Source organism: Ammospiza nelsoni, chromosome 28, assembly GCF_027579445.1.
Source record: "Ammospiza nelsoni isolate bAmmNel1 chromosome 28, bAmmNel1.pri, whole genome shotgun sequence".
NCBI classification, from domain to species: domain Eukaryota; kingdom Metazoa; phylum Chordata; class Aves; order Passeriformes; family Passerellidae; genus Ammospiza; species Ammospiza nelsoni.
In genome coordinates, this window is record NC_080660.1 from 3,483,119 (window position 1) to 3,616,452 (window position 133,334).

The 133,334-nt window shown below is 54.9% G+C and overlaps 11 protein-coding genes across 20 annotated transcripts; 6 read left to right on the forward strand and 5 right to left on the reverse strand.

Moving 5' to 3' along the window:
• Positions 1–5,118: 5,118 nt before the first annotated feature.
• Positions 5,119–24,232, reverse strand: TPM3 (tropomyosin 3). The gene is given in 13 exon segments (XM_059490517.1): positions 5,119–6,261; positions 6,750–6,870; positions 10,724–10,787; positions 12,548–12,626; positions 14,341–14,410; positions 14,530–14,592; positions 15,068–15,143; positions 16,487–16,557; positions 16,779–16,896; positions 17,690–17,823; positions 23,467–23,592; positions 23,949–24,073; positions 24,076–24,232. Coding segments are annotated over 12 exon segments (1,161 nt in total). The 3' UTR covers positions 5,119–6,261; positions 6,750–6,792.
• A 4,538-nt stretch (positions 24,233–28,770) lies between these two features.
• Positions 28,771–32,770, reverse strand: C28H1orf43 (chromosome 28 C1orf43 homolog). 2 transcript variants are annotated; one of them, XM_059490085.1, is made up of 7 exons: positions 32,618–32,770; positions 32,145–32,246; positions 31,868–31,976; positions 31,656–31,709; positions 30,777–30,943; positions 30,597–30,655; positions 28,771–29,836 (listed from the first exon to the last, which is right to left on the reverse strand). In XM_059490085.1, the coding sequence occupies exons 1-7, from the start codon at positions 32,684–32,686 to the stop codon at positions 29,638–29,640; spliced, it is 759 nt and encodes a 252-aa protein (XP_059346068.1). In that variant the 5' UTR covers positions 32,687–32,770; the 3' UTR covers positions 28,771–29,637. The 2 variants fall into 2 exon arrangements, with proteins under 2 accessions (XP_059346068.1, XP_059346070.1); XM_059490087.1 differs by having other exon boundaries at positions 29,748–29,836; positions 30,571–30,655.
• A 58-nt stretch (positions 32,771–32,828) lies between these two features.
• UBAP2L (ubiquitin associated protein 2 like) lies at positions 32,829–63,040 on the forward strand. 4 transcript variants are annotated; one of them, XM_059490088.1, is made up of 28 exons: positions 32,829–32,896; positions 36,551–36,680; positions 37,202–37,279; positions 38,355–38,465; positions 40,816–40,984; positions 41,274–41,369; positions 42,064–42,109; positions 42,698–42,807; positions 44,331–44,405; positions 47,605–47,657; positions 49,065–49,150; positions 49,595–49,766; positions 50,589–50,790; positions 51,938–52,215; positions 52,707–52,879; positions 53,565–53,754; positions 54,299–54,353; positions 54,863–55,037; positions 55,223–55,295; positions 55,920–56,115; positions 56,207–56,295; positions 56,882–56,935; positions 57,518–57,599; positions 58,670–58,887; positions 58,975–59,080; positions 60,951–61,018; positions 61,309–61,506; positions 62,432–63,040. In XM_059490088.1, the coding sequence occupies exons 2-28, from the start codon at positions 36,591–36,593 to the stop codon at positions 62,525–62,527; spliced, it is 3,339 nt and encodes a 1,112-aa protein (XP_059346071.1). In that variant the 5' UTR covers positions 32,829–32,896; positions 36,551–36,590; the 3' UTR covers positions 62,528–63,040. The 4 variants fall into 4 exon arrangements, with proteins under 4 accessions (XP_059346071.1, XP_059346073.1, XP_059346074.1 ...); XM_059490090.1 differs by having other exon boundaries at positions 32,830–32,896; positions 44,331–44,390; XM_059490089.1 differs by lacking the exon at positions 32,829–32,896 and adding an exon at positions 33,100–33,135.
• A 1,239-nt stretch (positions 63,041–64,279) lies between these two features.
• On the forward strand, positions 64,280–66,030 carry HAX1 (HCLS1 associated protein X-1). 2 transcript variants are annotated; one of them, XM_059490432.1, is made up of 8 exons: positions 64,280–64,402; positions 64,545–64,756; positions 64,836–64,978; positions 65,103–65,148; positions 65,228–65,343; positions 65,429–65,579; positions 65,653–65,808; positions 65,897–66,030. In XM_059490432.1, the coding sequence occupies exons 1-7, from the start codon at positions 64,350–64,352 to the stop codon at positions 65,766–65,768; spliced, it is 837 nt and encodes a 278-aa protein (XP_059346415.1). In that variant the 5' UTR covers positions 64,280–64,349; the 3' UTR covers positions 65,769–65,808; positions 65,897–66,030. The 2 variants fall into 2 exon arrangements, with proteins under 2 accessions (XP_059346415.1, XP_059346416.1); XM_059490433.1 differs by having other exon boundaries at positions 65,228–65,325.
• Positions 66,031–66,658: 628 nt separating this feature from the next.
• AQP10 (aquaporin 10) lies at positions 66,659–69,422 on the forward strand. The gene is made up of 7 exons (XM_059490074.1): positions 66,659–66,763; positions 67,646–67,772; positions 67,868–68,005; positions 68,092–68,210; positions 68,293–68,510; positions 68,581–68,802; positions 69,293–69,422. Exons 1-7 carry the CDS (start codon positions 66,659–66,661, stop codon positions 69,420–69,422), a joined length of 1,059 nt encoding a protein of 352 aa, XP_059346057.1.
• On the forward strand, positions 69,389–79,334 carry ATP8B2 (ATPase phospholipid transporting 8B2). Its single transcript, XM_059490160.1, has 27 exons — positions 69,389–69,528; positions 70,223–70,281; positions 70,920–71,033; positions 71,183–71,281; positions 71,427–71,488; positions 71,599–71,671; positions 72,032–72,102; positions 72,243–72,322; positions 72,532–72,690; positions 72,769–72,857; positions 72,934–73,130; positions 73,840–74,048; positions 74,194–74,237; positions 74,312–74,477; positions 74,551–74,739; positions 74,931–75,046; positions 75,196–75,360; positions 75,438–75,549; positions 75,674–75,779; positions 75,896–76,037; positions 76,116–76,299; positions 76,490–76,713; positions 77,003–77,086; positions 77,253–77,498; positions 77,585–77,723; positions 77,807–77,937; positions 78,028–79,334. Exons 1-27 carry the CDS (start codon positions 69,498–69,500, stop codon positions 78,313–78,315), a joined length of 3,579 nt encoding a protein of 1,192 aa, XP_059346143.1. The 5' UTR covers positions 69,389–69,497; the 3' UTR covers positions 78,316–79,334.
• A 115-nt stretch (positions 79,335–79,449) lies between these two features.
• On the forward strand, positions 79,450–83,024 carry IL6R (interleukin 6 receptor). Of its 3 annotated transcripts, none has more exons than XM_059490195.1 (10): positions 79,450–79,696; positions 80,395–80,628; positions 80,715–80,838; positions 81,154–81,338; positions 81,421–81,581; positions 81,654–81,798; positions 81,879–81,922; positions 82,050–82,119; positions 82,205–82,313; positions 82,390–83,024. In XM_059490195.1, the coding sequence occupies exons 1-10, from the start codon at positions 79,597–79,599 to the stop codon at positions 82,577–82,579; spliced, it is 1,362 nt and encodes a 453-aa protein (XP_059346178.1). In that variant the 5' UTR covers positions 79,450–79,596; the 3' UTR covers positions 82,580–83,024. The 3 variants fall into 3 exon arrangements, with proteins under 3 accessions (XP_059346178.1, XP_059346176.1, XP_059346177.1); XM_059490194.1 differs by having other exon boundaries at positions 79,459–79,696; positions 82,050–82,128; XM_059490193.1 differs by having other exon boundaries at positions 79,451–79,696; positions 81,421–81,798; positions 82,050–82,128.
• A 554-nt stretch (positions 83,025–83,578) lies between these two features.
• Positions 83,579–87,996, reverse strand: SHE (Src homology 2 domain containing E). The gene is made up of 6 exons (XM_059490206.1): positions 87,069–87,996; positions 86,323–86,449; positions 85,202–85,510; positions 84,631–84,781; positions 84,426–84,545; positions 83,579–84,039 (listed from the first exon to the last, which is right to left on the reverse strand). Exons 1-6 carry the CDS (start codon positions 87,450–87,452, stop codon positions 83,853–83,855), a joined length of 1,278 nt encoding a protein of 425 aa, XP_059346189.1. The 5' UTR covers positions 87,453–87,996; the 3' UTR covers positions 83,579–83,852.
• Positions 87,997–90,797: 2,801 nt separating this feature from the next.
• UBE2Q1 (ubiquitin conjugating enzyme E2 Q1) lies at positions 90,798–98,790 on the reverse strand. The gene is made up of 13 exons (XM_059490215.1): positions 98,455–98,790; positions 97,321–97,425; positions 96,939–97,043; positions 96,584–96,634; positions 94,148–94,288; positions 93,536–93,620; positions 93,029–93,089; positions 92,470–92,560; positions 92,329–92,387; positions 92,027–92,075; positions 91,773–91,868; positions 91,592–91,658; positions 90,798–91,223 (listed from the first exon to the last, which is right to left on the reverse strand). Exons 1-13 carry the CDS (start codon positions 98,737–98,739, stop codon positions 91,192–91,194), a joined length of 1,227 nt encoding a protein of 408 aa, XP_059346198.1. The 5' UTR covers positions 98,740–98,790; the 3' UTR covers positions 90,798–91,191.
• Positions 98,791–99,310: 520 nt separating this feature from the next.
• On the forward strand, positions 99,311–102,838 carry CHRNB2 (cholinergic receptor nicotinic beta 2 subunit). The gene is made up of 6 exons (XM_059490141.1): positions 99,311–99,468; positions 100,092–100,237; positions 100,338–100,382; positions 100,606–100,715; positions 100,831–101,797; positions 102,584–102,838. The coding sequence occupies exons 1-6, from the start codon at positions 99,426–99,428 to the stop codon at positions 102,752–102,754; spliced, it is 1,482 nt and encodes a 493-aa protein (XP_059346124.1). The 5' UTR covers positions 99,311–99,425; the 3' UTR covers positions 102,755–102,838.
• Positions 102,839–104,428: 1,590 nt separating this feature from the next.
• On the reverse strand, positions 104,429–118,680 carry ADAR (adenosine deaminase RNA specific). Of its 3 annotated transcripts, none has more exons than XM_059490211.1 (15): positions 118,595–118,680; positions 115,056–116,582; positions 113,597–113,783; positions 113,357–113,514; positions 112,822–112,963; positions 112,447–112,652; positions 112,100–112,256; positions 110,229–110,400; positions 109,125–109,218; positions 107,698–107,826; positions 107,462–107,595; positions 106,796–106,978; positions 106,268–106,380; positions 105,721–105,848; positions 104,429–105,049 (listed from the first exon to the last, which is right to left on the reverse strand). In XM_059490211.1, exons 1-15 carry the CDS (start codon positions 118,678–118,680, stop codon positions 104,809–104,811), a joined length of 3,657 nt encoding a protein of 1,218 aa, XP_059346194.1. In that variant the 3' UTR covers positions 104,429–104,808. The 3 variants fall into 3 exon arrangements, with proteins under 3 accessions (XP_059346194.1, XP_059346196.1, XP_059346197.1); XM_059490213.1 differs by lacking the exon at positions 118,595–118,680 and adding an exon at positions 117,723–118,426; XM_059490214.1 differs by lacking the exon at positions 118,595–118,680 and adding an exon at positions 117,723–117,738 and having other exon boundaries at positions 115,056–116,323.
• Positions 118,681–133,334: the final 14,654 nt, after the last annotated feature.

A 133,334-nucleotide genomic window follows, 5' to 3' on the forward strand; every position in this document is an offset into this window, starting at 1 on the left:
GTCTCGGACTCTCTGTCCAAGACAGAAACTTTTGTTATCATTCTTTACTTTCTATTCTTAGCCAGCCTTCTAATGAAACCTTTTCTTCTATTCTTTTAGTATAGTTTTAATGTAATATATATAATAAAATAATAAATCAAGCCTTCTGAAACATGGACTCAGATCCTCATCTCTTCCCTCACCCAAGAACCCCTGTGAACACGGTCACACTGCTGCATCCTTGGAAGTGCTCAGGGACTTGAAGCAGCCTGGTCTATTGGAAAGTGTCCCTGCCCATGGCAAAGGGGTGGGATGGGTTGATTTTTAAGGTCCCTGCCAGCCCAAAGCACTCTGTGAGTGTTTGAACTCTATGGAATATGGCATAACCTGAAGCACAGAGCAGTTTCTTTCACACAGATGTGAACAAGAGTGTTATTATGAGGCCTGAGGGATTAGAGAAAAAAAACAGAAGAAAATTACTACCACCTTTGCCTCTTACCTGCAGGACAGAAAACAATTCTGTTTTACAGTGGTGAGTTACTGTCAGGCTCTGTGAAATGGCAGAATCAGTGGACAGTGTGTTCCCTTCCAAGGAAAACCCAGTGCACTTTCCAAAAATACTCCCAGAATTCTGCATTTCTGTGGTGGTTTGTCACACAGAGGATTTTTGGTGAATATATGGGAATAGAATTGCGTGTGAGGGAGAGACTGAGATAACATCACAGTGAGGGTTAAGTTCCTTCTTACTCTCTTATTGCCTTATTAGTGCTAAAATCTGTAGCACAATTACCCATAGCACTCCATTTGGCAGCTGCTCGTTGTTAAGTAAACACATATTCCCATCAGATAAATACACTTTAGTGTCATAAACTCACATAGCCACCAGATACAGCTTCACTTCCAGCGTCCTCCTGTCTCCTGTGCAGATGGTGAAACCTGAAAGAAAACACGAGGTTTGCTCCCAAGAGCCATCAGCAACAACTTGGTAACATGGTTTTCATTAAGAAATGCTGCTCTATTTTTAAAAATTATTACTCTGGGGATTAATAGTGAAAGCAGTCCTAAATTGGTTTGGAAAGCTGAAAGTTGCATTAGGCTTTGTCCCAGAGCAGTGAGAGTGGCAGCAATGCTGATTTCTGTAACAGACACACGTTGCTGTTGCCAGAGCCCAGATTTCAGTGAGGAACAGGCACAATGGTCACTGTGAAACTTTTCTGGAAGCAGGGTGTCACAGACATTTTTTCACAGAAATCCTTTCTTTCAGATTTCTGCGTCTTCTGGAAGGCAGAGGCCTCAGAAGAGAATGTAAATAATTGTTATCAGCTGCTGTGGAATGCAATAGGATGCACCTGATTGGTCTCATGTTATAAACAAGCACATGTTTATGATTAAAGGCCAATCACAGAAACAAGCTGGGGACCGAGTCCCTGGACACAACTTTGGTATAGATTCTTTCTTTCTATTCTTAGCTTAGCAGCAGCTCTGCAACTTCTCTCTTTATTCTATTTAGTATAGTTATAATGTATTATATATCATATATCAATAAATCCAGCCTTCTGATCAAGAAACAAGATTCACCGTCTCTCTCTCACCCTCAGCGACCCACTCAGGACGCTGTAATAGCAGGGACTGAAGCAGAAGTGTTCTCATTCTTCATCCTCTAAGTGTCCAAATCATTTGACAGCTAATTCCTGAATCCAAACACTCCACAGTGAAAAAAACCAGCGAGCAGCAGAGAAGTCTCACAAAGGCAATCCTGACAGAGGCTTTCCCAGCTCTGGGGCCCACTGCAGTCGAGTTAACTGCTGGGATTTAGAGAGAAGCCCATCAAGAGGAGAAATGCCAGCTTCAGATTTCAAATCACTGCATTTGCAAGCTGCTTCTGCCCCAAGACTGAGCTGTCCACTGCCAATGGGATGGATGCTGTTACAAAGAAAAATATATTCCTGGAGAAAAAGGAAACATAAGGGATTAATAATTGAGTTTATAATTTACTTACTTAGCCTAAAAATCCAGGTTCTACAACACAGTGCAATTAGGAAGAGCAAATGGGCTAACATGTGAACATCCTTCTTGTAGTGCAAGAATTCTCTCTTTATTTTCATTTTATCAAAATAGAATAGGTGTGGAAATTTGCAGGCAATCCCAGCATGGGAAAAGACGAGGATCTGACTCCATGTTTCAGAAGGCTGATTTATTATTTTATGATATATATTATATTAAAACTATACTAAAAGAAGGGAAGAAAGGATTTCATCAGCAGGCTTGAAAGGAATAGAAGAATGACAATAAAATCTTGTGACTGACCACAGTCTGAGACAGCTAACTGTGATTGGCCATTAATTAGAAACAACCACATGAGACCAATGACAGATCCACCTGTTGCATTCCACAGCAGCAGATAATAATTGTTTACCTTTCATTTCTGAGGTCTTTCAGCTTCTCAGGAGAAAAATCCTGGCAAAGGGATTTTTCAGAAAATATCATGGCTACAAATAGGGATATCCTCAGAGCACCCAAGTAACTACTCAGGGAAGTTGAAGCATTTGGAGAAACTTGGAATCAGGCTCCAAAACGTCCTGTTTGCCTTTACAATCTCATTTACTACAAATGAGATTGTTCACAGCTAGGAAGGAGGATGGGGACACACTGGGAGATCAGATCCAGCTGGAGCTCTGTGTCAGGGGGACTGTGATGAGCAAAGAGAGGAGGGTGCAGTGCCAGCCCCACTGCCCAACCTCTGGAGGAGCACGAGACCCTTGAGGTGCCATTATAGAGGACAGCAGTGTTCAAAGTCATCATGTTTAAGGGCAAGTTTTAATTCTGTAAAAAACCTTTTCTTCATTCTGACTGTCCCTCAGCTGATGGTGCCTCAGCTCCAGGTTTTGGTGTTGACACCAGGCAGCACAGCAGCCCCTCAGCCCCACTCCTGTTAGATTTGCAGCAGCCTCTTGGACTGCCAGGCCACTGAACCAGGTGAGAGCTTCCTGCCTCACAGCCATGCCCATTCCCCCATGGGAAAACCCTGAGCTCAAGATTCTCAAGATTTGGGTTTTTTTCAAGATGGTCCCTTCTGCTCTCCAAACCTTCCCCAGCTCAGCAAAATGCAGCTTTCCTGTGCCTGAAGGGGCTCCAGCAAAGCTGGAGAGGAGCTTTGGACAAGGGCCTGGAGTGCCAGGATGAGGGGGAATGGCTTCCCACTGCCAGAGGGCAGGGTTAGATGGGATTGCCATAGTTTGACACTGCCCAGTACCAGGCACCCAGAAGAGTCACTGGTTCACCCTCCCTTGCCACAGCTGGGTAGAGGAGAGAAAAAAAAATAATATATAGGGTTGAATGAATTGAGATAAGGACTGGGAGAAAACTCTTCAAGGGCAAAACAGGCTCAGATAAAGGTTGCAAAGTGAATTTATTACTGACAGAATTAGAGGAGGATAATGAGAGGTGAAATAAGCCCTTAAAACACTTTCTTCCCCCCAGCCCCTCCCTCCTTCCCACTGGCAGTGCAGGGAAACAGGGCATGGGGGGTTTTGGGTCAGTTCATCCCCTAAGTTCTTCTGCTGCTGCTCAGGGAGAGGAATCCTCCCCCTGTGAGGAACTTCTCCAGCATGAGCCTGCTCTTGTGAGCAGCAGCCCTGCTGGTGAATTCTCCCCACGGGCACACAGCCCTCCCAAGCTGCTGCAAGGTGAATTCCAAACTGCTGCAAAGCATTTAATACTTAAAGATGTCATCACAGAGGCCTTACCAGCCTCTCTCATCGGCCCAGCCTTGGCCAGCAGCCTGTCCATCTTCAGAGCCAGCAGGGATTGACTCTGCTGGACAAGGTGGAGGCTTCCAGCAGCTTCCCACAGGAGCCACCTCTGTGGCCCCCCTACTACCAAAAACCAGGCTATGCAAATCCAATACAGGGATATTGGGAAGAAATTTTTCCTTGTGAGAGTGATGAGACCCTGGCACAGATTGCCCAGAGCAGCTGTGACTACCCCATCCCTGGAAGTGTTCAAAGCCAAGTTGGATGGGGCAGGGCTGGACCCCTTCCAGTGAAGAAACTTTCTCAATATCCAATCTAAACCTCCCCTGGCACAACCTGAGGCCCTTTCCTCCTGTCCTGTTCCTGTTCCCTGGGAGCAGAGCCTGAGCCCTCCTGCTGTCCCCTCCTGGCAGGAGCTGTGCAGAGCCACAAGGACCCCCTGAGCCTCCTTTGCTCCAGGCTCAGCCCCCCCAGGTGCTCCTGCTGCTCCAGCCCCTTCCCCAGCTCTGTTCTTTTCTCTGGATGCACTCCAGCCCCTCAGGGTCTTTCTTGTCATGAGGGACCCAAAAGTGACCCCAGGGTTTGTGGTTCCTCAGCAGTGCCCAGCACAGGGAACGGGCACTGCTGGTCCCGGTGCCACACCATGGCTGGTACCAGCCAGGTGCCCTTGGCTGGGCACACACCAGTTTATGTGCAGCTGCTGCCAACCAGCACTCCCAGGTTGTTTTCCAGCTCTGCAGCCACTTTTCCCTAAGCCTGGAGCGCTGCAGCAGGCTGTGGTGACCCAAAGACAGTACCTGGCACTTTGTTGAGTGTCACACTACTGGATCCAGGCTCTGCAGAGCCCTCTGCAGAGCCCTCCAGCAGATTAACACTTCCACCCAACTCAGTGGGCTCCAAACTGACTGAGAACTCATCAGTTCTGCTCCCTGAGGAACTCATCAGTTCTGCTCCCTGAGGAACTCACAGCTCTGCTTTTGCACTCCTGCCCTGGGAAGTGCTCCTTTCCTGTGCCTGGTCCCACCCCAAGGGATGGGCATGGACACCAATCTTCTGGGAGGGACACAGAATGTAAGAAAATGAAGATAGTGCAGAAGGTATTCTCACCCCTGAGGAGTTGCAGCTGTACTGATTACCAAAATTAGGAACAGGCCTGCCCTTAACAGGCCACAGCTGTGTCCAGTGAGGATGAGTGCTATAAAAGAGTGGGTTAGCAGGTTGAGAATGGAGCTGGAGTTTGTTGGTGGTGCTATGAAGAAGGAACCAGTGCTGTGAGGAGATGCCCATGAGAAATCACCAAGAGGGTATGGAACTTTGACAACAAGATGACAACAGTCTTCATCCTCCACAAACCCACAGAGTAAAGCTCCAGCAGCCAGCAGCCATGTGGAGGGATCAGTTTTTATTTCAAAAGACAGTAACACAATTTTTCAATTTAGTATCAAAACACTGGATATGTTTTTTTGTCTCCAGATTGGCCCCAAAAACTGCTACAACCAGGCAGCATGCTCCAACCACAAGTTACTGCGAGCATGGCAGTGCCACACTCACACCTCACAACACAACACATCAGCAATGCACACAGAGATGGCTTGGAATCAATTAAGACAATAAGAGCAGTCCTGGGCAGGAGGGAAGGCTTGGCTCCCTCCCTCCAGGTAGGCAAAAACACTTCTCCAAGGACACAAGGCTGTTGTACTAAAGTTGTTAAGTGTAACCCAGTGATGAGCAGTGAAGCTTGGTGCATCAGCACTTAGTGAAGGCAAAGTCAGCTCCAGGGTAGCAATGGGTTACAGGGACAGTGGCTTCTCTAAGCCCTTCAGGTGTGGAGGGGAAGGGACACAATCCCTGTGAAGGTTCAATTGTTCAGATGACTGGCTTGGCTTAAGAAAAAAAGAAAACAACCCCCAAAAAAGGACACCTTTCACCCAAGTTGTTCCTTTCCAACATAGAGCTACCTTAAAGCTGAAAACTGAACTGTGCTTTTGGCAAACAGCTCCTGGAAAAGGAAGTTCTCTCAACAGGCTGTCACCCCAGCCCGGCTACTCTGACTCACAGCCAGAACCATCATATCTGTTTCCTGCCCTGCCAAAGCAGGGTGGCCCAGAGCCAATTCACAGAAGATTAATACCAAATTCTAAAGCCAAGAGCTCTGAAGTGTAGCTCACCAGCCTCACACGTTATTTGGAATGTTTGTAATGGTCGCTACAAAAAAAGGTAGTTACAAAATGTGTACATCTCAAACATGCTCTCCAAACATTATTGCATTGTTTACTTCCCTTAATGATGCTGTTTGAAGCTCTGCCCAACCTGGTGGCCTTTAACCCTGGAACTAAGGAGATTTGTGTTTGGTCAGGTTGGCAACAGAAAGTAAACTCTGGTGCCAGGGTTAGAGGGCAGCAGCAGCTGGGCTGGCACCGCATGGCACAGGCAGTGGCAGGGATCCTTTACATCTCATTCAGGTCTAGCAGGGTCTGGTCCAGCATTCTTTGCGTGCAGAGATGCTCCTCTTTGGTGGATTTCAGTTTATCTGCCAAGAACAAGAGTCCAGAGTTACAAAGAGACAAGGAAGGGAGAGTCCTTTGCCAAAGAAAGCTTGTGCCAGCCCCTTCCCCACGCAGCTGCAGCGATCCTGGGGCTGGAGTGCCTGGCTGGGTGCAGCTGGAAGCTTTTGAGGTTACCTGGCTCAGTGTAGCCCTCGCCTCTCACACTGCTGGTGCTCCCACAATGGCCACGGTGCACCTTTAGCCAGAGCTCTGGGCAGTGTTTCACATGCAGGCGTCTCTGAGTGCAGCCAGCTCCTCCCAGGGCTTCCACACCTCCACAGCTGACACACACACAGTGGCCCAGCAAGGCACCCAAGAGCAAAAACACCCCTGGAACTCCAGCTGGTTGTGCCCCCCTTCCCCTCAGCACAGGGCAGCAGCAGGGAGCAGACCACCAGCCCCAAGGCAGAGTGAGCAGTGAGGGAGCTGCACCCTGCCCAACACTGCAGGCAGCTGTGCAGTCGATTCTCACATGTTCCTTAAGCCAGGAGGAGAGCAGATCAGCAGCTAGTGCTCTAAGTAGGCTTTATTCCAAAGGTGAGCCCACCCATATCACTGGAGACATCCACACGCTGGGACACTGGGCAGACAGGCTGTGGAAAAATGTCCTTTAGGTACAGGCAGATTGCCAAAGCCACTCCCAACCTCCCCAGGGCCAGAAACTGCACAGAGAGAGAACAGCCCTCCTCGAGCATGAGCAACAGCAGCAGCATTTCAATACTCCCTGCAGGCACCCAGGACACAGCTTCAGGCTGTGCATTTTGGCTGTCAAGACGTCTGTGAGCTTTCCCAGCCCATTCCAGCTGCACTGGGGTCAGGCCTGGGAAATTACTGCTGCCCCCAAAACTTCTCAGGATCCCCTAAATAGGAACATACTACAGGTGTGCAGTGTCTCACAGACCACAAGGTCAGTCCTTTATTGGTAGAAGCCATCATTCCATGCACCAGGAAATCCCACAGTCATTCAGCTAACAGTAAATTAGGTTGTAGCACTTGACAGGCAGCTTCAAGCAGACATAAGTCTAACTTCAGCCCAACCTCATTTGGGGGTGCAGCAATTCTGGTTCCATGGAGGAGCCAGGCAGGACCCCCTGGACAAGCAAACAAGACTGGCTAAAACACAGCCAAGTCTGGGGGTGACTTCACCAAGAATAGAAGTTACCTTTATATATTAAAAAAAGCTTAAATAAATTACAGGATAAATCCAAGTGCCTCATTAAAAAGCAGCAATTGCATAAAACTGGCAGGCCTGCCAGTGTTAATGATCAGATTTCAGTGTGGTCCACAGCAGTGGTGGTGGCAATGAGCTGTTAATGGGATTAGTGGGCCCCTTCTCAGTCACACAGATCATGCAGCATTAACTTCAGCTCGTTAGAGAGCAGGCGGTTTTTCTCAAGCTGGCTGTACAGGCGCTCTGCAGCAGCGACAGGATGAGGGAAACAAGAGGAAGAGAGAAAAAGAGAGAAAGGGAGGGTTAGTAGAGCACCAGGAGGAGCACATCAAACAAGCTGTCTCCACAGTGTGTGCTTCTGAGGACAGCCAGCTATTCCCAAAGGTTTGCCTTTCTCTAACTTGTGCTTCAGCTCAGGAAGATCAGAGGAAGCCAAATGTGGGCAGAAGTGAACATGCTGCCCAAGAGGTGCAAAGGCAAAGAAAGGAAGAAGAGACACCAGAAGAGGAGCCTGCAGGCAGGGCCCCAGCAAGGACAGAGATGTGGGATGTGCTTGAAGCCTGTGGAGCACACTGCAGAAATTACTCCTGCCACAGCTGTACCAGAACCATCTTCCAGAGGGAGCCACACCTCACTGCAGTGGGAATGACAGGGTGTGAACAGCAGGACAGGCACACCAGAAGAACTGAGAATGAAAACATCCCTGGCCTGGAGGACCCTCCTCTGAGAACATGCCTGGTGCCACACTAAGAACCCAGCTAGGACTGGAGGCAGCAACTGTGCAGGTACAGGACAGAGGGACTTTGGAGCACAGAGCCCCGTTTTACATCTGCCCCAGAGCAGCTCCATGAGCAGGGCACAATCTGCCATTGCCTTTGCAGTCCCTGTCCTCAGAGCCCCACAGAGGTTCCAGCAGCCACACTCATGCTCATCATCATGCTTGGTCCCTTTGCACATCTGTCACTTCCCAGGGCTGGGTGGCAATGCCCTGCCACAACCAGCGACTACAGAGAACACATTCAGCATCCCTCCTGCTCATTTGCACAGCAGAGTCCTCCCAGCCTGACAGCTCCAATTCCTGCACTTTGGGGAATTCCAGGCAGGAAAAAAAAACTTTAAACATCATCTTCCAGCCTGGCAGAAGTGATCAGCACCACCTGCAGTGACACCAGTGTGATGCCTCTGCTGGAGAGTGAGCCCAGAGCACAGCCTTGGCCTTGGCCTTCCGTCTAATCTTTGTACTGTGAGGTCCTAAGACTCTCAGGCACCTGTGGATGCCATGGGACAGACAGAGAGACACAAACAGTGTTTCTCACAGTGGCTTGTGAGAATTTTTAGGGAGTTTATAAGGATGTGATAACTTGTTAAGTATAAACAATCTGCAGGTGGTGTTTTTCTACTTCATCTTTCTGTTCTTCTCAAAGACAGTGTGTGAGGAAGATGTTTTTGTTAGTTAGCCAATCAAACAGAATCTGTCCTATCTCTCTATTTAAACCACGTGGTTCTCTTGAATAAAACCTTCTTTGCTCTTTCTACAATCCTGCCTCCTGCCTGTTCCTGTGTCATTCTCAGTGCAAGACTGACAGGCACCCCCTGAAGGGGACCTACACCATTCCTCATTGCTTTCAATCTCAGAATATTTTACTCTTGAACAAGACCTAGCTGGGTAAAATTCCAGAAAGTGGAATGGTTTACATGGAGCAGCCAAAGCACATCACCCTCCCCAGAGTCTCAGCTCAGTCCCACCTGCACACAGAGGGGAAAGCTCAACTTCAGCTTCACTCTCAGCTCTCAGAACCCTCTAACTGCACCTCACTCTGCAGGAGAGGGCAGTAATGCTGATTGATTGTCCCTTCTTTAAAGCCACCAAAGGAAGCACAGGCAGAGAAGCCAATGATTTCTGACCTACCACAATGGGGAAGCTGAGGGAAGTTGTGGGTACATCCTGGCCCATGCCTTGCACAACAGCTGCTGTTGCTGCTGTGGGGGACTCTGGCTCCATGGTGCTCTGAGCAGCCCCAATGTCTGTCCCCAGATCTGAGAGATCCAGGCTGGTCCTGAGTCTCTCCATTGGCAGAGGCTGAGAGTGAACTGTGCTCAGCAGAACTTGGTGCAACAGCTCCCAGCTTCCAAGCAAACATTCCTGCTTGTGTGCAGGGAGCTCATGATTCACCCACACAAGGCAGCAGACTGGAGTGTTTAGCATGACTGAACTTCCCACACTTCAGGAACAGCTTCTGCACAGGGAACACCTGCCCAGGTCTGCAGCAGCCACACCATGTTTGGGCTGCTCCTTTCCCTGCCCACCCCCAGGGCAGCCCCAGGACGTGGGGAGCCCCAGGAGCTGCCCCTCCTGGTCAGTTAACCTGAGTTTGCAGCACTCCCACAGCACAGCACAGCTGCCAGGAACCAGCCTGCACAGGCCCAGCAATCCAGCCAGACCAGTCAGATGCCTCCAAAACCTCCCAGGGTAACCATTGCATCACCCACCCACATCCCCATCCACCACCCAGAGTCTGGGATTCCTTCTGGGTGAGTGGGGAAAGTGCCACAGCCCAGGCTTAGATAACATTCCTGGGAACAGCAGCGAGCAGAGCAGAGGCAGCAGCTCCCCACAGCAACAATCAGGGTGCAACCAGACCTCCCTGTGAGGTGTGAGCTGCCACCTCCCAGCACTGACAACCACACAAGGGGTGAGGTTGGAAGGGACCTCTGTGGGCCTGGTCCAACCTCCCTGCTCAAGCAGGGTCACCCCAGAGCATTTGGCACAGGATTGTGTCCAATTATTCTGGAATATCTCAAATGAGGGAGACTTCACACGGTATCTGGGCAATCTGCTCAGGGCTCAGTTACCAACACAGGGAATAAATTGTTCCTCATGTTCAGGTGGGACTTCTGGGCATCAGTTTCCATGTGCTGCCTATCCTACTGCTGGGCACCACTGAGCAGAACCTGGTCCCTCCTCTGACACCCTCCCTTTGATACTGACAGACAATGATGGTGTCCACTGGACTGGAAACCTTCACATTTACAGAAGCCCTGCCCTCCCACAGGATCCAGATCCTCATCTCAGCTGCAGTGGGGTTACTGAAGAGCTCTGGGTTCCTGCTTTGTGCTCATGGGGCACAGTCCAACATCCCCCACTTTGAGATCCCTTGAATGCTCCCTCCCTTCCCCACCTGCCACCAATGCAGAGTGGGACAGGCTGGGGCAGGTGAGTGCCTGGATTATCCTGAGTGCCAGTGCTGGCACGTGGAGAGCAGAAGGGCACAAACCTGAGGAAGCCACGGGAAGTGTGCCATGTCACCAGAACTCTGCTCACGGAGGGCTCTTCGGGCACTGGGGCAGATGAACAGATCCAGAAAGGAAAAAGTATTTGACCAACCACCATGAGGCAGCACACACTGTTTTGTGAGCAGTGTTTATCATACCACATCAACCAGCAACAGCTCCAGCAGTGACACACAGCAGGCACTCACAGCCCAGTGCCAGTGCTCTGTGGGAAGCTCCATGCCACACTTCTAGAAGGATCCTACAGGCCCCAGCCCCTGTGTGGGGAGGGAAGGGCTCTGCAAAAGATTCCCTGGCTCAGATGCTCACAGCCCTGCTGCAGTGCCTTCTCATTCCTGAAGCAAGAGGCCACACATCCTTCCCCTTGGCACAGGCAGCACCTCACACGCAGTTGTGCCCCAGTGAGACCAGCCAGAGCTCACACAGTATTTATTGGCTTCCAAACCCTGGCTAACGACTATCAGGTGTGTGACCTCCCACTGCAAACCAGTGCTTGGCAACCAGTGCTGGTGAGCACTCCAAAGCAGGCAGGAATGAGGAGTGTCTTCAGTCAGGCACAGCTCCAGGGCCTCCTGCTGCAACCCCCAGCCCCCAGTTTGACCCCACAGGCCCTGTCTGCAAAGCTGCCATCACATCTGGGAGCCAGGGACACACCTCAAAGAAAAATCCAGCGTGCAAGTGAGGTCTGTGCTCCACTGAGAGTGACTCCAGTTTGAAGGCAATGCTGAGACAGTTACTCTAAAGCAGCAAGTGGTCACTAGAAACCCATTTCTCCAAAGCAACAGCCATTTATACAGGAACTGTTTTCCTTAAAAAAGGTGACATCATGCTCGAGCAAGAGGCAAGAGAAATACAAAAAGAGCTTTTTATGGCTCCACACAAGATATGCAGATGAGAACAACATCCTCCCCGCTGCCCCAGCACAGAAAGGGCAGCCCCTCAGAGCAGGCTGTGTCTGGCACATCAGGTCACACAGAGGGAGCTTTGTTTGGGAGCAAGTGCAGCAGAACTGGGGGGCTGCTGCCTCTGTGTCTGTACAGCACCCATTCCCAGGGATGCCCTGTGCACAGTAACTGGAATTCAGAGTGAGATGAAGAGAGCGTGAATGCCGGGTGCAGATGCAGAACAAGCCACCAAGCAGAGAGACAAATCCAAAGTGGAGTTTGGAACCACAAGAACTTATCTGTGTGAGACAGAAGGAGACACTAATTTTAAGGAAAGCCTCGGTGTTTGTGCACAGCAAACTCTGCTTAGGGAACGTTGGGACACTCGTGTTAAGGCTCTTCTCTGTGGGGTGAGGACCTGGCCTCTCCTGGGTTAGTGCAAGGACCACATGGAGCAGTTGTTAGCAGCACCCACTGCAGATCTGAACAAAGCTAAGGAGCAAAGTTGCAGAAACACACAAGTTCAGCTACTTCCACAGATCAGTTCATGATCTGGCCCATCTCAAGCCTATTGTGGCAATTCCTAAGGAATCCACCTGAGCACTATCCACAGCCTCTTTCAGAAGGAATCCTGAGACCGTGGCCCAGTGGCTCCAGCAGATGACAAAGCCACATCTCCTGAGAAAGCCCTTCCCAGTGGAAATGGGAATTGCGCTCAAATTTAAGTCAGAACCCTTTCAGGCCAGCACAGCACTTGGTTACACATGCAGACCACCAGGACCTAGAGTTAGAGGATGGCATGCTGGGGCTCCTTGGGCAGATCTGTAGAAGTAACCTGGATAATTCTCCAACTACAGAAACCACAGCAAACCAAGCAAGCACTGGCAGTCCAGGCTGCTGAAGCGAGAGCCAGCTCATATTTACATGGAAGTCATGTCATTCAGGGCGTGGTCCAGTTCCTCACTAATTGCTTTGTACTTCAGTTTCTGGGCATAGAGCTCATCTAGAAGAGGTTTAGGAGGAGAACAAAAGGAAAACAATGAGGGAAGGCAAAGAGTTCTTCCAACACTCCGGGGTGGGAAAGGCACACTGGTGTACATGAACTGAAGAAAATGAAGTTAGATGTGGAGCCATCACGGCTCTGTGCTCATCCCCAACAATGAACAGGAGGGTTCCAGCAGCCTGAGGACCCAAGTGACCCACAAGTGCCTTCCAGGATTACAATCCAGCTCCAAGGGCAGCAGAGCCAAGCACTCAACCACATCAGCTTGTAAAAACAAGCTGTCCAGCTAGGTCAGCAGGAACCAGTGTCAGGAGGAGCAGCAGGGAAAGGCAACTCCATCCACTTAGGGAGAAGCTTGTTACACCTAAGGAGAGCACTGATAATTGAGGTGCTTTGTTCTCACCTGTGTCTCAATGCAAAGACTGGCTTGGGAGCAGTCAGTCATGTCATGGAGCTGGGCATCAGAGGAAACTCCAATGCTGCAGGATGCAGTGAGGTGGGGGAGCAGACTGGCCACACCAGTGCTCTCCATCAGATAATGGAGCAGACAGGCAGCTCTCTGCCTGCAGGGAGGGGTGGGCCTGGGACTGTGCTGACACATCTCTAGCCCTGCAGAGCTGGCACAGACAGCTCCAGCTCTGGCAGCTGGGCTGCAGTACAGCTGGGCATGCTGTTAAGAGCCTCACAGAGCCTGGGGAACTTTGTCATTTGTCATGAACTAGGTCACCTCAGCAGCAAGGCTGTAGACCAGAGCCAACTCTCAATCAACAGGTTTCAAGGGGAGCATGCAGGGATTTGGAGGACTTTTTGCAGTTCCAAATAAAAGCTTGTCCTGCACCATGAGGTGGCTCAGATTGCTGCTTGGCTGCAGTTCTGGAACAGTTCAGCTGACACCATTGCTATTTCTAGATAATAAACCTCCAGAGTGACTCCAGACAGCAGGATAGTGCTTTGTATCTCCAAGAGCTGGCACTAAAAGACCACAAAGGCACACCTGTGGTCAAAGTAGGAGACCTGTAAGGGTTTTGGTTTACCAGCACCACCACTCCAGCCACAGCAATCCACAAAAGAATCTGGCCACACTCCCAGATTTAAGGGAGGCAGCTGAAACCTTCTCCTCCTGTGGCTTGGGGCAAGGTTCTGCAGTGGCTGGGCTCAGGAGTGTTCCTGAAGGATTGTGTGAAGGAATGGGAGGAGGAAAGGAACCCACCCTTGGCACAGGCTGATTACCCCGTGGGCTGAACTGCTGGGGATTTAACCTTGGTTCAGGACTCACACTGGGCAGTCTGAGGCTTCATGGGGGCTGTTTCAGACTCACTGACTCCTGCAAGACCCCATCTACAGCAGCCAGCACGTGCATGATGCTCTGCACACAAGTATGTTATTGTGACAATTCTTACAAGTGTTTCTTTCCTATGCCACTCCTACAAGAATTGGATTAAGCTGGGGCACAGGGATCTGGTTACAATCCTGAGGACATCGCTACCAACATACAGAAGCTATCTAGATAAGGCCAGGTGTCTGGATCAAGAGCTTGAGAGCTGCTGCAGCACAGGGGAACTGTTTTCAGAGCAGGGCTCTTGCCAAGCCCCACCTTGGAGGCCAAGTGGGATAATGCTCCAAGCAACGAGGAGCACAGCAGCTACCTGAGACACAGCCCTCCTCAGCTTCTCACTCAACACCCATTGCTTGGTTTCCTATCCCCAGAATGTACCTTCCAGATCATCAATGGTCTTCTCCAGCTTGGCTACAGAGCGTTCAGCAAACTCAGCACGGGTCTCTGCCTGCCAGACAGAAATAAACCAGTGAGTGCAACAGGAAAGGGACCAGTCCAAGGACATGGACTTTGCATCTCTTCCCAGTCAAGCTCACCCTGCTGGGCCATCCAGACATGGTCACTCACCTCTTTGAGTTTATCAGTCAGAATCTTGATCTCTTCTTCATATTTATCCTCTTTTTGAGAGTACTGTGGAAAAGGAGTCAGCAGTCAGCAGCCCCAGATACCTCCCTCTCCAGAGAGCCCACAACTACAGAGGGCAGCATCAACTCCTCACTGCAGCACACATGACCACAGAAACCTTCCACCTGGGAGTTGTTCACATCCTCACCCAAGCCCAACAGGACTGGGGCAGGTGGCAAGTCTCACACCATGCATGGAACACAAACTTGGATGCAGAAAAATTCTCATCTTAACATTTTAGCAGCTTAAACATCCTGGCTGATTGAGTCTGCCACAAGGCAGGGAAGGGCAGCCAGGCTTCCCCCACCCCAGTTTCCAAGCCCTCCAATGAAATAAATACCTCAGCCCTCCCAGCAGAGCAAGCACAGTGCTCCTGGCTTGCTAAAGACTGCAGTTGAATCATTTCCACCTCAGTGGGTGCTCTGTGTTTACCCTCCTAGCACAACAGCAATGTTTCTGGCCCTGGGACAGGCAGCCCTACCTTCTCAGCCTGAGCCTCAAGAGACTTGAGATTGTTGGTGACATTCTTCAGCTCCTCCTCCAGCTCGGAACATTTACTGTGGGGTTTTGTAAGGAAAGGGGAGAAAAAAAAGGAAAAGAAGAAGTGGGAGGGAAAGACAGGAGACAAGAAGTGAATCCACGTGCAGGGAAGATCAGGAAGTTCTTTAGGAGACTGTCTGAGATCAGACTGGACAGGACCCTGCTTTGAGGCACCTGTGCAGAAAGCAAGTTCCCTTTTTGCCTCTGAGCTCATGTTTGGAATATTCTGCCAGCACATGCACGGGGCACAGAGCTGAGCAGTGAGATGTGGACACAGGTTTCTGCCAGACTTGGAGTCTCCAAGGAGAAGCTTCACTTTTAGTGTGCTGTATGGAGGGAAGCTGTTCTGATGGACAGAAGGACAGCCACCACCACTGAAAAAGGGACATTTATGGGCAGAGAAGACAGAATGTTCCAGGAGAGAGCGAGAGAGAGACGCAGTTAAGCTGAGGGGAGGAGCATAGTGAGGAGACCACATGAGTTTTTGGTTTAATGGTTCAAGAAGGGAAAGGTTAGTACCTTTTCTTCGGCAACAGACAGACACTTCAAGTTCTGGTCCATCACTCTGATCTGCTCCTGCAGCTCCCGGCAATGACTGTTAGTGACGGTCACACAGGGGCACAAGCCAGGTGGGGGCAAGGTCAAAAGGAGCACCAGAACCACACCACCACAGAGCCAAAAAGGGTGGGGAAGGGAAACACAAAAAAGTCATGGTCACAACATGCACATCTGGGCGGGAAGCACGGTGCTGCTGCTGCTGCATCCACACCAACTGTGTTAGACAAGGCCCAGAGCACAGAAAGGCCCTGACCAGCTCCTCAAGGATCAGCTAAAGCACCTGAACACATGAAAGGAGCCCAAACACCAGGATTTGTGTCTCTGCTTTGAGCAGAGGAAGCCCAGATTTCTGCTCAGCAGTGCAGAAGCTGTAGTGGTGTGGTGGTATTACTGCAAATCCTTGGAGAGGCCCAGAGAGCAGCCTCAGCCACAGCTGCCCTTGGCTGCCAAATATGGCCCAGGAGGCCTCTGCCACTTCAGTACAAGCACTGTGAACCATCTTGTGACTGCACACACAAAGCAGTGCTGTGATTGCTGAGCACAGGAAGGCTCTGCAGCCTCCATAACTAGGGAGTGACTCCATGCAAAGGCCCAGAGTGTCTCCACCCAAGGCAAATCACATCACAAACTCCGTGTCCTAGGTGGAACTAATCCTGTTTCTTGGAGGGAAGTGCTTTCACTGCTTTCCTTTGCAGCCCTACACCCACCCTGTGCTTCAGGCCTTGTGTAACAAGGTTAGCAATGCAGTGTTAGTGCCCATGCAGAGGCAGACCTGGCAGGTACATGCAAGCAGACTACTCACGACTCTGCGAGCTCAGCTCTCTCCTCAGTGCGCTCCAGATCCCCCTCAATGATCACCAGCTTCCGAGCAACCTGGAAAGGACAACCAGAGTCAAGAGCAAGGAGGAGTTTTGTGCTTGCAGGCTCTGCAGAGTGAAGGGAGGAATGCCTGCAGGAGCCACTGCAGCTGTGGGAAGCTTTTGGCCAGGCAGAGCACTGATGAGGCTCTGCTGAGAGCCAGATTTGGTGTCAGCAGGAGGAGGATTCAAGTCTCCTGGCCCAGGTCAGTTGTACAGAGCACCCAAGGGTCTCACCTCCTCATACTTCCTGTCTGCCTCCTCTGCAATGTGCTTGGCTTCCTTGAGCTGGATCTCCTGCAGTTCCATCTTCTCCTCATCCTTCAGAGCTCTGTTTTCAATGACTTTCATGCCTCTGCCCAAAAGCAAGCACAAGGAGGGGAGATGTGTGAAACAATCTTGGACAAGGCAGCAGTGCAATGAGTTGCAGAGCATTAACAGCAGTCCCTGGAAGCACAGTGCTTCTCAATAAACCACGATTCCTCTGAATGCAGAGGCCTCTGGGCTAATGTGAATACAGCCACCTCAATGGCTTGGAATTAACTGTTCTGTGGAACATTCCCCCAGCAGATCACTGGGTTCCCAGGCCAAGGGGAGTGCAGTGCTGCTGAGAACAAGCCCAGCTTTCTTAGGGACTCCCAGCCAAGTCAAGCACTTCCCCATCTGGAATGAAGGAAGAGCCAAGTCTCTCTGTGGCAGGCCAGCAGCTGGGGCAGGCTGCTCACGGTGTGTGCAGGAGGAAGCACATCAGACAGCTGGAAGTGGGCCACTCCCCTCTGAATCACAGGTCAGGGGACATCTGCCAGTTAGGGAGGATGCTGGCAGAGAGGCTGCCCCACCCACAGCCACCTTTACAAGGCAGTGGTGTCCCTGAACCCATGTATTTCTCCTCTTTTGGAAGAGGGGATGCATGGTGGCACTTCCTCACTCCCCAGCCTCAAGTTCCAGGACAATCAAGGCCATCAGCAGCCTCAGGTTCATCAACACTGGTTTAGCTGCTCTGCCTAAGCAGGCACTGACTCCCTCAAGCCTTGGTGTGGGATCTCTTCCCCCAAAAAGTTCATGGCACCAAAAGTTGGGAAGCCCAAAAAGCTGATGGCACCAGACCCTCAGTGTCTGACACAGTGCAAGCAGGAGTCCTTGCTCACCTTTCACTCTCATCTGCTGCCTTCTCTGCCTCTTCCAGCTTCTGCAGAGCTGTGGCAAGGCGCTCCTGAGCTCGGTCCAACTCCTCCTCCACCAGCTGGATCCGGCGATTCAAAGATGCCACCTCAGCCTCAGCCTGCAGGGAGCAGAGGGGGGCACTGAGCCCGGGCAGGTTTGGCAGCTGAGATCTGCCACGGGGGCAGCAGCAGCACTCAGGAACCCAAAGCAAACCCAGGGTGCTTCAGCCACTCTCCCAGAGGTGAGCAGCACACTCAGCTCTGCAGGCTTCCCGCTGCCAGCCTGCACTGCTCTGAGTTCAGGCCACAAACACCAAGGAGATGATTTACACCAAGTGCTGCCTCTGCAGCTGCCAGGATCCTGCCAGGCCATTCATTCATCACAGCCCTGTTTATCCACCACACCAGAGTGTGCTGACAGCTGCCACTTAGCAGAGAGTCAGCTTACTGCTGTGATCTGGACATGGGCATTGCTTGGGGCAAACCCTCTGAGCAGCAAGGTGAGAAGGATTAACATGTCCAGGGATGTGCCAAGCTGTCCAGGGATGTGCCAAGCTGTGCTGGGTGCTGCTGCCAAGCTGGGCTGCTCACAGGGTGCTGCCCAGACCCAGGGCTTGTTGCTGCAGAGCCCACAGCCCCACAGAGAGCCTGCAGTGCTTGAGGATTCCTTCCTCCCAGCAAATCCAGGGAAGGAGCAAAAGCCTTGAGACAGGTTGAGGAGGCTGTTCCCCAGCAAGAGCTGCCCTGGATCACTCACACACATTGGGAGCTGGTGAAACTGCTGAGAGCATGCAGACATTTGCCAGAAATGTGGCTGGGGCTTTAAGGAACTGGCACAGATCAGGGGCCATCCCATTCCCCAAGCACTGCAATCCATGTCCTAGTCAGCCTCCACAGAGGCCACAAGGTACAAGGCAGCCCCCACAGCGCTGTGCTGTGGTGGGGAGCACAGACCATGGTCAGAGAGCTCAGTTCATCACTCGTGTGGTAACACAGCACTGCCATCACCCTGTAAGGCAATAGAGCACTGCCATCACCCTGTGGCTCGCTCCAGCGTTGAGTCAGAACACAGCCAGGGCAGATACAGAGGACAGGAACTGCCCTTCAGTGCTGCTGAAAACAAAGCACCTCAAGGCCAAGGATGAAAATCCCTTCCGTGGCACTCCTCCTCTGGATCAGACCCAGACTAAACAGTCAACTGGAGACTCACTGCAATCTTTTTGGGACCCTGGGGGCATGGCCTGATTGCCTGTGAGGCCCCTGCTTGCAGCCACATCCACTCCAGCCAAAGCCCAGGGGAGCCCAGATGCTTTAGGAACTCTGACATCCCCCTGGAAATCCAGAATCCTGCTCCCCAACAGGATTACAAAGGCAGGCAGGCAGGAGAGCAGCCATTCCAGGGCAGCTCTGTGATCTGCAGAAACCCCAGCACAGGCACATGGCAGACAAACAGAAATACCCCAGCTGCACATAACAAAGCACCCTCCCAGCCACACCGTGCCGAGGAGGAGGAGCAGAGTGATGAAAGGCACCAGTGTTACACTGGGGTCCCACACTGCTTGCACCCAGCTCCCAGAGGGGCTCCCCGAGCTCTTCCCCCACTGAGGCTCCCCTGGCAGGTTCCAAGGCCAGGCTGGGAGGGCACAGAGGAGCTCCCATGCAGGTACACCCAGCTCTGGATCAGCCCACACCCCTGTGGTGCCCAGAGCCAGCACCCACCCTGCTGAAAGGGGAAGTGAACTGCTCGAAGAGGAGCACAGCAATACCTTAAACAGAACCAGGAAGGAGATTGCCTGACTGAATCTTGGCCCTATTAAAGGGGCTACCAGCTGCTGAGGACCTCCTCCTTCCTTCTCCACTTCTTGACCCTTTGAACTGCACCACTCAGCCCTACTTCCTGCAGGCAGTGTTCAAAAACCACCCAAAAACCACCCTGCATTTTGAGGAAGTGCCTCTCCCCTGCTGCAGCAGGGCCCTTACAGCTCCTGCACTCGAGATACAGATGAAACTGTCAGGCTTCCCCAGAGCACAGGGTGACACTTCCAGGTGGCCCTTTCAGACCCCCCTGGTACAAGGGGCACATTTCTGTTATTCCATGCTTCTTTCACAAAGGCAGCCCTGAGCAAGGAGCACCTGGAGCTCAGCAAATCAAAGGAGAAGCTCATCCAGGCCTTCAGAATTCACCAGTGCTGTCCCAAGAGAGTCAAGAAGACTCCCCAGGACCCGTGGCCAGGCAAGTCCTGGGCACCATACTGGGAGCACTGGTTCTCTCCCCCGAAGGAGGCTCAGGGAGCTGGGAAAAATACGCCTGTGCCTGTGACAATGCTGCTAGTGCAAGGAGAATTCCTTATGTGGCTGCAAAGAAAGAGCCAGCTGAGGCCTGGGAGTGGCAGCAGCTTCTGCCATGGATCTGGGCAGCAGAGCCTGACCCATCCCTGGCAGTGCCACAGCTCTGTCACAGACAGAACTCCAGCACTCGTGGGGACACTCAGCTTCACATCAAACGCAGCAAAATCACTGCAAACCCAACGAGAGTCATGCTTAGATTCCAGCAAGGACCTGCCCTGTGTCACCTCATTCCTGTCCCCAAAACGCCACCAGCTTTGCCTGTGTCCCAGCCCAAGGAAGGCGGCCACTCAAGGTCCTGCCCGTGCCACTTCATCCCTGTCCCCAAAATGCCACCAGCTTTGCCTGTGTCCCAGCCCAAGGAAGGCAGCCACTCGAGGTCCTGCCCCTGTCACCTCGAGGTCCTGCCCGTGGTCACCTCGCCCCTGTCCCCAAAACGCCACCAGCTTTGCCTATGTTCCAGCCCCAGGGAAGGCGATCACCTCGAGGTCCCGCCCGTGTCACCTGGGGGTCCTGCCCGTGCCACCTCGCCCCTGTCCCGCCTTTCCGGCGGTGAGCACAGCGCTGCCAGCACAGATCCTGCTGTCGCCGCTCCCTCCTCCCTTGGAGGCGCTCCCACCCTGCTCTCCCCCGCCGGTACCGGTGTGAGGGAGCCCCGCTGACCGGGCCGGGCGGGATGCGGGGCTCGGCAGGGAGCCGAGGGAACCCGCTCCTTCCTTCCATCTTACCCGCGCAGCTCCGGGCTCGGGGCCGCACAAGATGGCCGGGGCCTCGCCCTCCTCCCCCCGGCCGGCTCCTCCGCCGCTGCCGTCCGTCCCGGGACACCGGGAACAGCGAAACAACGCCAGGCCCCCCTCCCCGGTCCCGGTGTCCGCTCAGCGCCACGGGCGGGTCCCAGGGGGAGCCACGGATACAGAGCGAGAGCGCCGCTCCCGGCGGACCCTTCGGGCCGGACCGGCATCCCCGCGGCTCGGAGCGACCCCCGGCCCCGGGCGCGCCGCCCGCCCGGCTCTGCCCCCGCGCGGCGGCGGCGCCGGCGGTACCTGCTCGCGGTTGCGGCGCTCGGCTTCCACCTCCCGCTGCAGCCGCTCCGCCCGCTCCTCCGCATCGTCCGCCTGCTGCTGCAGCACCTGGATCTTGCGCTTGACCGCCTCGATAGTGGTGGCCCCGGCCATGCTCGGTGCCTCCGCTCCAGCCCCGCCACCCCCAGACACCGGGACCGCGCCCGGAACGGCCGGACGGAAGTGACGTCACTTCCGCCCCGCCCCGCGGGCGCGTTACCGGGGAGATGAGGAGCGGCCGCCGCGCCCGGGGCGGGGCCGGGGCGCCGGGACCGGCACCGGACCGGGGGCACTCAGTGGCACCGGCGGGAATGGGGGCACCGGGCGGGGGACACACATCGGCACCGGCGGGAACGGGGCACCGTCACCGGGTGGAGGCACCGGGACCGGCACCGGGCGGGGACACTCATTGGCACCGGGCGGGAACGGGGCACCATCACCGGGCGGGGGACACTCATTGGCACCGGCGGGAACGGGGCCACCGGGTGGGGGATACACATCGGCACCGGCGGCACCGGGCCAGAAAGGAACACAGGATGTGCCCCACGGGCACCTGGGTCCAGCGGGACCCGCCCGATATGGACGTGAGGGCACCGGGAGTGCCTCGTGTGTCACGGGGAGCAGGCACGGCCTCACAGGGCCCGGAGGATCCACACGGGCCCTGCCCCACGGAACCCCCTCACACCCCGGTCGGACTGCCCTCAGCCCCGGGGCAGGGGACACACATCGGCACCGGCGGGAACGGGACACCGGTACCAGGCCGGGGGGAACACCGGGGTGTGCCCCACGGGCACCTGGGTCCAGCGGGACCCGCCCGATACGGGCGTGAGGGCACCGGGAGTGGCCTCGTGTGTCACGGGGAGCAGGCACGGCCTCACCGGGCCCGGAGCATCCACGCGAGCCCACACGGGCCCTGCCCCACGGAACCCCCTCACACCCGCCCCGGTCGGACTGCCCTCAGCCCCGGGGCTGGTTCGGGCACGGCCCCGCCACGGGCAGCTCCGGGAGCCCCCGGAGCCCGCGGGGCCCGGAGCCCACAGCCCTGCAGCACGTTTCGCTCCTTCCTCCCTGCCGGGGCTGGGCTGCGGCCGCCAGGCTCCCGCTCCGCTTCCATGTGTGAGATCCCGAGCTGAGCACCCTCCCGTGTCAGGAGGATAACGCTGCGAAGATCAGAGCTGGGAGCAGTGTTCCTCCGTGGCGTGAGGGTCATGGAGCTCCCAAAGAGCTCAATAAACGCATCACCGAGCCCTGTTATTGCTCTCATTCCCCCCTCTCGTTCCCCTGTTTGTCAATGCTTCGAGTGTGTGGATAGAAGGGAAAGGCTCCGGGCTGCTGCCGGAAACCCTCGGCAGCCAGGCAGGAGCGTTTGCCTGGCATGGCACAGTATGGCATGGCATGTTTCCAGGGGTGAGCTGGGAATCCAAAGGTTCTGTTGAGCTGGAAGCACCCGGGAGGCAGCTCTGCCCTTTCACTGCTCCAGGATGCAAAATCTCTCCGCTTCCCAGACGCCAGGAGGAAAGTGGGGGACCCCCATGGGCCATCCTGGGGGCAGCAGCCAGGAAAAGGGGCTCCGGATGAACAGAGAGGATCCAAGTGGGGATGTGGTGACAGCAGGGAAAATGCCAACAAGGACAAAGGGGGGGCAAGAAGGGTGTGAGGGTGGGAAGAGCTCTGCAATGCTGCTCTCGACACAAGCTAGTCCCAGGGCAGGGCTGCCCACAGGGACCCGCAGCAAAGCTCCAGGGCTCCGGAGCTCCCAGCGAGAGCAGCCCAGGCGCCGTGCTGGGATCAGGCATTTCCCCACGAGCACGGACGGCTCCTGCCTTCTCTGCACCAGAGCCGGGCTGCGAGGCTCTGACACCGGAGCCTGAGGCATCCCGGCCTCTCAAGGACTGCCAGGTCCTGACAGGTGACGAGCGGTGCCTCATGCCTGTCTCGATGCCACCGCCGGCTGAAACCCTGCACCGCTCGCACCATTGTTTTCCTGGAAACAGCGGACAACAATAGCCGGGCTGTGCAGTGCTCACGCTGCCCATGAGCCCCCGCCTGCAGGGGGATGAGGGCTCTCCCCTCCTCCTTCTCCTTCCCGGAGCTCGGCTCCACCACCCCCAGCCGTGACTCAGAGTTTCCCGGGGACACGTGGACCCCGCATCCCGCACCCACTGCCCAGCTCTGCCCTCCGCAGTTGTCCTTCACAGGGCCATGCTCTGCTCGAAGGCACCTACACGGTTTTACCGGGAGCACACTGAGCCGGACAGGGACCTTCCTGTGTCCCCGGGGCATAGGGAAGGGCTGCAGTCCCACCAGGAAGGGGGACAAGGCAGCACTCAGCTTCCACCTGCACCCCATACATACGTCCGCCGCCTTCTTCTCTGCCAGCTCCAGCTTCTCCTGGGCGTCCTTCAGGGCCTCCGAGTATTTGTCCAGTTCATCCTCTGTCCCCTTTAGCTTCTTCTGCATGGCAGCTAGCTCATCCTCCAGCTGGAAGGACAGCGGTGTCACCACGGGTGGGCACCACTCTGAACCCCTGCACCCCGAGAGAGCCCTGCCTACCCCATCCCAGGCTCAGCTCTGCCCCATGGCATCCCTCCTGCCCCTTCTTTTGGGCCAGCTCTGCCCCATTCCCACACCCCAGGGCTGTCCCACCCTCAGAGCGCCCTTGAGCTGGGGGATAGTGGCAGCTGTCACACTTTAGCTGTCAACTAAATAAACTATTTAGTGCAGTAAAACACGCTCTCATACCCCAGGCAGAGCCTCTGTTGGGTCTGGGCTCAGCATAACCCAGCACAGGCACCCCCCACCATCCCTGGGCTGGGGGCTGTGGCTCTCTGCCCTACCTGCTTGCTCCTCTCCTCCGCCTGCTTCTGCTCAGCCTCTGCCTGCTCTGCCCGGTCCAGGGCGTTCTCCTTGTCCAGCTTCAGCATCTGCATCTTCTTCTTGATGGCCTCCATCCTCGTTGGGCAGCAGTGGGCAGCGGGATGCAGACAGAGTGGGTGCCTAGGGCAGCTGTGGTGCCTGTGCCCCACTGCCCGTTTATCAGCTCTACCCAGCACGGTGGCTTTGCCTTTCTTGGGCTGAGCCGCCTCCCCACCTTCCCAAAAAGTCTGTGCTGGGGACCCATTGTGTGTCCTGGGGGCCCCGGGTGGTCACAGCCTTATTTGGGCTCCCCAGGACAGCTGGGGCGTTATAAAAAGCAGCAGCAGGTCTGTGACAGGGGGTCCTGCATTGTTCCAGGTGCCCCCTCCCCCTGTGCAACGGGACACCCTGGCTAGTGCCCCAAGTGCTTCCTCAGGATGTTGAACTGGGTCTGTGCAGCACTGGCACGAAGTCCTCACCCCCCATTTGCCTCCTCCTTAGGATGTTTTGGTGGCCCTGGGCTGACATTCACCCCTGCCTGGGGGCGGCATAGAAAAGGGCAAGATCATCCTGGCACTATTTTGGGAGCAGGGGCTTGGCTGAGGGTGTTTGGCTCTGCAGGGAGCAGCAGGAGAAACTGCCCCCAGAGCTCAGGGGGAGCCTGCTGAGCCCCAAGCCCAGTTCCAGCTGTGTGGTGCTTGGTGCTAAGGGGGAGGATGCTGCTGGCAGCTGGAGGAGCAGATTCTCCAGGTGCAGGGAGGAATTCTCAGGGCAAGTGGTGGCTCTTCATCCACAGCTGAGGGATTTACAGCCTCCCTGTGCCGGCCCAGAGGTTCCACTGGCCCCATAAATCAGGTTAGGATCTCCCATGGAAGAGACCTGCTGCTCCCACCCAGGGATAGATGTTGAGGGCTAAAGGGGTCAGAACCCAGGGACCCGGGGACAGAGAGCTGGTGGCAGCTCTGGGTGCCCTGGGCAGGGCACTGGAGGGGACAATGCCTACCCAGGGCCCTGAGCAGTGGCTGCACCCCCATAAATAACACCCCCATGCCAGGGCAGTGGAGGCAGAGCTGGGCACAGGGCCACGGGCCTTTGTCTTGTCATCATCCCTGGCGTGAGCGGGGGGACAGGTGGCAAGCGCTGACCCCGCTGCCATCCCAAACCTCCGCCAACCCCCAGGATGGCTCTGGGCTCCCCCTCTCAATCCCATGGAGATGGGCGGACAGGTTTTATTGTGGCAGTGGGGACTAGCAGAGGGTGCAGGACAGGGTGCAGAGGGTCCCCCTGCCTGAGACACGGCACAGGCAGCATCTGGCCAAGTCGGTGCTGGGCTTCCCTGGCGCTGTAAGAATATGTTTGATATTTAGTTGGTTTTCCAATAAAACAACCTAATATCAAACATATCAGACAGAGACAGGGGCAGACGGAGGTGGGAGGACCTGGAGCTAAGCGGCCTGTAAGAGAAAAAGAAGAATATGCTGAGAACTGGGGTGGGAGTGGTACCCAGGTACAACCCCTGAGGCACTGCAGAGGCAGCACCCAGCCTCACCTCAGTGCCAGGAGCCTGCTGGGCACCTGTGCTGGTACTGGGCCCCAGGACAACCCCAAAGGCACTGCAGAGGCAGCACCCAGCCTCACCTCAGTGCCTGGAGCCTGCTGGGCAGCTGTGCTGGTACTGGGCTGCTCGGGATGCAGTGCTGGAGCAGGAGGCGTCCTGTGGCCGGGATGAAGCTGGAGCAGGGCAGTGCAGGCTTGGTCTCCTGGCATGGCACATCAGGGCACACCATGACATGCACTGGCATGGAGCAGCATGCCATGGCAGGCAGGGCTGAGGCCAAAGGGACCCCACATCCATCACCCTCTTACCTGGGCCGGCTCGGGGGACTCTGCTGCGCTCTGGCTCGGGGGTCGCCTGGCCGCGTTTATAACCGCGCTCGGCTGCACCGAGCAGGGGGACGTGGCCAGCGACAGCGCTGGCCCCGCACACGTGGCCTCGTTCCCATTAATTACCACCCATTGACGTCCCCCTGCCCCCCGCACGGACCCCCGCGCCCTTGCTGCCGGTCGATGCGGTCGATGGCCCCGCGCCGCCTGCTCCTGCCCCTGGTGACACTCCCTGTCATTAGCAGGGCTGTCAATACCGGGGGCCAGCCCTGGCCTGTGGGCCCTGTGCCACCAAGGGGCTGCTGCACATGACCCTGCCCAAGGACGAGCCCCATAGACGTGGGGGAGTTGTGCCTCACATCCCCTTGCTTTGGGGAGCTGCTGGACTCACAGGGGTGTCTCTTCCAAGGGGCTGCCTGTCACCCTGCTGCATCATCCATGCTGAGGATGTGGCTCCATCCATGCTGGGTGACTGAGGCAGGACCCCAATCCACACTGAGGCAGCTGCTGGGACCAGGATGATGGTGCCCAGTGACAAAGGGCACATGGGATATCATGGAGTGCTACAAGCATGGCCTTCCCACACCACAGCAGTGCTTTGCTGCAGTGGGACACATCAGCCTCAGGAATGGCACTGGGAGCTTTGAGGGACCAATGGGACAGGACATGGGGCAGCCAGAATCCCGAGTGCCATGGGAAAGACAGGCACACAGCCCGGCCTTGGGGGTCAGGGGCTTCAGCCACGATGAGGTGGCAGTGGGGACAGCAGGGACACACGTGGCAGCAGCAGTGCCAGAGCCGGGGGCGTGTGTGGCGCTGGGTGATGTGATGCAGCCCGACAGCCGAGCTAATGAAGGGCTGTGGGGAGGGGTGCTGGCCCAGCAGCCGCCAGCCCTGTCAATAAACAGAGCCAGAGCAGGCACTGATGGGCCCTGGGGCTGGGAGACACCAAGGTCAGGCACAGAAGGGATGGGAGGTGGGGGACAGGGCCCTCCCAGCTGGGGAGCACACAGGGATCCTGGGGTGCCTGGATGGGACAGGGAGCACTGCACCCAGCCAAGCCAGGTTCCTTTCCCTGCTGCTGCAGGGCTGTGCCACACAGCTAGGAGCACTGCACGGTGCAGCAGGACTGTGCTGGGACAGGGACCTGTGTGGAGCACCCAGCCTGGTGAGGCATGCTGGCCGTGCTGCCATCTCCTGGCACAGCCATGGGCGAGATGGAGTGTGTAGGATCCAGGGCAGCCAGGGTTGCAGGCGACATGTCTGGATCCCAGCCACAGGAATTGTGCTGGGCTGTGTCTTCCCCCCACTGCTGCCCTGGGCTGTCCCATGCCTCACATGCAGCAGACACAGCCTGTCTTGCTCAACATGTTTTATTCTCAGTCAGGAGCTGGGAGATGCCAGGCTCAGAGCCGCTCCACATAGAAGGCTTTTCCCTGCTGGCACAGCTCCTGCTGGTGCTGTAGGTGCTCATCCAGGACGAGCTGGCACAGGGCATCTCGGCGGATCTGCCAGGCACAGGGGCAGTGCTGAACCCCCAGTGGCTCATCAGCGCTGGGAGACATTCCCCAGGACAAGGGGGGCACCACCCCTGGCAGCAGAGGGCTGGGGGACCCCAGCTGTACCCAACAATGCCCAGCCTCACCACTGCCTGCTCCCTGTCTGCAAGGTGCAGCTCCAGCTCCACACACTTCTTCAGCCGTGACTCCACGATCCACTGCAGCACCCCGAGGGACGATGCCCAGCACTGTGGGTTCTCCCTGGCCCCCTGCCCGCTATTGAGACACAGGGTGGGCAGGTCAGGGATGCAGACATGTTCCCCCCAGCCTGCCCTGTGCTAGGGCTCCTCATTGCCCACAGAATCCCAGCAGTACAGGGGATTCAGCCCCTGGGGCGCTCTGCCAGCTCTACCTCCTCAGGAACCCTGCTCCAGCATTCCCATTCGCCTGGACCTGCCAACAAAGAGCAACATTTGTGTGGCCTGGGGTTTAACCTGCACCAGGGCACACTGCAGCCCACTATCTCCCAGGACAGCCTCCATTTTCCCAGCCCCTGCCCTGTCTGACCTCTTCCTGCCGCAGTGAGGAGCTCTGGCTGCTCGGTGCTGCCATGGCCGGCGCCACAGGGCCCCTGCAACGGCCGGGAGTTGATGGAACACCTGGGCAGTAACGGCACCCTGGTTACTGTAACAGCCTCCCAGTTACTGTAATGGTGCCATGCTGGTTGCCATCACTGCGTGCCAGTTACTGCCAGGGCATCTCAGTCACCACAGCCCCAATGGCAGCATCCTGCCTACCATTAATGGTGTCTTGGTTATTTCATAGCAGCTTCACAGGATCACAGAATGATGAGGTTGGAAGAGACCTCTAAAATCATCACCTTAACACCTCACCTAGACTATAGCACCAAGTGCCATGTCCAGTCTTTTTATAAACACATCCAGAGATGGTGATTCTACCACCTCCCTGGCAAGAGCATTCCAATACTTTATTATTCTTTTGGTGAAAAATTTCTTCCTAATATCCAACCTATACCTTCCCTGACGTAGCTTGAGACTGTGTCCTCTGGTTCTGTCAGAGACCAACCCCCACCTGGCTACAACCTCCCTTCAGGAAGGTGTAGAGAGCAATAAGGTCACCTCCAAGCTTCCTCTTCTCCAGGCTAAACAACCCTAGTTCCTTCAAACATTCCTCACAGGGTTTGTGTGTTCCCAGCCCCTCACGCATCTCAACATCCTTCCTAAACAAAGGAGCCCAGAACTGGACACAGCACTCAAGGTGCAGCCTCACCAGCACCAAGTACAGGGGAAGAATGACCTCCCTGCTCCTGCCGGCCACACCATTCCTAACGCAGGCCAGGATGCCGGGATACGGGGAGGGGAGGGGCCCAGCAGTCAGAGGCCAGTGGCACGCATCCTACTTGAGCTAAACTGTCATTTTATTAAACAGTAATTAAAAAGTGCCGAGGTCTGCACCCTCCACTCTGTGCTGCCCACGCCACAGGGTCGGGTGAGCTGCTGCCAGCGCTGCCCTCAGCCTGGCAGGACGCAGACTCAACGTGGGGGCCACGAGCTGTGAGCCCCAGGAGCTCGGCAGACGCTGGCATGCGAGGCGCTGGTGAGAGTGGGAGCAAACACCCCCTTGGCAGAACAGATGGGACATTGAACACCGCTCTGTCCCCTCCAGACGTCCCCAAATGCCCTCTGGGTGCAGGAGAACGAGTAGAAACCTCAGCCCAAAGCGGTGGCGCAGCCGTGGTGCTAAGAACAGGCACCGCACTATTTCTACCCCATCCAGGAGCACAGGCAGGCTGGGCACAAAGGGCTGACAGCAGGAACGACGACGTCATGGGGAAAAGTGTTCACCCTTCAGAAAAAACAGACAAGTGGCTCCAGTGCCCAAGACCCTCACGGCCAGGACGGACAAACAGCTCCCGCCAGCTGCCGCAGGGAAGGGCGGGCGCAGGGGAGCGCTGGCTGGGATCCACGTCTTTATAAATAAGCTCAAGCTCATGAGTTTATTCACAGGGTCCAGGACAATGCAGGACTCAAAGGCTGGAGAGTCACAAGCCTGTGGCAGAGAAGGCTGTGGGGCTGATCCCCATGGGCTCAGCAGCTCCAGAACGGGCTCCTGGTGAGGGCCAAGCTCCAGCAGCTGGAATGGAGCCCTCCTCGAGTGATGACCTCCAGAGTGGGCTGAGGGGGAGATCTGAGAGTGCAGCCGGTTCCTCTCAGTGCTGCCTGCACTGCAGCCCAGACCCCCGCAGCAAACCCAGCCCCCTGCACGCTCACAGGGTGCTCTCCAGTGTGTTGTAGTTGTCCTTGAAACTCTTCAGCTCCAGGAAGTGTTTGGCACGTTTGCTCTTCTGGCTGGAAGGAAGGTAGGTGACCTGGATGGTGGTGGGGCTGGAGGCTTCAGGGGACAGCGTGAGGTCCTTCACTGCTGACTGGTGCTGCCTCTGGCTGCTGCCACCCCGGGCCTTGGTGCTGTGGGCAGAGAAGAGGCACCATCACTGCTCAGCTGCTCAGCCTGTGTGTCTGTCTGTCTGTCCAACACGAAGCAAATCTGCTTTTGTGATGACAGTGTCACAGACATCTTTTATGAAAAATCCTGTCCTTAGGATTTTTCCTCCTGAGAAGCTGGGAGGCCTCAGGAATGAAATGTAAACAATGGTTATCTGCTGCTGTGGAATGCAACAGGTGGATCTGGGATTGGTCCCATGTGGTTGTTTCTAATTAATGGCCAATCACAGTCAGCTGGCTCAGACTCTCTGTCCAAGCCACAAACCTTTGTTATCATTCCTCTCTATTCTATTCTTAGCCAACCTTCTGATGAGAACCTTTTCTTCTATTCTTTTAGTACAGTTTTAATGTAATATATATCATAAAATAATAAATCAGCCTTCTGAAACATGGAGTCAGATCCTCATCTCTTCTCTCATCCAAGAACCCCTGTGAACACGGTCACAGCACTCACTGAGGTCTTGGCATCAAAAGCTGCTGGTTCTGTGCAAGTCCCTGACTCAAGGGGGTCAGGACAAGCAGGAATGGTGACTGTGACCATGGAACAAACCCAAAGTGCAGTAATGGATGGGCTGCAAGGAAGGAGTGACCCCAGAGGGACAGATGGGCACAGACAGCTCCTGTCTCAGATGACACCTGTGCCCTAAACCCATCTCTGTCCACATCTTCCCACGGGCTGCAGGGGCCCAGGAACTCACCACTGCATCTGGCCAGCAGCACTTACATGTTTGCCAGTTCATTCAGAGCTTCCTCATACTTCAGATATTCTGTTTTCCCAAAGACCTGGACACAAACAGAAAACACCACGGAACATGGAGCTGCAGCGGGCGTGTGAGCTCAGTCCCAGCAGCAGGGCAGGGCACAGGAATGCCCTGTGGGCACAGCGGTGCCCCCCAGCACTCACCCCCGTGCCATAGCGGGCGCTCTCGTAGCCGTCCAGCAGGGTGTCGATCAAGGCCTTGTGGATGCCCTTGAAGGAGGAGCTGGAATTCCTCAGCTCCAGCAGGTAGGCACAGAAATTCTTCCCTATTAAAGACTTTGGGTAGCGAGCCTCTGCTTGGAAGGGGATTTCTGGAAAAAGGCACAGGTAAAAATGCTTGTGCTCATCCCTCAGGTCAGGAAGCACTGCCTGGATAAATTCATATCCATGCCCCAAGCCCCAGCACATCCAACCCTAAAGCCACCAGTGGGAGGCTGCTCTCTGTGGGCTGTGAGAATGGCCCTAGGTTTGAAGGAAAAGAGAAGAAAATGCCAGAAATAATTTCCCTCCCATTACTTTTGAATCCGAGCAGTTCAGCAGTGGCACAGTGGCATCTCTGTGTGCTTTCACACCAGTGAGTGTGAAGGAACTTGCCTTTCCCCATCAGGGCTGAGTAACCTGCATTGAAAGGCAGGTGTGTGTCAGCTGGGGTTCCTTTCTGTCAGAGCAATGTGGTTTTTGTGTCTCTGGCCCTAAAGATTCATTTCTCAGTGATTCACTGATTGGTTTCTGTGCTGCTGCCTATGCCATGGTTTTGAGGGCCTTTTTTCTGTTTGTTGTTGTGGAGTTGGGCTTGGCTGCTGTTTCTCATGCAGGTGCTTGTCTCAGGCAAGCTGAGAACAGCCTGAGCAGCCCCAAGAAGAAGAGTGCTTGCTTAGGAGGAACCTTCCTGCATGCAGGGTGTCATTCCTTTTGTGACAAAGGCAGCAGAGAAGTGGGAGAAGTGACTTCTCCTCCCCAGTGAGCACCTGGCACCCTCATTCAGGGTCCATCTGCACCCTCTCTTGCCCTGGGCTCCCTCACCTGATGTCCTGATTGCATCCAGTGCCTTCATCCTGTACAGGTAGTTATAGCAGCCTGGAAAAGAGAAAGCACAACCTGAGATCTCTGCAAACCTTGGAGGGAAGTGGGGAAAGGGAAAACAGGACAAGAGACACCATTTCATGTGGCAGGACAGCAACAGGAGCAGTCAGAGGCGTCAGGGAGCAGTGCAGGACAGAACTCTGGCACAGTACCTGGTGTCTCCAGCTGCAGGAGCCGCCCATCATCCTCTGCCAGCAGCCGTGGCTCGTACTTGATGTCCTGCACCCTGGACAGTCGAATGTCAATCTCTTCCTTTAAATCCTGTACAGCAGCAAAACAACGTTTACACACCACTCCCTTTGTTTGTGGGATCAAAGGGACAAGAACAGCCCTAGATAAACCCTCCCCACTGCCTCTCACCACTCTGAGGCAGCAGCTCCTGCACGTCCCTCCAGGCCCGGATGGGTGCAGGGAATGGAGAATACCCACCTTGGGTGCGTGCTGCCCCACAGGCACGTGGGGGCCGCGGCGGGACTTCATGGCGAAGCGCATGATCTGGCGTTTCACGAAGATGAAGAGCAGCACAAAGACCTGCGGAGCGCCAGCGGGGCGAGGGTCAGGGGTGCGCTGTGGGGGAGGTCTCACAGCCAGCCCGTGCCCACCCCTCCGCCCCCGGCGAGCACAGAGCTCCCAGTTCAGCCCTCTGGGACACCCAGGTCAGCCTCACGCCCTCCCCATCTCCACAGAGCTGCCCCTCACATCCCCTCCCCGCCCCACCGACCCCATGAGAGCCCCGAGCCCGACTCCGAGGGGCTCCCCACAGGCAGCCCGGGCCGCATCTCACGGGAGCCGTTTCGCCCCCTCAGGCCCGGGCCCACGGCAGCTCCACGGACGCGCCACGATCAGCCTCGCGGGAGCTCCACGGGCTCCAGCCCGCCCCGCCCCGTCCCGCCGGCGCTCACCAGGCTGCCGTAAGCCATGACCAGCACCACGTTGACCCCCGAGAGCCAATTGCTGCCGGCGCCCGCCATGCCCGGCCCGGCCCGGGGCCGCACAACATGGCGGCCACAAAGCCGCCCCGCGCGCCCACCACGTGACCGGAGGAACCGCGGCTCACGTGACCCGTACGGGGCCTCCGCAGCGGCCCCGCGTCCGTCACGTGCTCGGCGCGGGCGGCCCCGCCCCGCGCGGTCACGTGCCGGGGGCGGGGCCGGGGGAGTTGTCAGTGCGGGCGGACCCAGGTAAAGTTGCGGCGGCGGCGGCGGCGGCTCCGGTACCGCGCGGCCCCCGAACCCGCCCCCCGCCGGCTCCCGCCGCCGCCCCCCTGCCTGCCCGGCCTCGCCGCCTCCCGCCCGCCCGGCCCAGCTGCGGCCGGTGCCCCGGGGGCGGCTCTGAGCCCCGCCGCCGGCGCCGCTGGGCCCCGCGCGGCCTAGTGGGCCGGGCCGTAGCCGGGGGCTGGCGTAGCGCGCGGCCGCCGCAGGTGAGGCAGGCGGGCGGGCCGGCTGCGGGTGGGGGGGGTGAAATGGCGGCCGCGGCCATGAGGGCGGAAGCGGCCCGAACTCGCCCGCCTCTCCGTTGCGGGCCCGGCCTGGCGCCGCCGTGGGGGCTCCCGCCCGGCCCCGCCGGCTCCCTCCGCTTCGGTCCGGTTCGTTACCTCGTTATGAACCGCGGGTTGGGCCGCGGGGTCGGGCGGCTCCGACCTTGCCGCGCTCTCGGGGCCCGCCCGTCCCCGCCGCTGCCGGCGGTAACAATGGGAGCCGTGCTCCCGCCCTGCCGGGCTCCTTGCGGGCCGCCGGGCCCGCTCCTGCCGCCGCTCCTCGGGGCCGCCCCGTGGGCCGCGGCACGGCTGCTTCCGCTGCCCGCCTCAAATTCCCGGGCAGCGGCGGTTCGGGGGTCCTGCAGGAGCCCCGGGCCGCCGGTGCCGCCCTGCCCCACGTCCCTCCATGCCGGCCGGGGGCTCTCCCTGCGCCCTCCGGCCCGGAGAGCTCCCGAGCAAAGCGCTGCCTGTCGGTACCGAGTCGGGGTCTCTGATGGAATAGCCGGGAGCATCTCCCTCAAAAAGATCACGGTTTGCATACATGGAATGATTCGGTTTGCGGCCACCATGTCTTTGCTCTGGGGAAAACTTCTTGTGTTGATAACCCCTTTTTTTGAGTCCTTATTTTGCCCCGTGTTGCAGGAAAAGCTTTGCCTTCTCTGGCCCTTTCCTTTCGGGCTTTGGGGCTTTTTTGTACACGTTATTAAGCTTTGTCAGAATGGGATGAAAATACCATTTTTCTGTACTAACACATCAGGAAACTGAAACTGGGATGTGCCAGGGCGAGCAGCAGCCAGCAGCTCTGGCACTGCCATGGGACCTACAGATTCTGGTTCTGAAACTGTAACTTCTCTGACGTTTCTAATAAAATGAACAGTTTGTTACATTTTTGTATCCCCTCATTTTCTGGAGGCTCCACACTTTCCTTGTGTAGTCGAGACTCTCCTCTTGAGGCCTGCTGGGAAGGCAGGGCTGAGAAGGAAAGGGGGTAACAGCAAATGTCTCATCTGATGCAGTGGCTTTGAGCAGAGGGTGTTGTAACCTGTAACTGTGAAGTTCCTTTGTTTTCCCTGAGCCCTGGAGTGCAGAGATGTTGCCCTGAGGTGTGAGCCATGCTCCAGTGTGGACTGGCCACCACTCCCTTGGGCTGGAGCTGCTCTTTCAGCTCTTGGTGCAGGTTTGCCCTTTCAAGGGAAGAGGAGGGATGCTTTCGATGAGAGCAGCTTTGCTCTGGGAAGTTGCAGGCTTTGGGGTTCTGTGGGGCACTGAGCTGATCCCCAGTTTCCCCGGTGAGGAATGAGTTCCCAGTAGCCAAATCCTCTTTCCCCAAGGCTGCTGTGGGGTCTGCATGGGGACACCTCACCTAACAGCCCCACCAGAGTCGGCCTTTTTACCACAGATGGTTTTTTTATGGGTTTTCAGTATGTGAAAGGACAAATGCTCGTGTTCCTGGTGGCAGCTGCTGAGCAATGCCTGGGCTGCACAAGGTTTGGGCTCAGGCTGCTGGACCTGCAGCCCAGAGAAGCTGCAGCTTGGGTTTCTGGGTGAAATCACTTAAATCCCTTCCCTCTGGGCCCGTGGTTCTGTTGCTGGGTTGGTTTAGTACAACAAATTGGGTGTGAAACTTACAACTGGAAGAAAGCAAAAATAAATATATACCATGGGAACGGAGCCTGCCCAGAGGGGATGGCTGGGGAGAGAAGGCTTTTTCTGCTCTGCCTTGGCACAAGTGCAGGCTTGGTGCTCTTCCTTGTACCTCTGGGGTTCCTGGTAGCTTGGATTGTTTCCTCAGAAGGGACCTTGGCACTGGATAGCTGTAAAACTGTGATGTGACATTGCCGTGAGGCATGGGTGGCTGTGAGGGGGGAATTTGAAGGTTTTGTGGGGAGCTGCAGGAGCAATTGCACAGAAATTGCCTGCAGAGAAAGGCCAGGCACTGGTGGGAGCAGCTGTGGGCGTGTAGAGGCAATGTCAGGAGGGATTTCTCACCAATTCAAACTTCAACAGGAGATTCCCCAGCTTTTCCTGCACTGTTTGCTAATGCTGCTTCCTTGGCACTCTGTGTTTTCCCTGTGCTGTCCTGCTCATGGACAGCAGTGTTTCAGATCAGATCCTGCACTGGCTGTCTTGCTGAGCTCTCTGCTTTCTGTTTCTGCACTCTGTGGCTCCTTCCCATGTCCCTTGTGTCTGCAGGCCCTGCTGCTTTGGGTGAAGGCTTTGCAGTCTTAGAAATGAAATACAAAAATGTGAATTCTGTGCTTACTGAAATTTCAGGACCTCAGAAGCTGACAAGTGCTGTGGGATGTCTCTCACATCCTTTTTGCCAAAAAGGCACTAAAGAGGGTAAAACCTCAGTGCTAATCCCTTTCCAACACCCCTGCCCTGAGGGCCAGTGTGAGTTTAGAAAACTCTGCTTGCTTTGGACCCTCCAACTTTTCTTGGGATTTTTTGCCTCAAGCAGTGTTATCTAACAGTGTTACTGGCTGTTATTCCTTGCAGATATCTTATTCACATTTTAGTATGTTTGTGATCAAAAATACTAGGAAAAATTTTCGTTTTCCAGTTCAAGGGAATAATTTAAATAAGCAAAAATAAGCACTTCTTCAAGGGCAGGTTTTCCTTAAAACAAAAATTCCACAGACCTGCAGCACCTCTTATTGCTGGAGCATTTTTGCAAGAAAAGAAAGGAGAAGGGAAGTAGCTGATGTGTCTGAGGGTCTGAGATGCTCTGTCCTGCAATTGATGTTTTTTTGAAGCTTTTTTCAAGCCTTCCTGCTCCATTTGATGGCCACAGCCTCAGCTTGGGTGCATGGCAGATCTGTGCCCACTCACACGTGTTCCAACAAGAAGTTGTTAAACTCTTTGCCTCAAGTCCAGGGAATGGCTTCAAACTGAAGGAGGGTTAGTCTAGATTACCTGAAAAAGAGGTTTTTTACATTGAGGGTGGTGAGGCCCAGAGAAGCTGTGGCTGCCCCACCTCTGGAAGCATTCAAGGCCAGGTTGGATGGGGTTTGGAGCTACCTGGGCTGTTGGAAGGTGTCCCTACCCATAGCAGGGGGGTGGAACTGGGTGAGCTTCAAGATCCCTTCCAACCCACACCAGTCTGTGATTTTCCTTTGTCTCCTGGTGCCTGATTGCTCCCACCTGGATGCAGGTGACACTCCAGAGAGAAACCTCAAGCAGTACAAGTGGCCATTTTGTCTTGGGAGCACGTGGTGGTTTTGGGGAAGTGCTGGGGAGGGTGGGGACCTGCAGCAGCCATTGTGGCTGTGTTACCTTTGTGATTGTTCACTTTTGGTGCTGATTTTGTTTGTGGTATCTAACAGTGTGTTCTCTCTTCTCCCCTGGCCCACCACAGAGTTGAACCTTGTAAATACTGTTATTTGTATATACTGTAAATGATGACATCGGTGGGCACTACCCGAGCCCGGGGCAGCTGGGAGCAGACACAGACACAGAGCCAGACGCAGCACAAGCAGCGGCCACAGGTAAGGGCAGGCTCCAGAGAGCCCAGAGCAGACCTGGCTGCTCAGTGCTGACAGCTGGGCTGGCCTAAATGAGCTCCCCATGTGCCACAGGGTGCTGCTGGCACTGGGGTTTCCGTGTCTCTCTCCAAGTGGGAGCTGCTGCTCAAATTTAGTTTTATTTCCATTTGTCCGTTCCTCACACACTTTAATGAATGTAAGTGGCTGAGAAGACACCTGCAGTGGGTTGTGGTGGTGAGGTCTGCCCCAAAACAGATGTGGTTTGGGTGGCTGCTGTTCATGTGGTGCTATGAGGCCAGCAGATATATTCCTTCAACAGTATATCCCTTTCTTCCAGACTCTTCTTCTTTCTTCTTTTTCATCTCACTTTCTCCCTGGAGTTCTCCTTCTCTGGCCCTTGTTTTTGCCATATTGATTCCTTTCCAGGGTTTCCAGAGAACCTGGGGTAGCAGAATGGCTTTTTGAGGATGGTTTGGAAATGCACCACTCTGACAATGTGCTCTGTCTCTCCGTGCTTCCTTTAGGCTACTGCAGAACAGATTCGACTTGCACAGATGATTTCGGACCACAACGATGCTGACTTTGAGGAGAAGGTGAAACAAGTGAGTGTGAAAATGAAGGTGAACTCTGACAGGGAGCTGAGATCAGCACTGGGAGTAGTGTGAATGCTGGGGGGACACCTGGCTGCTCCCTGAATTTCCTTGGACTGCCTTTATAAAGCTGTATCATAGCATGGTTTGGGTCAGTAGGGACATTAAAGGGTATCCAGTTCCACCCCTGTGCTGTGGTGATCTCTTCCACTATCCCAAGCTGTTCCAGCAGTGCCAGAGCCTCACCACCCTCACAGGGAAGAATTTCTTCTCAATAGCCTGTATGGCTGCCCTCTGGCAATGGAAAACCATTCCCCTGTTCTGTCACCCCAGGCCCTTGTCCAAAGTACCTTTTCAGCCCTCTTGGAGCCCCTTTAGGCCCTGGAAGGGGCTCTGAGGTCTCCCTGGAGCCTTTACTTCTCTAAGCTGAGCACCCCCAGCTCTCCCAGCCTGTGCCCAGAGCAGAGGAGCTCCAGAGCCCTCAGATCATCTCTGTGGCCTCCCCTGGGCTCACGGCAGCAGCTCCTTGTCCTCCCTGTGCTGGGGAGCCCAGAGCTGGAGGCAGCTCTGCAGGGCAGGGTCTCAGCAGAGCAGAGGGGCAGAATTCCCCCCTCACACGCTGCCCACGCTGCTGGGGATGAGCCCAGGTCAGCGTTGACTTTCTGGGCTCCCATGTGGCCAGGTTTTACTGTTTTCTCAAACCCCAGATCTTTCTCCTCAGGGTTGCTCTCCATCCATTCTCCCCAGCCTCCCAGCCTGTGTTTTTGTTTGGCCTTGCCTTGATTTGGGTGCAGCAACTTCTGTGGTGCTGAACTTTCAGTTTGTTTGTGCAGGTAACAGTGTTATCCTGAGCAGAGGAGGTTGTAGTGGGAGGAGGGTCATGGTAAAACAAACACTCAAAAATTCACATCTTGTGTTGAGGAACACAGTTAAGCTGAGAAGGCTGGGGAGATTCCCTACCCCTTCAATTTTTTGTTGAAAGGTGTCTGGTTTGGGATTGAACTCCCTTGCCTCCTGAGATAGCCATAGAGTTTTTGGTGCCATCTTGGTTTGGAACATGCTGACCATGGTGTTGTTTTCTCTGCAGCTGATTGACATCACAGGCAAGAACCAGGATGAGTGTGTGATTGCTCTGCATGACTGCAATGGGGATGTCAACAGAGCCATCAATGTGCTGCTGGAGGGCAATCCTGACACGGTAGGGCTGGCTCCTGCAGATCTCCTGAGGTCTGGCTCAGTCTGACTGCCTGTTTGCAGCTGAGGCATCCAGGAATGTGCAGATAAGGAGAGCCACTGTGGCTGACTAGTTCCACAGTGTGGCTGTGACCTGGCTGCTGAATGCTGCTCTCTGTGGGCTGTGAGAATGGCCCTAGGTTTGAAGGAATAGAGAAGAAAATGCCAGAAGTAATTTCCCTCCCATTACTTTTGAATCCGAGCAGTTCAGCAGTGGCACAGTGGCATCTCTGTGTGCTTTCACACCAGTGAGTGTGAAGGAACTTGCCTTTCCCCATCAGGGCTGAGTAACCTGCATTGAAGGGCAGGTGTGTGTCAGCTGGGGTTCCTTTCTGTCAGAGCAATGTGGTTTTTGTGTCTCTGGCCCTAAAGATTCATTTCTCAGTGATTCACTGATTGGTTTCTGTGCTGCTGCCTATGCCATGGTTTTGAGGGCCTTTTTTCTGTTTGTTGTTGTGGAGTTGGGCTTGGCTGCTGTTTCTCATGCAGGTGCTTGTCTCAGGCAAGCTGAGAACAGCCTGAGCAGCCCCAAGAAGAAGAGTGCTTGCTTAGGAGGAACCTTCCTGCATGCAGGGTGTCATTCCTTTTGTGACAAAGGCAGCAGAGATGCAAGTACTGTTACAGAGCAAGAAAAAACCTGGGAATGTGAGATCCTTCCAAACCACTGCTGCTATCACATATCCTCCTGGCACCCTGGTTTGCTTGGAGCCAACTCAGCTCTGAGTTGAGAGTCTAAATATCATTTTAGAATATTCTGCTTTAGCTCATTTTTTTTCCCTGTGATGAGACCTGGGGGTATGTGGGTGAGCTGGACACCTCAGACTGTATTTTGTGTATTGCAGCTGCTCCCCAGTGTCTGGTTCTCTGCTTGCTTTGGCTTCACACAAGTTCTGTACAACACATGTATGCATTCCTCCTTGTCTTTAGGAAGCCCTTTCCATTGATAACTGAATGAAGTAGCTTTTGGAAATCCTTTTAGAAAAGGGAATGATAGGGATGTGCATTTCTGAGGTACAGCTGTGTTCTCCTGCACATCTGTTGTAACCAGTGACTTCTAGTCAGGAACCCCTGCTATCACAGCAGTTTAGTTAGGTGGAGAAACACATTGCTCATGAGAGCAGCATCCAGGACAGTGTGCAGCAGGAGCTCCTGCAGGGCAGGGCCATGGAGAGGCAGGCAGGGTGGAAGAAATGCTGGGCTGTCACTGATCCAGGCTGGTGGCCTTGTGGTCACAGCATCTCTGAGCACAGGCAGCCCCTGCAGTGCCATTGGTCAGCACCTTGGAGCTGCTTCTGGGTCTGGTTTGTGCAGCAATCCCAGAAAGGGAATTTTTTTACAAGAAACAGACCTGTTAGTTGCTTGGGTACTCTGGTGCTGAAGACAGCTTGCCTGCTGAGCTAGACACTGTTAATGTACTGTGTTTCAAACAGTAAAGGAGCAGGTATGATCTTAGCATTAAATTAAACTTGATTTTAAAAAAACATTTACTTGAAAAATCTTTATTTGGAATACTGTGATTTTAAAGTTTATTTCTAAGCCAGATTCCTATGGAGAAAGACTTGGAAGCCTTGGGTTTGATGGCAGTTTGTGCCACTGTGTTGTTGGGTTTTTTGTCACTGTCCCTGCATGCTGCCATTGAAACCCAGCTGTCTGCCAGTTGTTTTCAGGTGATTGTAAAGGACTTAAGACTATTTTTAATTGTTCTAACAGTGTGCAGCATCAGTTTAAGAGTGTGAAACCACTGCAACTGTTAGAAGATACATGGGTGCAGGCCCATGGCAGTGAGCTGGATGCAGACTCAACATTTTGCAGCTGAACTTGGTTAAATTCTGTGATGCTTCTCTCCATCTCAGATGATATTTAAGGGAGAGGTTTTGTGAATAACTTTGCATCTGCTGAAAGAACTTAGCCCAAATGTTGACTGCAGATCACTATGAAACATTTACCTGGGTTATTCTGAGAGCTTCTGGTGAGCTGTGTGAAATGACAGGGTTTTTTTCCCCCTAAGCAAGGTAAATATATCCATGTTTGAATTCTAGAAGTATCATGCCATCTCTGTTGAAGAATTTTAGTAGATCTTTGCAGAAATGGAATAACTCATCTCCTGTTACCTCAGATTGTGTGCTGTAAGAAAGCTTGGCTTGAAGGAGGATGATGTGATGTGTGTAGACTGATAGACTCTTAAAAAATTGATCTGGAAATCGTTTTTGAGGAGAACCCTGTTACATTCTCTGTAGCATGTTTGAATCTTCACGTATTTGCACCTTTCATGGATCTAACTGGCATTCATTTCTTTCCCCTCTGCAAACCTTCAGCATTCCTGGGAGATGGTTGGGAAGAAGAAAGGTGTCTCAGGACAGAAGGAGAGTGGACAGACAGAACCCAGTGAAGAAAGCAAAGAGAACCGGGATCGGGAGCGGGATTTCAGCAGACGACGTGGAGGGCTGCCGAGGCGAGGCCGAGGTGCCACCCGTGGAAGAGAGTGTATGGAGCTTCCCTTTAATAACCCCAAAACCCTCCCACTGAAGCACTGTGATGTGTAACAGCTGTCAGCAGAGCTTTTTGGGCAGACACATCTGTGTGTGTGGATCTGTTCAATGCTCCCCTGTCTGAGATGATTCTTTGCGTGATGGCCTCACTATCAGCTTAAATCAGCAGTTCAGGGAGCATGTGGTGATCTGCTCCCCCACACAGCCACGGCATTTTGGGGTTTGAGATGTGGTTTAAAGCAGGATGAGTCTTGAAGTTGTCTTTGCTTTGTTCTGTCTTTCAGTTAGGGGCCAGGAGAATGGATTAGATGGTGGTAAGAGTGGAGGATCGTCTGGAAGAGGCACGGAAAGAGGGAGGCGGGGACGTGGCCGAGGCCGAGGTACACATGGGATGTGGGGTCCTCAGGGGGTGGGAGGAGGAGAATTTTAGCAGTAAATCTATCTCCCATGAAGGTTCCAAAGCCTCTTCTATGGGAGGAATTGCCAAACTGAGCATATGCACTTGATTTTTCTATTCTTGTGCTTACTTTTAGTACCTACATGTTGCTTTCCCATCTTAAAGATGATAGAAACAGCACCTGGTTCTTGGAGTTAGAATAAAATAAGTGCTTTATTATAGAGGTGGGCAGTTAAAAACTCAGGGTTAACTTATTTTAGCAGGTGGCCAATAGCTTGTTAGCAGCAGAACCTGCCTCCTCATCATTCTTATATATGTGTCTGAGCACCACCACTGCTTGGACTTTAAATGCTTGGGGCAGAAATTAGTTTTACCCCAAAAACTGCTGCTTAGGAATTGTTGCTGAGGTCACATACTGCAGAAATCAGAATCTGGGGTCCAGTACTTCTGATTTGTGCCAGCTGAAAACCTCATGTTAGCCTGGATTGATGCACTGCTAATCATGCTGCCGGCCAGCTGAGGTCACTCCCACACATCAAAAGATGTTGCTGGCAATCCCATCAACCCAGGAAAATCCTCTCCACGTTCATATTCTGGACCTGTGTGTGTTGTTCAAGTGTTTCTTTGCCCAGGGATGTAGAGCCAAGGGGCAGCAGTGCATGTGTGTGTGTTTACAGGTGGCTCTGGACGGCGAGGGGGAAGATTTTCTGCCCAAGGCATGGGGTAAGTTTCACTGACATAAAGCACAGCAAAAATAAAAGTCTGTGCATGAATGGTACTCTTTGTGTCAGTCATTTCTGTTCCCTTCTTTTTTGTTGTTGTTTTTGTTTTGTTTGGTTATTTGTTTGTGTTTTTTGTTTTCTTTAGGTTTTTATTTATTTTGTTGGGTCTGTTTAGTTTTTGGTTTTGTTGGGTCTGTTTAGTTTTTGGTTTTGTTGGGTCTGTTTAGTTTTTGGTTTTGTTGGGTTCTGTTTAGTTTTTGGTTTTGTTGGGTCTGTTTAGTTTTTGGTTTTGTTGGGTCTGTTTATTTTTTGAGGATTTTTTTGTTTGGGTTTTTTTGTTTGGTTGGTTTTTTTTGTTTGTTTGGGGGGGTTCTTTTGGTTTTTTTGGGGAGGGTTGTTCGGGTTTTTTTTTTTTTTGTTAATAAGGCCCAAGCTGCATCACAGTAACTTAAACTCGGGATGTCTGGTGTAGCTGAAGCTCTCTCTACTGAGAGAACTGCTTTGTGATACATATTATATTCTGAATAAAATCAATTGCTTTCAAAACACTTTACCAGAGTTTCCATTTCCATCCTCTTGTTTCTTGCAGAACTTTCAACCCAGCTGACTACGCTGAGCCAGCCAGCACGGATGAGAACTACGGGAACAGCAACAACACGTGGAACAACACCGGGAGCTTTGAGCCAGATGATGGCACAAGTAAGAGCCTTCCCATGAGTGTGTGCTGCCTTGTAGTGACTGTGTGAGGGGGATTTGCCTCCATCCAGTTGCACTGAGGATGTTCTAGGCAGGTTTAGGCTCAGGGATGGAAGAACAGGTTGCTGGTTCAGAGATGGATTTCGGTGACCCTGGTACTTTGCACCCTTTGCACGTTGGAAACGGGAGCTGGGTGATTGCTCTGGGGTGAGCTTGTGGCTGCTGCTGCCTGACAGAGGCACAGAAACACTCACCTCTGTTTGTCTTCCTGTAGAAACCATGCTACTGCTTGGAAAGTAGCAGTATGTTTTCTCTTTTTTATAAACTGTAGTGTGATAGGCAGATCCAAGATCTCAAATGTTTGGTGCGTCCTCCAGAGAATTACTCAGGGTAGGATGTATTGCTCTTTATTTTGGTACTAAGAGCATTCTTGCTTTCATGGTCATCTTGCTCAAACCATGGTGGGGATAGGATTTTGTTACAGAAAGGAGCTGAAAGCAGTTCTGCTTCCTTCCTTCCTTGCTTCCAAGTTTGAAGCAAACTTGTTTGCTGGGTGATTCTGAGCACCCAGCTGCCCTCTGCACATTCTGCATTGGAAGACTGGTGCTCTGGGTTTTGTTTCATGTACGCACAATATTGAGAGCTCAGATTTTGCAGTGTGAGCATGGGACAGTCACAGTCCTTGACTGTAAAGAGCCTTTTTTGAGGGGGAAGGAGGGCAGGGCTCATTGGTGGTTTTGTTGTCTTTTTTATGGAGCAATCTGGCACCACTGCAAAGTCAAACTATTTTTCCACAATCACTGAGTATTTACTTAAATACCATGTCTTGGGTATAAGAAGCATCCATATCTGTGTTAATGGTGCTTTAGAACCTTTCCATGCTTTTTGGTTTTGCTGAAAAACTGATAGGTTTGGAAAGACAGTCCCATTATCTAGGGGATACCTTTTACCATAGTGTTGGTGTCAGGGAGAGGGGTGGTTCTTCTGTGTTTTCATGGGTTTTGTTTGGGTTTTGTTAATTTTTTTTTCTTCAGAAAACAGCTATTGTGGCAGGAGGGTTTTTTTATGAAACACCAGCAGACAGAGTGATCATCTTGGCAGCTGAGGAGGGGTTTTAAATACCAGAGGGAGTGGACACAGCTCTGTGTGCTGGAACTTTAACTGTCTAGTGGGAACAGGCTTCTGTTTGAATGGTTTTCATTTCCCTGTGTTGGTGTTTTGTGGAATTGTGGAATGAAGTGGGTTAGAGTGTGGTTAGTGGGAGGACTGAAGATTTTTCTGACAAACAACTCAGATTTGCTCTAGTACTACAACACAGCTGTAAAGTTTATTGTGCAACACCACTGGTCACCTGTGTTGTGTGTGGTTGTTTTGTTTGCAATTTAGTAGCCACAGGCATCTCTTTAAATTAATAATATCCACAGGTACAATGTGACTGGTGTACATGGGGGCAATGAAACTCACCTACACTTTTTTGAAGTCAAAATTTCACTGGTTGTCTTTCTTTTCTTTTTTTTTTGTTTCAGGACTTGATTTCATTGGGGGTGAGGGGTCAAATTATCCCCGAAAATTTGACACTGCTCCTGGTACGATACATCCAGGTGCACTAACTGCCCCGGATACCTTTACTTTATAGCTTTTTAAAAAAAATCTGAAATATCTGTGGATATGTCATTCTTCTCTCTCTTAATTTGTTCATTTGAATTAATATTTGACTTTGTTCTGACTGTGCTTTTACTAACGTTGACACCTTGAATGTAAATTGGGAGGAGCTAACAGCAATTCTTGTGGATTATGCAAATTTTAACTTCAGCCATTGCTTCTGGATGCCCAGAGCAGCTCTGGTGACAGAGGGCAGGAGGTGTGAGGCAGCTCAGTCATACTCCCTGTGTCTCACATACTCAAAACTGTGACTTGCTGGTGTCCCCGTGCCATTCCTCCTCATCCTCATTCCCTGCTGTTCCTGCTCAGGGTCACAGCCCTGCTGCTCTGCCTGGGCTCTCCCTGTGCTTTGCCTCTGCTTTTGGCTGCTGCTGGGTGAGCAGGGCCCAAAGGCTGCTCTGGCATGCTCAGCCTGCCTGGCTGCTCCTCTTCACCTCCCTGCAGCTGAAGATGATGGTGGGTTTGGAGATGACAGGGTTGCTTGATGGCAAAGCTGCTCTGTGCCTGCCACTTGATTTCCTGCTCAAATATCATCCTTAGGAGGCCAAAAGACACCCAGGAGGGGGATGCAGTTTGCTCACATCTACAGAATTCCATTGTGTCCATAATCAGGCCAACATCTTGTTGTCTCCTCCATCTAACCTGGGGTTTTGAAGTTGAGGCTAAGGGACTTTCCAGAAGAATTTGCCATTTTCCTCTTGAAAGTCAGGGCAGGAGGAGAAGTGTTGAGGCTGAGGAGTCTCTCCTGCAAGGGCCTGGAAGCAGGCAGACACATGGAGAGCTTCTGCTGTGTTGGAGCATTTTGGGTTAATCTTTAACTTCCCCAGGCAGCACAAGGCCATCTGCTCCAGCACTGCCATTGTGGTTTTGCTGCCCTTTGGCTTTGTTTGGATTAGCATTCCTTCGAGGTGCAGCGTGGGGGCCTTTGGGTGTGTTGCCTTCCTAGTGCAGGGTGACAAGCCTGCATCCATTCCTGCCTGCTGGGCTGTGGGAGGAGCAGGCTGGGTGCTTGTCTCCCAGTTTAAAATCAAGAGAGAGTGGATCTGGGGAGGGATTTCAAAAACTTAGAGACACAATGGGATTTTTTTTTTTCCTTCACCACATTCATATTTGCACATGTTGTTGGCTTAATTTTATTTTTTTTCCTATTTTTCTTGGTTTGAGGAGCTTAAAGACCAGCAGCTTTTTGAAGGGCTTGCTGAAAGCAGAGAGGAAGGCTTGCTGTTCACCACCCTTCTGAAATGGTGTTAGAGGGCTCAGGGTACTGCTTGTGTTGCAGCTCTCCCCTTCAGAAGAGCTTGATGGAGAGTGATAGAGTTGTTTTTTTTTTTTTTTTTTTTTAAAAAAACCTCCCATGCTGTGCTAGTTGGGAGGTTTCTGGAGTGTTCCTGGTGAACACATCACAGATCTTTGATTCTCCATGTGCCCCTCGAGCCATGCTGAGTCAGTGTCTGCTCTTTGAGGAGTAGATTTGCTGGGAAAGCCCTGTGAATGGCTGTTCTTCATCTGCAGGGTTTCCTTCTGCTTTTAGTGCTGCTTTTCTTCTATTTCCCCAAACAAACAATACTTAAGAGCCCCATGCTATGTTCCTGCATGCTCACACTCTTGGGGCAGCTCTCCTGTCTTCCTGCTCTCTGGGCCAGCTGCAGGTACATCAGCTCCCACTTCACCTCTTGGGTCAGCCTTGGGCTGGAATGACCTTTCTGAGCCATAAAAATTTGGAAAGGAGCCTTCCCACTACTGCTCTAAAGGCACCAAAAATCTCAGAATTGTGGGAATTCAGGTTTCTAAACTGCATATGGGTTTTGCATTGAATATGTTGATGGTTCTGGCTGTGGAGGAAGGGGCAGTGTGCCTAAAAACTTCTGGCACTCTGGCAAGTATTGTTGTATTAATATCTGTATTTCAAACTTGAATATATAAAACAGTAAATACTGGGAGACTTCTTGAATTGGCTCAATTCATCAAGCAAAAAAAAGCAATGAAAAATGAATAATTCACTGATACTTATTTCATGTACTAGATCCCCCAAGTCTAGACAAGTGGTTATTTAAATAAAAAGTGAAGTTCTGTATGGGGAGATCTGTGTCCTGCAGAAGAGCTCAGAATGTTCTCCTTCCCCACTTGCTTTGTTTTATGCTGTAAAAGGGCTGATACCAGCTTGTTCCATCCAGTGAGTGTCTTCAGGATCAACCCTGCTGGTGCTCTCAGATTTTCTTGATCTGGTTTGTGTGAACTGAAAGCAAGCTGCACAAAATGGGACTGGCTTTATGCTCTCAGGTTTTTGGGGATGTGAAAGCTCCTGTTCTCTTCCCAAACCAAATTTTAGTTGTTAAATGGAATCTGAAACTGACACATAATATTCAAAGTACAGCAATTAAACTGTGATGGATGCAAGGATTGGAACAAGTTGAAAATGCAGCCAGGCAAAACTCTTTTTATTTTCTGGTAAATTTTTGCTCACCTAAATTGTGCTGTGCTGGATTGCAGCTGAGGTTTCCTGCTTTTCTCCCTGGTACTTCAAGCTGCACACTTTGAGCATATCTCTGAAACTGGTCACAGAAAAGGCAGGAATTGCTTAGTGCCATAAATTTTCTTTTCTGAATCCCATTTGCCTGAGCACAGGAGGTTCTGGAGCACTGAGGTTTCAAAACTTTTTTTTTGTGGGGTGGAAGATGAACTATGGGAATAGCTCAGTTATCCTTAAGTTTTATAGAAACTTGAGGTTTACCTGGGTGGTGAAATCCTGTGCCAGAGCTGGCAGGAAGGGAGGAGCTGCTGGGGTAACACTGCTTGCACAAACCTACAGCTACTGCAGTACAAGGGGAGCCAGGAAAATGGCACAAGGAGGCTGGGGACAATGCTGGGGCTTCCTTGCAGAGCTCAGCTTCCCTTTTGGGTGTTGGGAAGGTGTGTGTTGCCCTGTCTGCCAGCCTGGCAGTCTCTTTTTCATCCCAGCAAGGCAGAGGGGATCCTATCTTGAGCATAAAGCCTGGGTTGAGGTTGACTGCTTTATCTTGTCTGATTGGCAATTAGAAATCCTCCTGGCTGCCTGCAAAGCTCCCCAGTGCTCCCCCAGCTGTTGGACACAGAGCTTTGATGCATGCATAACTTCTGTACCTGTTGTTGCTCTTACAGGTGCATGGAGGGCGGCGACAGAAGAATGGGGCACGGAGGACTGGAATGAAGATGTAGGTATTTCCTGAAGCCATCTCCTCTGTGCATCTGCCAGCAGGCTGCTGTCCTGTCTGTACACACAGAGCTGCCAGCTCATCCTCCCCAAACTTTGGACAGAACCCCAGGAGCTCTGATGAATAAATAATTGTTGCATCTTCTGCAGGATGTGTGTTCTAGAGCTTATGGCCCAAGCCTGGAGGAGATCTCCTGGGGCATTGAGGCTGGTCCTCTCATTTCCTGTAATTGCAAGATGGAATTATTCCAAAACTGTCCTGACTCCACACAGGGCTCTTGCTCCAGTGGTGTGGCAGTTGGAGAAGTTTTGCTTTTGATCACACCAGCAGCAGTTTCATGGTTTTGTGCACATCATGTGCCTCAGCTGGTCCTTGTGATTTGAATGGAAAAGAAGCTCTTGACTTGACCTTCTGACATGCTCTTTGGTGTGTCTCACCACCTTGTGTTCTGTACCTCATCTCCTTCAGGAGAGAGTGGACATTGTTAGCACCCTCTCTTAATGCCTGTCTATAAATTTCTCTGAAATGGGCTTCAGTCCTTCTCTGAACTAAGGAGGGACTTCTGTTCTTGCAGATGGGAGCAGGGTTGGGCATTTTAGTGTGATTGTTAGTTCTGTGTGCTCATTTTGGTTCAGCTGACAAAATGGGCAAGCACAACAAGAATGTGTTTGCCAGGCACCACCTGGGGAAGCACTGCTGCTGTGTTTGGAGATAGGAGCAGCTTTTCTTTGTTCAGTCAGGTCTCTGCTGGAAGGGAGCTTCTGAGAGCCTTTTTTACCCTCAGTGTGTGTGTGAGATGCTCTCAGAAGTTCTGGATTTACTTCTTAAACTCTGGCAGTTCAGTTTGTGGCAGCTCCTCAGTCTGGAATAGAAGCTGTTCATGTTCAGACATGTTTCAGGCCATGTTTCACAGGTCCTTACTAACCTCCACCAGATTTTGAGCAATGTTATTTTCCCTTCCATGGCTGATCTGTTGGTCAGATCATCCAGGTGAGCCCAGATTACTGGAATCTTAGCTGTGGGTCCAAAGTTTCTCTTTGTTACAGTGCTTGCTCCTACTGTGCTGGGGCTTTTGCAGGTCAGTGCTGCATTCCACTGACTCAGAGCAACAGCCCAGAGTCCTGGGGCAGTCCTAGGGGATTTATGGACTATGGGAAATTTGTAGAAGCATTTGAGAGGTTTTCTTTCCCCACTGGCAGATGATTTGTGCACTTGCCTGAGAGAAACAAAGGAAATAGAATCTGATTCTTATGGGAGCCAAATGATAAAGAAGTTTCAGTCTAAGCACTTGAATTTTGAGTTTTTCTGTGGCTGTTTGTCTCAAACATTCATGTACTTTGTGTCATAGGGACTTTTATGAGGTGCTGTTCTCACTTTTGGATTCTTTTCTCCTTTTTTCTCTTTCAGCTGTCAGAGACAAAGATCTTCACAGCCTCCAATGTGTCTTCAGTGCCTCTCCCTGCTGAGAATGTGACAATCACAGCTGGACAAAGGTGAGAGCCCATGGTGATGCTGTTTACCCGGGAAAAGTGGCACATGAGTCTGGGAGCAATTTGCCATCTTCAGCTAAACTTTTCTAGCTAGCTAAAATGCAGCAGCTCTGAATGAGGTGGGGTGGATTTCAATGGAAGAGTTGATTTAGGAGTTATTGGGTCCTAGTCCTGGATTAGGAATAGAATTAGACTCTGTTGCTAGTTCTTCAGGTTTGGGGGCATTTTGCTGTGTTAAAATAATGTAAATTTAAAATTATTTAAAATCAAAGGCCATGCAGAGTCTTGCTTGGTCAGTCTGACTTTGTGAGGCTGCTGCTGGCAGTTGTGAGTTAGTGTTCTGTAGATTCCTTTAATTTGTAAAGTAAAATCTGTGAGGCTTGAGGCGGAATCTGTTCTCATGGAAGCGGGAGCTTTGCTAACCTCAGTGGGTCTTTGTCTACCCAGAATTGACCTGGCAGTCCTGCTAGGAAAGACACCCTCTTCTATGGAGAATGAGTCAACAAACCTGGAGTCATCCCAGACTCCTTCCCTGGCACAGCCACTGGTGTTCAGCAATTCTAAACAGAGTGCTCTATCCCAGCCTGCCTCTGGAAACTCCTTCTCTCACCACAGCATGGTAAGGAAATGCTGCTCTCTGCCAGTGGGTGTTTGCCTGAGGTTGCTTTTATCCCCTGTTGTTGTGTCTGTTTGGGTAATATAGGAAATACAATCCTGATGCTCTCTGCTTGGGTCTGGTAGAGTGAAATAATTTGCTAGTCTGCTTTAAAAGCAGTGGCCTGAAGTTCATTGCTCAACTTGAAATAATTGTGGTAATTCCTCCCCTGCTGCCCTTGTCAGATTTGCAGCACATGCTTCATTCCTGCTTAAAGGAAAAAAGGAAAAGCTCTTTTGGTCCAGGGCTTGCAATTCCAACAGTTTGAGAAACAGAACTGGTGTGGGATGGAATGCTGGCACCCACTGACAGGAGAAGGAAGGAGACATTGAGTCAGGGATCTGCATAGACTTGGGCAGATGCTGCTTTGTGTAACTTCAGCAAAAAGAAATAAGAATTGTTTACTTAATGGTGAGAGAGTTGAGGAAAGATTTTCAAAACCACATTAACTATAAAGCCAAGATTTCCTGATGTTTTTCTTTTAGTGCAACTGAATGCATTCAGTATGTTTTTTTAAGATCCTGTCTGTTAACCTCCTTTGTAACCCCCATGGCATGGGTTGGGCCAGGGATGAGCATACCTGTGTTCACACATGGTGGAGGCTGGGAAAGAAACTTCCTGCCAGCAGTGTGTGTGCATTTGGAGCTCCAGAGTGCTGAGTGAGGCACCCAGTGAGAAGCAGCAGGCTACAATGCATTTGGGATGATATTCAGAGATGTTCCTGTCCTCTGAGCCAAGTTCCAAGCCATGGCAGCCATTGACTTTTTCTCCTTGTTGAAATTGCAGGTGAGCATGTTGGGGAAAGGGTTTGGAGATGTCGGGGAGGCCAAAGGCAGCAGCACCACAGGGTCCCAGTTCCTGGAGCAGTTCAAGACAGCCCAGGCACTGGCTCAGCTGGCAGCTCAGCACACCCAGCCTGCTGGGAGCACCACTGCTGCTTCCTGGGACATGGCATCCACCACACAGACCTCGTCTCTGGTGCAGTATGGTAAGGAGGAGCTGCAGCTCCCACAGGGGAGGGAATGTGTTCCCCCAGAACTCTGCTGGGAGGGATTCAGCAGAGGGTCTGCTCACAAGCTCACAACCAGTTTAGCTGAGCTGGGAAAATTAAGAGAGCTGTGAGTGACATTAAAATGTAATAGTGTGTGTGAGTCTCTCTCTGTTCCTTTTATAATTGGAACAGTTGAATCTGTCATTCCAGACAGGTTCAGGGCCAGGGATCTGATGTTCCTGAGCCTCTTAGAGTGTGCAGAACTACTTCCCAGTGTAAAGCTGTGCCAGAAAAAGTTCTCGAAGAGCTGCTCTGGAGAATAGCTCCCAAATATGAGACTAGTCTGTCTCTTCTCCCTGCTGAACTCCTGTTATCTTTTAAGGGAATTTTAAGGGGATTTTCTGTTAAATGACAAGAAGTAACTCTGTCACTGGGCATGAGGGAATAAACAGGGATTGAGAGGCTCTTTCCAGATGAAAAGCTGAGTTTTGCTGTGGCTGAGTGCTAGTGTAATTTCCTTCAACTTGTGCTTTTTATAGGGAAATGGCTCTGGTTCAAATCTAAGCTGAAGAAAAATTGAGCCCTGTCCTGGTGACAGTCAGTGTTGGCAGCTTCTGATCGGCTCAGACAAGAAGCCTCACAGGAGAATAGGAGTTGATTTTGAATAAACTATGGAAAGGAAAGGCTTAGTCAGAGGAAGGTGGTTGCAAAACCCTGAGGGTAGGCAGCCCCAGGCAGTGATGTTGCTTGGAGATACCCAGTCCCTGCAGGAGAAGGGCAAGGCAGTGGAATGCAGGACTGTTAACAGAGCTGGGAAGTGCTCTGCAGGGCTGATATGCAGTGTCTCCACACGAGGGACTCTGGAGCCAAGCTTTTCTCGGAGAATGGAGGACTTTGCCAGGCAAGCTGGCTTTGTCCTGTAGGGGTGGTGGAAGCAACTGAGGGAAGAAGAGTTTAAAAAATCTTGGCTTTGATGGTAGTGAGAGTGTGAGGCTGGGAGCAGAGATGCTTAAGTTTTCTGCTGTCTAACAAGCTTCAGGATGAAACATCGAGGAAAAGGATTTATTTTTCTTGCTAAGTGCCAGAATTTGATTTATTTTTAAGGAAACAAACCCTGGTAACTCATCCCTGTCTTGTCCCATAGATCTCAAGAATCCAGCAGACTCTTCTGTGCATAGTCCCTTCACCAAGCGTCAGGGCTTCACATCAACTTCAACCATGATAGAAGTGTTCATGCAGGAGAAGCAGCCTGTGGTGACTGCCTCCACAACCACACCGGCCCCTCCATCCTCACCACTGCCCAGCAAAACCAATCCAGTTCCCCAGATGTCTCCAGGCTCCTCGGACAACCAGTCCTCAAGTCCCCAGCCAGCACAGCAGAAGCTCAAGCAGCAAAAGAAGAAAGCATCATTAACATCAAAGGTGCAGTGGTGGGGAAGGAGACAACTGAGTTGTGTTAGAGCTGCAGAAACAGCCATTTGGGCTGCTCAGGGAGGGTTTGGGCTGCTTAGGGAAGGTCTGGGCTTGGCCTTCCTCTTGTTAGAATCATAGAATCATGAGGTTGGAAGAGACCTCTAAGATCATCGAGTCCAACCTATGCCCTAACACTGCACTTAGACTATAGTGCCAAATGCCATGTCCAGTCATTTTTTTAAACACATGCAGAGATGGTGATTGTACCACCTCCCTGGGAAGAGCATTCCAGTAGGTTATTATTCATTCCAGTACTTTATTAGTTAGCAGTGAGTGCTTGTGGGGGTGATGGAGTTGTGTGCCTGCCTGGGTTGAACAGTGTAATTCAGGGGCTGCAAGCCTATAACTGCTACTGTGTGCAGGGAAACAAGGGTAATAAAGTCATTCTCTGGGCTAATCCCTGGGAATGATTGACCTGTTCTGTTGTTCCTGCCTTGCAGATTCCTGCACTTGCTGTGGAAATGCCTGGCTCCTCAGATATCTCAGGGCTAAACCTGCAGTTTGGGGCGTTACAGTTTGGTTCAGAGCCTGTTCTTGCTGAGTATGAATCGACGCCCACGACCAGCGCCGCCGTTAGCCAGTCTCAGAGCAGCCTCTACACCAGCTCGGCCAGGTGAGCACCAGGAGCCTTTAATCCGAGCAGGCAGCTTTGGGAGTTGGTCCTGTGGACTTGAGTTGTCTTGTGCATACTAGTAGACCCTTTCTGACCGTGCTTTGGTCACAAAGGGGGGACAATGTATGCAACAGCAAAGCACAAGTTGCCAGCAGACTCATAGGGCAGCTCTGTGGCTCTTTGGCCTGTGGTACTTGTACAGAAAATTGTTTTTCTGCTAGCCTTAAACTGTGTTGTTGAAAACACAGATGGGGAGTCCCCAGCACAACTGCTCCATGTCTCTAGTGAATAGATTGAGTACTCTGTCCTTCTCTTTGCCTTGGCAAACTGGTACACAGTGGAGTAGGAGCCTAATTTGTGATAGTGTGTTTGTCTTCTGTTGGGCTGACCCTCGGTAACTGGCCATCCCTTGAGTACTGGGACCTGAGTGGTGGCAGCTCATGAAGTGTTGCCTAAGGCACAGCATTGTGTAAGGCAAGGCTGTAGCTGGATGTCCATGGCTGGGCTAGCCCTGCTCTCTGGGCATGTTTCTTGGCTTGGCTGCTTCATGTGGTGCCTTTACTGATGCTTGGGGCTTTTTATCTTGAGTATTTGAAGTGAAGAGCCCAGACTGGGCCAGCAGCTTACAGCAGGGTTATTTCAGAGGAAAATGGAGGAACACTTTTTTCTTTTTTTCCTTTTGTAGTGAATCTTCATCCACAATTTCGTCCAATCAAAGCCAGGAGTCTGGTTACCAGAGTGGCACAATACAGACAGCAACATTTACCTCCCAGAACAGTGCTCAGGGACCACTGTACGAACAGAGATCCACCCAGACGAGGCGATACCCAAATTCTATCTCCTCTTCGCCCCAGAAAGATCTGACCCAGGCTAAGGTAAGACAACAGCTTTGCTTATCTATTGTGCTGAGTGTGAAGTGTCTTTGGGAAAGCTGAATGGCTTATCAAAGAGTTCTGTGATCCTCACTGTGTGGCTCCTGGGCTCTAATGAGAGCTCTCTTGTGGCTGTTGTGTTTGGTGCTGGGGTTAACAGCACTCAAGGTGATTGCAGGGCACGTGTTGTGTCATGTACCCTGCTAGAGGGACATGCAGACAAAGAGTTTTGGTTTGTGTTTTGGATTTGGTTCTTGTATGCTGCACACCAGTTCAGAAATGTCAGGTTTGGCTAATGAGCTTGGATTGAGAGTGTTGAGGCAGTCTGACTACCAGCAGCACAGAAACTTCTTGCACTGGTTTCTCTCATATACACTTGGGGACCATCCTGGCACGGGGCTGGACCTTGGGACTGACCCAAACACAGTCTGGTAGAAGAACCTTTTCATAACTGTGCAAGGGAGTGTGAGAGAGAGGTGACACTAGCTCTGCCTCTGGAAATGCTCAGCAATAATGCCCAGTCCTCCTTTTTTCTCTTCTTCCTCAGAATGGTTTCAGTTCTGTACAACCCACGCCATTACAAACCACACAGGCTGTTGAAGGTAAGAGTCTTGCCAGTACAGTGGGTGTCCTGTATCTCTTGTGTTCTCTGCTTTGAATGAGAAGTTTTATCTGTGCTAATAGCAAGTCCTTTCCTTGCTGGACTAATTGCTGCCATTCACATTATTTGTTTGCCTCAAAACATTCAGCTTTGTGCTGATCCTTGAAGGGTCACCTATGACAATAACTTTGCTTTGTGCATGGAAGGCACTTCTCTGAAGGTTTTGAAGCTCTCTGCAGAGCCAGCAGTAGTGTTGAGGTAAAGTGAGATATAGAACACAATCATAAGGGTCTAACTGTTTGGGAGCACTGAGGGGAGCCCCAAATCTCGCAGCTCCTCTAGCTGAGAACTTGCTGATGTTGCCCCAAATCTCTCAGCTCCTCTAGCTAAGATTTGGCTGATGTTGCCCCAAATCTCCCAGCTCCTCTAGCTGAGCACTTGCTGATCCTTGCCCTTGTGTTCCCCTCAGCCAGTAGCTGCCCTTAATTAACCCAAAGCTTTTGTTCTCAGGTGCTACGGGCCCTGCAGTGAAATCCGACTCCCCCTCTGCTCCCAGCATTGCCCCTCTCAACGATGGGGTGTCTGCATCGTCCCTGCTGACCACAGCCAGCCAACACTCAACACCTCTGAGCAGCCTGAGCCACAGTGAGGAGCTCCCCAGTACAAGCACTGCCCAGCTCAGCAGGTGAGGCAGTGAGGGGTGGAATTGTGAACTAGAAGCAGGACTCTATAGCAGACATCAGGGTCTGTCTGATGCAGTGAGGAAGACTAAGATGACTCATCCCATTCAAGCAGATGGGAAATGGGGATGGTGCTACTAATGTTGGCTCTCACCTTGGTCTGACAATGTTTTATTTCTCTTCCTGTCAGTGCATTACCCACCCAGCAGAACAGTCTGTCCTCATCCACATCCTCTGGGCGAACATCAACTTCAACCCTTCTGGTGAGTCTGGGTGTGATCTCTCACTGTGTGCTCCATTTCTGCTCAGGTTGGTGGGGTCTGCTGGGGTGCCTGACCTTGGGGCTGTGGTTGTGGCAGGAGCTGCCAGGCTGCTGGCTGTCCTGCTGGAGTCTGGATGTTGTGTGGAGAGAGACAACAGGGAGTTGTGTCAGTACACCTGTGGCTCAAGGCTGTTGACACCTTGCCTGTTTCTGACTTAGCAGTGCCTTCTTTTGAGCCTGTAGTAGCCCTTGAAGGTGCTGCAGAGTCAGAGCCACATGTCAGAGCACACTGGAGGCTGATGCAGTGGAACCAAATATCTCTACTGCTGGAGCTCTTGCAGCGCAGTTCCTGGGCGTTGGCTTTTGCAGCAGAATAAATCACCCTGCTGCAAATGTGGTGTCCAGCCCTGCTCTGCTCCTCAGACAGATGAGTTGGGATGGAGCCATGAGAGGGGTTTCTAAGCATTAGTATGCTGTCAGGACTTTGGACTTAAGCCAGCCTCACTGCAAGAACATGCAGATGCAGACAGAGGTACAGGATGTTCTGCACAGTGAATGTCCTGTGCTACCTGTGCACTTGGTTCCATCTCTCTGATCCCCTTACTCTCCTCCCTTCCCTCCTTAGCACACAAGTGTGGAGAGTGAAGCAGGCCTCCATTCTTCTGCTAGTACTTTCTCCACCTCCTCCAGCACGGTGTCAGCTGCCCCACCAGTTGTCAGTGTCTCCTCCAGCCTCAGCAGTGTCAGCAGCCTGGGCCTCAGCCTCAGCAGCAACTCCACAGTGACGGCCTCGACTCGCAGCTCTGTTGCAACCACATCAGGTACTGTCGCAGAGAAAGGTGTGAGGGCTAAGAGAGCAAGCTTCTGCTGTTTGCTTCACTGTGGAACTTTTCCCTTCTCCTCCCTTTTCAGGAAAAGCCCCTCCCAATCTCCCTCCTGGAGTCCCACCGTTGTTGCCTAATCCATACATCATGGCTCCAGGCTTGCTACATGCCTACCCGGTGAGTGGAAATTTGCAGTGGTGTCCCAGCTCCCTCTGCAGCAGGGAGGGATGGATGTAGCATAGTGGGGAAACTAAAGACTGTGACAGCCCAGCAGGATTGCCTTGGACAGGCAGAGTTTGGACCTGCTGGTTTTTTCCATGATTCCGTGTGCCCGTGGAGGTAAATGTGTGTTGTGATCACCCCAGGGCAGAGTCTGTTCTCTGCAGCCTCTCCAGCCTTTTAAGAGCCCTTGGGCAGAGCACAGTGTGTGGAAGCACAGAGCTGTGTTAGAAATATGGTGTGACAAAGGGCACTCAGGGCAAGGGTAGCAAGAGCCACAAAGTCTAGGGGTGTGTGTCACATCCTCCCCTAAAGGTGAGGACAGATTTCAGTTTTGGGATGATTTCTAGAGAAAAACTGTTGAGTGACTTTGAGCAGCTCAGAAGAACTTCTGGCAGCATCAGCCTGTGTCAAGGCTCTGGCTGCCTGCACCTGGTGGCTGCTGACTGGCTGCTTCTGGCTTTCTCTCATGTTTATCTAAATGTTTAATCTAAAATCCTTATGTTGTCCGTGTCCCCAGTGTCATCTCTGGCTCTTTTTCTAGCCACAGGTGTATGGATATGATGACTTGCAAATGCTCCAGACGAGATTCCCGTTGGTGAGTACTGCAGAATGACAAGGACATGCCACTTCCACTGGTGCTGCTTGGGTAGAGACAAAGCTTAAGAGCTGGCAAAATGGAGAGCTGAGTGGATGCACCTCTGCAGCAGCAGTGAGGAGTTAATCAGTTGCTCCTTGGCACGTGGGGAGCTGCCTGCACGAGTTACTCATGCAGCAGTGTTCCTTGTTGGAGCCAAGGAGCACGAGTTCCAACAGCAGGGCTATTAGAGAGATTCACCTCTGATCCCTAACAGAGCCAGTGACTAAATACCTGATGAGAATGGGCTTTATTTAGCAACAGGACATGTCCATTTTATTGTGAAGAGGGGGAGAAAGTCCAGCCAGTTTAAGAGCTGCATACCAGTAGACCTTATCTGGTTCTTCTAATAGCCAGGTGAGGGGGATGGTACATGCTACAAAAACCTGGGGCTGCTGTAGGTTATGATCAGCCTGATGTGGCTGGTTGGACTGCAATTCTCAGACATATCTTGCAGCTGCAGTCCAGAAATCCCTCTCTCCCAAATATACTGCTTTGCACTTTGGACAGAGCTGATAAAAATGTCTTCTTTTTATTCATCAGGATTACTACAGCATCCCGTTCCCTACACCCACCACACCACTGACTGGAAGAGATGGCAGCCTGAGCAGCAATCCATACTCTGGTAGGGAAAAACACTGCTCTGATAACCATCCCATCAGGGTTTGTGCTGCTCCTACCAGTGTCCTGTGTCTTTGTTCACTGGAGCCACCTCTGCACCTGCACTGTGCTCCTGCACTGCTTTTGGTTTGGAGCATGCTTCTCACAGCTAAATTCTTGCTTTCCCTTTGAGCATCTGGTGGTGTCAAGGTCTGATACTAGGAAGAGGTGGGCAAAGTAGCTGCCCTTAATGGGGCAGCTGGAAAGGGAGTGAGGAAGGGCTGGAAGATTCTTCAAGGCCTACAGCTGAGGGACTGATTTCCAGGTGGTAAGCAGTGCTTCTCAAGCACTGAGAGTAAAAATAGAAGCACACAATATGGATAATTTTTTTTTTTTTTAATATGGGACAGTCTCAGGGAGAAAGCAGATGAGAAATTTGAGACCTGTCAAACTCAAGCCAAACACCCAGTTGAGTTTATGACCTCACACTGACCTTGGTAACATTGGTTAACACACTGGCAGTCTGCAGTGGGCAGTGACTGAGCTTTCCCATGCTTTAGGAACTGTTGCACTTGGAGGTTCACTTTTTTCCAGCACCACTTCTCCTCAGCTTTGGCAGGAGCTGCTTTGTGTGGAAGTGCTTTTGCCCAGCTGAGGCTGAAAGCTCAGAGCTCTATGAGCTTTGAATAGGAGAGTGTGTTTGCATGGATGAGCCAGGCAAATGCTCATCAAGATCAGAACCTGCAGCCAAGCCCTGCACAGCCCAGGCAAGGGTCTGGGTTGTGTTCAGTCCTGCTGGTGGTGCATGGAGAGGGGCAGCTCTGAAATCAGGCTCTGCTAGCAGGTTTATCCAGTGCCAGATTGTGGGCTTTGCTACTGTGGCTTCCCTTTGCCTCTGTAGTCCTGTTAGGGCCAAGGAGCATTTAATAGCTTCACCTTATCAGTGTGCAAAAGTCTGAGGACCACAGTCCTTGGGGGGAGGGGGGTGTGACTGAAGTCACTGTTTATCAAAAGACTGGCTCACCTTTGGGCTGAGTTGAAGCAGCCCAGCATCTGACTAACATCTGTTCCTCACTCTCACCTCCTCTATTTCAGGTGATTTAACAAAATTTGGCCGTGGTGATGCCTCTTCCCCTGCTCCTGCAACAACTCTGGCTCAGCCTCAGCAGAGCCAGACCCAGACCCACCACACCACGCAGCAAACGTTCCTGAACCCGGCGCTGCCTCCTGGCTACAGTTACACCAGTCTGCCATACTACACAGGGGTACCAGGGCTCCCCAGCACCTTCCAGTACGGGCCCGCCGTGTTCCCTGTGAGTTCCCAGGGGCAGAGTGTGGGATTTGGGCAGAAGGGTGGCCCACCAAAGGCTCTGCTCACTCTGTTCCTCTCTGTTCTGTAGGTTGCTCCTACCTCTTCCAAGCAGCATGGTGTGAATGTCAGCGTCAATGCATCAGCAACCCCTTTCCAGCAGCCCAGTGGCTATGGCTCTCATGGGTACAGCACTGGTAAGAGACCCACAAAAACACTTTTCACAGCAGCAGGGCTGCTCCCAGTCTTACTGGCTGTGATAGGGATTGCTGTCTTACAGCAGTAATAGAGAAAAATTCCAGGGATGCTGCTGCCAAGGAGATTGGTTATCCATAGAAAGGCCCAGGATTGTTCTGCATCCGGGTCTGGGGAAGATTTGGGTTATAGATCACTTTGTGCCCTTCTCTGTGGGGTTACAGATCCTCTTGGGGGTTACAGATCACTTCATTCTTGCTTACTGGCTGTGATAGGGACTGCTGTCTTAGAGCAGTAATGGAGAAAAATTATGCTGTTCCCAAGGAGATTGATTATCCATAGAAAGGCCCAGAATTGTTCTGCATCCAGGTCCGGGGCAGGTTTGGGGGTTATAGATCACTTCATGCCCTCCTCTGTGGGGTTACAGGTCACTTCATGCTTGCTTACTGGCTGTGATAGGGACTGCTATCTTACAGCAGTAATGGAGAAAAATTCCAGGGATGCTGCTCCCAAGTAAATTGATTATCCATAGAAAGGCCCAGGATTGTTCTGCATCCAGGTCTGGGGAAGATTTGGGGATTATAGATCACTTCATGCCCTCCTCTGTGCCCCACAATCAGCTGTCTGGGCCCTCAGAAGGTTAAGCTGCTCAGTGGTTTGGTTTGTTGGTTTTTTATCTGCCAAATGTGATTAACAGAACAGCAGTTGTTCTGGATTTGAGCTTGTTTCCCACCAGTGTTTGGCAGACACTTTCTAAGGAAGTGTCCTTGATTCAAAGATGCAGGAAGGTCATGAACCTGCTGCCTGTCTTGGTACTTGGTTGGTGTCTGCCTGACTTATGCAGGGCTGCATCTGGCTCCCTCTGCCAGTCTTTAAATTCCTTTTGTTGCTTTTTTCACTGCATTAGAGCCCTTTAAGATAGTATTTTCTCTTTGAGAAGGTAATTCAGTTTTATTCCAGGTCACCTGGTGCTGAGTCCTTCAAACTGTTTTCATTTCAGCACTTTTTCCAGGCATTAAATGATGGCTGAGGTGTGCTCTGGGCCACCCTTTTTTATGGACAGCCAACACCCCATGGGGCTTGTGTTGTCAGTCATTGCACCAGCCATCCCAGCCTACAGCTGAGTTGCCTTTCCATGCAATTGCCTGTTTTACACCAGAGGAGCTTTTGGGTTGTTTTTGCTGCTGTGGGTTTGTTTCCCTGTCTGTCCATTGTGTTCTCCAGCTCTCCTCAGACCTGCTGTTTTCCATGTGTTTCTCTGGGTGGCAGCCAGCCCATCAGCTGGCTTCTGGAGGCATTTTGAAACAGTGTGTGTCCAGAGCAAAATAACTTCTATGGGTGCTTTGCATGTGGTCATGCCCAGGCCTGTGACCGTGTTCACAGGGGTCATAGGATGAGGGAAGAGACAAGAATCTGACTCCATGTTTCAGAAGGCTTGATTTATTATTTTATGATATATCTTATCTTAAAACTATACTAAACAAATAGAAGAAAGGATTTCATCAGAAGGCTAGCTAAGAATAGCAAAAGAAAGAAGAATAATAACAAAAGCTTGTGGCTTGGACTCTCTGTCCGAGCCAGCTCACTGTGATTAGTTATTAATTAGAAACAACTGCATGAGACTATTCACAGATCTATTTTTGCATTCCACAGCAGCAGATAATCATTGTTTACATTTTGTTCCTGAGGCCTCTTAGCTTCTCAAGAGAAAAAATCCTAAAGAAAGGATTTTTCATAAAATATCTGTGATACAGGCCAGTCTGTCTGCAGATCTCTGATCACTGGAGCTCTCCAGCAGGTGTTAGCAGCAAGCAGCTCATGGTGGTCCACTGGCTGCTGCCTAACACCCACCTCTCCCTCCCTTCTGCCCAGGTGTATCCGTGACATCCAGTAACACAGGCGTGCCAGACATCTCGGGCTCTGTCTACTCCAAAACTCAGGTCAGTGTCTGTGTGCTTCCTGCCTTGCTGGGAAGGAGAAGCCAAGCTCTGAGACATCCTCTCTGAGCAGTGAGGTCTCTTCCCCTTGGATCAGACAGCCAGGGAGAAGGGAAATGCTTGACATTTCCCAGCTTACAGCAATTCCAAGCCCAGAAAGAGCCATGGGGAGAGACTCTTACCTGTTCTGTGTACCACAGGCTGACTGTGGGCCTGTGATGTGTAGAGATGGGAGGGGCAAACTGCCAGCCTGGCTCCCCGCCCTTATCCTGCCTTTGGCATCTCCTCCTCAGCAATCCTTCGAGAAGCAGGGATTTCACACTGGAACCCCAGCAGCCTCCTTCAACCTGCCTTCAGCTCTGGGCAGTGGTGGCCCCATCAACCCCGCCACGGCGGCGGCGTACCCCCCGACCCCCTTCATGCACATCCTGACCCCGCATCAGCAGCCTCACTCGCAGATCCTCCACCACCATCTGCAGCAGGATGGGCAGGTAAGCAGTGCCCCTGGCACCTCAGCCCCTTGCTGGGCCATCTCCTAGGGCTCGTGCTCCCCCTTGGCTTCCCTGGTCCTTCTGTCCCTCCCTCCCTCATGCTCTGCGGCGCACACATGCAGCGACAGGCACATGCTCACACCTGCACATACACACAGGGCCTGTAGGAGGATGATGAGGTGAGGAGGAAGGCCTGGGGTGTGCTCTGCCAGGGTGGGTGCTCAGCATAACCCCCCTGCTGCCAGGCTGCACCAGCTATGGCCAGGTAGTGCCCCCTCATCTGGGGCGCCTCAACCTCCCCCATCCTCAGAGGGGCAGCTCCACAGGCCAGCACCAAAGGGGTTCCTCACCACAGCCACGACCCTGCAGGAGCTTTCAGGTCTAACCGTGGATTTCGATTGTCATAGTTTGTCCCTTTATTTTACATATCCTGGTACTGCAACAGCTTCCATATTTGCAGATGATACTGTGCTGCCAACGCCAGCAGGAAGATCAGGTAATGAACTCTCTGAAAATGCATTGCACTTGCTGTGGGCTCTGCCCCTGCCCCTAAGGCTCCCCAGGATCACACAGCCCCTTCCTTCTCCCCCGTGGCCCCAAGAGGAGAGGAGAGAGGCCCTCAGGCAGTATGTGCACACACAGACACCCAAACAGAGCCATGAGCAGACACAACCCACACCGACCCTTCCCTGTCTCCTCTCTCCCTCATGCCCCCAGCCCTGTGTGTGCTGGCCTGGAGCAAGGTGTGCAGCCAAGGGAGGGTGCTGGAGGCTGCCCCAGTGCCAGGGAGCTGAGCTGGGCCCAGGAGGATCAGCAACTGCCCAGAGCACCTGGCCAGGGGCCCAGGCGTGCCCGTGTTACCCTGTGGGGCAGGCTGGGGGTGCCTCCCTGCACTCACCACCCTCTCCTCTGCCCTTTCCCGCAGAGCGGCTCCGGGCAGCGCAGCCAAGGCAGCTCCATCCCCCAGAAATCCCAGGCCAACAAGTCTGCCTACAACAGCTACAGCTGGGGCGCCAACTGAGGCCGGGCCCTCGGCACCACTCGCTTCCAGAAGAGAATCCCAGTGCCCCCGATGATGAGGAAGGACCCCAGGGAGGAGAGAACCCTGCGGCGGGGAGCGCCCGGGCCCCCAGCCCAGCAGGGCCCCGCAGGGCAGGCCGCAGGCGCCTCTGCGTTGTCTGTCTTCAGCCACTTTCCTGTTGTATGTAATATAGAATTTGTATTTTTTCTTTTTTTTTTTTCTTTTTTTTTTCTCTCTCTCTCTCTCCGCATTCAGATCTGAACCGTTTGCCGTAGGGGCCTTTTTTGGTTTTTACTCCTTTCTATCCCCTCTCCCATCCAGCTGCCCCAGAATCTCTCAGATCCAAAGGAGTGGAAGCTGTGAGTCGCCTACAGCAAACCCCCTTATTATTAGGATTAAGACCAGTAATTGATATGAGCAGCATTGTAAGATTAATTAGTTGAAGTGTTTTTTTTGTACCGTGTTCTAAATTTAATGGATAAATGTGTCTTGTATATAAAAACAAAAACCCCATGCTGTCCTCTAGTTCTCTCATTTCTCCCCCACCCCGCCAAGGGGTCCCCCCTGGTATTTTATGTTTTCCATCTGCGTCCCTCCATCCTCATGGGCCCAGAGTGCAGGTCCTGCCCTGCTTGCACGCTGTAAGTATCTTCTGCTTTTGGGTTGGGGATTTTTTTATTTTCTTTTTTTTTTTTTCCTTTTTTTTTTTTCCTGTTTTGTTTTGTGGGGTTTTGTTTGATTTGGTTTGGTTTTTTGGGGGTATTATTTTTGGTTTTTTCTATGCAGTCCAGATCTTGTATTTTTCAGTTCCACCTGATCCCTTCAGCTGCAGCCCCAAGCGGGGATTTACTGAAGAGAATAAAGATCACAAAGTGATGTGTGTATTTTTTCCACCTTCTCAGCCTCATTCCCTATTTTTGGTGCAGGGGGTTGGGTGTCCCTGGGCAGTGGGGGCAGTGCTTCCCTCACCCCTCCCCAGCTTCTTGCTGGTGTTTTTGTCCCCTCATTTTGTGGATTTTCCTTTTCCCAGCTGCAATGCTGGGCAGCAAGATGCCAGCACAGGGATGATGCCCTCCCTTCTCTGAGACCCTCACCCTTCATTTCTGCTTCCTAATGAGCTCTGCCTTGTGTCCCCACTGCTCTGGTGCTGCTGCTCCTCCTTTTGGGGGTTCAGGGCTGCTCTCCCCAGCTCCTCGTTCCCCCCGGGCAGGCCGGGAGGGTTCTCACAGGCACCGGGGAGGGCAGTGAGACACGGAAACAGCAGTGCCCGGTCCTGCAGTGCCCGCCGAGATTCCCCTCGCGGCCGGGGCACAGCTGGAGCCCTCCAGAGCCGGTGGGGCTGAGGGGAGCGGCGGGGCCGGGCTGGGCTCCGGAGCTCGGCTGGGGGAGCGCAGGGGCCGCTACCGGGACCCGGGAACCCCGCCAGCCCGCACGGGGCCCGGTGCACTCCATAGGATAGCTCATGCGAACAGAACAGCGCGGGCCCACGGGGACGGTCACACCGGGACAGCTCCGGTCCCTGCGGCTCTCGGGGGCCCGGGCCGCTCACATCGGGGCTGTTCCGGCCCGTGCGGCTCTCGGGGGCCTGTCCGGTCACACCGGGGCGGTTCCGGCCCGTGCGGCTCTCGGGGGCCTGTCCGGTCACACCGGGGCGGTTCCGGCCCGTGCGGCTCTCGGGACCCGGGTGGGACACGGAACGGCCGCGCTGCCGCAGCCCATCGCGACAGCCGGCGGCGCTTTACGGCCGCGGCGCTTGGCGGCAGCGCGACCCGGTCGGGACGGGGTAGCGGGACCTGGAGGGCCCGGCGGGCCCCGGAGCGGGATGAGCTTCTACGACGTGTTCCGCGGCTTCTTCGGCTTCCCGGGACGGTGCAGGTGACGGGAAACCCGCCCGTCCCCCGGGTGCCCCCGGCCTCGCCCGCACCTGTCCCTCTCTCAACCGCCCGTTGCCCCACCGGCCGCGGCCCTGCCCCGCTTGCTCCGGCTTGTCCGGTCCCTCACTGCCGCTGTCCCGCAGACCCCGGGAGCCGCTGTTCGGCGGCGCGGCGTGGGACGAGGAGGAGGATGAAGAGGAGGATGGCGGCCCGTCCATGTCGCAGCCGCCCCAGGACTTCGGCTTCGGGTTCAGCCCTGGCTCCTCCCGCGGTGCCTTCGAGGAGCTGTTCCGGGACATGGGCGAGCTCCTGGGCGTCCTGGGGGGGTTCTGGGCCGAGCCCCAGCAGCCTTTCGGTGGGTACGGGAGGGCTGAGCGAGACTCTGGGGGCCGCTCAGAGCCCCTCGGCCTGACCGACGCCCTTGTGCTGCCCAGTGCCCGCCCTGCCCGGCCCCGGTGAAGGCAGCGCAAGGCGACCGCTGCGGGACTCGATGCTGAAGCAGCCGGACAGTCCCCCTGCCAGCGCGGCCCCGGGGAGCTCCGGCGATCTGGCCCGGCCATGGAGACCCTTCCTAGGGGTGGGTGAAGGGTCTGGGCTCTGCCTTCCGCAGGGCAGCCGGCTCTGTGCTGGTGCGGTGCTGCCCCAGGGTTGCGCTTTGCTTCCCATCACTGCCGTCAGCGGTGCGTGGCTTTATCTTGCAGCTGGAAGATGCTCCCCGGGCTCCTCCCGCCCTCAAGGAAGACCAAGGTGGGTGCTGGGAGCGGGGGCTGAGGGGCCCTCCCTGCTCCAGCTGCCTGTGCTGCCACCGCCTTCCCTCTCCCCCCAGACCTGGACGCCCAGGTTTCCTCTGCTGGGCTGGGCACCATCCTGAGACCCGACGAGCCCAGGTCCCACTCTTACTTCCAGAGCGTCTCTGTCACCAAGGTGACTCTCCCTGACGGGGTGAGTGTCCCGGCAGGGCTGGGGGAGGCCTGGGGACACCGTCCCCGTGGTCTGGGGGTCTCTCAGGGCTCGGTGCTGTGCGCAGGGGGTGGAGGAGCGCCGCACCGTGCAGGACAGCCGGGGCCGCCGGGAGACCACGGTGACACGGCGGAGAGGGGACCAGGCCTTCATCAGCACCACCAGGGAGGACGGGCAGAGCAAGGACTACCGCGAGGAGGTGCTCAACATGGATGACCGTGAGTGGAGCTCTGGGGAGGGTGCAGAGACTGGATGGGAGCCCCACTGAGGGAGCTCTCTCTGCCCTCACAGGGGATCTGGCACAGTTCGCTGGCACCTGGCCACAGCAAGAAGAGATTCCTGCTGCCAACCTGGGCCCCTCATCTGCGCTGGGCAGCTTCCTCCGACGCTGGTTCTCGAGCTGGTAGCTGTGCCCAGTCCTGATTGAGCAGCCCACGTGTGTTTCAGGTGTGGGCTGGTGGGATCCTGGGCTTGCCAGGCCTGTCAGCGTAGGCAGTGGGCAGCAGCCTCTTCTCACCACCTGTTTTTGTTGTAGATGGGTCAGATCTTGCTGGGAAGTGGTGCCTGGGCTGGAGGCTGTCCACCTTCTGCAGCGCTGCACAGCCACAGGGAGCCCTGTGGGAGTCAAGTGTGTGTGTGTACAGAGCAATAAAGTCTATTTATGCTAAACGGTGACCTTCCATGCTCCTTCAGACTGGAATCTCATGTGTTTGGAGGCAGATTCCCCCTGTCCACCAGGATGACTCTGGGGGGCTGCCTCAGGGGTGCAGGTGATTGCCAGGCTCCTGTGTCTGCACTGCTCCCTTCCTATCTCCCTCTCCCATTTCCTTGCCCCAAGCTGTGCTAGTGCCTCCCCTGGGCCACTCTTGAGGGCCTGGCCCAGCCTGGAGGCCTTTCCAGGACCTCTTTATTAGTGCTGACTGCAGCTTTCCAGGATCTCTTGATTAGTATTGACTGCAGCTGTGGCTTGAGCAGGGATAAAGGGGGTTCATGGCCAGGCAATACCTGTGCCTGCTCACCTGAGTGAGGTTGTGACTCCCCACGGCCACTTGGGGCTCAGGGTGTTCCTACCTGGCCTTGCCCTGCTGCGGTGCAGCATTGTCACACGGTGTCCCCGGCCACACACAGGACTCTGGTCGCTGCCAGGCGTCTCCCGTGGTGCAGCCATGATTGGTTTAAAGTCTGCACATAATCACCCACCTGGCTGTGGGGCTCATAAAACCTGCTGCGAATTAGACATCTACACCACTCTCACTGCTGCCAGCGCTGCCACTGCTGCCTCTGCCCAGCTGGCACCATGGGCACCACTTCTTTCTTGACAAGAGCACAGAGGCTGCTCCGCATCAGGAACCAGCTGGTGAGGGAGTGCTTGGGTGAGGTGCTGTCCACCTTCGTGATGATGGTAAGCAGGGCACGCAGCTGGGGCTGGGGATGTCCTGTGCGTGTGACAGGGCTGATGGTGTTGTGGTGGCAGGTGCCAGGGGTCCCTGGGGTTCTGTGACAGGGCTAATGGTGTCGTGGTGGCAGGTGCCAGGGGTCCCTGGGGTTCTGTGACAGGGCTGATGGTGTCGTGGTGGCAGGTGCCAGGGGTCCCTGGGGTTCTGTGACAGGGCTGATGGTGTCGTGGTGGCAGGTGCCAGGGGTCCCTGGGGTTCTGTGACAGGGCTGATGGTGTCGTGGTGGCAGGTGCCAGGGGTCCCTGGGGTTCTGTGACAGGGCTGATGGTGTTGTGGTGGCAGGTGCCAGGGGTCCCTGGGGCTCTGCTGCTCGCCCCTTGAGGTTGGAAAGGTCTGGGGCTGCGCTGCACTCAAATGTGCAACTCAGCGCTGCCTGTCCTCCCCCTTGGACCCTGTTCCCACAGCATGGTCCACCCTGTGCCACGGCTCCGGTGCAATCAGGGTGTGGTGCTGGGCAGTGTGTGCCCTGATAGCTCCTGCCTCAGAGCAGGCAAAGGTTGGGGCTCTGGTGCTGTCCTTAGCCTTTGGGCTACATCGCATGATGGCAAATGGTGTCCCTGGATCTATGTTGTGGCACCTCTTTCCCAACACCTCCCCACAGAAAGCAGTTTATTTAATTGCTTGTAATTTGGTTATTTTGCTATCAAACCCACAAGTGAGGGCAATAACCACCTCCCTGCCAGTCCCTGTCTGGTGTCCAAGTATTGGGGAGCAAAACCAGGGGGGCAGCACCAGCACAGCCCCTGCCTTGCTGCCCTGCAGTATCAGCACTGGGAGGATCTCAGCACGAGGCCACCAGGACTGAGGTGGGGCTCGCTCTTCTCCAGACAATCACCCTGGCCAGCGCTGCACAGAAGATTGCCTTCTATCAGACCAAGGGGAATATCATGACCAGCTACCTGGGAGGTGCCCTGGGTGTCATGGGCGGCATCTACACAGCAGGGGGAATCTCTGGTGAGACAGAGGAAGGGGTCCCAGCTCTTGCTATCCCCTGGCTCTGAGTCCCCCAGGACCCTCCACTCCCAGCCTTTCTCCCTACTCCATTGCAGGGGCCCACATGAACCCGGCGTTCTCCTTAGCCATGTGCCTGATAGAGCAGTTCCCCTGGTGGAAGTTTCCCATCTTTGTGGTTGTGCAGATTGTGGGATCTTTCATAGCTGCTGGAGCTGTTTACATCCTCTACTATGGTATGGGGGAGCAGCATCGGACAGGGGAACTTCACGGTGATGCTGGCGAGGCCAGGCTTTTGTACATGCTCTGCCTCTGCCCCTAGATGCCATCTGGCACCATAGCAATGGGACACTTACTGTCACTGGCCCCCAGGAAACTGCCTCCATCTTCGCCACTTACCCTGCTGACTTTGTGTCTATTGGCAATGGCTTCTTGGACCAGGTGGGTGCCACTGTCAGCGCCCCCAGCCCCCTCCCAGCCCCCTCGGTCCCCGTGGTGCTGAGCTGCTGTGCTGTCCTCGCAGGTGATCGGCACAGGGGTGCTGATAATTGTTGTCATGGGCATCATGGACCCCCGCAACAAGCCTGTCCCCAAGGGCCTGGAACCCGTGGTTGTGGCTCTCTTGGTGCTCTCCATCGAGTGTTCCATGGGGGCCAACTGTGGCTGCCCCCTGAACCCTGCACGGGACATCGGGCCCCGGCTCTTCACCTATCTGGCAGGCTGGGGCCCAGAGGTCTTCAGGTGGGTCGAGGGAAGGGGGCGAGGTGGAGATGGCAGGGATGATGCCAACCCTACCCTGTCCCATCCTCAGCAGGGGCAATGGTTGGTGGTGGGTGCCACTGGTGGCACCGCTGCTGGGCGCCGCCGTGGGCACGTATCTGTACCAGCTCTTCGTGGCTTTCCACTACCCAGAGGAGAAGAGCGAAGTCCTGGCAGAGCAGGGCTCCATCGTTCTGGTCAACACTGCCATCAGCAGCGCAGACATTGGGAGGTCACCCAAGGAAAGGGACTCTGGGGAGACAGAGCCTGCCGGGTATCCCCCACCACAGAGCCCCAGCAGCACAGTGTCCCCCACAGTCCCTATCACACCATTAAAAGAGTCCTGAGAGCACGGGGTGTCTTGTCTGTAGACATGGGGTGCAGGGATGTGGTGAAGGCCAGCCAGGCCTGGGGGACATGAGCTGCTGGTGTGGGGTTGGAGAGCACGGGGTGTCTGTCTATGGACATGGGGGCGCAGGGAAGGCCAGCCAGGCCTGGCTGCAGGGGGACCCCAGCCTGGGGGACACAAGCTGCTGCTGTGGGGTGGGAGAGCACGGGGTGTCTGTCTATGGACATGGGGTGCAGGGATGTGGAGGAGAGCCAGCCAGGCCTGGCTGCAGGGGGACCCCAGCCTGGGGGACACGAGCTGCTGCTGTGGGGCTGCCCCATGGGACGCGGGGATGTCTCCGGGACCCCGGCCCTGCCCCCGGTAACCCGTGGGGCTGTCTCTGCCCTCCCCCCGGACTCACAGGGCTCCCCGGGAGCCGCCCCGCTGGCCAGGCCGCCGCCGGGGCCCGCAGTCTCACCGGCCCCGCGGCCGCGCTCCGCCGCTTCCCCGCGTCCCCCACCTCACTTCCGCCGCCGACCGGCGCCGCCGCGGCCATGGGGAGCTGAGGCGGCGGCAGAGGCAGCGGCCCCGGCCCGGCCTGGCCGCCCGCCCGCTCCCCATGGGCTGCGGGGCCGCGGGACATGGAGCGGTGCGCGGCCCGCCGAGCCCCGGGTAAGCGGCGCCGCGCTGGGCCCGCGGGAAGCCCGGGTGGGTCCCGGGCGGGCCCCGGTGCGGCGTTGCCTCAGTAACGCGGTGGGGCGGGAGGACCGGGCCGGGCCGGGGCCGTGCCCTGGGGATGTCCGAGGGGTGGCAGCGGCTCCGCGACCCCGGAGGGGCGGTGGGTGCGGGGGAGCCGAAATGGGGCCGGGGATGCAGAGATGGGGATGCAGGGCTACAGCTAAGCGGAGCTGGGAGTGCGGGCTTTGGGGATCCAGGAATGCAGCAAAGCAGGGCTGAGGGACCCGAGGTGTCCTCTGGGGGTGCAATGTCTGGGCTGGAAGGGCCCGGTGACCTCGGGATGTGGGAGATGCAGAATCTGGGGCTCTGGGAGTACAGGTGAATAGAGCTGGGGGTCACGCACTGCAGGCTTGGGGGGATCTGGGGATGCAGAATTTGGGAGTGGAGGTGCAGTTAAGCAAGGTTGGGGTTCAGGGTGTGCAGGGGTACAGGTTCTGGCATGGGGGAGCACAGGACACATAACACAGCTGGGGAGACTCCCTGTTCCCTGCCCTCTGGGATTCTGGGACTATCTTGGCTCTCAGGATGGAGAGGAGATTGTGGTGTCAGGGTTCAAGGTTTTGGGGCTGTCTGGCTGCAGCTACAGGGGTGTTGGGGTGCACGGGGATGACGGGGCGCTGTGTTGTAGAGGAAGAGCGTCGAGTGCGAGCCAACGCACGGGAGTACAACGAGAAGTTCCAGTACGCAGTGAGTGAGGGGGGCTGAGCCCCTTCCCGGGGTCCTCGGGCAGCTCTGCGGGGCTGGGGTCTGAATCACCCACACCTTGGTGGGGGGGAGGCGTTATAACTACAAAATAGGTGTTTGTCCCTGAAGAAATGGTGCTGATGACATGAATGCCAATATAGCTGTGGGGCCAGCTGGGCACAGTGCTCTCCATGTGGAGGATTCAGCCTGCCCATCCTTGGCCAAGGCCCAGAACCCCCTGGCTCTGCCCAGGTCCCAGCCTGGTCCCACATCCCAGTGTGGACCAGGAGCAGCTTCTGAAGGTGTCAAGGGAGGGCAGTGCTCACCTTGACCTCCCCCCATGTTGGAGGTTATCCTTGGCTGCTCCAGAGCTGGCTGCACAGAGGGGAGAAGGGGATCTGGGTTGGGGTCACCCTTGTGGGGGCCAGGTGCTGCTGCTGGAGGACGCTGGTCCCAGGGTACCAGCTGGTGACTGAGCCTGAGGAACTGGCTTCCCAAGGAAGCTGCCAGAGGTAGCACAGGAGCCTGACCCCCCAAAAGAGCATGGTGAGCCACAGCCCCTGCCCTCCAGAGTGATCTCATCTTGGGGGGTTATGGGGCCTTGGCAGCTGTAAACCTCTTCTTGCCCCATCTGTCCCTAGAGCAACTGCATCAAGACCTCCAAGTACAACATTGTCACCTTCCTGCCTGTCAACCTCTTCGAGCAGTTCCAGGAAGTGGCCAACACCTATTTCCTCTTCCTCCTCATCCTGCAGGTGGGTGCAGTCCTTCCCTGCCTGCACATATGGTAGGGCTCCAAGTATTGCCATACTTTGGAAGTGGGGAGGTTTGGCATCCTCAAGCAGGGGCAGTATAGGCCTGGGGCTGGCTGGTTCCTATGTAATTTCCTGTTCCCTGTCCCCAGCTGATTCCTCAGATCTCTTCACTCTCCTGGTTTACCACCATCGTGCCTTTGGTTCTTGTCTTAACCATCACAGCTGTCAAAGATGCCACCGATGACTACGTGAGTGGTTCCCCCTGCACCCCTCTGCCCACTGGGATGCTGTGCAGGGGTGCAGTGTTCGGGGCCATGGCATTTGGGATGCTGGGGGAGCACAGGAGCCCATCCCCAAGAGGCTGAAACTGCTGTCTTTTCCCCCTGCTCCCAGTTCCGCCATAAAAGCGACAACCAGGTGAACAACCGGCAGTCTCAGGTCCTGATCGGTGGAGTGTGAGTGTCACGGGCCCAGAGCAGTGCACAGGGAGCCAGGGACCCTGTGGGAGGTGGCAGTGGGCAGGGCAGGGCTCCTGCCTGACTGCAGTTTGCTGTCCCCTCTTCAGCCTTCGGCAGGAGCAGTGGATGAACGTCCGTGTTGGGGACATCATCAAGCTGGAGAACAACCAGTTTGTGGCGGTGAGTGCAGCCCTGAGACAAGTATGGTTCCAGCAGGGTGGTTGGCACACACACACATAGAATGGTGTGGTGCCACTCCCAGTTTGCTTCTGTGCTCCTCTGCCCAGGGTGGGGACATTAGGGACTTCCAACCTGGAAGTTGCATTTAGGTTGGAGAGCTGGGGCCATAAGTGGAGCCACATTTTGAACTCTGAGGATCGGGGCCCTTGGAGTGATGGTGCAGAGGACACATGGGGTTAGGGATGGCCTTTGCAGATGCTCCAGGGAGTTCCAAGGACATCCAAGGGCCAGGAGCTTCCCTGGGGAAGGCATGGGGGAGCCCCAGTGTTGGCACAACCCTTCACAAGTCTCTCCCAGCAGGCTGACCTCCTCCTCCTCTCCAGCAGCGAACCCCATGGGTTATGCTACATAGAGACTGCAGAGCTGGATGGGTAGGTGTCCCTGCTCGCCTTGGGGGGCCAGGGGAGGCAAGAGGTGGGAGTGAGGGTGGGCTGCAGGCAGGGCAGGAGCACCTGCAAAGGCTTTCCCTGCCAGGCTGTCTCTAACCCGTGTGGTGCCTTCCTGCCTGCAGAGAGACCAACATGAAGGTGCGTCAGGCCATCCCTGTCACCGCAGAGCTTGGGGACACCAGCCAGCTGGCTTGCTTTGATGGTGAGTGCCCGTGCCCAGCCCTCTGCCACAGGGCAGCCCCCCACCTTCTCTCCTCTGTCACCCTTGGTGGACAAGGACCAGCCACGTGGCACTGTCGTCCTGCGGCTTGATGTGGATCTCTGGGGAGCCAGGGATGATGCTGGGAGCACTGGGATGGAGCCAGCCCTGTGGAGGAGGCAAGTCCCAGCTGAGCCATACTGTGCACCCAGGTGAGGTCATCTGTGAACCCCCCAACAACAAGCTGGACAAGTTTGGTGGGACACTGTACTGGAAGGACAACAAGTACCCCCTGAGCAACCAGAACATGCTTCTGCGGGGCTGCGTCCTGCGCAACACCGAGTGGTGCTTTGGCCTCGTCATCTTTGCAGGTGGGCTGAGGCAGCAGCTGCTGCTGTGCTGCACACAGGGGAGGGAAAGACACCCCCTGATGCCTTCCTGCTCCCCAGGACCTGACACAAAACTGATGCAGAACAGTGGCCGGACCAAATTTAAGCGGACGAGCATCGACCGGCTGATGAACACGCTGGTGCTCTGGGTATGCAGAAGGGAGATCCTGGGAGCCTTGGGAGCTCTGACCCAGTCAGGGCTCTTATCTGATGTTCCTTCCCCAGATCTTTGGGTTCCTGGTGTGCATGGGAGTGATCCTGGCCATTGGCAATGCCATCTGGGAGCACGAGGTGGGCGTCTGCTTCCAGATCTACTTGCCCTGGGACGAGGGGGTGCACAGTGCCTTCTTCTCTGGCTTCCTCTCCTTCTGGTCCTACATCATCATCCTCAACACTGTGGTGCCCATCTCGCTCTATGTGAGGTAGGGCAAGGGGCAGAGGGGCTGGGCAGGGGGTGTATGAGAAATTAGGGGTGCCCTCTGGGGAGGGGAGACAGGGATGGAGATCCACAGGCAGAGCGGTGTGTTCTGTGGGTGGGTGTGGGCTACTCTCTTGGTGACAGGCCATGTCTGCCTTCAGGGACACCCCAAGACCTAAGGACCCCACAGGTCCCTCAGGGCCCCCCTGGCTGTGTCTGGCTGCTCGTCTCTCCTGCCCTGGCTGCACGCTGGCTATTTTGCTCTGCCCTCCTGCAGCTCCCAGGCTCCTGCACTGTCCCCTTCTCTCTCTCTTTTAATTTCTCTCTCTTTTCGTTCCCCAGCATGGGTTCTGTCACCCTTAGCCCCGAGGTAAGAATGTGTCACCTCCACCCCTCCCACTCATTGCTGTCTGCCCTGTGGGCTTGGGAGGGGTTCAGGGTTTGTAGGTGTGTGAGATGCTTGGGGAGCCCCATGGGCTTCCCCCTGGGTGCCTTGCCTTGGTCCCCAGCCCTGGCTTAGCGGTGGCTGTCAGCAGGAATGGGTTGCAGGCCAGCCCCTGGGAAGGGTATGGGGGCTATCAAGCCATGGGGGGCACCCGGGGTGCTGGAGTGCCCTGGGCACTGAGGGTCTGGGGCGGGCATGTGTGTGCCTGTCGCTGGCTCAGCAGAGTGTGCTGCCCTGCCCCAGTGACACCCAGGCATCCTCCCTGCAGCGTTGAGGTGATCCGGCTTGGGCACAGCTACTTCATCAACTGGGACAAGAAGATGTACTGTGCCAAGCGCCGGACACCGGCCGAGGCCCGCACCACCACCCTCAACGAGGAGCTGGGCCAGGTGGAGTACATCTTCTCTGACAAGACTGGCACCCTCACCCAGAATATCATGGTCTTCAGCAAGTGCTCTGTGAATGGGCACAGCTATGGTGAGTGCCAGAGCCAGGCTGGGGCTTCCCTCTTCTGTTTGAGGCAGTCAGGGGACAAGGGGGCTTAGTGAGAGCATTGTGGGGCAGCAGCAGCTGCTGTGCTGTTGGGTCTCTGTCATAGTTAACTCCATGCCCTTTTTTGCAGGTGATGTGCAGGACATGCTGGGTCACAAGGCAGAGCTGGGAGAGGTAAGGGTACTGTCAGTTTGGGGCCTACCCACGCCAAGTACCATGGGGGGGTAACCCCAACTTTGCCCCTGCAGAGGCCAGAGCCTGTAGACTTCTCCTTCAACCCGCTGGCGGACCCACGGTTCCAGTTCTGGGACCCCAGCCTGCTGGAAGCTGTCAAGCTGGGAGACCTCCACGTGCACGAGTTCTTCCGCCTGCTCTCGCTCTGTCACACCGTCATGTCTGAGGAGAAGAGTGAGGGTAGGCAGAGTGGGGCAGGATCTGTCCCTGTGGGTCACAGAACACTGTCACTGACCCCCATGCTGTTCCACAGGGGAGCTGTTGTACAAGGCACAGTCCCCAGATGAGGGAGCGCTGGTCACAGCTGCCAGAAACTTTGGCTTTGTGTTCCGGTCCCGCACGCCCAAGACCATCACAGTGCAGGAGCTGGGCCAGGCCATCACCTACCAGCTGCTGGCCATCCTGGACTTCAACAACATCCGCAAGCGCATGTCTGTCATCGGTGAGCTCCTGGGCACGGCACAGGGGCTGGGAGGGCCACCTGGGGCTGCAGCACATGGGGGTCATTGTGGTGTGCTGGGATACCAGTCCAGCGCTGATGGGGATGTGACACTGTGGAGGCATCAGCAGGTGGATGGCTGGGGGTCAGAGCAGCACCCCTGAGCCAGGCACCTTTTCCCCTCCTCCCTGCAGTGCGCAGCCCTGAGGGCAAGATCCGGCTGTACTGCAAAGGTGCTGACACCATCCTGCTGGAGAGGCTGCACCCCCTCAACCAGGAGCTGACCAGCATCACCACCGACCACCTCAATGTGCGTGGCACAGGGTCCTGCAGGCAGCGTGGGGAGGAAAGAGTGGCTGCCCAGGAGCCTGAGCTGGGCTTGTGCCCTGCCCTAGGAACACTGCTGGGATCTGGGGACACACTCAGGGTCTCCAGCACAGCCAGCTCTGATGCTTGCAGGAGTATGCTGGCGAGGGGCTGCGGACACTGGTGCTGGCTTACAGAGACCTGGAGGAGAGCTACTACAAGGACTGGTCTGAGCGTCTGCACCGAGCTGGCAGTGTCCCTGAAGCCCGTGAGGATCACCTGGCTCGGCTCTACGATGAGGTGGAGCATGATATGATGGTAGGTGGGCTGGAGGCTGAGGCTGGTGGTGGCTGCAGGCAGCCCCTGCTGACCTCCCACCCATTTGGGTCCCCAAGCTGCTTGGAGCCACGGCCATCGAGGACAAACTGCAGCAGGGGGTCCCCGAAACCATTGCCATCCTGACACTGGCCAACATCAAGATCTGGGTGCTGACAGGGGACAAGCAGGGTGAGGCATGGCTGAGGTGCTGGCTGGAGATGAGGATGTTTGTGGGCTGGATTCCAGCTGCCTGGGATCCCAACTGCTCTGTCCTGAGAGGACTCTGGTTCAGCCCCTGGTTTCCTTTTCTCAGAAACAGCTGTGAACATCGGCTACTCCTGCAAGATGCTGACAGATGACATGACAGAGGTGTTTGTGGTCACAGGCCACACTGTGCTGGAGGTGCGAGAGGAGCTAAGGTGAGGGCTGGGGGGCAGAGGACAGAGCAGTGCCAGTGTGGGGCACAGCTGTGGCTGGGGGAGCTAGAGCTATGGAAAGGCCTTGAGATGGACCCCTGTGCCCCCTCTCTCCTCAGAAAAGCCCGGGAGAAGATGATGGATGCATCACGTTCTGTGTGCAATGGCTTCTCCTACCAGGAGAAACTCACCTCCAAGCTTACCTCAGTGCTGGAAGCCATTGCGGGCGAATACGCCCTGGTCATCAACGGGCACAGCCTGGTAGGGCCCTGGGAGTGCCAGGCAGGACAGGGCCTGGCTGTGCACCATGATCCCAGCTGCCCCTTGCTCTCCTTGCAGGCCCATGCACTGGAGGCAGACATGGAGGTGGAATTCCTGGAGACAGCGTGTGCCTGCAAGGCCGTTATCTGCTGCCGTGTCACACCCCTGCAGAAAGCCCAGGTGGTGGAGCTGGTCAAGAAGTACAAGAAAGCCGTCACTTTGGCCATTGGGGATGGGGCCAACGATGTCAGCATGATCAAGAGTAAGGCCTGGGATCTGGGGGACCACAGGAGAAGACAGGCCACCCCCCTGCACCATCCTGGGGCCCCTGGGAGCTTCTGTGCTCACCCCTCTGTGCCCCACAGGAACAAAGTGCCTGTGCTGGGGGTGCTGCTCTCATCCCCTGTGCTCCTGGCAGCCCTCTCTTTACCTGTCTCTCCTTTCCTCCACAGCTGCCCACATTGGGGTGGGCATCAGTGGGCAGGAAGGCATCCAGGCTGTGCTGGCCTCCGACTACTCCTTCTCCCAGTTCAAGTTCCTGCAGCGCCTGCTCCTGGTGCACGGGCGCTGGTCCTACCTGCGCATGTGCAAGTTTCTTTGCTACTTCTTCTATAAGAACTTTGCCTTCACCATGGTCCACTTCTGGTTTGGCTTCTTCTGTGGCTTCTCAGCACAGGTGGGTTGGTGGCTTTTCTCACTGAGAGCTGGGGAGGGTTTTCCTGCAGGGCTCCTCGGCTCTGAAGCGTGTTCAGATTCATGGACTCCCTGTGGGGACTCATCCTGAGCCAGGAGGCACAGCCTGGCATCCACCGTGCCGTGTGTGAGGAGCCTGTGGTCAGGGTGGGCAGTCCTGGCGGGCTGAGACAGCTCTCCTGTCCCTGCAGCTGTGGGCACAGGGACTCGGGGGCTGGCTGGGGCACAGGGTGGGCAGATTTGTGCCCTGCTGAGTGCTCTGTTCCATACAGACAGTGTATGACCAGTACTTCATCACGCTGTACAACATTGTCTACACGTCGCTGCCTGTGCTCGCTATGGGTGTGTTTGACCAGGTATGGCGGGGGGTAGTGAGAGGTCCCTGGGTGTGTGAGGGGTCTGTACTCACCCTGTGGGAAGAAGGGCTGCCTGGGTGCCTGAGTCAGGCTGTCCTTGTCATTCCATGGGCTGTGGTGGAGGCTGCTCCCACCCAGGGCTAATGGGAGGTGCCCATGCCCCCAGGATGTGCCAGAGCAGCGGAGCATGGAGTACCCCAAACTCTACGAGCCTGGGCAGCTGAACCTGCTCTTCAACAAGCGGGAGTTCTTCATCTGCATTGCCCAGGGCATCTACACCTCCATCCTCATGTTCTTCATCCCCTACGGTGTCTTTGCTGATGCCACCCGTGATGATGGTGCTCAGCTGGCCGACTACCAGTCCTTCGCCGTCACTGTCGCCACCTCCCTCGTGATTGTCGTCAGTGTGCAGGTAGGGACGTGGCTACTCAGCCCCAGACCCTCAGGGCACCTCAGGCATCCCCTGAGCCCTGATTCTTCCTGCATCCCCCCCACCAGATCGGGTTAGACACAGGATTCTGGACGGCCATCAACCACTTCTTCATCTGGGGCAGCCTGGCCGCCTACTTTACCATCCTCTTCACCATGCACAGCGACGGCCTCTTCCGGATGTTCCCCAACCAGTTCCGCTTTGTGGGTGAGTCCCTGTGTGCCCCATGCTCCCCACCCCAGCAGGAGCTGTCTTGTCCTGGCCCTCACTGGGTTCATTCCTTGCCCCAGGAAACGCACAGAACACTCTGGCCCAGCCCACGGTCTGGCTGACCATCGCCCTCACCGCCGTTGTCTGTATCGTGCCCGTTGTGGCCTTTCGCTTCCTTAAGCTGGACCTGAAACCAGAGCTCTCGGATACGGTGAGAGTTCATGGCTGCAGGAGCTCTCACAGGGTCCCAGCCCTGAGGAGAGGGGGTTCCCCAGGCCCTGAACCTGCCCTGTGTCCCCAGGTTCGTTACACTCAGCTGGTACGGAAGAAGCAGAAGACGCAGCACCGGTGCATGCGGAACGCGGGGCGCGCGGGCTCACGCCGCTCTGGCTACGCCTTCTCCCATCAGGAGGGCTTCGGGGAGCTCATCATGTCTGGCAAGAACATGAGGCTCAGCTCCTTGGCACTGTCCAGCTTTGCCCCCCGCCCCAGCGCCAGCTGGATTGACACCCTGAGGAAGAAGAAGGGCGGTGAGGGCAGCAGCGCTGGCAGCCCCAGTGGTGCGGCTGACAAGACTCTCAGGGTGTGAGGCTGGAGGGGGTCTCATCCCCTCCTGTGCAGCTGGGGGCTCCCCTCCTCTGCCCCTGGCCCTGGGCAGGGCAAAGCCCCTTGTCAGCAGGGTCCCATGATAGAGGTGATGTGGGGGCCAGTGCTGAGGTTTGGAGGAGTCTGGACTGTCGCCTTCTAGCCAAAAATACAGTCTGTCCCTCTCAGGAGGATGGATGGATGGATGGATGGATGGATGGATGGATGGATGGATGGATGGATGGATGTCATCGCATTAGCCCCCTCCCACCCCCCATTCACTCCTCCATCAGTATTCAATTCCACTGAGTGCAAACGCCCCATCGCACATGAATGTATCATACCAGAGGTGCAGGGCTGTGGGAGGACTGTGGCCTCTCCGTGGCCTTCACCCACGTGTCTTTTTTTATATATAAACAAAAAAAAAAAAAAAGAAAAAAATACCCCCACCCCCAAAAAATAGCAACCAAAACAAACAAAAAAAAGGTAAGGGAAAAATACTCTGAGTTTACAGAGCGACTCATTTCTTGGCTGGGTACAGGGAGAAGGGGGGAGGAAGGTCACCCTCCTTGTCACCCTGCTCAGGATTCCCCAGGACGGCGGGTGCAGGGTCGGAAAGGGGAAGTGCTCTGTACCACAGGGAGGCCGGGGTTTGGCGGCTGCCGTGATTCACTCCCACGCGTGGTCTTGCGCAACGCTCGGCCTCTGCTTCCCGCCTCCTCCTCCTCCTCTCCAGCTCCTGCGGGACGGCACTGCTGAAATGTGGGTGGGCAATGGGGACCCAGGGGAGCCTCTGGGGCTGCTGGGCTCCCAGGGACGCGATACCAAAGAGGAGCTTCTTAAGACGGGTGTTGGCGAGGGCTGGAGGGGATTTTGGGGAGGTTTTGGGGTAATTTCGGTGGAGGGGCCGTGCATAGAGCTAGGTAACTTATGGCACGTTTCTATCTGGCCGAATGGTATCATTTTATGGCTCTTGAAGAAAAAAAACAAAACAAAACAAACCCAAAAAAAACCAAAACAAAACAGTTTGTTTTTTTTTTTTTTGTTTTTTTTTTGGTTTTTTTTTTTTTTTTTCTAATTTACAAAAAGAAAATGTTCTGAGGAGATCGTGCCGTGTCCCGTATCCGGGGGCGGAGGGGGAGGGCACGGCGGCGGTCCCGGGCGGCGGGGGCAGGGACGGGGCGGTGTTGGCCCGCCCGGCCCGGGGCGCACGTGCCGCTCCGCCTCCCGCCGCTTTCACAACCCCGCCGCCGCCGCCGATGTTTTCCTACCCGGGACCGGGCGCATGGCGCGGCCGCCGGGGCCGCTTCTCCTCCTCCTCCTCTTTCCTCTCCGCCTCCTCCTGCACCTCTCCGCCGCCGCCGGGCGGCCCTGCGGCCCCGCCGGTGAGTGCGACCGGCACCGGGCAGGGCGGGAGCGGGGCTGGCCCCGAGCCTCTGCCGGTACCTGGGCCTCGTGGGTCCGGGCACGGCCGGGGGACACATGCGGAGCTCAGCCGGGCGGGGGGTGGTACGGGACCCCTGAGAGTGGGGGCTCGGGCTGGGTGCGGTGTCCCGGTGCTGTGTGCCGGTGCTATATCCCGGGTGCTGGTGGGTCCCGGGTGCTGTGTCGTGTCCCGGATTCTGTGTCCCGGGTGCTGGGTGCCGTATCCCGGTGCGGTGTCCCGTCCCGGGTGCTGTGTCCGGGTGCTGTGTCGTGTCCTGGCTGCTGGTGGGTGCTGCGTGCATTCCCAGCAGCAGGAGCCGAAGGGAACAGCAGGTTCACGCTGGCCACTGACCTTTGGAAGGAGCCGGGAGCGCTGCCCAGGCCTGAGCAGGGCCGGCAGCCAGCACAGTCACTTAACCCCTCTGGCACTGGACCCAGGGACTCCTGGGACCACCGGTCCCTGTGTGCCGCCTTCCCCGAGCTCTGCTCCCCGCCACCAGACCTCTCATAGCCCACAGTGTGACGAGCCAGCTCAGTGCCCTGACCCCCAGCAGTCACCAGACACGGGGAGCAGATGATTGGGTGCCTTCCACCTCCAGGGACACCCACCGTGCCTGGTGTCTCATCTTCATCGCCTGCTCCCCTCTTGTTCCTCCAGGACTGCCGCGGGACGCGGTGTTGGGCCTCCTGGGAGCCAACATCACTCTGACCTGCCAGGATGAGCAGCCTGCAAACGCCACAGTGCTGTGGCAGGTGGAGAAGCAGGGAGCAGCAGGGCAGCTGGCAGAGGGGAACACGCTGCTGCTGAGACAGCTGCGCTATGAGGACTCGGGGCACTACAGCTGCTCCGTGGGGAGCCACCTGCTGCGCTCCCTGCGGCTGCTGGTGGCAGGTGGGTCCACGCTGGGGTGGGAATGTCCCTCTCAGCGTTGCCTGTGATGGCCCCTGTCCGCCAGCACCTCCCTGCTTTGCCTGCAGAGCCCCCTGAAACTCCCCAGGTGTCCTGCTACCGGCGGAGCCACGACAAGGATGTGCTGTGTGAGTGGCCACAGCAGAAGAAGCCATCCCCAGGGACACGGGCGATGCTGTGGGTGAGGAGGAGGTGAGTGCTGTCACTGCATCTGCCATGGGCTGGGGCCCCAATAGGACAGAACATGTCCCTCTCCATGGAGCTGGTGCCATCTGGGACCTTGTGGCTCAGGCTGCTTGCCTCCCTGCACACCCTTTCCCTAGTGGGAGTTCACAGCACAGGATGTGTTCCTTCCCCATGCCCCCATGTGCCCATGGCACAGAATGAATCCCTCCCCACAGACCCTTTGTCTAACACTGCCAGGGACCCCACAGCACAGCACATGTCCCCCACGGCTGCCCTGTGCCCAGAGCACCCTGCAGCCCCCCCTGAGCTGTGACCTCACAGGTTTGTGGCTGAGAATGCCACAGAGCAGCGGTGCCGCTACTTCTCCAAGGCACGGAAGTTCCTTTGCCGGCTGAAGGTGCCACCTGGCACTGATGACACCAAAAGCCTCGTGGTGTCCACGTGTGTCAGCAACGGCGCGGGTGGCTCGGCTGGCAAGGACAAGATCATCACCCTCAGCAGTGTCTGTGAGTGCTGCCCTGGCTGGGAGCTGGGAGCTGGGGTGGTGAGGGTGCAGAGCGAGGCCCTGAGCCCCCATTCCCCCCACAGTGAGGCCAGACCCGCCGGTGAATGTGACAGTGCAGGCTCTGGAGAGGGCCCCACAGCGGCTGCAGGTGAACTGGTCCTACCCCCCCTCCTGGGACCCCCGTTTCTACTGGCTGCGCTTCCAGGTCCGCTACCGCCCCGAGCCCGCCCCGACCTTCATGGAGGTGAGACCCTGCCTGCTGGCACAGCCCTTGGCCCTGGCCAGGCTGTCCCCAGCCCCGTGTCCCCTCCTCCAGGTGGATCAGGTGATGACAACGTGGCTCGATATCCGCGATACGTGGCGTGGGACGAGGCACGTGGTGCAGGTGAGGGCCAAGGATGAGTTTGGCCATGGCACGTGGAGTGAGTGGAGCCAGGAGGCCGTGGGCACCCCCTGGACAGGTAAGAGGGAATTGTTGGGCCATGGGACCGGGGGCTCAGCATGGGCTCTCCCAGTCTCACACTTCCCCCTCTCTGTGCAGACCCTTGGGAGCTCACCTCTGAAATGGAGCCTTACAGCTCACAGGTAACAATGGTCTCAGCCCTGAGAGGCATCACATGCTCCTGAAGGGGTCTCCTGTCCCCATGTGGGACACAGGGACACCAGGGTGTGAGGGCTGACCTGTCCCATTGTGCCTCCCCACCTTTTGCAGGTCCCCACAGAAGATGACACCTATGGGGTGACCCTGTCCCCCAGGCTCTTCGAGGAGGATGATGCTAATGGTGCTGGTGGTGAGGAAGGATTCCTGGGCTGGGGTTGAGGGAAAGGGACACCCAGTCCCTTATCCTCACCCATTCTGTGTGTCAGGATCTGTCATGGAATCCAGCACCCATCCTGTGGCATCTCCCTACGCATTCCTGGTCACCGGGGGCAGTCTCCTCCTTGGCATCGCCCTCTTTGTTGGCATCGTGGTGAGGTGAGTGCCAGGGGGGCTGGCCCAGGGGGCTGTGTGTGCCCCCTCCCTGACCTGCAGCCTCTCTTCTCCCCTGCAGGTACAGGCAGATGTGGTGGACGAGCGGGCAGGAGACGAGCAAGGCAGAGGGCGAGGGGCAGCACATGCTGGTCCCTCTGAGCTTACCCCCACCCACACTCAGTGACACCCCTCTGCTCTCACACCCTGCCCCCTCAGCCCCTGGAGGGCTCCACACAACTCAGGCAGATTATTCCTCCTCAGGGCAGTAGCCAGGGGCTGGATGTGCTGGCAGATGCTTGGGGGTTGGATGGAGGGTCCCAGGGCTTTGATGTGGCTCTGGGAGCAGTTCCCCCCAATATCTGGTGGCTCTGTGGTTGGGACAAGCCTCTGAGGAGGAGAATCAATGCCATCCCCCATGGGGAGCAGCTAGGAAAAACAGACTGGGTCCTGGGGGCACCTTCAGCACCAAGCTGGGATAGCCAGGAATGACAGCACTGGAATTGTGGCTGCACCAGAGCTTGGGGGGCCTGGGACCCAGTCTGGAGGTCCCACAGGGAAGGAAGGGCCTGGTCCCTACAGTGCCATGGGGGTCCGGGAGGGAGGGCCTGGCTGGATCAGCCCCACACCTCTGCTGCAGCCCCCTCGGGGCTCCTTTTTAAAGCACACGTTGGGGAAACAGGACAATGGGGCTCAAATAAATGCTTTGGATTTATACTGGAGTGGCTGCTGGGAGCGGGGTAGCAGAGGGGTCAGTGCAGCCCCCCATTGTTTGGGAGTGTCTCCAGTGGGGTTGTACCCCCACTTCATTCACCTTGCTGTACTCTGTGCCCCCCCACATGTACCCCAGGCTGTGCTCTGTGGTTCAGTGCTGCCTCCCAGGCTGCACCCACTGTGCTGTGCACACCTTCCTGCCCTGCCTCCTGTGCCCTGCACCCCCTGCCCTGCACCCCCTGCCCTGCACCCCAACCCTGCATCCCCAACCCTGAACCCCCAACCCTGCACCCCAGCCATGCCTCCTCTGCCCACCCCATGGTGCTGCGTTGTGCAACACCCCGGGGAGCTGCAGCTGCAGCTGGGCAGGAAACCACAGCTCGTGGGAAGAGGGTGCTCAGGCACCCTGGGGAACAGTGTTCCTCTTCCCTGCTGCTGGCCCCCCGCTATAAAAAGCCTGGCAGGATGCAGATGTGCTCTTGGGGAGCCCCAGTACCCCTGGGCCCCCAAAACTGTGGTGACTCCTGCTGGCACCAGGCCCATCCCAGGACCACTGCTCCCTCTCAGCCAACACGTTTATTTTACTAGATCATTACACGTGCCAGTGTCACTGCATGCCCCCAGCTCGGGCACGGTGCTGGCACAGGGCGGGCAGGATTGTCCCAGCGAAAGGGGCACAGCCCTGCTGGAGTCCAGGAGCGGGGCCCCTCAGGGCTGCAGACGTGCCGGGGTTTCTCTCACCGGACCCTTCCCGTGGTTCGTGCCCGTCGCTGTCTCACGCCTCGTGGTGGGGAGGGCTCGCGGACCCCTCGGGGGCGGCATCAGGCGGCGCTAATGCAGCTTGCAGTGCACGGGGTGCAGCAGGGCCATGTGCTCGGCCCCCTTGAAGGGCAGCTTCTCGGTGGAGTAGTAGTGCACAACTTCGGGGATGCTGGAGAAGACGCCGCTGGCCTGGCTCAGCGTGTACTTGTTGTCCTTGGTCTGGGCCACGATGATGTGGACGCAGCCCTGGCTGGTCCTGCGCGGCCAGCAGGCATCAGTGCTGCCGCCAGCCCCCGGCGCCCGCCTGCCCCGCGGCCGTATCCACCCCTGTTTGTTCCCGTCCCGCTCTGATTGTTTCGGCTCCAGGGGCTGCACTTCCTCAGGAAGGAAACGCCGCTGGCGCTCCCGACAATGCGCCGGGGAGGGGGACACGCCGAACCCCCCCTCCGCCCCAGCCGCTCACCGGGAGGATGCCGGGGTCCCCCCGCGGGTCGGGGGGTGCCATCCCTCGGGGTCCGGGTGCTCCCTCCCCATCGGGGATTTTGGTGGGAACAACCGGGGGGAACAGCGCCCCAGGGTGAGGATTCACCCCATCTCCCCCAGGTGGGGACCCCCCAGTTCTGTGGGCACCCCGACACTCACTTGAGCGCGATGGAGTACTTGCCGCTGCCGCTCTCGCTGGTGCGCACCAGGTACCCGGCCTCCCGGCACGGCTGCAGCCGGCTCTCCGCCTCCGCCCGGGTGATGGCCCCGTGGTACCAGCTAAGGGACACGGAGGGGACGCTGAGCAGTGGCAGAACATCGGCCGCTCCGTCCCTCCCCACGCGTGGATCGGGCTCGCACTCACGGCTGCTTCTCCAGCGCCAGGGCGGGGTCCACCCGCTCCCCCTCGCTGTGCTCGGTGCCCGCCGGCTTCAGCATCTTCGGGGTCCAGCTCTTCTGGCGCAGGTGCTGCCGCGGAGGCTCCTCCTTAGGACGCTCCGAGCCCTCAAACTGGACTGGGAGGGACAAGATGTGAGCCCCCAAAGCCCCACCTGCACTTTTGATCCCCATCCCCATCTCCATGCCTGTCACCAGCCCCAGCACCTCCCCCATTGTTAGTCCTAACCCCTTCTCCAACCTGTCCCCATCTGGTCCAACGCCCCACCATGACAAGGGACACCTTCAGTTACATCAGAGCCCCATCCAACCTGACCTGGCAGGCATCACCTCTCTGGGCAACCTGTGCCAGCCTTGCTACCCTCAGTCCAAGAAAATTCTTGTATCTAAAGTGCCCCTTATAATTAAAAACCATTGCCCTTGTCCTCTTGTCACAAGCCCTGCTAGAAAGTCTGCCCCCATCCCGGTTGCCATCCCCATTCCCGCCCCACGCCCGTCCCTCCCCCCCATCCTCACTGCCACCCTGTCCCTGTCCCTACCTGACAGAGCTTTCACAATCTGCTCCTTCTTCCACTCCCAGGGCTGCTCGTACTCCCCCGCCGGGCGCTCGTCGTTCTCGGGCAGGCGCCCATCCCCAGCCCTCACCCTGCGCTCCGGGGCCCCCCCGGCCACCCCCTCCCCAGGCTCGTAGGGGGTGTCATAGAGCTGCGGCCCCTTCCCTGCCACCTCCTTGCCCCCCAGCCTCTTGGCAAGATCCAGCTTGGGGCCCCCCTCCCCAGGCTCTCCGGGGCCATCCAGCAGCAGGATGGCTTTGACCAGGGGATCCTTGGAGCCACGACGACGGATTTCTGTGGGGAAGAGGGATGGTGGGTCAGGGATGGTGGGTCAGGGATGGGGCTTTGTGTCCCCCGAGACCCTTCAATCCCACTACCAGCCCTCAGTGAGGGATGTGCTGGGGATTCCACACCGGCAACGCCCCATTGGGAGCCAGCTCGGGAGGAGCTGGAGCAGGAAGGGGCCCATCCTCATCCTCATGGCGCCTGCTCTGCTGTCCAGCCCTGGGGCTGCTGGCGCCACAGGCCCACGCCAGTGGGGCCAGCTGGGCTCCATGGCAGCAGGATGCTACACCCCAAACTGGAGCTCAGCTGTGCGGGAGGCTCGCCCCTCCCAGCCCCCTGCTTCTCCCCACGGCGCCAGGCCTTGCCTAAACAGCCTGGGCTGCCCCGCACGGAAAAAAAAAAAAAAAAAAATCAGCAGCAAATCTTTTATTTCCAGCTTCCGGCCCAGTCAGTTCCTGTTGTTGTGGCCAGCTGGACGGTGGCCACGCCGGCCGGGGTGTCGCTGGCTGGGGGGCACGTCCATGGGGAGCTCTTGGGGGGTGGAACCCTGGGATAAGGGGGCATGGAGGGCCTTGCAGTGGCCACAAGTGCCCGTGGGTGATGGCAGCAGGTCACGGACACGGCTCAGGGGCCGGCCAGCACGGGTCAGTGTCCGGCCTTGCTCCCACTCCTTATCTGGCCCCGCGCAGCCGCAGGAAGCGGCGAGAGCTTTCCTGTTCCCGGAGCCTCCTGAGCCGGGTGGCTCCGAGGGCAGCCACGGGCTCCTGCCTGGGGAGCGGTGCCAGCTGTGCTGCTGTGGCACGGCCCAGCGTGGCGCTTACCTGTGATCATCTGCTGGGCATCGTAGGGCTCCATGTACCCGTCGTTCTCCCCCAGGCGCTCGGCGTCCCGCTGCCCCTTGGTGCGTTTGGCGTCGTAAGGGTCTGCGTAATCCTCCAGGATGATGACCTGGGCAGAGAACAGCCATGTCTGCCTTCAGGAGGCCGTGGGGGTCCCAGCAGGGGTGGCAGAGATGCCACCAGCACAGAGCCAGGCAGGGAACAGGCACATTGGGGTCCCCAGGGAAGGATGGAGGCTTATCTGGGGTAAATGGAGCCGAGCCACAACCCCAGAGGATGCACCCAGTGGCACATTTGGGTGGGGTAGGGGCAGTCCAGACCATTCCTACACCCCTCAGTGATGGTGAGGAGCCTGGGGGGAGCTCTGGGGCCCTTCTGGGTGACAGCAATCCTGCTGACTGGCTCCCAGTGCTCCCAAGGCTGTGCAGGGGTCAAAGACCAGCTTCCCAGAAAAGCTTTGCATCAGCCTTTGTTTAAGCAGCAGATGAGCTCTGGGGTCAGGCTGGCTATGATGAGGGTGCCCGACGATCCCCCCACCCCCGGATGGGTGATGAAGGGCAGCTGGGATGAAGGCAGCTTTGATGGAATTTAAAGGCAATGTAGCCGGGCAGGATAAAAGGATGAAGTCAGCCAGGCTAATGAGTCGGAGACCAAAGCAGTTCAAGTTTCCAGCGCTTCCCGCTCCCCACATCTCCCCCTCCGCCCCCGGCTCCCGGTCCCTGCCTTACCGTCTCTGTCTTGGGGGGCTTCCCCTTGTCCTGCTCGGGGGCAGGCAGGCTGGCAGGCAGGGCTCCGGGGTGCCCCTTCCCGTTCTTCTCGGAAGCCTCCACCTTGATCAGGCGGTTGATGTAGGTTTTGGAGGGTCCCTCCGGCGTGCCTCCCTCCACTCGGGAATTCTTCCTCATCTTGCCGGTGGCGGCCTGCAGCAGACCCTGCAGGTTGTCCCGTGACAGCCGGCTGCCCCCTTCCTTGCCGCCCCCAGCCGCCCGGTACCCCCCCAGCTCAGCGGTCGAGTTCTTGCGGCTCTTCCCGAGGCTCCCGCTTCCCGGCCGAGCCTTCTCTGAAACCGTCTTCAGGTTGGATGGGAACTCCTTGAACCACTTGGCCGCCATGGGGCTGGGCAGACCGAGGGCGCCGCAGCCCCCGCGGGGCTCCGTGAACCCGCCCGGCTGCCCCGCCGGCTCCGAGCGGGCTCAGCCCGGCTGCCCCCAGCCCCGGGAGCGGGACCCTCGGCGGGCTGCGGCCAGCCCGGGAGCGGGGACGCGGGCCGGGGGACCGGGGCCTCCGTGAGGGGCTCCAGGCGTCCTCGGCCCCGGCGGGGACAGCCGGAGGGTCCCCAGCGGTGCCGGCTCCTGCGGCCCGGGGAGGTCCCTGGCCCCGGGGAAGGGTCTCGGAGGGGTTCGGCGTGTCCGCTCCAGCAATGGGATGGGTCGGGGGGTCCCGCCGGGGGTCGGAGGGGTCCGGCCGGGGCAGTCCCGGGGAGGGTCCAGGGGTCCGCTGCCCCTGGGGAAGGGGCCCGGGGGGGTCCGGCCGGGAAGGGGCGGCCCGGGGGTCCCGTCGCGGCTCCTCGGCAGGGCCGGGCTCCGGGGGCACGGGGGCTTCGGAGAGGGGTCAGGCCGGCCCGGGGGGCCCCATGCGGCTGCGACGGGATGGGCCGGGGCCGGGCCGGGCCGGAGGGGCCGGAGGGGGCGGCAGGGCCGGCGCTCCCCGCCCAGATCCGGAGGGGGCGGCCCCGGGGAACGGCGCGGCCCCGGCAGCCGTGGGAAGCTTCGGCGGGGTCCGGTCCCGGTGGGGCTGAGACACCCCCTGACCCTGCCCGGCTGATGGGACCACCCTAGACACGGATCCCCCGACGGACCGGACGAGTGGAACCCGCGCAGAGACTCCGGGACAGCACAGAACGGCCCCTCCAGAGACCCTGGGGATTGAGCCTGGGCATGGGCTCTGCTCGCTGTGGATGGAGATTCTGCACAGCCCCCTGTGCACAGCACCCTTACAGTGATCCCAAGCACAGCACCTTTACAGGGACCCCGAGCACAGCACCTTTACAGTGACGCTGAACACAGCACCTTTACAGGGACCCCGAGCACAGCACCTTTACAGTGATCCCAAGCACAGCACCTTTACAGGGACCCCGAGCACAGCACCTTTACAGTGACGCTGAACACAGCACCTTTACAGTGACCCTGAACACAGCACCTTTACAGGCACAGCACCTTTACAGGAACACTGAACACAGCACCCTTATAAGGACCCCGAGCACAGCATCTTTACAGGCACCCCAAGCACACCCCGATGGGCCACAAACTCTGTGTGCAGCCAGAGCACTCTCTGTGGCTCACAGCACTCCAGCCAAGTTCTGGCCATGCTGTTACCTTGCTGGAAAAGCACAGCAGAGCCCACTGGTTTGGGCTCTGTCGGGCTGCAGTGCCGGGGGTTTCCTTACAACACCAACCCCTTTGCAACTTTGTGGGAACAGGAGAGGGGTTTGTGGCAGAATGGCTCCCACAGGCCCAGGATGGAGTTTGTGGCAGAATAGAGGCTCTCATTCCGTGCAGGGGGAGGCGCTGGGCGCTGGCAGAGCCGGAGGAAGTGATGGGATTTCCTCGCTGGCGCTCAGGGCAGGATGTGCCTCGCAGTGCGCGGTGCCCCTGGCAGGCTGGTGCCCGAACTGCCAGGGATCTCGCCTGCCTTCAGCTTTGCCTTCTTGAGGCTTAGGAAAACTCTGCTTCCCCACCAGCAAACTCGGGTGTTGGTTCCTTTTCTTTGCTTCAGAAGGCAGATTTCAATCCCTCTCAATTTTTATGGGGCCTCAGTAGGACAGATGTGCAGGCAGCACTGTCCTGGTCGCTTTGTGCTGCAGTGGTGTTCACACCAATGTGCCACATTTCTCCTTCAGGAAGACTTCCCTCATCCTTGTTCCCTGCCAGCTCCCACAGGGGAGGGCCTGGGAGTGCCTTTGGCAGTGGTGGCTCTGCACAGCTCCTTCCCTGAGCAGCCTGGTGGCCATGGAGGCCAAGCCCAGCTCAGATGGCTCCTCCCTGGGCAGGTGTGAACAGACAGGACTGGCAGGTGGCCTGCTAGACACCTGCTCCTGCTTCACTTTCAGCCTTGATGCTTGTCAGGTCAGCATCCCAGTGACAGAGTGTCCTGCAGGGCCCTCTTCAGCTCTGCTCAGTCAAGCCTGTAAAGCCACCAGGAGCTGGGAGTGTGGGAGAGCTCATGGCAAACAACTCAGCACACCCAATCCCAACCCAATCCCATCACTGGGCTCAGCAGAGCAGCCCCTACTTCACCCAAGAGAAAGCCCCACAAGTATTTTAAACCTTCATTAAGCTGAGTTATCCAGCTACCTAGCAGGCTCCTGAGCTAAAGGTGGGAGCTGAGTGCAGCCACTTCTGCCCCCTCAGCCTCCAGTACCAGGAGCAGGGTTGGAGAGGAGCCAGAAACCCAAGAGGTGCTGGTTTGGGCTGGAGGACACAGGGCAGAGCTGCTCAGCTTCACAAATCCTCTGGTCTTTCAGCAAAGCACTTAAAAATAGTCCCCAAGCTGAGGCCAGAGCTGCTCCTGCAGCTGCGAGTAATCCCTCTCCTAACAGCATCTCTTTATTCCAAGGCTCTGAGCAGGACATGGAAGCAGCTGCTGGAGTAGATAATGGAGTTCTGAGGCTCTTTGATTTTCTAATGACTTTTATTCAAACACAGTGAGTTAATATGCATGGTTCCATCTTTGACACTGGTGCGTCACTTCTGTCCTCCAGACGAGGACATGGCCCGAGTTAGAGGAGCTCCAAGAGCCAAATCTCCTTCCAGCTGACTCAAAACAGGGCTCTTGGGGTTCAGAGAAACAGGCCACAACTGCAGCAACCCCATCATGGAGGGCTGGAGAACAAAGGAGAGCAGGAATAGCAGCTTAAGGAAAGTAAAAGAAAACCCCATAGAACGGGGTGTTCACTGCTGGGACAGGTCCTGGCTGGGGATGGGGACAGTGGCAGGACAGGGCAGAGCCCGTGCCCCACTCCCTGCAGAAGAGAAGCCACAGCACAGCAGGGATGGGGACAAGGGGCTCAGCCTCCATGTGTGGACAAAGCTCAGGCCTCAGCTCATCTCACTGCTCAACAAGAGGACAGGGAGAAGTGTGGGGTGGGAGCTGGCAGCCCTGGGGTACACCCACAGACCCTTCCTCCACTGCAGCCTCACACATCTCCCCATCTGCGCTTTGAGCTGAAAGTCTGCAGTTTATAGAGAAAAGCTGAGTTTGCCCAGGGAAGATGGGGCAGAAAGCCTGCTCCCTCCATGCCAAAAAAGAAAAGGGGATTTTCTTCTCCCAAGTCTTCCTGCAGGGCTTGGGCCCACCACAGCTCCACAACTGCCCCACCCTGGGACCAGGGCTGCAGCAGGGTTTGCAGGGCACAACCCACCCAGCAGGAGCTTGGAAAAAAATTAGTTAGACCAGCATTCTCAAATTAACAAACTGTAATTTTTCTCCAAAGATACATTTTCCATACACATCCATCATACACCGTAACAAAAAAAAGCAGTGTACATGAAATAAGAAAATAAATTAAATCCATAGCATAGGTAAGGAGGATGCTCTAGACTGGAGTAGAGTCAGAAGTTTCCAGCAATACAAGAGGCTCAAGAGTTTGTTTTAACAAGAATGCCTGCTAGCATGGGCCCAGCAAGTGTTGTGGGTCAGTCCAACTCCTTAAACAGTTATTTAGAGTTTTGAACAGCCAGTATTGTCCTGCAACAGGCACAGCTATTACATCCTGGGAGAAAGCCAAGAGGCATCACTAAGATCCAAGTAGAGCATCCAGAAGATATTCAGATTGGTCCTGCAGCATCCACACTAGCCATCCTCCTTGGGTGGTGTATACCAGCCTGAAATGAGGAGAGATCTGTGAGGGAGGAAACTGCACCTGGAGAAGCTGTCAAAGGCAGCCAGGTCCCACTTCTAAAGGGCCACACATTCCTGATTATTGGGAGCCTTTTCCTCTGGCTGACTTCCCAACACCACACAGAATCATTTAGGTTGGAAAAGACCTCTCAGATCATCAAGTCCAAGCAATCAGTGAGGGGCTGCCTCTAGTTACAGCTACCAGAGCCCAGAGAGGGCAGCAGCACTCTGCAGCCACAATGTGCCACTGCTGCTGCCACCTCTGCACCTGAGGCAGGACAAAACTCGAGTGGTCTGTCTGGGGAGCCCAAACAAGCAAGGGAAAATGCAGGCCCTCTCCCTCAGCCCTTACCATTCTTCTCATGGATCTGAACCAGGGACTTGTAGGACTGCTGTGCTCTTGTCAGGCTGTACTGGTTCTGCAAGGGAAGGCAAGGAGACCATCAGGAACCTTGGGGAAGCCATCCCACACACCTCCCCTGTGCAGCCAGACCTGGCTGTGCCCCCATTCTCCTACACTGCCCAGACCCTACCTTGTTGGCTCCAAATTGTACTCGTGCCTTCCCTTTCACCAGCGTTGCACTGATCTGCATGATCACAGACTCGATGGAGTAGGCACTACTCCAGCCCTGAGGGATGAAACACAAGGTGAGACCAGACCCACCCACCTGCGCTCCCAGGGCAAGCAAAGGGCCTCCCCCAGCTCTGGCAGGCAGAGGAAGGGCAGGAGATGTCAGGAATATGGAGTGTGGTAGGCACAACAGCTCCCCCAGGGATCAGCACCCACCTGTTTCGTAAGCAGCTCCATGCAGATGGCACCACCACCCAAAACATACCTGGGAAGGAATCAGACAAAAAGTTACCACACAGACAGATGTGATTATACCCACCCACTGCTCCAGAGGTGAAACGTCTTCTCTGATTAGATTTCTGATGGAAAAAAATATGCTAAAAACACCATCACTGTCTGCTTCCCAATGGCAAATCCATGTCAAGGAAATCACAGCATTGCACAGCTCTGGATAAACCCAGTGAAACCTACTGCAAAGAGCAGCACTGCAGAGCAGAGAGAGACACATAGTTACTCACCCCCCTGACAGCACCGGGGATACAACCCTTACAAATGGTGGATCAAAAGGAAAGTTATCCTGCAAAGAGAGAAAGAAGCAGAACCACTGAGTTCTCTGATGCCTCGCTGGGTCAGTGTCTCTCAGGGAGGGGGAGCCTTACTTTAAAAGAGAAGTTGAGGAGGATGAAATCTGTTCCTTCTTTCTCTTTGAGGATTTGAAGATCGTTGTGCAAAGCGCTGTCCTCGTCAACCCTGTGAGAGGAAAAGCCCAGAGGGTCAGGCAGGGCTGTGCAGCTCAGGCCAGCTGAGCTTGGTGCCACCACCCCGAGCTGCTGTACCTGCACAGCCACACTGACAGCACAAACTGCCAAAATTCTCCTTCTGGTTTGCAGAGAAGACCATCACACCCCTTTTCCACACTGACAGCTTAAAAATAAAGGCTGCCTGGCCCAAGGAAAAAGCAGCACTGGTGTCTGGAGGGTGTGAAACTCAGGGTTTGCCTGCTGCACCTCTTTGTGCACTCTAGGAACAGCAGAGACTTGCAGAGTGCTCCCATTACCTCATCTTGGCTGGAGATATCATCTCCTTTTTGTCGTGGAGACAGCAAGCCAGCTGCCTGAGAGAGGCTGACTCAAGGTCTGCTTGGTGCTGCCCTGCCATGGTCATGTGCCCCTCTGGTCCCATCACCAAAAACGCATGATCCCAAGCTGGGCCACCTACTTGAGGAGTTTGACGTTCCAATCGTACAGGCTGTCATTCACTAGTTCAACTGCATAGTATCCTGCAAGGAGAACACAGGGGGTCACTGTGGGGGACACTGAGAGGGGGTTCAGCCATCACCCAGATTTAGAACTCCCTGAGCTCTGCAGCACAACTTCACTTGGGTACTGCCCCTCCATGAAAAGCAGCACCTATCCAGGACAGTCCTGAGGGCAGCAGTTTCTTTCTCTGAGTCCCTGGGCTCAGGAAAGGAGCAGGAACAGCATTTCCCTTAAAGTCAGATGATTCTCCAACCCCAGCACGCTCCTCACTTCCATCCAGCAGTGGCAGGGAAGAGAGAGGGTATAAGGTGTTTTTAATCACTCTTGACAGAGTCACACCATGCAATGCTGGAGATCCTCCCCCTCGGCTAAGCAGCACAGCCCCAAGGCCCACTGGGTACCCCACAGGAGGAGCAGGAATCCTCCTCCTCCTCCTCCCCCTCCCCCAAGCTCCTGCAGCACTCACCGCCCTTGAAACTTGGTGATCGGTAAATATCCCTGAGCTCCTTCATTAGCCGGTCAGTGGCCTGCACAGACCCAGACACTGCACCCTGCAAGGAACAGGGAGGGGAGAGTTGCATTGTTATGCTGCACCCAACCATGGCTACTGCTCTAGGAGCTCAACAGCTCAGCCACAACTCAGTCCAGCCTCTATCCTGCCTGGCACCTCTCAGCCCAATATGTCACCTCAGGCAGCACAGCTGCAGCAGAAACACCTCTGTGGCCTCTCTGCTGTGTTAGAATCTCAGCCCAGGGCTACAAAAGCACAATCCACCTCCACAGCCTCAGGTGATCATAGAGGCACAGCTGCTGGGGCAGAAGGCAGCCCCAGATCTTGCTGCAGGACTGCCCCATGAGGCACCAATGCCCCTGGGGTCACTGAGCACCCTCCCTGAGCTGCAGAGGCAGTGCACAGACTGCTCTGCTTCAGCCCCATCAGCCCTGGAGAACTGGTACTGCTGTACCTTTGGCTGGGGACCCTCTGATTCAGGGCTGGAGGGCTGGCAAGGGCCTCCATCACTCTTGCCCTTGAGTCCCTCTGCTTCCCCAGCCCACCTGCCCACTGGGCGACACGTACATTTAAGTAATCTTGCCTCTGGTTCTTTTTTATTTTCTCTAAAATGGCCAGGTTTTCTTTGCCAATGCCTTCATCCTCTGTCTTTCTCCCATCTGCCGGCTCTTCCTCTTTCATCTCATAGTGGTCCAAGTCCTCAGTGTCCTGGGAAGGGAAAGGAAAGCTCAAAGAGATGTGCCTCTGCTCCTCCCTGCTCTGAGTGCTGAGGAAGGATTCCTAGTGCAACTCCTTCCCCCCAGGAAGTCCCAGCTCCTGGTCTGAGGCACAAACAGAGTGGAAAACACAAGTTCTGGGCACTCAACTGGGCTCATGTGAGCTCTTTGTTTGCTGGATTCTCCCCTGTTAATAACAACCCATAAATCTCTCAGTCCTCAGCAAGCCCCATGTAACCATGACCCTGGATCTTGGCACATCTGCGGCTTCAGCAGCTTGTGCCACACTGCTGGGTGGCTGGAACAAAGCACAGCCCCTGGCACAGAGCTGCCGGACCCCTGGGCTAGCCAAACCCCAACAGGGACACAGGGCACCAGCACCACGAGAAGAGCAGACCCCTGCACCCAAAACAGATCCCTGCACCCAAATCCAGCTGCATGGGATGTTATTCCCTTAACAAGAGTGGGGATTTCACAGCAGGTCTCTCTGTAGATGAGCTCAGCACACCCCAAGTGCAGCACCTGACCCCAGAAGAGCCTTTGGCCCCCACTGTTTACCAAAATAACACGTGGCAGTGCAAGCCCCTGATGGAAAAACCCATCTGGGCTCACTACAGAAATCTCTCCCCATGCACTCAGGGTTCAGCTGCCTGAAATGGCAGCTGAAATGGCTGTGGGCATGTACAGCTCCAGCTCTGGCACTAAATCCTCTGAACAAGTGTTTACTCTGGCCTCTCTGGGCTGCTCGTGGCTACTGAGCAGCGTTTTTGGAAGGGCTGGGACATTTTTAGACTCTCACAGGAAAATAGATCCTCCTAGAAAATCCCTCGAGTAGATTAACCTGCATAAGAAATCTGTGTGCCAGGGCACAGTTCTGCTGCTTCACTCCTCCACACAGCTGAACAAATCCCACTGCTCAGCACAAAACCTTTGCTCTACACGAGCATTCTCCCTCCACAATGCCTGGCATTAGCAAAAGCACAAGGAGGAATGCTCAGCTCCTCAGGATTCATTTTTCCAGCCCAGGAGAGCGGAGGCCTTGCAGACTCTGATTTCCCATAAAGCTGCAGATTTGCAGATTCACAAGGTTAGGCTGGCGGCAGTTGAACCCTCCCCCTTTTCCCCATGGACAGTGGCAAAGCCCAGCCTTAATTTAGCAGGCAATTCACTTTGGCACAGCCCCCCAAGTGCTGGGGTGCTGCTGCTCAGTGACCTGCCCCCAGGCTCCACAGCACTGCTGACTCAGTGCCCGTGCTGTTCTCGTGTCTGAGGCATTGCTAAACGTCACCATGGAGATTCAAGATTATTCCACCCACTTCCACAGATCTCTAAACTGCAAACCAAACAACCCAGAGCCTGTGGGTTGTGCAGCAAGGTGCCCTGAGCTTGCAGTGAAGTGTGGCTGCCTCCACCACTGCTGGCAATTAGCTCACTTGCACACTCAACCGCCTGACCTCATCCTCTCTGTGGGAGTTCTGTGCAACAGAGATTTCCCTGCCAGCAACAGCAACCCAGAAATGCATCTCTCCAATTCTCCTGCAGGAATTTCAGGCTTTAGAGAACAGCATGTACTGCCCAAAGCAGCTCTGCTCACAGCTCATCCACATGCCTCTGGAGGCCATGGCTGCATGGCCATGCTCAGCTCTGTGCTCTAGAGTGGATTATCTTTGCCCCCAATGAAGGAGAGGAATGATGAGGAGGACTCCATCTTATCAAAAAGCTAATTAATTACTTTATTATACTATAATATTCTATACTATTTCACATTATATTACCTTACATCTAAACTGAATCTGCCCAGCACTCAAATGCTCAGAATCTCAGAATCTCATGACTGTCAGCCCACACACACACCTGGATTCAACTGGTCAGTGAATCCAAACACTCACACCAGAATCCAGTTATCAACTCCCTTCAGGTAAACAATCTTCCACCATGCATTCCACTTTTGAACAACACAGGAGGAGTAAATAAGATAAGAATTGTTTTTCCTTTCTCTGAGGTTCAGAGAATGTGAAACCCAGAAACATTCTTGGGAAGAATTGTGCCTTGCTTTTCTCTGCGAAGAGAAATGTGGCCACAGTGCTCTCCTGGGATTTGTGAATATGTGGAGCCCAGCTGTGCCTCGGCATCCTCAGCATCAAAATGCCCAGAATTAACCAGCCTTTGGTCCAAACTTGCCTGTCTGGGGGCCACAAGCTTCTGCCAAGCAAGACCCCTGTACCCCCATACCTTTCAGCACCTTCCTCCCTGTGCTCAGCTGCTCACACACTAAGGTGGCACTTACCTCTGGCATCTCTTCATCTTCCTCTTCAGAGGACACCTCTTCCTGGGTGCTCTGTGGAGAGGAAAGGGATGGAGATTCTGTGGTCAGCATCTTGGGAAAATGCTCTGCTGTCTTCCCAGATGAGGTCAAACAGGGATGAACAAGCAGGACCAAATTAAAAGCAAAGAGCAGCTGAGAGCCTTTACAGAAAACAGCACCAAGGCCCAGCACAGCAGGCTGGCATCACCCAGGACAGGAATCCAAGCTCTCACCCTCTGTGTTCCTCCCCTGGGAACCTCAGAAGCCACCAGAGCAAACAGCAGGGAACGTGTAACTTGTTTTCTGAGCTCTGGGAGCCCTTTCCTGAGCCACGTACCTGTTCTGCCGGCAGAGGCTGGTCCAGCATTTCAACATCTGGATGTTGGGGGAGGTTGTAGAGTTTGCACAGGTCAGAGATTATTCGTTTCAGGTGCTGCAAAAGCTGTCCAGAGAACAGAGGGTCAGTGAAGTTTGGGGAGCTCTGTGCCCAGCCAGCAGCAAAGGCCCCAGGGCTGCTCCCTCCTGCTCCAAGCAGCAGGAATCAGGGTGCAAAATCCCACCCTGGCACCAAATGATATCAGAGAAGTTCACCCCAAATGTCTGGAACTTTTATGAGACTACTACTGTCCCCACTTGAGGCAGCTGGGGACACGTAAGCAGGGAGTTACCCCCCAAAAGTTCCAGCCCTCCCCTGCCCAGGGCAGCAGAGTACATCTCACCAAGGTGTTTCCTTTCCTGACTTCCACCAGCCTCTCCAGGATAGCTGCCAGGTTGGGATCGTCTGACTCCACAGACCATATGGGGGGAACAGCTGGATAAGACTCCTGGAAAAGGGGAGAAAGGGCTGTTGGTGGGATGGAGACCATTGTGGTGCACACAGCAGTGAGCCACACGGGGTGAGGGCTGAAGATCCCTCTGTAGCACAGAGATCAGGCCACAGGTGACTGATCCACCCTCCAGCATAACCCTGGGGCTGAGGGCAGCACAAACCCCTACTGGGACCATGCTGGGCTGGCTCTGGGCTGTGTTCCCTGGCCCAGGGTGGAACAGGGAGGGAGGACAGTGGCATTTTGGCCACTCCTCTGGCTGTGGGGCCATTAGGGGTGGAAGGCAGTAGAGGCAGGGCACTGAGGGTGTCCCATGGGTTACTACCCTCACAGTTTTGCACCAGCAGTTACAGAAGAACCTGGCAGCACCCACGCAGAGCAGAGGCCGAGCAGGCACCTTTAATCCAAGACAAAGCCTCTGGTAACACTCCCAACGTGCCCCTCCAGAAAATTCTGGTTGTTAGTCCCATTCAGACTCTACACCAGGGGCCGTCCAAGGTCTGCTAGCCCTCCTCGTCTGGAGACACAAACCAGCTGTAACTTGTGGTCAAAGAGGGCACCGGGATTCCTCAAACACAGGTGCGGATGAGCCACAGCAGGGAGGAGGAGCCGCCGCAGGTTCCTCTTCTCCAGGGAGATGAGGGCCGCCCCGGGAAACCCAAAAGAAAACCGGGGAAAAACGGGGGCGGTCTGAGGGGCTCCACGCCTGACGACGAGCAGCGGGACAGCACTGGGGGTTCCAGACACCACGGGGCACGGCCAGCTCTCGTACACCGGGACGGCGGGACTGCCCCCGGTTGTTCTCGGCGTGAGCCGCGGCCCCGAGGAGCTCCCGGAGGCCGCACGGAGAGCGGGAACGGCGGCAGCCGCCCCCCGCCGCCGCCGCCAGGGACGTTGGGGCACAGGCCCGGCTCACCCCGGGCCGCAACGGCGACAGCCCCGTCCCCGCCAAGGAGCAGCCCTCGGTGGCGGGGCCGCCTGGCGGTGCCCCCGCAGAGCCCGGGCCCGCCGCCCCCCGGGCCTCACCGTGATGTTGCAGTGAATGCGGACGGGTCCCGGCGGCGGCCCCCGGGAGGCAGAGGCGCCGGCGCGGGCCCCGGCCCCCGGGACGAACTCGCAGCTGATCTCGTCCGGGCAGGCGCTGCCGATGCGGAACCGCTCGTGGCCGCGGTGGAAGATGGACTCGAGCAGCCGCAGCTCCCGCCTCAGGAGCCGCCCGGCGGGGGCCGCCGCCACCTCGGCCCCGCTCCGCCCGGGTCCCCCCGCCGCCGCCTGCGTCCTCGCCGCCTCCTCCGGCCCCGCCCGCTGCATCTTCCCATGGAGGGACCCGCTCCGCCGCCGCCGCCGCCGCAGCCCCGGAGCCCGCCCAAGATGGCGGCGGGACGGCCCCGCTCCCGGAAGTGCCGTCGGCGGAACGGGCGGGGCGGCCCCGCCGGAAGCGTCTCGCGACATACGGGAAGTGACGGCGGGTAAGCCCCGGGGAAGCGGGGCGGGGCCGGCGGGGAGCCCCGCCCCTGCCCGGAGGGGTCACCGGGGGTCACGGGGGGGGGGCACCGGGCACGGCCGGAGCCCGGCGGGGACGGGGCTCACCGAGGCCCGGCAGTGCCGGCTCTGACACCCTCTACGGGCCTACGGCGGGGGCTCCGCTCCCGGCCTGCACCCGCCAACCCTCCCGCTCAGATCCCAGCCCGGGGCTCCGGCGCCCCGCTGGCCCCGCGCAGGGACCCCGGTGCAGCGGCGGGCCGGGGGAGCTCAGAGCCCTCCGCCGTGTGCCCGGGCCGCGGCGGGGCGGAGGCGGGGGCGGCCCCGGGGCCGCTGACGGCGGCGGTGACGGCGACGGAGCCGGAGCGCGGGACGGCCCCGGCGCAGCGCCCGGCACCGCCTCCCGCCCGGGGCCGCCCCGCCCGGGCCGCCGCCGCCGGCTCCAGCACCTCGGACAGCGCCCGGCCAGAACCGCGGACAGCGGCGGGTGCCGGTGGCGGCACCGGGCCGCCCCCATGGCGCTGCTCCGCGTCCTCTGCCTTCTCGCTGCCCTCAGACGTAAGTGCCGGGGCTGGGCGGGATGGCACCGGCACGGGCGGGGAGGGCACCGGAGCGGACCGGGCCGGGCCCGGGGGCTGCGCCTGTTGCACAGCACAGGTCCGGAGCGGAGCCGGTACCGGCCGTTCCGCGGTGCCGCTGCCGCTCCCCGAACGCCCCGGGGCTGTGCGGCCGCCGCGGGCTGCGGCTCCCCGAGGCGGTGACGGGGGCGGGCAGGGACCGACCCGAACAGGGGATGGGGTGTCACGAACGGGCACGGAACGGCGGGGACAGGCAAGGGAGGGCGGAGAGGGATCCCCAGCGCCGTGCAGCCGCTCCCGGAGCCCCCCCGGCCCTCCCTGCTCCGTGCCCGGCTGTTGTACCCACACCCCATCACCGTGCCCCCCACCATTCCTACTCCGTGCCCGGCTGTGTCACCCACACCCCATCCCCGTGCACGCCACCATTCCTACTCCGTGCCCGGCTGTGGCACCCACACCCCATCCCCGTGCACGCCACCATTCCCACTCCCGGGCTGCCAGGGTCGGAGCCCCACACTGGGTACAGGCTCTAACCCGGGGGTCCCCGGAGCCTCGTGGGGGCCCTGCCCGGCACCACGGGGCTCAGGCTCGGCCATGCCCCAGGGAGCCTGGGCACGGACACAGAGGAGCGGCTGGTTGAGTACCTGCTGGACCCTGCTCGCTATAACAAGCTGATCCGGCCGGCGACCAATGGCTCGGAGCTGGTGACCGTGCAGCTGATGGTGTCGCTGGCGCAGCTCATCAGCGTGGTGAGTTGGCCAGGGCTCTGCTCCCCAACCTCCTGGGCAAGCCAGGGGCGCCCAAACCCTCCCAGCACCCTGGGTGACCAGCCCTTCTCTCTCTCTGCAGCACGAGCGGGAGCAGATCATGACCACAAACGTCTGGCTGACCCAGGTGGGCATCCTGGACTCTGACGTGACCCTGAGACCCCCATGTCCACCCCGCCTCTGCCTTGAGACCCATCCCTATCCCAGACATCCTGTGTGGGACCCTAATGCCTACCCTGCCCTGTTATAGCCCCCCATAAAGCCTCTGTGGGACCCCTGTGTCCCCCCTGTCCTGAGCCACCCCCTTGCACATCCTGTGGCTGGGTTGGGCTGATCCCACCTGTCCTCAGGAGTGGGAGGACTATCGCCTCACGTGGAAGCCTGAGGACTTTGACAACATGAAGAAGGTCCGCTTGCCCTCCAAGCACATCTGGCTGCCTGATGTGGTGCTCTACAACAAGTAGGTCATTTTTGGGGGGGGCTATGTGTTCCCGAGGCCCACCCAGGGCAGGGGGGCCACGTTGTACTGCTGGGGCTGACAACAGCAGGACTGACAGCAGCTCTCTTCACCTCAGTGCCGATGGGATGTACGAGGTCTCCTTTTACTCCAATGCGGTGATCTCCTACGATGGCAGCATCTTCTGGCTGCCCCCCGCCATCTACAAGAGCGCCTGCAAGATCGAGGTGAAGCACTTCCCCTTTGACCAGCAGAACTGCACCATGAAGTTCCGCTCCTGGACCTACGACCGCACCGAGATCGACCTGGTGCTGAAGAGCGAGGTGGCCAGCCTGGATGACTTCACCCCCAGCGGCGAGTGGGACATCGTGGCGCTGCCGGGGCGGCGCAACGAGAACCCCGACGACTCCACCTATGTGGACATCACGTACGACTTCATCATCCGGCGCAAGCCGCTCTTCTACACCATCAACCTCATCATCCCCTGCATCCTCATCACCTCCCTGGCCATCCTCGTGTTTTACCTCCCATCCGACTGCGGCGAGAAGATGACGCTCTGCATCTCTGTCCTGCTCGCCCTCACCGTATTCCTCCTGCTCATCTCCAAGATCGTGCCACCCACTTCACTGGACGTACCACTGGTGGGCAAGTACCTCATGTTCACCATGGTGCTGGTGACCTTCTCCATCGTCACCAGCGTCTGCGTCCTCAACGTGCACCACCGCTCGCCCACCACGCACACCATGCCACCCTGGGTCCGCACCCTCTTCCTGCACAAGCTCCCGGCTCTGCTCTTCATGAAGCAGCCGCGGCAGAGCTGCGCCCGCCAGCGCCTGCGCCAGCGCCGGCACACGCAGGAACGCGCCGCCGCCGCCGCCACGCTCTTCGTGCAGGCCGGGGCTCACACCTGCACCTGCTACGCCAACCCCGGCGCCGCCAAGGCTGCCGAGGGGCTCAACGGGTACCGGGAGCGGCAGGGGCAGGCGGCGGGCCCCGGGGCGGGCTGCGGCTGCGGGCTGGAGGAGGCGGTGGACGGCGTGCGCTTCATCGCCGACCACATGCGCAGCGAGGACGACGATCAGAGCGTAAGTGGAGGGGTGGGGATCTGGCAGTGGGCAGAGCTGGGGGTGCAGAGTGTGTTCTGGCTCGTGGATGTGCCACAGGGAGTGATTGTACAAGCACCAAGGGGGTCCCTGCCTAGCCCAGTGAGGGCCAGCACTGATCCCTGACCCATCAGAGCGTAAGTGGAGTTGGGCAGTGGGAATCTGGGAGTGGGCAGAGCTGGGTGTTCTGGCTCGTGGCTGTGCCACAAGGAATGATTGCACAAGCACCAAGGGGGTTCCTGCCTAGCCCCGTGCTCAGTGGGGTCCAGCACTGATCCCTGACCCATCAGAGTGTAAGTGGAGGTGGGTGGTGGGGATCTGGGAGTGGGCAGAGCTGGGGGTGCAGAGTGTGTTCTGGCTCACGGCTGTGCCATGGGGAGTGACTGCACAAGCACCAAGGGGGTCCCTGCCTAGCCCTGTGCTCACTGATCCCTGACCCACCACTGCAGTCCCAGGCTGAAGCAGCTGCTCTGGAAACAGAGAGGATCCCAGCAGGCCTGGCCCTGCACAGCAGTCAGGCTGCAGATTCTGCAGAGTTCCCCCTCCCAGCTCTGCTCACTGGGGAGATCCTTCCTGGGCTCATTGGTGCGGGCGACAGCAGGGGGAGTGAGCCCCATGAGGCCCACGGCAGACTGGCAGGCAGCCCCAGGAGCTGCAGTGCTGAGGGAGCAGGTTCCAGGCTCTGAGATATGCAAATCCCAGTCGGGGCAGTGTCGGGCAATACCCCAGGCCCCAGGCTGACCCAGCATTTCTCCTGGCCCCCTGCAGGTGAGCGAGGACTGGAAGTACGTGGCCATGGTCATCGACCGCCTCTTCCTATGGATCTTCGTCTTCGTCTGTGTCTTTGGCACCATTGGCATGTTCCTGCAGCCCCTCTTCCAGAACTACACCACCAACTCCCTGCTGCAGCTCGGCCAGGGCACCCCCACCTCCAAATAGCATGGGGAATGGCCAGTCCCAGGGCCAGAGAGATGGGTACTGGGCTCAGGCAGCCCCTGCAAACCAATAAATACTCCCACAGGAGCGGGCTGGTTCCATCTGGTGTCATTTCATCCTACACTGTGCTCTGCAGGCTGAGAGAGCAGCATGCAGCCAGGGTTGGGGTGACTCTGGCTGCCTGGGACCAAGGTAAGAGGTAGGAAGGCATCATCTCTGTGAGAGGAAAATGCCAGAGAGCACAGGAGCGTGAAACCTGATCCACAGGGACATGCTCAGCTCTCTGCTCTGCTCCTGGCAGCACCAGTCACTCACTGCATCTCCTCTCAGGCCATGAGGGACCAGACCCCCAGCCTCATTGGGCAGCCCCTGGCTCCAGCCTGGTGCTGCCAACCCCTGTGCCAGCCCTGGGGCTCCCAGGAGAGACAGAGCAGAAGCAGAGGCATGGAGAGAACAGAGCTGCTCAGCTCTGGCTCCGAGGTGAACACACGGACCAAGCAGGAAGAGGCTATTTTTAAGTCCTACCTGCAGGCAGAGTGAGGGCAGCCAGTGCCAGGGGCTGCTCCAGCTCCATCTTCTTCTGTTCCACTCCAGGCTCAGCGTGCTGGAGCCAAGAGCAGGCACAAGATGAGCTGCACAAGGAAAAGGAAAACACAATTAAATCAACCCAAGCTGGGAGCTGCTGGCAACAGGGCCCCAGTGTGGGTCACTGGGCTGCCACCATGGCCAGCAGCACTGCCTGCACTCCCTTGGCCAGCAGGAATTGGCCTCGTTGGGGAAAAGTGAGATGGAGCGTTTGCTATAAATACCACTAATCCCTGGGGCTGGGGGGAGTGGTGGTGGCGGGGCCTGGCAACACACAGGGCCAGGGGAAGCTGCACGCTAGAAATTAATTTAAATCCCGGCACTTCATGCAGCCAGAGAAATCCCAGCTGCTGCAGCTGCTGCTCCTGGAGCTCAGGGGTGCACCCCAATACCTCAATGTTAAGAGCTTTGTTCCTCAAGCAGCCCCATGGCAGGGACTTGTCCCAGTTCATCCCACCTCTGTGCCAACTCTGCTGTTGGTCCAACCTCAGTGAGTGCAGGATGGGGGGTGCTGCTGTGCCCCAGTGGGGAGTGGAGATCTATCAGTATTGGGAGGGTGTGGGGAGCACACCAGGAGCCCCCATAGCCTCAGCTGCAGACAGAGGAGCCCCCAGCCCTGCTCTGGCTGGGTGCCAAGGCAGTTCCTTCCCCTCACAGCTCTGCCTGGCAGTGGATGCCCACGGGCAGCTGCAGGCAGGGTGGACATGTGACAATGGTGACCCTGCTTGGCCCCAGCCTGGCTGTGCTGTGGAGATCCACAGCCAAGCTGGGGTCCTGCTCCCAGCCTTGGGCTCCTCATTTTGGCTTGAGGTAAGAGGCTCAATTCCAAACTCCACCTGGCTCCCTTCACCATTCAGCACACACTAACTCATCTCTGTCCCTCTCCAAACCCCACCACAGCTCCCTCTTCACCTCAGCAGGAATTAGCACACCCATGGCCAACAATGCTGAAACTTTCTTCTTTGTTATCAATGCAGAATGTCATGCTGGTCCTATGGCTGCACATTGCAGAGGTCAGTCCCATGGCCCAGCTTGGCTGGGCTGCTAGTCATCTTCCAATAGAAACACAGAAAAACACTCAAACAGCCTGAGTTTTCCTTTTTTTTTTTTAATCTCAAAGGAGAAAATTTGCCTCAAAACCTGCCAGAGGGATTTGCAGTACATGGTCCGAAGGTTTCAAGCTCACAGTCTTGTAAATTCCTCTGGTTTCTCGTGCCTTCTTTAAAAAACAATAAACAGGGGGGACAAAACTATAAAAAAGCAAATGGGGACTGAGCCTGCCCTTGCTTTAAAAAAACAGGAGAATCATTTACATGCACATTTTAAAAACACAGGGTCTGAGTGACAGTGACAAGGCAGCCAGGCCTACGAGGACACCACTGCACAGTCCTGAATCCACTCCAAAAACGTGGTGAAAGAAGGATGAGCACAGCCTGTGCACATTCACCCCCCAGTCCTTGCAGAGTGCTTCCTTACACGTCAAGGACAGAAAAATTTTCTTCCTCTTGGGGTTTGCGGATCCAGCTGCCGTAGCCCAGCTCTTCCAGCGTGCTGAAGAAGCTCTGCTTGGCTGCCTGGTAAGCTGTGGCTGCCTCCTTGGCATCTGAGTACACAGAGAAACCCTGCAGGTCTTTGCGGTTGTTCTTTGCACACAGCTGCTGGAACAGGGTGAACATTTTCCTCTTGGACACACGAGACACCTCCAGCTTCACACTGGGAAGGAAGACAGTGACAGCAATGAGGGACAGGACACAGAGAAGAGCCAAGAGAAGCAGGGAAAATCCCATGATTGAGGAGCTCTGGGCTTGGCAGGGCTCAGTGGTAGGGTCCAGGCAAGGCAACATTTTGTTTTCCTTCAGGAGTGCTGGCTTATGCCTGTTTAAAATTCCTCTCTCCAACCCTCCCCATGTGTAGGGTGTTGCCACATTTCTCTTCACAGACAAAAGCAAGGCATAATTCTTCCCAAGAATATTTCTGGGTTTCACATTCTCTGAACCTCAGAGAAAGAAAGAACAATTCTTATCTTATTTGCTGTGCCTGTGTTTGTGCAAAAGTAGAATGCAATATGGAGATTGTTTACCCCGAGTGATGGCGTTTTGTTTTCTTGGCCTATCAGGGACAGGTGTGTGTGTTGGGAGATGCTGTGCAGTTGAGTGCTTGGCAGATTCAGTTAGATGCAATGTAATATAGCATAGAATAATATAGTATAAAAATGTAATTAATTAGCCTTCTGATAAGATAGAGTCAGATGCATCTCATTGGGGGCAAAAATATCCACTATACAGGGTGCTGTAACAGTGCAGAGTGTACTCCCCACCTCAGAGCTGCCCCCCTTCCCCCAGGCAGTGCCAGGAAAAGGCAGTGTCAGGAAAGGCTCCTCTTACCCATCTACTTTCCCTTTGGTGCCATCCAAGATTTCCACTTCGCCTTCATCAGCAAGACACCAGTTCACTGATGACTCCTTGGTCTTGCCCGTCTGCCTTGCAGAGTCGTACACGCTGACTCGTCCAACCTGCACAGGAAGGAAGCTTAGCCTGGTCCTGCTGCCTCAGTCTCTTGCCCCTTTCATCCCTCACAGTTTTAGCTCATCCCAAACTTTCCAGAGCCACAAGGAAAAGGTTCTTACTGAGTTGAAGGCTAGAGAAGCACTTTAGTGTCCTTTTTTCCAGCCTAAGACATTGCCAGTAACCCCTAAACTGTGGGGTGACACAAAGAGGGCAGGTTCTTGGGGTTGTCCTGTGTAGGGCCAGGAGCTAGACCTCATGAGACATTGTGAGTCCCTTCCAACTCCTTGAGTGTGTGATTTTGTGCTTCTGGTCACTAATTCTTGCCCCTGGTTGGAAGGCTGCTGCACAATGACCCTCCCTGCAGAGCACCTCAGGGACCCCCAAACACACAGGCAAAGATGAAGAAGTGCCACAGCTGCAGTACCTCAGGGTGGTTGATGTGATATGGAGCCTGGAGCTTTTCCTTCAGAGTGCTCCCATGCCTCTCCATACGGCAGCAGATGGCACGGGTCAAGTGACCCTGGCTGTACAAATAACCTGTGGAGACAGAGGTGAAGGTGTGAGGAAACAGGATGGCGGTGATGGACTGGCCAAACCCCAAAAACACTTTGCAGCACTGCTCACAGGCTCCTGAAAGCTCACAGCATGCGGATCAGCATAGCTATGTGTATCGTGGGTCTGAAGACTGCAACACTTCTCACTCAAGACACAAACATGCAGTTTTTGTCTCACTCTCCTAGATCACATGTGCCTCCTAAAAATCCAGAACTTTGCAGAGACACTGACCATACCCACAGCTTAAAATCCATAGATTCCCTTTGCATTTTCAAACAGCTCTGCCAAGAAAGACATTTCAATCTGTAACTCTTACGCCCTCCACAAACCAACTTTGCCATCAGATGATCTGGCACTGCAGCCTAGTTTTACCCTGAGAGGACAGAGGGTTTCTCACCAAGTGTCAGAGAGTGGAGATAAACTGGCTCCAGGAAGTGTGACAGCAATGCCCCTTGCAAGCCCAGAACATTCCAGCGTAAGATTTTGTCACTGCAGGACATGGTCCGTAAGCGCTCCCCGTGCTGGATCCCGTCCCACGTGGGCACAATGTCACTTGACTCCACAGGAATGGTGCCTTCCCCTGCACCAGAGAAGAAAAAAGCTTTTCTGTGTAGTGTCAGACAGTCAATAAATCAAAACCCCATCAGCAACTGCTTGGGAAACTTCTGGATAACCCAGAGTGAACTCGAATTTGACACCAGGTTCAGGGAACAATCTGGCATTCAGTATTGGGTACTGATGAGTAATTTTCAACATGGCTAAAGCAGAATAGAACTTTGCTTGAAAGGCAGGACACAGACCTGGATCTGAGCTTTGCATCAAACTTCACAAAGCATGGCAGTGCAATAGGCAGGGCTGGGAAGGGGAAAGGGACTCTCTCTAAAGCCTTCCTGGGAAGGGGAAAGGGATTCTCTCTAAAGCCTTCCATCTACCTCTCCTGGTTCCTGAATGCTTCAAATCCCACAGCAGCACATAGAGAGGGGAAAGGAAGCTCTGGAGCACCAGAAAGGCTCCCAGGAGAGGACTGAAGCCACCCCATGGTGCAGGGAGTGACTGCACTCACCATTCTCCACCTTGGTCCGCAGCTTGCCTTGCTTGGGGTTCTCAAAGAGAGGCTGATGTTGGGGCTGTCCCATCTCATTTGGCTGATCACTGCAGGATTTATCAAAGAGTGCTCCATCCCCACATGGTGCTGTGCTAGAAAAAAACCCTCCTGGTTAGCCCTGACTGTAAAGGAAACAGCCAGGGCCAGGGGCATGACAGTGCTGCTGATACCAGTCATTCAACCCCCTCACCAACCTGACATAGAGGTGGAAGGTAACACTGCTCTTTATTTTGAGTTTCTGTCCTCCTGCTTGCTCAAAAATGCTCTCTGCTGCAGAGGAAGGATTAGATGGGTCATACTTCATCAGCTCACTGTAAAGAAACCTGAAAAAAAGAAAACACCATCCTGTCAAAAGGCTGCTCTGCTTCTCAGACAACAAGTGCTTCAACTGACAGGCAGGGTCCCACACCACCCATCCCTGCCACATGGAAGAGCAGACACCAGGAGCTGTGGCTCAGTATGCCTGGGAAGCCAGCAATGCTTGATGCACAAAAAGGGCAAAAAATCCAGCAGATTTTCTGCCATGCAGAGGACAAGCAGTAGAAAAGCAGGATCCTGTCCAGGTGCTGCTCTCATGCATCTGATCCCAGTCTGAAGAAGACTTCAAGGTTGTTAACCAGCACCTTTAGTCAGCAGCAAGTTTGCATTAAAAGTAAACAACCCTGCAGGCAGCTGAATTCAAGTGGTATTAGAAGGAGCCCATGATCTGTTCACACTGATGGGTCTTTTATGGCTGATTCTGGCCAGGGAAAACCCTGAGGTCCCCAACATTGTGTCAAGGACTAAAGAAAAACTGCAGCCTCCCAGACAGTCCTTGAGCAGAGCCTGTGCAGGGACTGATTGTGCAAGGAGAGGCAGAGTTCACTCTGCTGTCCCAGAGCAGCCACTGCTGTCAAGATTAACAGCTGAAAACAGACAGCAAGCAAGATGCAATCCTGATTCATCACTTCCCAGGGACCTGCCCTCAACACTTCCCCTTGCTCAGGAATGCAGAGCACAATGGCAGCACACAAAGGCTTGGAGGAAGCAGCTGATTTTTTGTTCATAACTGAAGGACAGATGTTAACCAAACAGTCCAGCTTCATCTCACTTTAGGTTTCAAAAACTAAAAGGTGCCACAGTGAATGTGGAAGGGGAAGAGGAAGAAAAGAATTGTGTAGTTTAGTTGTGTAGAAAGGGGAAAACCCTTTCCAGCTTCTGAAAAACATGTTAATTATCGAAGCTAACATATGCAGTATGTTTTCATGAATCCTCCTACAGAAAGGCCAGGAGAACAAGCCTGCAGCGGCTTGGTGTGGCAGGAGCTGTCCCCAGGCTGGAGAGCTTCCTGTACATCAGCCCAGCAGCTTCAGCAGGAGCCTTAACATTGAGTACATCAGATGCAGCCCTTGGGCTCCTGGCAAGTCTCCCATTCAGTTCTTATTTGGGCATCATTCAGGTATGGCCCCTTCTTATCAGAAATAACTTCCCTTTATTCAACAACACGAGTGAACAGTGTCTGAGGATCACAGCATCCCTCAGCACAGCAAAAATCAAGGGGTGTGTTTCAGCTACACCCCTCCAGAATGGGAGAGCAGCCCCTAGCAGGCCCCTTTTCCTTTTGAGTTTCCCCTTTTCTCACCTCACAAAGCCTCTTCGAGAAATGATTTCTGCATGACAGTCATTCACTGTCTCCCCCTTCAAGCTTAGCTCTTCTCCTTTCACACAGCGATTACCTGAAACAAACAAACAAAGAATTAAATACTAGGGCAGGTATCAAAGTCAAGATGGCTTCAGAGACAGAGGGAGGCAATCTTATTTCTTTGGGCTCTTGACCAGCAGCACCAGCACGAGCACCCTGCCTATTAAATCACTGTCACAAGCACTTAAATGTCACCACATTTCTCTTCACAGAGAAAAGCAAGGCACAATTCTTCCCAAGAATATTTCTGAGATTCACTTTCTCTGAACTTCAGAGAAAGGAAAAACAATTCTTATCTTATTTGCTGTGCCTGTGTTGTGCCAAAGTAGAACGCAATATGGAGACTGTCTCCCCAGAGTGATGGTGTTTTGTTTCCTTGGCCTATCAGGGCCAAGCATATGTGTGTGTGTGTGTGTGTGTGTGTGTGTGGACTGTGGGCTGAGTCACAAGATTCTGTGCAGTTGTGTGCAGAGTTGAGTGCTTGGAAGATTCAGTTTAGATGTAATGTAATATAATGTAATATAGTATAATAAAGTAATTAATTAACCTTCTGACTAGACTGAATCCTTCTCATCATTCTCTCCCCTCGTCGGGGATTTCCCTGCAAATTCTATAATTAAGAAAATAAAGGAATGCCACTTAAGGACAGACAGACTTAAACTGCCATGAGTTTTGGGGGACTGTACCTTCCTGAGGGTTTTTCAGCCCATCACCCCAGGCAGAAGCCTGGCAGCACAGCAGAGAGGGAGATAAGGTACGTGCAGCTGGGAGAAACTGGGGGATTGTGTGCACATAAGGAACCCATGCTCTGCTGCACAGAGCAGGACACAGCAATGCAAGCAAAGATTAAGAGCAATATAGCTGCAGGCACATTTGCTTTGTTCTCTCTCTCTCTAACCAGATCACTCATGACACCATGTGAGCCCTGGGAACGTTCTGTACCCTCTCTGAGGAAGCCTACAGCAACAGCCACTCCTGAACCATGGCTGACAGGGAAACCTAGCATGAAGGGAGCTCAGAGTGTGCTGAAGGAGCTGCTCATACCTGTTCCAATGCTGACCACCACTCCCAGGCCCTGATCTCCTCTCCTCATGATGATGGCAGCCAGGATCTTGCGGCCCAGCAGGCTGTGCTGGAGGCGAGCTGTGAGCGAGCTGAAGCGCTGGTGGCTCAGCATGGCCAGCTGATCGTGCAGGGTGCTGCCACTCACAGGGAGCTGGGATGGGACAACAGCACAGGACATGTGTGTGAGCAGGTCACACCACACAGCTCAAGTGTCACTGGGGTATTTTATGAAAAATCCCTTCACCAGGATTTCTTCTCCTGGCAAGCCTCAGCTTCTCAATGGTTTGCTCCTCTGGAATGTGATTTGGAGAGTTGTTTACCCAGCATGTGTCGGGACTCTGGTCAGTCACAGGTTTTTATCATCATTTTTTTCTAGACTTCTGATGTCTCCTTTCTCTTTCTTTAGTATAGTTTTAGTATATAATTTTCATTTACTATCATATCTCATATAATAATAAATCAGCCTTCTGAGAACTTGGAGTCAAGTCTCATCTCTCACCTCATCCTGGAGACCCTCACAGCAACTTGGTGACCACACTCAAGGGTGAGCTAACACTCTTTAGCACAGCTTTGTAGAAATGTGCTCCTTGTTGAAGGAGTGACAAAATTACCTTTGTCTCCTTAAAAAGGAAATAAGCCCAGAAGTTTCACTCTTTATTTAGGTGAAAAAGTCACCTCAGAGGACCTGGGGGACTTCAAACTTAAGGATAGCTGATTGGACAGAAGCCAAAAAGTCCCACCTAGGCAATTTACTAGAAAAAGAAGAGAATAAAGAAACTAATTGCTTTTATGAGGTGTTTTACTAGGGGCAGGAGGGCCTCTTGCACTTGGATTGTTTTTTCTTTGTAAAGAGTTTTGTTATTTTGCTTTTTATTAAAACTCTTTTGCTTCCATCACTGCCACAGAAGCCATTTTGCTGATTTTATGCCTTTTAAAGTAGCTGAGCTATCTTGGTGTGAAATAGATCTCCAAGAGCTTACAGGAAACTCCTATTTCACAGCTTTCCAAGCAGAAGGCACAGAAAACCCTGAGCTTTGGGCAGTGCTGTGTCAAGGGGTGGGTGAAGTTCTTTTAGGTATTTCTGGGAAAACCTCCAAGGTTTTGAGCTCTGCTTTAGCCATGTCAGAGACAGCAGCAAACAACATGGGCTGAGGAATGGCCTCCTGAGAATGCCAGGGAAAACCCTGAGCAAGAAGGAACAAAACCAACCTCCCTATTTGCAGAGACTCAGCCAAGGAAATCTGTTCCTGGCTTTGGAGGAATTGCTCCTCTGGCTGCCTGTGAGGAGAGTGCACAGTCATTCCAGCACAGACCAAGCCATCTCCTCCAGCAGTGCTGACTGACAAATCCTCCCTGATGGCTTTGTTATTTAGAGCCCCAGCTGCTGTGCTCAGTTGTGCTGCCTGGAATGAGGCTTTTCAGAGCTCACAACACTCTAAGTGTGATTTATATCAGCCCAAGTTTGGGACAGCCATCCTGACATAACCAGGGCTTTGTGTTTAACTGATGCGTGCATTTTTTGAGCAGACACACAATTTTTAATGCAGCACAAAGAAATAATAAAAAAGTAATATAATTTTAAAAAAGCATGTTCCTACTCTACCACAGGAACATATTTTATTAGCTTGTGGAAGAATCTGATAATAATTTAGCCCTAAAGCAGAGGCCTGTAGGACAGAAGGGTATGCCTGAGGAAACATTTAACCCACTTCAGGAAAACCACATCAGGTTATCAACATCTGCAAAGAACAAAGTGATCTCAGCTGATTTTGAAAGCATTTTTTGGTTGGACTGAGAGGAGGGGGATAGGCAGCACTATCACACAAGCCCAGCTTTGGCAGAAGATTCACCTCAGTGATGCTCATCCCTTCCATGCGCTCGGTCTTCTCTGATTCCCCAATGAGGACTCTGAGAGCTGCATCAGCTGCCTCCTGCTTGCCCTGCTTCTTGCTGTGTGCAGTCACAGCTGGGAACCAGCGGCCTCCAACCTTTGCCTGATACACAAACCTACAAAGAAACAAAGAAACATGTGGATTGCAGTTTGGTTTTTTACATTTCTCAAAGTGGAGAGAGGAGGAAATCAGAGGGACAAGATTTGGCAGAGGCAGCAGCTAGCCCTGTTGCCATCTCAAAAGGCAGCAGCTAGTTTGAACTTTCTGCAGCACAAAACTTCCTTCAGCCAGATGCTGCTACTTACTTGGGGTCATGGGGAGGTCCTGACTGGTCAATGAGTTTGAACTCTGCAGCAAACCCGTTGGAACGGGCGTATTCCAGCAGGCCACTGACAGGATTGACGTTCAGATATTTGATGAGCTCCCCAACACCCTTTGTTTTCACCGCTTTGGATTCATCTGGAGTGGCAATATTGTGCATGGACTGGTCACTGAGGGGCTTCACAATAGGCTAGAGCAGAGTTAGACAGGAGAAGACTGGTAAACACTGAGCAGCATCATTTAGTGCAGGAAACCTCAGCCCCACATGACCTTGTGGGGTGAAAACCAGCAGAATAGGAAATATAAGGGGGGGACACCCAATTCCAAACACTTGGGTCATATAAAAAAGCTCTTTATACCTGTTCAGGCAAGACATGGGGTACAGACTCTCCAGAAAGGATCTTCACAGCAACTTCTGCTGCCATTTGCTTTGCTCCCTTCTTGCTGTTTCCTACCACAGCAGGGAAAATTTGGTCACCCATTTTCACACAGTAGCTGAACCTGACAGGACATTATAGTACATGGAAAGTGTTAACCATAAGTGTCTCAATCTGGTTATTATCCCCATGTCCCACTTCCAGATAAATCCTTCTGGGTTATCTCCAACTAAAATCTACTGTGATGGCCTTAAACACTTCCAGTAGAGCACCTCCAGGAAGGGTACAGGACTGGAACCCCCTCCTGCTCTGGTAGAAGAAGCAGCACCCTTTCTCTGAGAAAGGGCATTGCTCTGGGTCTCCTTCTGGAACTAGATATCATGCCCAGAATCCTTGGCTAAGAGAAGCACTCAGCTAGGTCAGTGACAAATCCAGCAATGTGGGCAGCAAGCTGAAGGGGAAGGACAGTGAAGAAACAATTTCCAGCCTCCCTCAAAGCTGAAAGAACAAGCCATACCTAGGATCATGAGGTGGGCCTTCCTGAGAGAGCAGCTGGAATTCAATGATGTTCCCTGATTTTTGACCATACTCCATTAATATGCTGATAGGGTGCTTCCCAGGAAGCAGGTTGAGGGGAGCTGCTGCAGATGACAGCTCTGGCTCCAGCTGCAAAGGCTACAGCAGGAAGATGGAGGAAATCAGTGTCAGACTCAATAGTGTTTGAGCAGCCTCACGAAGTAAAGAAAACAGGACTCACCAGGTCTGGTTCTGAGCTGTTGGAGGGTAATGGCTCCTCACACTTAATTCCACCTTGCCTTCCATTCTCCACTTCACTCATCAGGACCCTCATGGCATTAGCTGCTGCCTCCTGCTTGGCCAATTTTTTGCTCCCTGCTTCTGCTGGTGGGAATCGGCGCCCGTTGATCACTACCTGGAACTTAAACCTTTGAAAGAGAAAACCAAAGGGGCACAGTGAGAAGCAGAAGTGTGGTCTGCTCCAAGAGCAGGCTGCTCTTGGAATTCAGAGAAGAAACAGCCAGCTCCCAGCTGGGAGAGTAAATCCAGGCTGCCATGAGCAGAAGACAAAAATACCAAGGCTATATTACATCATTACATTTCCAGAGCTGCTCACAATAGAGGAGCAGCTCCACATTTTGTTCTGAAGAACAGGATGAATTGTTGTGTTCCATCACAGGTGCCTGGAGCAGGTAATGGCTGTGTGCAGACAGCAGCTCTGTGGTGGCTCCTGGCCAGGAATAAGAAAGCTCATAAGCAGCCTGCACTGTTTTATTTGCACCTGGTCATTCAGGGGTCACTCCTGCCTCTGGCATTCTCTTTGAAAGGTGCTGCCTCACATAAACCTCCTGCTTCTGACATTTCTGCCTCCCCCATTCCTGTGACCTCTAACAAACAAGTTGATCCTCCATCCTCCAGCCCTGGAAATCTGCTTCCAAGGAGAGTGGGTAAAACCAGATCTGGAGAGGGATTATGGTGCTGAATCCATTCAGATCCTTTCTTAAAAAAAAAAAAAAAAAACCAAAACCAAAACCAAAAAAAAAAAAAAAAAAACAAAAAAACAAAAAAACAAAAAAACCAAACCAAAATAACAACACCCTGGGACTCCATCTTTAGAAATTAGGCCAATTTTCCTGTCTAGCAGATCTATTGACATATTCCAGTGTGGCACATATGGAGATTTTCTTGGTCTTGCTTATGCTCAGTAACAGCCACGATTCTGCAAGGGACTCCAGAGACTGACTTAGCCAACTGCAGTGTCATGCCACATGCTCAGCTCAGAGAATTGGCTCTGACCTGCTACAACACAGAAATGTACACAGTGGGGCCACCTTGTTTAACTTTGTTCTGGGCTCCCTTTACACAATTTCTAGGGTGAGAGCATCTTGAGAGGCACCTTAGAAATACCAGTTTCCCCCATATGGTCAAACTGAAGGCAACTCATTGAGATGGGACCTAGTGAAGAAATTAATCCCATCTTTTCTGCTCAGAATGAGGAATGCCAGAACTGGGCTATCTAGGGTTAAATTTTTGCCTTGCTTTATTTTTTAAGCTGATGCAAGGAATCAATTAGGCTAATCTTTCTGAAATGAAAGAAACATTAATAGCAGGCCCCTTCTGGATAGTTGAGTGGGTGAATTTAGTTAAAGTCAAATCATTTTATGGAAAAAGAGCTCAGGAAAGGCAGGACATTTTCTTACCGTGGCTCATGAGAGGGTCCATTCTGCTCCAGCATGACAAAATCACAGTGTTGGTATGTGTACTGGGAATATTCTGTAAGGCCACTCACTGGGTTCTTCTCCTGACAAGCCATCAGTTTCTCTACAGGTGTACATGGCAAAGCAGTTTCAAACTGGGCAGAATAACTGGGAGAAGACTGAGAATTCATGATGCCTTCTGACTTATCAGGCTGCTTGCTGATAGCATTCAGATTATCTGGGATATCATCTGTGGTCCACGTGCTGTTTTCTGAGTTATCATAATTATTCAAACTGGAGAAGTCAGGCTTAGTGTCCTCAGATGCATCTGCCTCTGTGTCACTGGCACTGCCCTGACCAGCCTGCCCCAAAGGCTGCTGCCCATTTTCTGCACTTTCTTCTTCTTCTTTCACCGCTGCTGGTGAAGCTGCAGTCACCGCTGGGGGATGTGGAAGGACAAAGGAAGAGGGAAGACCTGACTCAGGAGGTGTGGCATCTGCCATCTGCATTATTGTGCTGGCCTTCACCCTCATCTGCATCCTCTCACGTTTCCTGTCTGTCAGGGACCACCGTGGTGGAGTTGCATTCTGCTTGTGGACATCCCCCAGCTTTTCCAGAGCACTAAGAAATGCATTAACATCCTTGGCTCTGGAAAACCCAATGTTCTTGGCAAGATTGAGAGCTGTTGTTTCCACCACACTGAACAAGTAGTTGCAGATTTTCTCCTTTGTCTCAGCCATCTCTGTGTCTCCCAAGCCAAACGTGCTCCGCTCTCCTCCTCCGCTCTCACAATTTGCTGGATCTGTGCAGGTGGCACTGTGGTCAGTGGGGCTTCTATCTCTCCCTGAACCAGGGCTGGCAACCCTCCACAGTGGTGGTGTCTCTCCCTCTTTGTGCAATTTGCCTTCTTTGAGGAGTTTATACAAAACACGGTTGACCTCTTTCTTTTGAGTTCTAAGTTTACGTGCCAGCTCATGAGCCGTGCAAGTCCTCCCCTCCCCGAGCTGCCTGAAAACACTCAGGATTTCTCCTTCATAGTTCTGCCCAGCAAGAGACAGTCTCTGAAAATTCAGCCTCACAGCATCAGACTCTCTCCTGGAGCTCTCCTGCCGATGGTGCTGCGGAGGGCAGTAGCGAGGCACAGTCCCAAGCCGCGGATGTTGGCTGGAGAAGAAGCTACGGCCGGCAGCGCTGGGCTGACCTCTGCCAGCAGGAGCCGGTGCCGCAGCTCGCCCGCCTCCGGTGCGCCACTCCTTGTGTGATCCCTGTCCCTGCAACACAGAGACTTCAGCGTCCTGCTCTGCTAGGAAGCGCTGGCGTAAAAAGCTTTCCTGGTTAGTTTCGTGTAGGGTACGAGGGTGGTTAAAAGGACCTCGGTTAGTGCTGGGGTAGCGGTGCCTCGGCTGGGTGAGACAGGAGCCTCTGCCTCGCCCAGTGCCCCTGCTCATAGCGCACTGCTGGGACACGTGGGGGAGCCAGGCTGCTGCTGAGCCGGGACAGGAGCTGCCACTCACTCCGCACTCTCCCGCCCTGAGGAGAGAAAACACAGCGGCTCAGAACACCTTCTCACAAAGACAGCATTCCAGAAATGCAGTTTAAACAGCTTCCCGCCTACTGAGGCACTTCAAGCATCTTCTCACTCGTCAATTGTTTGTCTACTTTTCTAGGAGTGTAAATTAGTCCTGTAAAAACACAAACGGCAAACTCTGACTGCCCAGCAGCTCAAATCAATCCCAAGAAGCAGCTTTGCCACTGTTCCTCTCAGGCTCGATTCCAGCACGGAATGGCCTGCTCAGGATGCACTCCTGAAACACAGCGAGCTCCAGTGTCCTGCCTCTGGGGAGAGGAGAATCTCAGACCTACTTTGCAACCTGAGAAATGGGGGCATGAGGAGGTAAAGAACAAGGAGCTGGAGCAACTTGCTTCGTCACACAAACAAGCTCACAATTATTTTCAGATTCATGGCCAAAACAGGCAGAAATGCCAAGTGTCTTTTCCTCCCTGGACATTATGTGACCTGTAAAGGCAAAACATCACACGACAGGGGAATGAAAGTGATAACATGCAGAGAAACTGAATAGGTGTGCAGCTGGCAATGGTACAACAAGTTTTTTTTCCATTATAGCCCAAATTTCACTCTATCACACAAAGTCGTGCTGCCTCCCCAGGGTACAGGGGTAAGACTAAACTATTAATATTCTTTTTAAAAGTAAGGAATCCAGCCCAGCATATTGTAATTTTCTGATAATGCTTGCTGCAAAACTGAGAGGATAAAGACAAGGAACATGATACACACACTGCCGGGTCCACATCCTGCCTTCTCCTCCTTGACCTCCTTACGGCATCTCTCGTCACAAAGATCAGATTTTCTGATCCAAGTCTCATCTTCATAAAGCTCCCCATCTTCACCAAACACCTCAAGGTCAACTTAAATTTCATTTCCATTAAACAACTGCACTCGGCTGCCTTTACCAAGATTTATTTTTACAACAAACACGGGGAAGGCAGAGTGAAGAGGGACAGGTCTCCACCTCCCCAGCTCCGAGGGAGTCCCACTGCTGCCCCCTGCTCAGTGACCCCGTTTTATAAGCGCTCTCTGAGCCAAGGGCAGGGCAAAAACAGGATGAGGACTTTGAAGAAAAAAAAAAAAAAAACCAAAACCGCTCTTACCTCAGTCTCATCCGCACGCCAAATTATTTTATGAGAAAATACAGGGGGGAAAAAAGAAAGGCCGAGCCGCAGAAGCGGCACCGGGACAGCGCCAAGATGGCTGCGAGCTCCGTTTCAGTTTCGTTTCCCGCAGCAGCCGCTCCGCCCCGCCCAGGGAGCTCGCAGCGGGGGCCGGCCGGCTTTGGGGCTTTCCCAGCCGGGCTCTGGGCTTCGGCAGCGATCAGCAGGGTCCGTTCCGGCGGCGGCAAGGGGAACCGGGGAGGGCAGCTCCTTCCGCCGGTGCCTGTGGCGCTGCAGCCCCGCCGCTCAGGAGCTGCCGCCGGGACGGGGTCCCGGTCCGTACACCGGAGCGGGCTGAGGGAGGGGCTGCGGGAGCACCTGCCCGGGAACGCCTGCCCGGGAGCGCCGGCCCCCTTCAGCTACACCCCAAAGGACACCCGGGGACCGCGGCAGGACGGCTGCTGCCTGCACCCGTGTCAAACCCCGTTCCCCCGCACCCACGGCGGGAGTGGCGGCACCGGACGAAGCCCCCGAGCCCGGAGGGTGGGCTGGGAGACAGGGCAGCGAGCACCGAAAGCCGGGAGTCGAGGCTTTTATTTATATCCGCCCTGTGGAAGCCGGTCCCGACAGGGACCTTGGGGAGCCCGGACACGGTCACACCGCGGGGCTGCCTGCGCTGGAGACCGCACCATGGCCTGTGCGGCGCGGGCCCCCGGTGCCACCGGGACCGGCGGCCGCTGCGGGACACACAGGCTCGGAAACACCCACGGGGGCCCGAACCCGGCCCGCGGCCGCTGCAGGACACACAGGCTCGGAAATACCCACGGGAACCGGACCCGGCCCGCGGCCGCCCCCTCCCCACGCCCCGGTACCTTGCCGCCGCTGCCGCCGATGCCGGCGCCCGCTGATGACGCACGCGAGCCCCAGGCGCCTGCGCAGTGAGCCGCGCGGCAACCATCTTTCCCCAAGTCCCAGCGCGGCCATGTTTGGTGCGGGCAGCGCTCGGATGTGCCGGTGCTGCGGGCCCGGCGAGGCTCGGCTTAGTTAGGCTCTCCGGGAGAGGCAGCACTACCGTCCAGTCCCCCGGGTGAAAGGCAGCGCCGCTCCGGCTGTGCCGCGGGGAGCGGTGGCTTGAGGCGCTGCTGCCCGTGCGGCTCACATGGCGTTCCCCCTGCCCGGCCCGCGCATGCGCCCTGAGCGCCACCGAACGGCACCGGCCTCGCCGTGCCCTCAGGGCTGGGGGGGCTTCTCCTCTCCTTCCTGAGCCCCCAAGGCCCCTGGGACACCCACTTCCTATGGGCTCTGTGTCTGTGGTGTGGCTCTCTCCTCCCTTGGAGCTTCCTTATCCTCTGTGCCCCTCACTGACGTCTCCCAGCGGGGCTCCATTTTCACCCCAGGCTTCCTGTGGGACGCCCCTCACCCCCATTTTAATCCATTATTTTAATGCCGGAGGTGCAGCAAGTCACATCCCTCCCTGTCCGAGGTTCTTGCTGGGCAAACGGAAACGTGGTGACACAAACGGACACATAGGGACACAAACGGACACAAATGGACACGTTCCCCTCCGTTATCCCAAAGCAGGCGCAGCCCTGCTGCCGGTGGATCCTCCCTTTCCCGGGCAGTCACCATCCGGACCGTGTGAGTTATAAAATTATAAAATTACCGGCAGAGAACAGATTGTTCCTGCCTGCTGCTGCACCGCGCTGTCAAATGACAGCCGGGTGTCATTTACCGGCTGGCACCGGGATCCGAGCGGGCACTGCCCCGGTACCGCCGTTCCAGCTGTCAGCAGCCCCTGTTGGGCAGTGGGCACTGTGGTATTTGTACCTGTGGGTGTGGATCATAACCAAAAGGCTTGGTGTGGAAACTCAGGATATTCCTCTGGCTGCCCTGGAGGACTCGAGACCCTGGCAGGGGGCTCAGAGACCTTGGCACGGAGTTCAAGACACATGTGCCTTTGATTTTAACCCATGGAAACAATTACCAAGGTTGTGCGAAGAGTTACAAGCCACAAGGGTTGGAATAGAATGATAATGAATTCCACAGGGTGGAAAAGTAGAATTACGGGTTTTTTAGAATGGGGGTTCAAGAGGTAAGATGGAGGAATGTGGGCGTGTCCAGCCTTTCTCGTCCTCCATTTTATGCTGTGATGGTGGCACTTTTGGATTGGTTTAGAGTAGAAACACACTGTCTAACATAGGTGATAGGTACTGGGAAATTATTGTAAATAATGCACGTTTAGTACATTTTAGTATAAAAAGCTAACACCACCTCTGGGGTGGTCAGCGTGCCACAGACTGACTTGCTAGACAGACCTCGGTGGGTCAGAGAAAGAATGTTATAGGTAAGAAAAAATAAACAACCTTGAAAAGCAGAACTTGAAAAGCTCGGCTTCTTCTTCAGTCTTGGGGCTGGGAAAAAGAGACTTTCTAACACCTCAGGGTCATCTTGACACCAGGGACCTCCTCAGCTTGGGAGCCCTGGGGGTCAGGTTCTTGTTCCAGCCAACAAGTGGCAGGACAAGAGGAAATGGCCTCAGACTGAACAGGGCAGGTTTAGATCAGATGTTAGGGGATGTTTCTTCAGGGAAGGGGTGATCAGGCACTGGAAGAGGCGTTGGTGAAGCCATCATCCCTGAAGTGTTCAAAAACTGAGTGGATGTGGCACCTGGGGAGATGGATTAGTGGTGGCCTTGACAGTGATGGGGAATCAATAACTGGAATCAGTGGTTTTACAGGGCTTTTGCAATCTCAGCAAATCTGCAATTCTATAATTCTGCTGCTGTGGTACAACCAGTGAGCAACTATCACATGCAGGATCATCATCTGGGAGTGCCCAGACCCTCTTCTGCCTGAGTGGTGAGTGTGGAGGGAGCCAGGAGGGTTGGCCATGGCTTCTGGGTGAATTTTAGGGGCCCATCTTCCTACATTTGTCCATGAATGGGCAAAACATACCCAGACAAGCTCCTCAGAGCACCCTGTGTGTCCCAATGGCGTGGCAGCTGGATGTTCCTTTATGTGGGGACCATAACCCACTGTGGGCTCTTCCCTGCAGCTTTCCAAGGCATTTCAATGAATCTGGAGTAGTGGCAGGGTGCAGAAATGGTGAGTCAGACCCCAGAATTGCCAGGCTCAGCTGCTGCTCGTGTTCAGTGAAGGTTGTGGATTGTTCAGGGTTTGGGGATTTTTTTTTTCAGATTATTTCTGGATTTAGAGATTCTGGGGCTTCTGTGTCATAGTGTGGTTTTGGTGAGGGTTTTTTTCTGTAATGGAGAGACTCCTTGCCTAAAGAAGAGCTCCTCACACTCACTGAAGCTGTCACATCTGTTCCTGGAGGGTCTGGGAGCACAAAGGTTCCTCCCTGGGACGAGGCTGATGGCAAACACTGGGGTCACAATGCACATCAGCAGTGTCTCTCCTCCACTCCACTGAACAGCAACACAGAGCACACAACTACCCACTCCTCAATCTGTTCTTTTTTTTCCCTTTTTCCACCCTCTTTTAATTGCTGTGATCCCTCCCAAGCTTTGCTCCAGGCTCAGTGATGTGATTCATCTTGGCTGCTGTGGAGATGGAATGGGAAGGTTCCCAGCACTGACATAGCTGCTCACCGAAATCCTCTGCTGCTGGCATTGTTGGGCCGTGTATCCTTTAGAATTGCAACACCCCAAACCTGACAAACAGGCACTTCATCCACACGAGCTCCTTCTCCTTTCTCCTTCTTTATGGAAAATTGGCAGGCTCCCAACCTGTTTCCATAGGAACGGGCTGGGAGAGCAGGAGACCTCCAGCTGCTGAAGTCCCAGCATTAACACAGCCATGGCATCTGCCTGGCCGTGACAGGAGCTCCTGCAGCCTCTGGAGACTGCAGGCATGGGGAAAACACTCATTTTGTGGTGGAGATAAGGAGCTGATAACTAGCTTACCTGAGGCTGCCTGGCTGATTTTGGCGCAGGGTGGAAAAAGCTCCATTATTTGCACTTGATGCTGAGTCTCATCCTGCTCCCCTGCTTCTTTGGGGGCTGCCCCAAACCTCCACGTTCCCCAGGCTGAGCAGAGGCTTCCCCGCAGGATGGCAGCATTTCACTAAAGCTCCAGCATCAGCTGGAGATGCCTCAGGTGTCTGCTTGGATTCGCTTCCCTCTTATGAAATGGAAAAGAGAGGAAATAAATTGTGGCACAGCTCCCCCGCCTGACTTTCTGCTCGGGTGCCAGTTACCAGCTCAGGCTATTGTTCTGCAGAGTTTCATTTTAAGCTCCTTTATTAGACACTCTAAAATATCACTTCCTTGCTCTTGCAAACAGCCTGTTCTGCAGGAGAGATTTGTGCTTCTTAGTCAGCTGATGGTGGTTTCCCAAGGGAAGGCAGCCCTGGGAGTGGTGGTTTATCACCTGCTCTGCTGCTGTTTGGTTCCCTCTCTGCCCCAGGGCAGGCTGTGCTCTCACACTGCTGCTAGAGGTGCAATTAGGGTTTGGGCCCCCTTGCAGAAGCTCCCATCATAACACTCCAGGCTCCTCATATGAGAAGTGAGGAGCTGGGCTGAGCTGGTTCCCACGTCCTTCTAAGTGCTGCACTTTCTCCAGTCTGTCTGCACATGCACAGCTGGGAACTGACGTGGAAAAATCTTCCTACAGCATCAGTTCCCCTAGGAGGGAAAAATGCTTTATTTCCTTCCAGTGGATTTTTATGGAGCAGGTAATACCTGGGAGGTGCTGCCCCATCTGAGCCTGTGACCCTGGTATGAGCACCAGAGCAAGGAGCTGCTTCCAGAAAGGTCCTTTCCCCTGCTTTGCTCTCTATTGCTCCCAACAGACAGGTTCCCAGCTGGGCAAGCAGCAGAGCTCTCCAGGGAATTGCACAAACCCTCACCTTGCTGCCCAGCCAAGGAGCAAACCTGAGCTTTGCTACAAGCCCCAGCAGCTGCCATGCCTGTGGTTCCAAATCCTCAGGGGGGGGATTACTCACGCTGAGAGCTCCCAGTGAGGATCACAGGGGAAAGGGGGTGTCCTGGCACCTCTGTCTGTGTGGCCACTCACCCACCTGAGGCAGCAGTGTGCCCCAGGGGTGGGCAGCATGCTGCAGTGGAGGCCCAGCAGGGAGGGAAAGGCAGCTGGGCCTGGCACATCTGCAGCAGGAGGAGGCAGCAACGCTGACTCCCACGGCAAGCTGCAGGGGTGGGAAGCAGCACAGGTTTTATTCTGTCTGGTACAAAAGGTACCCTTGAAAAAAGGCAGAAGGCAGACTGAGGCTCAGGCACCACATGCTACATGAGCACAACCTCCTCTTTGAGTTCTTGGGTGCTCGTGTGAAAAATGTGTATTTTATGACTGGCTTTTCACAAATATTCAAATTAATGTTAGATGTGTTGTGTTAGAAAGTAATGCTGTATTAGTTCTCTTAAGTAGAGTGTTAAATAGAGTTTTAGGTTATAAAAAAATGTTAAAATAGAAACTGTGCTATGTAGGATAGTTTCTTTAAAGAAAGGACTTGCAATGAGATAGCAGCCACAGGACACCTGAATCTTTCAGAGAAAATGAATTTATTGCTTTCTTATCAGGAGAAACAAACTTCTTCCCACCTCAAAGGTGCTGTTAGGATTCAGAGGAAGAAGTTGATGATGACCAGACAGAATCCTGTGTTTGAATGGAATTTATGCATAATGTATGAGGTGTATGAATATGCAACAGGCTGTTCATTTTAAGGGTTAATCCTTTGTTAACATGGGTCCTTTTTTAGTCTCCTGCTGCCCAGAAAGGGGTACCTGGTCATCCATAACTCTTTGTATTTATTGTCTCATATTGTCCTAATTCAAATTGTCCAAATTATTATTACTCTAATTATATTACTGTTTTTATAACCATTTAATTACTATTTTATTTACTACTTTATTTTATTACTATTTTATTTACTGTTTTAAAATTTTAAAAACAGGTGATTGGCATTTTTCACTCTCAGGGACTCTTTTTGTGTGGTTTTAGAGCCATCACAGCACGTGTGGCCAAATCTCCCCTGGAATGGCCTCCTTCCCAGTGCTGTGATGGCCAGGGGCTCCTTCAGCTTGGGAAGGATCTGTGGAGGACTGGCTGCCCAAATGTCAGTGTCTCTTTGGCATGGCTCCATGGTCAGCCTGTCCCTTCCAGAGGTGTTGGCTGAGGTGATGGCCAAAGCATTGCTGCAGAGGTCAGGTGGGATCCTAGACCCATCATGAAGCTCCCAGCTTGTTCTTGGAGGGGGATTAGTGAGGAGAAGGGAGTTCCTTTCACTGCTCTGGGCACATCTGATGCAGAGGTTTCCAGAGAGTCAATCAGCTGAATTAATGAATCATTCCTAAAGCCAGAATTCAAAGATCCTCCTAGTACACGTCAGCTGACATGGCATTAATACTCCCTTCTGTGACCTTTACATCACCATCCAAGCCCAGGCTCCCCTTTTTGCCCTTTCATATTTAATATTAAATCTGATTTAGCTGCAAGGGGGCTTTGTCATGTGCTCAGACAAGTCAAAGGGATTTCGCAGTCCATCCCTGAGGCAGAGCCATGGGTGGGAAAAGCATTGCCCTGAGGAGAAAAGCACTGACCTGAGGGTAAAAGCATCACATGCACTGAGGACAGAGCTCTCCACCACTACTCCCTTGGCACTTAGCACCCCTCCTGTGCCTGATTTTTACCTGTGTTGCTTGAGGTACTTGCTGATCTCCCCTTTTTCTTGGAGCTCAGTGCTCAGCAAACTCCAAAGCTGCCTAAGGCAGCAGCTGCTCCTCCTCTCCTCTCCTCTCCTCTCCTCTCCTCTCCTCTCCTCTCCTCTCCTCTCCTCTCCTCTCCTCTCCTCTCCTCTCCTCTCCTCTCCTCTCCTCTCCTCTCCTCTCCTCTCCTCTCCTCTCCTCTCCTCTCCTCTCCTCTCCTCTCCTCTCCTCTCCTCTCCTCTCCTCTCCTCTCCTCTCCTCTCCTCTCCTCTCCTCTCCTCTCCTCTCTCCTCTCTCCTCTCTCCTCTCTCCTCTCTCCTCTCTCCTCTCTCCTCTCTCCTCTCTCCTCTCTCCTCTCTCCTCTCTCCTCTCTCCTCTCTCCTCTCTCCTCTCTCCTCTCTCCTCTCTCCTCTCTCCTCTCTCCTCTCCTCATGATTTATGTGCTGTTGAGCACAGAGAGATTCTAAAGGACCAGCTCCCAGGGAAAAGCCTGGCACAGCTGGATCTCCAAAGGACTTCCTTGCATGTAGGACTCCTTTGTGCCTCCCATGAGATCCCATTACACCTCTTCCACTGCTTTTTCTTTAATTGCTGCAGATGATTTTTTTTTTTCATGCAGCACAAACTGACTGCTGATGGAGTCAGTGCCATGTGCTGCTGGAGACACAGGAGGCTTGAGTGGAGGGAGTAATGGATGGCAGAGGAGATGCCAGCTGCAGATCACAGGGACATGCACAGCACTGTCATTGGCTGGCTTGCACAGATTTCCTCCCAAACAGCATTTTTTAATCTAAAAGAATGCAAGAAACTGGAACATGTCTTGCTTCATTCATGGCTTCCCTGGAGGCAGCAGCAGCATGTTAAGGAAAAAAGAGAAGGAGGAGGAAAAAATAGTCAGAAGCACCAGGTGGCTGAATATCTTGCAGCCTAATTGATTCCTCTTTAATTAGAACAAAACCTGTTGCACTCAAGCAGTATTCAGTGCCAGTTTTGGAGAAAGCAGCATCTTCCCTGGCCCTGTACCAGCACAGCTTGGCATGGAGGGAGGAGAGGAACCTCAGGGAGCCATGTGGAGCTGACAGTGCCTCTTCCACACCTGGGAATTCAGGCAAACTCCAGCTCCTACAACTTTCTTCGAGGCAGCAAGAGCAGGATGAAGGAGAGCCAAGCATGTCAGTGTCTGCTGCACGCTGAGCTGCAGCAAGGGACTTGGCTGGGATGAACTGAGACTTCACAGGGATTTCTGTGCCTGTGCCTGACCTCACTTGGGAACTGCTCACCGCTTCTCCCACAAATCCAGTTATTTTTAAAATGGGAAAGAGCTCGGCTTCGTTTGCAGTGAAATGATTTCTCTGCTTTTTGCCTCTTCAGTTTTGGATGGATGTTCAAAACCTTGCCTGTGTTGGGGACCTGCAGGGCTGTGTCCAGCTCTGGGGCCCCAACATGAGGACATGGAGCTGCTGGAGAGGTTCCAGAGGAAGCCATGAAGATGCTTCCATGGCTGTAGCACCTCTGCAGTGGAGTTGGGCTGGGAGAGCCTGGAGAATTGAAGCTTCCAAAGAGACCTTAGAGCCCTCTCCAGTGCCTAAATGAACTCCAGGAGAGCTGGAAAGGGACTTTGGTCACAGGTCTGGAGGTACAGGACAAGGGGAGTGGCTTCCCACTGCCAGAGGGCAGGGTTAGATGGGATATTGGGAAGGAATTCTTGGCTGTGAGGGTGGTGAGGGCCTGGCAGAGGCTGCCCAGAACAGCTGTGGCTGCCCCATCCCTGGCAGTGTCCAAGGCCAGTTAGACTTGGACTAGTGGAAGGTGCCCTGCCCGTGGCAGGAGGTGGAGCAAGATGAGTTTTCAGGTCTCTCCCAGCTCAAACCAGTCTGTGATTCCATGAAAACAGGCTCTGCACTGCCTGGTACAGGTTAGCTGGCAATGTCAAACCTTCTCCCCTGCTCCTCAAATGCTTTTGGCAATGCCACCTTATGGTTTTAATTCTTTGGTCCTTGTGACATGTGCAAGGGCTTCCCCTGGTGCAGGGTGGCTGTGGGGGCTCTCCTGTCCCCTCACCTCACAGCTTCTCCAGGAGTTGGATTCTTCTCCTGGGTAGCTAGTTCTATTGAAATGTCATAGAGGATAAAGTGACAGCTTCACCTGTCTGTGGGTTTTGTAGCAAAGCCCCCAGCACCAACTGCCTTGGGATGGCTGCTGTTGTTCCAGCACAGTGACTGCTCCCCAGCAGAAAACCCCAAAATAATAATTTGAGTAGCAAAGTGTCATTTTCTAGCCCATCCCTGCTGAAAAACCTTTCTCATGGTGGGAGCACCAGGCCAGCAGCCTCTGGGGAACTGAGATGGCTTCTTCCATCTGTTTAACATGTAAAGGGGCACAGATGCTGTTAAGTCTAGCCTGGTCTCTCATCAGGCAGCTCCATCCTTTGCAGGTGCTCTCAGGAATTGCAGGCAGAGAAGAGGAAGCTGAAATGCAAATGCTGTGGCTGAGCAGGAAGCTGAGAAGGGAAAAAGCATCCTCCCAGCCCCTGCATGGAATCCCAGCCGTGCTCTCCCCGCTGGGCAGGGGAGCTGGCACAGCCACAGGCTCCAGCAGTGAACTGATCCCGTTGGAATGGTCTGTAGCAAGAGCTGGAGCAGCCCTGTGTGGGTTTATGAGGGCTCAGGAGCAGATTTTGTGGTGCCAAGCTGTTTGGCTGATGTTACCCACTCTGATCTGGCTGCAGACCTCACACCACTGCTGGTAAAGGACAATAATCAATGAACTCCTCTGTGCCAGGAGCACCAAGGCTGGGGAGGTGAATTAGCAGCACAGCAGCCTCAATTTTACCTTAGAGCAGGAGCAGCACAGCCAAGATGGAAATAGCTCCAGGACAGGTCCCCACCTCATTTTATCTCTGCAGCAAGTGCAGAAGAGGCTTTCCTGAATTATTTTCTTCCTGCCTTGAGGAGCTGGGCACCAGACCTGCATTGCCCAGCTGGAATCCACCTCTCCTGCTCACTCCCCACCCACCCCATCCCCTGGGAAGCAAAAGCCTCTCTGCAGGGAGTGACTCCCAGCTCCTGACTGGGGAAATGCCAGCATTTAGAGACCTTAGCTCAGCACAGAACACTTGCCTGCCTGCAAAGGCAAAGCCTGATCCAAAGCCCCTGTTCCCTGCCTGGCCCTCCCTCGCCCCCAGGAGCTGCCTCCCACATCTGCTCACTCCCAGCAGGCAGATGCTGATTCAAAGCTGTGCCCTGTGGAGCCAGTTTGCCTGGGATTTTCCTCTGCCTGGTGGAAGGCCAGTAGTTCCCCACTGTTTTTAAAAATTCTATCTGTAAGGAACTGTTTAACAAAACAACAGCTTTTAAATTTTTTTTTTCCTCCTTTTTTGCCCTCATTTTTTTCAGAATGCACTTCCCCTCCTGTCTCTGCACATTCCAGCACTGATGCAGGCACATTGCACTGGGCTGGGTAAAGATGCCCAGACCTTCACACCAACAGCACCCTCCTCCTCCTCCCTCTCACCCCTGGGACTGGGAGAGCAAAGGGCAGACACAGGGAGGTGGAGATCCACCCTATGGCCATTATTACCTTTCTGTTCAGAGAAACTTTAATCCTGGGCCATTATTTAAAACAGATTTCATGCTGCACATAAAGATTAACATATTCTGCCTTGCCTTCATGGGCAGTATCAGAACTAGAGCTGCCTTTGTACAGCAGGGCTCTGCTGCTCTAAGCCATTAATCCTGGAAATGAAGCTCCAAGGGTTTAATCACCTATCAGAGAGCCCCCCGGGCTGCTGGAGGTATTTTTAGGATTTAGATGTATTAGCTCAAAACTAAAAAAGCCTGATTTATTGATTAATCACAGTTCAGCTGCTGCACATCACCCTCCTCCTCTGCTGGCTCCACCACACCATGTTTAGCTGGGGGAGCTGTTTCTGTTGCCATCCTCCCAGCATGAATATGAGGATGAAATTTGGGGTGCCATCTTCAGAGTGAGCTGAAGCAGTGCCCCATTGCTGGGCTCAGAGTGGAAAGAGTTCAGCTTCCCCTTATCTCAACCAAGGCATTCGCTTTGGGAAAGTTATTTGTGTGCTCTTTGCACCCCAGACAACTTTTATCCTTGCTTTTTTAGAGGTGAGGGATGAACTGGAGGGAGCAGCCCAGCTCTGATGTTTGAGCAGAGTTGGGTGAGCATGGGGAGTCTCAGTGCAGAGCCAGAGGAAAATCATCTGCCATGTCAGCAACCTCCTCCACTCCTTTCTTGAGCCTCAGCCCAAGAACAGGGGAACCAAAAATCCTTTTGGAAAACCCCTCATCACTGCCATAAAACAATTGTCTGGGGGTTCCCCCTGCTTTTACAAAGTGCCCAACAGCTCCTGGCATGGGGAGTCCAGAGATGTGACCCCTGCCTCAGCTTCCCTCTGCACAAGGGAACAGGGATTTATTCCCTTCCCTGGGGGATTCCCAGACTGTGCAGACAGACCCTGAGGAGCACCAAGCTGCTTCCTGGGGATGAACAGGACAGCTCAGCACTGCCCCATTGCTGGGCTCAGAGTGATGCTCATTAGGAAAGATTCCCCTTATCTCAACCAATGCATTCACTTTGGGAAAGTTATTTGTGTACTCTTTGCACCCCAGACAACTTTTATCCTTGTTTTTTTAGAGGTGAAGGATGTTTGAGCAGAACTGGGTGAGCATGGGGAGCCTCAGTGCAGAGCCAGAGGAAAAAGCACCAACCTCCTCCACTCCTTTCTTGAGCCACAGCCCAAGTACAGGGGAACCAAAAATCCTTTTGGAAAACCCCTCATCACTCCCATACAACAAAGCATCTGGGGGTTCCCCCTGGCGTTACAAAGTGCCCAGCAGCTCCTGGCATGGGGAGTCCAGAGATGTGACCCCTGTGCACAAGGGAACAGGGATTTATCCCTTCCCTGGGGGATTCCCAAACTGTGCAGACCCTGAGGAGCACCAAGCTGCTTCCTGGGGATGAACAGGACAGCTCAGCACTGCCCCATTGCTGGGCTCAGAGTGGTACTCATTGGGAAAAGGTCCAGCTTCCCCTTATCTGAACCAATGCATTCACTTTGTGACAGTTATTTGTGTGCTCTTTGCACCCCAGACAACTTTTATCCTTGTTTTTATAGAGGTGAGGGATGACCTGGAGGGAGCAGCCCAGCTCTGATGTTTGAGCAGAGTTGGGTGAGCATGGGGAGCAGGAGGAAAATCATCTGCCATTCCACCAACCTTCTTCACTCCTTTCTTGAGCCTTAGCCCAAGAACATGGGAACCAAAAATCCTTTTGGGTACCAGGAGTCTGGAAAACCCCTCATAACTCCCATAAAACAATCATCTGGGTGCTCCCTCTGGTTTTACAAAGTGCCCAGCAGTTCTTGGTTGGCATGGGGAGTCCAGAGATGTGACCCCTGTGCACAAGGGAGCAGGGATTTATCGCCTAACCTGGGGGATTCCCAAACTGTGCAGACAGACCCTGAGGAGCACCAAGCTGCTTCCTGGGGATGAACAGGACAGCTCAGCACTGCTGAGGGCAATCCCTGCACCCAGCACAACCCTTGTTTCACTTTGGCAAGGGATCCCTGGGTCAGGAATGCCTCCAACATCACTCCAGGGGCAGAAAGGAAGGAGCTTTTGCAGCTTGCAGAACAGAGGCTCTGAGGCACTGGTGGCTGTACGTATAGATCATATATTTGTGTGTGTAACTCTGCACACAGAGCTGCATCCTTACACACCCGCACAGGTAAATACTTCTAGATAGTGACCTCTTCAGATTAAAGTCCAAGGCACTTTTTACAGTGAACAGGTTAAAGCCATAGTTTAAAACATGCCTGTTTCTGGGTACAGCTCGGGTTTATGGCAATGCTGTGGGGATGGGCTGTTGTCACACGGGCCAGCCCCCACTCCTGTCCTCCAGCTGAGAGACCGGCCCTGAGGGAGGAAGGTAAAGCCCAGCACTGGATCCTGACCACAGAGAACATGCAAGCAGCTCCCACTGGAAGGTGCATGGGCAGTGCTGAGACCCCAGTGGGGGGAAGAACACTTTGGGTGGAAGAAGGAGCAGAGCTGGGTGCACAGAGCACCAGGGCCCCCAGCCAAGAGCACCCACTTGGGCAGGTGGTTCTGGAGCCCTGCCTGGTGCCTCATGGGGCTCTGAGGTGGCTCATCCCATAGGGAAATAACTAATGCCATGGAGAAGAAGCTTTGGAAGCTTTGTCTCTCTCCTGCTGAATCCCCTCTCTACAACCTTGGACCCTGTGGATACCTTTTAGGAGGGAGCTTGGAGTTAGGTGAGAAGAAGCTCAGAGCAGAGCCTGGCAGCAGAATCTTCCCAAACTGCTGAGCAATCACCACCATTGCCCCCCAGCAAACATACCTGGTGGCCAAGGCACAGGGCTCTGGGCTGCCTGGGAGGTGCTGGGCAGGACAAGCCCAAGGGAGAGGACCAGGAATCCCCTGGCAGTAGCAGAGGCTCAGCCCTGGCCTCTCAGAGGAAGAACCAGCCTCTTTCCTCCATCAGAGCTGGTTTCTGCAGGGAGATTTCAGGTCTGGGGTCCAGCAAGGAGCATCCAGACCTCATGGCAGCTCATTGCTGCTGGGGCTCTGCTGGGTTGGACTGGCCTGGAAGGGTGAGGCCAGCACAGCACTACAGTGGCAGCATGGCAGTGACTGCAGCTCTGAGCAGTGCAGGGACTTTTGGACTTTCTCTGGACAAAAGCAGCAGGAATTGGTTCCATAGGTGCTGCTCATTCCCTGACACGCCATGCTCTGTGAAAACTGGCCAGGACAAAGTGTGGCTGTCAAAGAGCAGTTTAAGACTTTTGATCCAGCAGGGATCAGGTCCAGCAGCTCAGGAGGTAAGGAAGTGATGCTCTCTGAGGCTCAGGGAGTCCATGGAATCACAGAATCATGGAATCACAGAACAGTTTGGGTTGGAAGGGACTTAAAGCTCATCTCAGTCCCCGTGCCATGGGCTGAGACATTTTCCACTAGACCAGGTTGCTCCAAGCCCCACCTAACCTGGCCTTGAACCCTTCCAGAGAGATGGGGCAGACGCAACTCTGGGCAGCCTGTTCCCAGCTGGAAGGCTGAGACAAAACAATCCCTGCAACCTCATCTCACTTCTCTTTCATGCTCAGGGTTTTGTCCTCCTATGCCATCATATCCTGAGGCTGAACAAAAGCTGCAGCTCCCAGGGCAGGGTGTGAATTGTGAACTGGACATGTCCCAGTCTCTTCTCCCGAGTTACAAGTGAAAGGACAAGAGAGAATGTCTGAAAGTTTTGCCAGGGGAGGTTTAGGTTGGATATTGGGAAAATTTCTGATGTGTAAGTGTGGCCAGGCTGCCCAGGGCAGCAGTGGAGTCCCCATCTCTGGAGGAATTTAGAAGATTTGTGTTTGTGGCACTCAGGCACGTGGGCTTGGTGGTGGTGCTGGGTTAACAGCCAGACTTGATGTTCTTAGAGGACTTTTCCAACCTTAACAATTCCATAATTCTATGAAAATGTGCTCTGCAGCACTGCTTTCTCAAGAGCCACAAAGTAAAAAGGAAACAAAGCCTGGAGGAAAAGGGGAATTTTGACTCTTGCAGAGCTTGTGCCCAGGGGGCAGAGTCCCTCCTGCTGCTGGAGGAGGCAGCCTGGGGCAAAATGGCTTTCCAGAACCTGGGAACAAAGGGAAAAAACCCTGACCTTTCTGTAGGGAGAAGCAAAGCTCTGGTGCCATTGGGCTGCACACAGATCAGATCCAGACCTGCTAGAGGTCAGCTTCCAAGCACTGGAAATGAGTACAAGGGTGATAAAGGACAACAGCTCGGGTTCTGCACCTCTCCCTGTCCCCCATCCTCACTGGCAGTAGTAGCTGTACTCAGAAACAGACATTTTTGCCAGCAGCCTGGCGTTGCTGCCTGCTAACAACCGTGTTGGGTACAAAACCATAATTGAAAGTTACCATAACCATCATAATATAGCAATATATTTCATAGTTAAAATAAACTATTATACTTTCCCCTATCATTAAAAAAAGAAGCGAGCAGTACAGAGGCAAGATGCAAACCCAGGTCAAAGCTCCTTAAGTCTGGACAGAAAGATCCATGAGTTTGCAGAGAGATTGTGGAATTTTTCTGGTATTTCTAGGATAGTTCCTTGCAGGCAGAGCAGGAAGGAGACTCGTGGAGCAGAAAAAAGCCCCCAAGGCTGTGCCAAAAATGGGACTGGCTGGGTCAGGTGGGTCCTGGAGGGGCATTGGCCCCACTGGGCTGTGGGATCAGATGATTCCCAGCTTGCAGGAGGTCGGCATCTCTGCGGTTTTCCTCTTGTGCTGTTCTTCCACCTTCGCTGCTGATCTCTTCTCTCTGTCCTGATGTCCCTTAGGGCACCCAAAATGATCATCTCAGGTGTGTGGGCTGGGCTGGGCTGGCTGGGGAGCATTTCCTGGAGCTCTTCACCGGGGCTGTGCCAGCCAAGGCTGCTGGTGACCAGGAGCTGCCATCAGGGTGGGCATGGTGGGCCGGGCTGCCCTGCCCTGGGGGCTGCTCACCCTTCCTGCCCCCCCTGTGGCCTCAGGTGGGCTCTGGGCTCCTGGCAGCAGGGCTGGAGGGGGGGTGGTCTCACTGCTGGCCATGGTGGAGTCTGGTGCTGGGAGCGATGGGTCAGGGCTACTGCTAAAACTGGCATGGGGTGCAGGGGTGGGATGTGGGATTTGGGGATCGGGATGGGCATTCAGGGGTGTGGAATGAGGGGTGCAGGGGTGGGATAGGGGCTTTGGGCATTCAGGGGTGTGGAATGAGGGGTGAAGGGGTGGGATGTGGGCTTTGGGGGTTGGGATGGGCATTCAGGGCTATGGAATGGGGGATGAAGGGGTGGGATATGGGCTTTGGGCATTCAGGGGTGTGGAATGAGGGGTGCAGGGGTGGGATGTGGAGTTT

What these genes read in the sequence shown, in the direction of transcription:
- C28H1orf43 (XM_059490085.1), bottom strand. Translation starts at nt 32,686, where the DNA reads ATGGCGGGCGCCGGCAGCAATTGGCTCTCGGGGGTCAACGTGGTGCTG. An exon ending in TGGGGCAGCACGCACCCAAG is followed by an intron (nt 31,977 to 32,144) that starts GTGGGTATTCTC and finishes GCTGCTGTACAG; the next exon opens with GATTTAAAGGAAGAGATTGA. An exon ending in GGATGCAATCAGGACATCAG is followed by an intron (nt 30,944 to 31,655) that starts GTGAGGGAGCCC and finishes GCCTTTTTCCAG; the next exon opens with AAATCCCCTTCCAAGCAGAG.
- UBAP2L (XM_059490088.1), top strand. Translation starts at nt 36,591, where the DNA reads ATGATGACATCGGTGGGCACTACCCGAGCCCGGGGCAGCTGGGAGCAG. An exon ending in AGCACTGCCCAGCTCAGCAG is followed by an intron (nt 55,038 to 55,222) that starts GTGAGGCAGTGA and finishes TCTTCCTGTCAG; the next exon opens with TGCATTACCCACCCAGCAGA. An exon ending in CTGTCTACTCCAAAACTCAG is followed by an intron (nt 61,019 to 61,308) that starts GTCAGTGTCTGT and finishes TCTCCTCCTCAG; the next exon opens with CAATCCTTCGAGAAGCAGGG.
- HAX1 (XM_059490432.1), top strand. Translation starts at nt 64,350, where the DNA reads ATGAGCTTCTACGACGTGTTCCGCGGCTTCTTCGGCTTCCCGGGACGG. An exon ending in GGCTTCCCGGGACGGTGCAG is followed by an intron (nt 64,403 to 64,544) that starts GTGACGGGAAAC and finishes GCTGTCCCGCAG; the next exon opens with ACCCCGGGAGCCGCTGTTCG. An exon ending in GGTGCTCAACATGGATGACC is followed by an intron (nt 65,580 to 65,652) that starts GTGAGTGGAGCT and finishes CTGCCCTCACAG; the next exon opens with GGGATCTGGCACAGTTCGCT.
- AQP10 (XM_059490074.1), top strand. Translation starts at nt 66,659, where the DNA reads ATGGGCACCACTTCTTTCTTGACAAGAGCACAGAGGCTGCTCCGCATC. An exon ending in TGGGGCCCAGAGGTCTTCAG is followed by an intron (nt 68,511 to 68,580) that starts GTGGGTCGAGGG and finishes TCCCATCCTCAG; the next exon opens with CAGGGGCAATGGTTGGTGGT. An exon ending in GGGGAGACAGAGCCTGCCGG is followed by an intron (nt 68,803 to 69,292) that starts GTATCCCCCACC and finishes GCTCCCCGGGAG; the next exon opens with CCGCCCCGCTGGCCAGGCCG.
- ATP8B2 (XM_059490160.1), top strand. Translation starts at nt 69,498, where the DNA reads ATGGAGCGGTGCGCGGCCCGCCGAGCCCCGG. An exon ending in TCACCACCGACCACCTCAAT is followed by an intron (nt 75,047 to 75,195) that starts GTGCGTGGCACA and finishes TGATGCTTGCAG; the next exon opens with GAGTATGCTGGCGAGGGGCT. An exon ending in TCATCAACGGGCACAGCCTG is followed by an intron (nt 76,038 to 76,115) that starts GTAGGGCCCTGG and finishes CTCTCCTTGCAG; the next exon opens with GCCCATGCACTGGAGGCAGA.
- IL6R (XM_059490193.1), top strand. Translation starts at nt 79,597, where the DNA reads ATGGCGCGGCCGCCGGGGCCGCTTCTCCTCCTCCTCCTCTTTCCTCTC. An exon ending in GCGGCCCTGCGGCCCCGCCG is followed by an intron (nt 79,697 to 80,394) that starts GTGAGTGCGACC and finishes TTGTTCCTCCAG; the next exon opens with GACTGCCGCGGGACGCGGTG. An exon ending in TGGAGCCTTACAGCTCACAG is followed by an intron (nt 81,923 to 82,049) that starts GTAACAATGGTC and finishes CACCTTTTGCAG; the next exon opens with GTCCCCACAGAAGATGACAC.
- SHE (XM_059490206.1), bottom strand. Translation starts at nt 87,452, where the DNA reads ATGGCGGCCAAGTGGTTCAAGGAGTTCCCATCCAACCTGAAGACGGTT. An exon ending in TGCCCAGCAGATGATCACAG is followed by an intron (nt 85,511 to 86,322) that starts GTAAGCGCCACG and finishes TCTTCCCCACAG; the next exon opens with AAATCCGTCGTCGTGGCTCC. An exon ending in CTGGCGCTGGAGAAGCAGCC is followed by an intron (nt 84,546 to 84,630) that starts GTGAGTGCGAGC and finishes CGTGTCCCTTAG; the next exon opens with CTGGTACCACGGGGCCATCA.
- UBE2Q1 (XM_059490215.1), bottom strand. Translation starts at nt 98,739, where the DNA reads ATGCAGCGGGCGGGGCCGGAGGAGGCGGCGAGGACGCAGGCGGCGGCG. An exon ending in TCCTCAACTTCTCTTTTAAA is followed by an intron (nt 92,388 to 92,469) that starts GTAAGGCTCCCC and finishes CTCTCTTTGCAG; the next exon opens with GATAACTTTCCTTTTGATCC. An exon ending in TCAGATCCATGAGAAGAATG is followed by an intron (nt 91,224 to 91,591) that starts GTAAGGGCTGAG and finishes TCCTCATTTCAG; the next exon opens with GCTGGTATACACCACCCAAG.
- CHRNB2 (XM_059490141.1), top strand. Translation starts at nt 99,426, where the DNA reads ATGGCGCTGCTCCGCGTCCTCTGCCTTCTCGCTGCCCTCAGAC. An exon ending in CCTTCTCGCTGCCCTCAGAC is followed by an intron (nt 99,469 to 100,091) that starts GTAAGTGCCGGG and finishes GCCATGCCCCAG; the next exon opens with GGAGCCTGGGCACGGACACA. An exon ending in GATGTGGTGCTCTACAACAA is followed by an intron (nt 100,716 to 100,830) that starts GTAGGTCATTTT and finishes TCTTCACCTCAG; the next exon opens with TGCCGATGGGATGTACGAGG.
- ADAR (XM_059490211.1), bottom strand. Translation starts at nt 118,680, where the DNA reads ATGGTTGCCGCGCGGCTCACTGCGCAGGCGCCTGGGGCTCGCGTGCGT. An exon ending in TCGGCGGCAGCGGCGGCAAG is followed by an intron (nt 116,583 to 118,594) that starts GTACCGGGGCGT and finishes TTCTCTCCTCAG; the next exon opens with GGCGGGAGAGTGCGGAGTGA. An exon ending in CCCATGTCTTGCCTGAACAG is followed by an intron (nt 112,653 to 112,821) that starts GTATAAAGAGCT and finishes ACTCTGCTCTAG; the next exon opens with CCTATTGTGAAGCCCCTCAG.